We start from the raw sequence: 114,839 nt of genomic DNA, 5'->3' as shown, positions 1-114,839 counted from the left end.
TCATGGCTATATTGAGGTGTGACAACAGCAAGTTGTCCCTGACCTGATGGCAGCCTGGAGATTTCACCTCACTCCTAGCGATGTAGTCCTGGATATACAGTCTTTGTGTGGGAGTAAAGGTAAAGTCTCTGGGCGTTGGGGAAGGAGGCGTCATGTTTCCTGATGGCAGCCCAGGCCGATTGTACCTGACCCTGTCAATTTTCATCGTGATGTTAACACGGCCTGCTCTCCTCAGTAAAGGGCACAGTGCCTCCGCCCGCCTGTCCTCTTCTCTTCTGTGCGCAAAGCCATGACGTTCTGATAGATTCACTTCGGGATTTCGAGTTTGTGACATCATACTGATTGTGGCGTCATCCGCGACGTCACCATAACCTATAGAAAAGATGACGTCACGTTAATATGTGAAAAGCGCTTTCGTGCAAAAAGACATAAACCTATATTGAGTATTCTATTACCATTCGAATCCTTTTTATTACACACAACGCACGGCTTGACATTGTGCCAAGTGTACATTACCTAAGTCGTTAGACGCCCCGATCACGAGACAGAAGCGTTTGACTTCTGGACGGGTCTATTGTAGTTCTATGGATGGATAGAGTTTGTTGTTTTCGTTGAATAAAGCAGACGACAAATATAAACAAAGAAACAAAATGGCCTAAAATATAAACTCTTCCACATCGATTTTGATGTCAGGCTACCGTTAGACTACCCTGACGCGAACATTATTTCTTCCGCCCATAAAATTTCTTGGAGGCATAGATCATCTTTTAAACAATGAAAACTCTTTACACTCCCAATCCTAATTTATTACATGTTCTTTATATATATAAAGAACATGTATATAAAGAACATGTAATAAATTATATATATAAAGAACATGTAATAAATTAGGATATAAATTTAATATATAATATATATAATAAATTTATATATATAAAGAACATGTAATAAATTAGGATTGGGAGTTTAAAGAATTTTCCCTATTTAAAAGATGATCTATGCCTCCAAGAAATTTTATGGGCGTAAATTCAATCGGCATTCAAAATCGTGCATAGCACTGGTTTACAACTTGTAGTTTTTCAACAATATTTATCTCAGTTGCAACTATGGCAACCGTTCTTTACATCCAGCATGGCAATTTTATTCAACATGATTTTTATATCTCCATTTTATTCACCGTGACAAGGAAGCCAGCAAATGAATTGGATTTGAACTCACAGAAGTAGGATTGGTGAAATGCTAGATCCTGGGTAATTGCGTTGGACTAGCGCGTAACCACTGGGCTACAGAGACACCCGAAGTTGTTTGGCGTGTATATACAACCGGAACTGAGCAAATTGGCGCACTCTTCAAAATACAGTTCAACGTAGAACAAAGTGTTTCCTTAACTGTACAGTCTAACGTCTCGAACGAAGAAAGTTCTTCTTTGTTTCCATCTTGTTCAATGACGGAATAATAGAATGACGGACTTACGACTGTGCCCTCCCATGCATTGACACATACGGATGAGTTTTGTGCGTACGGGATCGCTTCTTTACTAGTAGCAGGGGCATACTTACGAAGATCTTTAATGCTTTGGAATACCAGGCTTATTTGTTAGTAACTATTCTTGTTGCACACGGACAAGAATTTAGAGCATCGAACTTTCTGACAGCGTATATCAATATTAAACGGCACCAAATAACATCAACAACTTGTGCATTAACCGAAATGTGAGAATATTTATTTATCTATTCGATTGATGCTTTACGTCGTACTCAAGAATATTTCACTTATAGGACGGCGGCCAGGATTATGGTGGGAAGAAACAGGGCAGGCCCAGGGGAAACCTACGACCATCCGCAGGTTGATGTCAGACCTTCGTACGGCCGGAGAGGAAACGAGCACGAGCTGGACTTGAACTCACATCGACCGCATTGGTGAGTGACTCTCTAGGTCATTACGCTGCGCTAGCGCGTTAACTAACTGATCCACGGAGGCCCCCGAAATGTGAAAATAGCGAAAATGTGGACATATACATGCATACATACATATATACCTACCAAGTTATGTAAAATCACCAGCTGAGAAGTAGATGGTTAACATGTATACGTCTGACCATACACAACTGTAAATAACTCCGATAGGCGTACATGTGCTGGATCCAAATCCTTTAATAATATGTGCTCCTTCGTGACGATTTTTGAACCCTATAATGCTGAGGTCCGTACATGCATATTGGAATGACTGTGTATTGTGCGTATAACTTTAACACCAGATTATCTTTCATGCTGGAACACCATGGTGGATTAGGGGCGTTAAACCCTGATTAAACCATACTGACCTATAAGTGAAATCAACCAACCGTATTATTGCCATGTTGATCTGACACGATTCACTTACATTTTATGCTCATGACCACTACCACAATACTTCGATGTTTTGTGGAGCGAATTGGCATGTTAAATTCGCAGCAATCGTCAGTTTTGGGCAAACTCAGCTACGAGTGCAGCTGTCCAAAATCAAAGTATTACTGTAGCGCATTTAGTTGCCATTTAATGCGCTGTTACGCAATAACTGTAGGGCCAAGTACAAAACTGAAGACTTGGGATAAAGTTAAATTTGGCATTAAGTCTTAAAAACAGTTTTGGACATCCGGGCTCAGTAGTTCAAAGGCGCAATTGACAAGGGTTAATCAGTCGTGAATATGGTAATAAAAACGGTGATTCTTGAAGCTATAGTGACATAAGCTAAATAAACTTCTTGACCCTTAAACTCCTCGATCTGAATAAAACCAGTTGCATAATCTTATGTTCCTACATCTTGATGAGTTTTATTCAGATTGTGGCTGGACAAGAAGTCATGGCTAGCGTATTTTCGTAAAAATAAGTGTGATAGTGACCTTGGCGACCTTGCTTTCTAAGGTCAAATAGAAAAACTAAAGAATATTTTCGGCCTGCAAATGTATATAAATCTATCGCCTTCAGACATGAGGGAGAAGGAAAACGGGTTTCTAATGACAAAGTACAACGCATGACGCACGGCTGGATTCGAACACTAGATCCACCTCATCAGTCAGACCTAAGGCAGTCTTGTACGCTCAAGCAATTAGTGCCCTCAAGTTTAATTTCTATGTCTACCATGCATGGACATTCGTCAGCTTCTTGCCGCACAAAATGGTCTGACACTTCCACCCTAAACTCATAAAATGAAAGTCCTTTTATTTATTTATTTATTTGATTGATGCTTTACGCCGTAGTAAATAATATTTCACTTACAGGGCGGCGACCAGAATTGCGGCGAGAGAAAACCAGGTAGAGCCCAGTGGAAACTCACGACCATCATCAGGTTGCTGATAGACTTCCCACGTATGACCGCAGAGTGAACACTCTTAATTGATACAAATCATATTTTTCATTCTGCTTTTGGCTGTCTAGGAGAACTTCATACTGGCAAACGCTAATCATTTACAAACATCCTTATTAAATTTAATCAGATGTGATTATTTGTTCAAAGCACATGAATGCTGGAAAATTGTACAGTGGAATTTGTGGGTTTCATTTCAAACAATGCAGTGAGGTGAATATAATAATTGTATAAAATAATGCACCGTAAAACTATCAAACATCAGTAAACAAATGTTTTTTTCTTTTTTCATCAAATTCCGCAGGTTTTGAAAGCCTTTAATGTGAGTTGTCGTACACTGGTTCCCATTTTTGGAACAATTTTACTTCCATGTCGAATATGCTCATTTCAACAATTTGTTTTTGAAAATATGAATAATAATGGAAACAATTGAGGTGGTTAGCAATGGAAGCAATCCAGCACTAATTCCTAAAAGCCAGATTTGACATTAAGTCAAAATTTGAAACATGATTGTAGTGTTTATATCTGGACACTGGAAAGTTAAAATTGCTAACAACTAAAACATGTTATGTTGAAATGAACCAGTCACAATTCTCGGGCACTAAGGAAAAGAAAAAAAAAAGATCAATAAAATGAACTTATTCACACTGAAAGTTGAAAAAACTAACATAAAACTGCCTTCACTTATAAAACATTTAGATATGTTACGAGAAAATACCATGCATAACAGTGTTATTTCGCACTATACTGAAAATGCCCAAAGAATGTTTGTGTTTAGGCGTTGGGTGCTTAGTTGTACAGCTGTGCTGATTAGAATGCAAACATTTGAAAAACCTTAACCTGCAAGGGTCTCAATGGGATATTGTCACAGACTAGTTTCTGTAACAGGCAGTGAACTCCTTAAAATGTACACTGATCACATAACAGAGATTATAAACATTTAACTGTTTATTCAATAATAATGAATAGACATAGTTTGCTACTTCCTGTTACTTAAAATACTTATCTCGTACGGTGTGGTTAAATAGTATCAATATATGTAATCAGTATCACAAGCATTAAAACATGTATACAAGATCACGGTGGATTGTTCAAACTACATGTCCACAGATTACCAAACAGCGTGATACCATGATAATATTTATCTAGATTTTCCAAACCGTGAACATCCATTTTCTGTATAAAAAATATTTATATGAGATGGAAATACGGAATTAAAATACGGCTCCTGATTCATTTAGATTTAGTCAAATGCTTGTTACTTTCAATTTGGTAAATATAAATTTATAACCTTTACAAATAGTTAGATGCCACAATATGTAATCTACCTTCTCAATAATTACAGACACTCACTAAGTAAGACGCACCTAAAGTAAGCCGGAAAATCACATGTCTCCCGCAACGCTCACAGCGAGTGACATCGGCATGCCAGCTGGAGTATAGGCCTATCTATTTGTATGTTTCAAGTCTTTTTGTGACATTCTCAGTACAAAATGTTACTTAGCCTCGCTAAATTACCCTTAGTAAAATACCACACCAAAATTAAGATACCTGTAGGACGCCTCTTGGGGTAGTGGTAAAAGCTTCTAACACAGAACTAACCTATTAACATGCGACTACTTCTGACTGTTAAGCCCGGCCAGATTATCCAACATCGTTCAACTTTTGTTGACTCAACTGAAATTCCTGAAGTCCGGAGCTTTATAACTGATTTTGAACAGTAACATGTACAGATGCGGCGGATATTTTGTAAATGGTAATTATTTGTGCTTTTCTAAAATAGAAAAAATTGGATTGAATTTGCGCTGAACAACATTTCGGCTAAAATCCTAGTGAAAGTATGCGCCAGATTTACAGCAGAGTTACAGTTTAGGTCTAATCTCGGCTGGAGTAGCTCAGGGGAAAGCATAACTTCTTGGTGATATCGTTGTAAGCTGTCACCAGCGAGCTCACGAAGTATTCCTCAAACTGACGCCGGAAATATGACAGGTCAGGCAGCTCAGAGCAACTGGGGATGTTAAGCAGGGCATCAAAAAAGTCTTTCCAAAGTGTAGCATTCCATTTCCTGGTCATCATAGAGAACAGAAATATTAAGAAAATCAGCATATGTATACCATACAGCAAGATTATTTAACACTCACTGATGAGTGACATCTTCTGACATCTGAGGTCACTGATGAGTGACATCTTCTGACATCAGAGGACACTGATGAGTGACATCTTCTGACATCAGAGGTCACTGATGAGTGACATCTTCTGACATCTGAGGTCACTGATGAGTGACATCTTCTGACATCTGAGGACACTGATGAGTGACATCTTCTGACATCAGAGGTCACTGATGAGTGACATCTTCTGACATCTGAGGTCACTGATGAGTGACATCTTCTGACATCTGAGGACACTGATGAGTGACATCTTCTGACATCAGAGGTCACTGATGAGTGACATCTTCTGACATCTGAGGTCTGAGGTAAGACATTAATTAAACCTCACAAAAACTCTTGAAGACATGCTAAACTTTACGTGTAACAAAGTCAATGTTACATAATGAGAGTTATTTCATTTATGTGAAAAGAAATAGAAAGTACCTTTAATTTGAAGCCTAAAGACTTTAATTCTGTAGAATATCCTTATGAACATAACCAAAGCTGAAAGGACAAGCTATTCACTTATCATCTTTCTGAAGAGAGAGGTTAACTGCATGTACATCTGCACATCTTAATTGTGTATGTAAGCAGACTTTAGCAGAAGAACCTCTGGCCCTAACAACTACTCACCTGGAAAACTTGGAGGTGACTCTCCATTTACCCCCCTCCTGGAAGATGTTCATGTATTCTCCAAACACCACGACATGGATTGTGCCGATCAGACCGAATAAGTCCGTCTGTAGTGGAAAAAAATTATATATACAAACCTGGCAATTAGTAGTGGTGATTGGTGAAGGACATGAACCGTTATCTTTTTTTCTCAAATGACAAATGAGGCAACTACAGGCCAGAGAGGGTTTGCACACACCAGCTGGTTTAATCTCTGTGTAACCAAGTTTTTTGGGTGACTCTGCAGATATTGAGATGGATCATGATGAAACACATATGGATCAACAACACTGCTATTTAGAAAGTACATACCTGATAGGTCCAGGGTTGATCCGTCTTCATCTCTATACACTGGAAGCCTGAGGTGTGAACCTTAGCTGTGAAGGTGGTCCCTGGGGGATACAGACTCATGTCTATACTCTGACCAAAATCTATCAGCTTCAGCATCTGGGTGCTGGTCCCAAACACAGAGCGAACATCACTACCACTCAGCTTAGGAACACTTGGAGAGAAAAAAAAAAAAAAAATAAAGATGTCAATGTTGTAATATTTAATTTTTATGTCCTGCAGAAATAACTGTCAAGTATGAAATCAGAATGCCACTATGTGTACCGTGAATCACCTATAATATCACTGAATTTTGCACCACCTGATCACCATGACGAAAAAATCATGTCAAATTGCATGGGATTTTCATTACAGAATCACACATAACGTTCCATGATTTCTCAACAACGTATCACCCGTCTGTACTTCAGTCAATTTTTGCTGGTGAAAACTCCATCAAATTGCAGATGATCTGCTGTATTTGAATTGTTGTGTAGGTGCCACAGGAGACTCTGACTAAGCCTGCTAATGAACCGAGTTACCTCAGTCCAGCTGAGAGAACAGGACTTAGATTTCACCATAGGAGTTTGAAAGAATATTGGACAAACATAATTATCTAAGTAAGGAATAGTGGGCAGCTTGATTCTAAAATTTATTGATCCTAAGCACTTTAATCATAGTAGAAAACACAAACCTTTGATTTTTGGTTGCTGCAAGAGTTTCATGCAGAACGTTGGGAGAATCAGCAGTTCTGTGATTTCTAACTCCCACTTTAACTAAATTACAAGGCCCTTTGATTGAGACACAAACCACAAACTAAAGAAGTCATCTGAGCAAACTTTAAGCAGGAATGATGGCAGAAAAAAAAAACGATGACATGTTTGTCTCAAAAGGCTTTGGATTTACACCTCCTGACAAGTAAAAACGTAGACGTACAAATTTCTGACGAGGAAGTTGTCTGGTTTGATGTCTCCGTGGATGATCTGACACCTGTGAAGTTGTTCTATCATATGAAGAAGCTCAATTGTGATGAACATGGCAAAGGGTTCCAGTTCAGACATGATTAGTGGCGTGCCCCGATACATGTTTACCAGGTCCTGTCAACATAAAACATAACACTATTTCAAACTAACCATGTATTATAAAATCATTATGTTCCTGTAACATGCATTTTGGGACATGAAGTGGGACTACCCTAAGTGACCATAAATTTCATCCATGGCTAACTTGTCCATTTTTCCTCATTCTGAGAGTTGTATTGATGTTGGAAAGCTGTTTTGAAGTGGGATGATCATATTCTACTGGAAAATTTTAAGTTTCAGCACCAAAAATAATATTTTGTGACATTTATTCGACCCTAAAGATGCATTTTTGTAGGCAAGATTTTAGGTCCTTTAGAGTTTCAATTACAGTGTACGACTTCCTTATATAGCAACCCAGAGCAGGGTACCATACTGCTTCAGCGGAGACAAGCATCTCTATACAGTCAGTCTGACTGTCAATTTTTTGACATTTGTCTGTCGACCTGGGTGATTCATTTAATGAGGGGCATGAGACTTATTCTGGGTGGTTGCAACCAATGAAAATTTACCATTGTTGTCCAGTGAATCACTTATTTGTATGAAAATTAAATACTTGGGCACAATTTGTTCATTCATGGTCTTATGGAACCTGGAAGGCCATGGGGTTTCTGGACATTATTCTCATGTACATCTTCTTACACCTTACCTCTTCTTACATGTACATCTTCTTACACCTTACCTCTTCTTACATGTACATCTTCTTACACCTTACCTCTTCTTACATGTACATCTTCTTACACCTTACCTCTTCTTGCATGTACATCTTCTTACACCTTACCTCTTCTTGCATGTACATCTTCTTACACCTTACCTCTTCTTACATGTACATCTTCTTACACCTTACCTCTTCTTACATGTACATCTTCTTACACCTTACCTCTTCTTACATGTACATCTTCTTACACCTTACCTCTTCTTACATGTACATCTTCTTACACTTTATATTAATTTCATCCCACATGTCAAAACACTTAAAATCATTCCTATACAATTTCATCAAGATACAAGACATATAGTAAAGTTTTCTTTGTCTTTGTCACTTTAGTTTATTTACTAATTTGATTGGTGTTTTATGCCTTACTCAAGAATATTTCACTTATACGACCGCGGCCAGCATTATGGTGGGAGGAAACCGGGCAGAGCCTGGGGGAAACCCACAGCTACTTGCTGACCTTCCCACTTAAGGCCGGAGAGGAAAACAGCATGAGCTGGACTTGAACTCACAGCAACAGCATTGGTGAGAGGTTCCTGGGTCATAACGCTGCGCTAGCGCGCTAACCAACTGAGCCATGGAGTCCCCTCTTTGTCAGGTTAGAAGCATATCAATAACAAACCCAGTATTAACTTTGGCATGGAATCAAAGCTCTGTTTACTTTATCTTTAGAATTTAGAATTAAGTCTGACTTGACCTTAATACACTGAATACGCATAAGAACAGCCAATCTCTACAACAGTAAATCAGCCTGCCCACTGCCACATGAAATAGTATAAATATCATTACTGATACAATGACCATAACTGCTAAAATGGTAACACAGATTAAGACATATTTTTCATGTTTAAAGAAGTGAAAGCAAAAGATTGCATTTTTTACTGTACCAGAAGTGTTCCATTCTCATGTGGTTCATTAAGCAAACAACTGTAGTCCTCATAGAAGTACGCAGCATCTATTGACATCATTGACAATGACTGCAAAATGAAATAAAGGAATATGCTGACACAGCAAAACAATAAGACTTCTAAAAAAAAATTTTCCCTATTTTACATCACATTATGGTAACTGGTTTCAGAGAGGCTAATTAAAAGTAACTACTCCGTCAATAATAAAATTGATAGCATTCATACGTACATTCAATGCTTCTCAAACACTTCAAATGTAACAGCATTACTTTTGCTGTAAACCATGGAGCCTATTTAAAATCCGAATGATTCTTTACTTGTGTATCAGTTCAAGAAGTGCATATGATTATGTACTTCGCAAAAAATTTTTCTCGAGAGAAATATAAATTTAAAATCTCAATGACACCAAAAAAAAAAAACAATATAATCCATAAAGCCGACATTAGAATTCATACATTAAAATGCATTTAGTTTTATTCAAGAAAGTTTCTAAAAAGTCAGAAAAGGTATTTACTGATGCAGTTTTGATGAAGTTATGAAACTACTGTACATACCACATCAACCGGGCTACTCAGACGTGCCAGTCTCTTCTGTACTGTGCTGCAAATATAAAACTCCCATGGGTTTGGGGGACTCTGAATCTGTAAACACACAAAAATCAAAGAGTCATATTTAGAGAGGATCCATTTTCGTTCTTAAAGCTGCATTCAATAATTTTACACTGTCATCTAGAAATATAGAACTCACACTGGTTTGGGGGACCCTGAATCTGTAATTATAAAACAGTCAGAGAGTTTATTTGTGATTGGTGCGTAAAACTGTGCTTAACAATTTTACACTTTTCATATTGAAATCCGGTGACAGGGGAGATAGCCTGTGTCACTGGAGTAAGTAAAATCACTGGCCTTTACCAATTGCCTGATAAATCTCTTGATCTAAAGCAGTCACCATATTAAGTTTTAATCAGGCCTGCATTTCATTTATCTGATAGTCACTGGTCAGTGTCAGATCAGCTGCAGCAAGATCCATGTTTTCACCAAATGAAGCAGCAAGGTACATGTAGATCAGACTAGACAATATGGGTGTTTAATGGATGTAAACAACACACCCGGCCATAAATTCCATAAAATCTCACCTAACCTTCAGTGAAACATTCTTGAATAAAGTGTGAAAAACTAATCAAATAACACTAATCCTTCCTGTGGTAGGTAGATACAATGTAATACCAGACATTTTCTCTAACACACTTGCTGGAAGGGTCTCTTGGCAAAACAGGTTACATGCAGAAACAGATTTATTTCTTTATTTATTTGAATAGTGTTTTACACCGTACTCAAGAATATCTCACTTATATGACGGCCTCCAGCATTATGGTGGGAGGAAACCGGGCAGAGCCCGGGGGAAACCCACAACCATCTGCAGCTTTCTGGCAGACCTTCCCACGTACGGCCGGAAAGGAAGCCAGCAAGAGCTGGATTTGAACTCACAGCGACCGCATTGGTGAGAGACTCCTGGGTCATTACGCCGCGCTAGCGTGCTAACCAACTGAGCCACGGAGGTCCCCTGCAGAAACCGACAATGTAATTCTGATCATTTTATAAAATCTTGGTGAATAAGGAGATAAATATATTCCCCCAAAAAGTCCTGTAACTATAATTACTCTACAACAAAATACATTTTGTGCTTATTCCTTCAGCGATGGACTTACCTTCGCAACACAAACATCATCTTCATCCATGTTGCCCGGGTCATCATAATTAAACTTTTGTATGAGCAAGACTTTGGCAAATCCTCCTTCTCCTAGCTTCTTCTTCACAGTGTACATATCATTACCTACACAAATAAATGGAATCCCAAACTGCATTAAACATGCACATAACAATGATATAATAATGGTAATTTCACGTACTGTTTTTACATCCTATGTCTGCCAAACGTAGGTGGTTCAACCTACATGCCCTAAGCGCTCCCGTTTCTTCAACCCAAGGAACTGACTGCCATCTTTTCAGTAGTAAAAATTCCACAATTACAGTAAATAACAAGCAAAATAAGTCTGCTACAGTCACTTCATATTAGATCTAACCTAATTATGTTATCTGGAGAGGTTATTTCATATTTTCTTTGAAGTGCCTGTACCTGGACAAAACATTTTAGTCATCAAGCTCTTATGAATTCTCTTTTCGAACTTAGCTTTTCGAAGTTATATTTAACTGGTCAAATTTGTTTAGGGTATATGCAGCTTACGAAACATCATTTTTGCATTTTTAATCTGAAATAAAGCTGAGAGTACCTGGCTGAAATACAGTTTGTTCTCTGAAGTGAAAATAGCGGAGAAGACAGGGTAGGGCTGAATTAGTAGACAGAGGTCAAAACTCACCCAAGTTGAATACAAGCTTAATTTCTGGCATTTTCCCTTCCATGCTGAAGTAGCCCGGGTACGAGGACACTGGCTCAGACAAGCATGATAGAAACCGTTTTATCGTGTGGTGATCAAACGGATCTCGTGGGTCGATCGCTATGGAGACTGACAATGCCTCTGTCTTGTCCTCGGTGGCCAAGTAACCGGATGTGTCAATAACGTGACAGGATTGGTTAAGAGGTGATTTAGAGTTTGACATCTCAGCTTCAGGTATGGTTACTGGTAACTGCTTGTCCCTGCCAGGCTTTGTCTCCATGTGGGAGGCATGGTTAGTCTGGTTACTGCTAGCTGTCATAGATTTCACATCATCCTCGCTCAGCTCCATTATTGGACTAGGAAAAAAAACAACAAAGCATATAAAAAATATATAAATGTTCTTATAGAAACGTCATTTAAGTCTGCATTTAAGTGAATAAGTAGTGTACAGTACAGTAGAGTAGCAGTAGTATGGATACATTTTTGCTGCACCAAATAACTTGGATTGGGACATGAAGGCATAATCTTCCAGAACTGGCAAAAACATTAATTTTCTACAGAATTCTAACATCAGAATTTTGCTTGAACAAAAATGCATACTACAAATGAGCAATGGATTCATGAAAGTCGAATAAAGCCCACTCTTCAATTATGCCTTATTTGCATGATAGTGTTCCATTCCATCAATACTTCCCTTCAAAGAACATCAGTCAGCTTTTACAGGTTAATTTGTTAATTTCGGTTGTAATACTAAGGTGGCAATAAGCCGTAATCAATCAATCAATCAATAAATCATTGATTCATTCAATAATTCAGCTGAGCCAGAATGTTTCGGCCTTATGACTGAGCCAATTTCCTCTGATGCCACCATCACACTACAATTTTCCTTGAGTCAATGTGATTTGATTCCAAATCTGAGAGCTATCACCCTACAACCAGCTCAGATTAAATTGTTTATGTCCAAAAGCTCTTTGATGTACAACAGTAAGAGCACGTGATGTACTGTATTTATTTCAAAATTTTGACTGCAAGGTACTCATTCCGTCTAGTTTGAGAGTTCTGTTGATCTCAGAAAAGTGTTTGGACTTTTTTTGGAAGGCAGAACGACAACCAACAGGATTTTCAAAACTAATATTTTATGACATTCATCTGCCTCTAATACATGAACTGTTTCTGGCAAATTTTAGCTTGGGAGTTCCGTTGACCTTAGATGTTTTTTTTGGGAAGGTAGGATTATAATCCACATGATATCAAAAGTAATATTTTATGACATTCATTTGCTTCTAATAAACAAACTTTTTCTGGGCTAGAATACAGTAAATGTGCATGATGTGTCACTGTAGCGTTACACTCACCTCAGGCCAGACTTCTCCTTGTTGACGGCTACCCCATTAATATAACTGTCCACATCCTCACTCTGCTGGCTGACAACACTCTCCACGTTTTCTACACCTGCCTCCTCCAGGTCTATCTTATTAACACTACCCTGCTGCACAGCGTGTTTCTGCTTCCCCTCTGACACATGGGTAAATGGTGTGGAGGCCAGCCGAGCTGCAGCGGCAAAGTCTGACTGTGACCCCAGGGGGGCCATGGTGATATCGTCGCGGTAATGTAAATTAGAAAACTCCAGTCCATCCATGTGTTCTTCCTGTAGAGTGCATGGGTGAGATAAAATCACGTCAGTCATGTTAGTCAAGTGTGACTGTTTCATATAGGACTTTAACCTATACTGTTTTCATGCATTTGTCACACCCTTGGGAATAGATTAGGCTGTTATATATATGGGAGCGCTTGATTAACCATACCACCATGTACAAAATCATTTTTTCTTGTGCTGAATGCATCGACTAACCACAAACATAATGAGTGTCTCCTACTTTTTGCTTTTGGCAGGACGGGATTGTAATATAGTTGAATGTATGACATAAACTTGTGAATACTGTACTTGTGCTGCTTCAATGCATAACAAAAGCACACCTATCTGAGCATAACCCTGCCAATGTCAACCACTGAAATCATGCTAAAGTCTGTCACATAAAAGCAGAAAACTTTATATAATTTCCCAATTAAGCAGACTTTCATTTAATTTTAAAAAACTTCTAATTCTGGATAAATCCTGAAAACTTTCATCTATGTAAAATCACTCACGCACAACCTTGCACCAGTTGTGAAACAAATTGCAGGGAGCAAACAAACAAATGAATGGGTGGAGTTACCTGCTCTTGAGTCCTCTCATAAAAGTCTGCTGTGCTCAGAATGGGAGGTTCCTGGGGAGGCTGGAGAATTCCAGCCAGAGCCCTTCTCTTAGGCTGGTGATTAACACCTGAGGGTACCCTGTTACAGAATAACACTAACACTCAAATCACACACATGTATCTGCTTTTGGCCAAAATGAAGATATTTACACATGCTTTTACAACAGGCTATTTCACATGAGAGACTATTTAAAACTTTTGTTCACAAAGGTTGCTTGTTGGAATCAATATTTGTTTGAAACCTGGTAACATGTAGTGGTTTCCCTCGTGCTCTGCCAGGTTTTGCCAGCCTTCAAGACCTAGTTTATACTTGCAGTTGGTCACTTTAAAGTGCTACTTCAGTCCTAAGTGAAGCTAGGCGGAAATAGTGAAATGATATGAAGGATACCTTAGGGAACAGAGCTAACACCAAGGTTCAAAAAGATATACAATGAATAACACTATTTAGCCTAAAGTCCTAAGAAAAAATCTTCGGCGGTTTCCATAAAATTTTCCTGATGTAGCATAATAATAATATTCTTTATGTGACGCTGAATCAGAAAGATGTGACGTAGAGTAAGGCAGATGTGCCAGAACGACGTCATGCGTGTTTGAAAATATGACGTCATTTGTTACTAGACGTCAGCAATGGGCGATGCCACAATTCTCATTTTGCCAAACATTACCTGTTTTCAACATCGCTATCTGTGTTATGAACAAAAGGAGCTCGCAGGCCTGTGCTGGTTCTTGTTGCATTGTTTTCACTGAAGATCTTGAATGGTACACCCTCACCTCCAAAAGCCCCACTGGTGGCTGAGGAAAGAGTGGCATTAAATATTCAAGTCACACATCCATTTTTCATTGGAGACAATGTTAATTTTAAATATGCCGTATATTTTTCAAAACAATCTGCCATTAATGAAATGACTCTGTTCTGAAAAACATGTACAGTGCTTCGCGTTCAAGGGTATGGAGTTGATACACTGCATTAAGAATAATGATTTATCAAACTCTGTATATGCCGTCACCTAATCGCTGAGAAAGCCAACAGAATGGTTTGATACATGCCTTCTTTTTTAATCAAAAAAACCCTTTGTCCTGGTAGTAAATTCCTATTGTTTAGGACAGCTTTGTCATCATCCTTTGATAGTTTCAGTTGTTTGCTTATGATGTCAATATGTATATTTTTAAATTTAGATTCAAGACGACCGTCTACAAGACCAACCTGTCTTACCTGAAGCAGAGGTGTCCATTTTCTGTGGCTTTCCTACAGCTGTGAGAAGCCTAGGTTTGTTTCCAGGTTTCCATCTGTAAACATTCCATCACCACTTCATAGGCTTCCTTATGTTCACAGTAGGAGATGGCGCCATACTCTGTGAACCATACCAGAAAAAAAAAGCTAATTTCTTATTCATCAAAAGGAAATGTTTTTTTAGTTTTCCTATTTCATCAGCGTTAACACAGGGCAGGATGGTATTTTATGTTAGTCCAGTGGAAACCGCTGTCTTTTGCCAGGTACGTGACAATCCTCCTGGTGTAGTCAAGGCTAAACCACCAAAGATTGCTAGGTTCAAGTAAAAATCAGCAAAATTTGTCGTGTTTCTGGTCAGAACAGTCAGTCCATAAGATCATGAATCTTTAAAGCAAAGACGACACATACATGAAGTATATATCCCGGCCAGATGAATTCTGTGAAAGAGAAAAACAGTTGCATTTATTTTGTTAGATTTTTCCGACCGATTGAATGGTTTTAAACATCAGATTCTATGGCCGTCTGTAGTGACCCAGTGAGTATCAGTGATACCAAATTTATACTCTTATATGAAATAGCCCATTTCAAGGTCCACTGTCAGAATGCATTCATAGATCTAAATGTATATACACTTTTAATGATGAAATCCAACAAGTCTATATGTGTAAAGTGCTGTATGTGACATCTCTGATCCCAATATTGCTGGAAAAGCCACGCCCCCCTTAGAATCAGGGGGTTAGCCAGAAATGTGAAAAAGGGTGTTTAAACAGCCCTATTTGATGTCAGTTTGTTATAGAAGGGTGTCCAGATTTCTTTTTCTCCTGTCTCTCCCATGTCAATAGTGCTTAAAACAACACCAGTTTTCCATTTTTCCCGTCCAATTGGGCGAGAGGACGGATAGCTGGCTAGCCCTCTGCGTAGAATCCAAATTTTCAAATGCATTTTCACTAGTTGAAAAATTCTAAAAAGATAAATCAAACTACTTTTATGGACAGCTTAATGGTCTTTCAGCTGACATACTGTACATGAATACTTCATGATAGTGTTTTCTTCATTATGAAGTATGCTTTAGAGAACGACAAGGGTACCAGTAATTTTTTTTCTTAAGTTTCTAAATGGTTTTTATCAAAACTGGAAGTGATTGTATCTCCTCGTATTCATTAATTCAAGAGACACTGGAGTTACACCATTTGATATATTCCACTGCATGGCAACAAACCGATTTACCAGGAGTGAGACTATCTTTACTGGAAGATTAGCTTGAATCCAGGAAATGCTGTTTACCAACAGCTTTAATTTTATTTGTCTTCACTGGTGTCAAACGCTGGTCAAGGGCTTGATAGTTGTAGCCAGTCAAGTGTTTGAAAGTCTGTGTTCTTCTGTATAAGTTACTTTTTGGAACATTGTTATTTTGCACAATTTCACATACACAATTAAAACATCAAACAATCTGAAACAGAGTTCAGCCAATTTTAAGTAAAGGCTCAACTAGGTAAGAAGGGACTACAGTTTTTTCATAATGTCAAATTACATGCATAAGGTACAAGTTTTGAAGAAAAGTATGACCAAGTCAGTGGTACAAACCAAGAAAAGAACTGGGAATAAAACAATTATCCAAGTTTTCAGAAACAGTACATGTACTACAACAAATCTTCAACATTAAATTATATTAAAACTTCACTTTACTTCAGTGACTGTAAAGCAACCAGAAAAAATCTGCATTATGACTTACACATCTTGACGGGGTTTGTCTGTTAAGCTGTCCGAAGCTGGATGCACTGTCAGGGGTGTGGCTTAATGTGAATGACCTGCCTGAGGATTTGCCTGAGTTGGTCAGGTGGGCAGATGCACTCATATTGGGGGTATGGGAGCTGTTGTTAAGAAGTGAAGCCCCCTGGGGTGGAGCATCGTCAGGATTTCCACTACTCTTGGAGCCACGATTGTGTAAAGTCAGGTCATCAAAGTTGAGGTGCTTGGTGATACTTTGTTCACTATTGAAGAAATACATACATATATTTTCAGTAAAATTAATTCATTCAATGTTTAAAGCCATTCTCAACAATATTTCACTTATATGATGCAACCAGTCAATTTCTGGGTGTGGGAAACCAGAGTAACTAGACTAAACCACGGAACTACGCCGAGTTATGGATAAACTGTCAGTTCATTATTAGAGGTTAAAGTAAATCTTGGCCTTGGAGGGCTTGAGTCATGTGTGACTGAAAGTCTGCAGATGGAATTAAGATAAATTTTCCCACTTTACACAATCAATTTGCCAAAGCAGAAATTAACCCATTTCATATTAATGTTACTGCTTTGTGTTACTGTATAAAATGGACTATTGCCAAACTCTACTGAGTCACCCTACTCTGACACCAAACAATAACGTGGTGCCACAAACAGTTGTCCATGAATGGTTTGTTCTTTGTTTTTAAATTTTTTTTTCAACATTATGATTGGAGTATGTCATGGATGGCTTTTACGGACTTGCTGAGCTGGCTGCTCACAGATGCTATAGCTCACCTGGTTTTATATGGATGGGGATGGACAGTGTTGGTAATAGGCGCGGCTGGGATAGGGCCTTTTTTTCTGATGCTGACATTAGCCCCAACCTGGCCACTGTGGTCAGAGAGTGAGGCATTGGTTACACCTTCAGAGCTAGAGTTGCTCACCCTGTTGGAAATATGTCAGCAAATCATTCACTCTTGAGAAGCCCTGAACAAATTTAGTAACATGTTCAACACATATTTTCATCAGAGATTAAAACTCTGGACTTAAATCTTTTAGAACAGTGAAGACATTGTCTGAATCTGGAATAGGAAAGTTTCCAGTTCAAACACTTTTATTGCTAAAAGTGAAAAAAACATGATTGTATCAAGTAATCTGTTAAAAATGTTAGGCAACTCTTTTTGATCATTTGATCTCATTTTCTATAAAATAAGTGTCTGGAAAAAAAAATTCAGAAAAAGATGAGTAGATGAACTTTGGAAAAAATTCTGGGGCTAAACATTTTGTGTCATTTGTGCCTCTGAAACACAGTGAGACAGGTTATCGCTAAAGTAATGTCAACAAAGGTTGCCTAACAACAAGTCAAATGGTAAAGCTGGACTGTTTGTATCTTTATTGAGTTCAAACTCAAAACTACTCCATTGGATCTTGAGCGACAATTCAGAGATATGTAAACTCAGTTCGCATTCTAACGCTCTGACGTCCGAGTCATAGGAGGTAGTCGTCAAAAGTAGTCTGAAATACACATAAAACTACCTCAGCTCATGTCCTTCAGGAACTGTTAGAGAAATCTGGTAGATGTCTGTTTTCATAACTGACACAAAAAAAAGTCTGAAATCAGTCTTTATGTTTATGGACTGAAGAGTCCCATGTCTGTTTAAATTTTTGTGGCTACTACATGTAATGAGCATGTACCTCTCACTATTGAAAGCCGCCATGCCACTGCTTATCTGTGCTATGATCTCTTCGTGTTTACGCTGTAACTCCAGTTCTCGCTGGCGATGAGCCTCCATCTGACGTTTTACTTCCTCCTGAAATGCAGCACGATCTTCTGTCAAGGGAAACCAGAAAAAGCATGGCTGAAATGGTATCTTTTGGTGATCAAAGGAAGGCAAATATTTCACACTTCCAATACATATTTAAGACGTGACAAACATGTATTTCAGATTATGATTTTTGGCAGTAGAATCATTTAATCTTAAAACCTTTGCTATAAAAACTCTTTTTCTATATACTTGTACAATATTAGCAAAGTAAAGTACTAATATATTTCTTATTTATTAATGAAGTGTATCTCAGAAGAACCTTTAACGTTTGTAATGACAAAAAACTGTTTTAATCTTGTGAACATAAATGCAATACTTCCTTATATTACATTGTTTATATTATTTATTATTATTTCATTTATTTACTTATTTGATTGGTGTTTTAAGCATAATCAAAAATATTTCACTTATACGATGTCAGCCAGCATAATCGATAGAGGAAGCCAGACACAGCATGAGGGGAAACCCACAACCAGTTGCTGACAGACCTTCCCATGTAGGGTCAGAGAGGAAGCCAGTATGAGCTGGACTTGAACTCGTAGTCTTGGATTTCAAACTTCAACATGAAGGTCTAATAACAACTTGTGAAACTTGGGACCTATTTCACAGAGTAATATTGAGTACGACATTAAACCCCAAGCACTCACTCACTCACTCACAGAGTAATATCAGGCTTTTCTTAAAACTGTTATCCAAATTAAACACATAAATACACGCACAATTCCAAAAAATTTCGACCATCAATTCTACGCTGTGGTAATACAATGTCAACCAAGTTTGAGCATCCAACTTTAAATATTATTTTTTTTGAAAAGAAGACAGAAGTTATGAAATTGCTTTGTGAAATAAGCACCAGATCTGTGTCTGACCTTCAAGACGGCGTATTTCCTCCCTTCGCTGAATATCTTCCTGTCTTTTCTTCCACTTGGCAGCTCGGAGCTCTTCAAACTGAAATTCTTCCACGCCATTGTACACCAAGTTCTTACAATACATGGGCACCAATGAGGGGTCTTGTTCTGCGATCTGATTAAGGTGCTGCAGTGTGGTCTGCTCCTTTCCAGGCTTTCTAGCACTAAAACATCCAAGTTATCATTCATTTGAACTATCAGTTCTATCCCACTGTTGTAAATCTCATACTATTTATGGCTGTAAATGTTTAAGGGTTTAACACCTTCACCTTGGTGTTTGTTGCGTAACCTGATACCGCTGAACCTTGCTTCATACCGAGTCAAATGAATCATTTGATCAGGTAGGAAACAAGGTCTACCGGTGTCGGGTTATACAACAGACATCAAGACGAAGGTGTTAAAGTCTATTATACCCCCAAAAAATGAAGGAAATGAGGCAAAAACGGTATATTTCATGCTCAGATTGGAACCTCATCAAACAAATGTTTCTTTTTCCACGTCATGGAGTCTGGGTGTAAACTATCAAAAATGTAAAAACGGAAGCAATATCTATAACTGTGTGCAATAACACTATTATTACTGAGGGAAATTCTGATAGTTCATCTTTATATAAATCATGAAAGCAAATCTAACACGTAAACAAACTCAAATACTTTTATTTGTAGACACAAACAGTATGAAATCATATTACTCGGGGAGATAAACATACCAGCTGGTGTGTTGTGTGACACAATCGATGTTGTTTGAAAGGTCATCTCTATTTAATATGTGTATTTGCACACAGCCCGCAACTAACAGCGGAGTAGAATAAGTGTCAAATTAACCAGACCCAAAACACCCAGCAAAAATTTAGTTAACATTGAGGCTTATGTATTAAAATAAGAAATACAAAAGCATAAATTTGATAATTTTCACTCGGCATTCAATTATTTTGAAAAGAGCAAATTCACAGAGCTGTATGAAATATAGTCTACTAACCTATTCTGTCATCTGAGCCCTGATTTCTATGTCAGCTCAATGCAGCTGTGCTGCTTCCAGGGTCTGATTAAACAAACGATGCCAGTGCCCAGGGTATATCACTATCCTTCAGCAAGTTACTCAGAAGCTTTCTCACACATAATATACTACCATGTACAGACATGTGCAACATGCTGGTGAACGACAAGTGATGAACATTAGGTTGTGCCAACGTTTGAGCATAAGTTGTCTACCACTTTTTGTCTGGTAAGCCCGACAAACAGCGAGAGCAGGAAGTGTGGATGATAACCATACAAAGTCAGAGTCTCTCAGGGAGATCCACATCATCTGGTACAATATAAAAGAGTTAAAGATTTCTTCAAGAAAAGCCAATACTGTTCTTGTTCACTCACCTGAGAACTGCATTTCCAAACTCTGGTAACTTCATAGGTGTCCTAAAATATTTAACCGGAAAAGCAAAACACAGTTCATGATTTGTCACAAGTGTATGCATACAAAATTCTCTGGGGATACCCAGATACATTAAATCATCAATACTTATTAAGGAACTTGATTTTTCACCAATTAATCACCTTTCAATAGTTTGTACAACAGGATGATTGGTTTACGAAAAATTCCATGACATTATGGGTGACTTTACTGTATACATTACAGTCAGTTTCTTGTTCACCTTGTACACTTGTACCGGTACGTCAAATTTACGAAGATGGACTTTTCGCTAACTCAGAATCAATTTAGTCACAAACAACCATATCCTGTCAAAATTTATTCCCTGCTTACATAGTTTGTTATCATGCTGCATGATACAATGCACTTACACCATATGCTGGTCAGCATCAGGATCAATATGGACAGTAAAGGTGGGTCTGCTGTAGCTGGACACAGAGGCTATAGGCACAACACCTGTGGACTTCTGGGACACCTGTGACGAGAAAAATCCAGCTGGTCAGAAAACAATTCCATTTCGAGTCACAAGCAAACATTATCAATTAAACAGTTAAAGCATGAGCGTGTGTATTCATTTATTTACCGTTGTTTGCTGTTCTGTGTTGTACTCCAATACATTACACATGGTTTATGATTGTAGGAAACAAAGGCAGGGAGAATATCATACTACTGCACCATTATTTGCTCGGAAAATTTATTTTCACAAAGAAAAAAAGAAAACCCCATAAATTCAGGATTCTATATAACTAAATATCTGAAAGACAGACTAATCTGTCGAATAATTATGACTTACCTTTGCCTTTCTCCACGCCCCTGCCTCTTGGTCATTTTCCGTGTGAGTGACAGCCCGTGTGGGGACAGTTACCCATTCACCAGTCTGGGGAGGCACACTTGAAGAAGGCATCTGGTTCTCATCATTAAAAATCTGAAACTTTTGTCCTCTTTGCTGAAGAGCTGGGGTTTTCAAGCTCAGTCCAGGCCTGTGGGCTGTGAGATGAGCATATTTAGTTCTAATTTCTTAAGAAGCTTATTTTAAAAATGATTGTTATAAAAACAAAAATTTCCTTTCTATCACATGGAATTTTTTTGTACTGGAAAATATTGCAAGCTTCAGCACCAAGCATAATATTTTTTTACCTTTATTCCCATCTAAAAATGCACTTTTTTAGGACAAATACAGGGAATTCAGCAACTGTTTTCATCTCCATGAAGACCATACTGCGGTCTAGAACTCTTCACTACTTTTACACCTATGTGTTCATGCTTGGAGAAGTACCCATTTGCCTACATTGAAGTGCTGCTCCTGTTCTGACAGAGCCGACTGTCTGGTGTTTGCCCCGCCCCTTAAGAGCACCAAACGCCACCCTCTCCTCCACTAGTGGATCATTCATGGTCACATCAGCTAGGTCGGCTGTCGCCTGGCGCACTGTCCTAGCCTGAAACTCCCTAGAATGACAGGATAGACAAAATATCTGATCAGTACATGTGTAAATTTATTAGCCCGACACATCTTGACCCAAGGCATGACACCTCTACAGAATATCGTATATGTGTCTCTTGGCTGGCTGTGATGAGCCCAACACAAGAAAGTCATTCAACTCAATTTGTCTAGAAAACCTGTATATGAAAAATCTCACAGCACTGAGATAAAAAGTGAACAATTCATCATGTTAAGGTTATTTTATTCAATTCAAATCGAAATGGCACCCTATGGTGCAACTTGACTTAGAACAGGTAAGTGACATGCTTGTTGCAGTCCATATCTTTATAAATAAAAAAAGCAAAGCACTATCCAAATATTCCAATGTCAAGAACACTGAACAATATGATTTGAACAACACCAGTCCTGCTCCTAGTAAGTTCTGCCTAATGACAACGATGAGTAGAATTGACTGAAAAATTGAATTTTTACTTCGGATTCCTGAACAACATACCTGTAAGACCTCTCAAGGCGATCCACAGGGAAAGCCCTACGATTTAAACCTTCCTGGTATAAGGCATCAGCTTTTTTTGTATTGCCCACCTGTTCCAGCTCCCAAGTCCAGGCCTCGTACAGGGCTGCCAGTTCACAGCCTATACCCTGATCATACAAGAATGCGTAGGCTTCCAGGGGGTCTGAGGAAAGGGATGCCTACAGAACAGCAAGATACATCCAGTCACAAAGAGAAAGATCTGAGCACAGATAGTTCTATACATAACACAAGTTAAGATGCAATATTTTACATGTACATTTACTTTATGATTTCATCAACAGCACTGCCTACGCTTTTTATAAATCAACTTTCGCAGCCATCCTTCTGAATCAAGATGCCTTATTCGGTGCACAACAAAGTCATTTACGAAAACTTACAAGAAAGATGATATGTGAAATTTTGTGAAAGTGGCCCTAGGTCTAGGGATGAGGCTGCACTTCAGGAAAGACCAGCAGAGTCTGGGTTTGAAAACAACACACTGGTGGAGAGGTGGTAATGTATTTCATGTACAAAAAAATCCATGGTAGTGAAAAAGACAGATAACACTTTGGGTCGCTACTGTTTTAAAGAGTGACTAGAATAACAGCAAACAAAGATTTTTTATCTTTTTCGCCTCGTTATGGTTTGGAAAATACTGATACAACAGTACTTACAAATTTAATCCAAACTTCCAGGTATCGCTGATCATTTTTGTATTTCTCTTCTTCTTTGAACACAATCACACATTTTTCTAGCAAGGACATCATATGGCCATCTTTACCACCCTTTGGATAATTTTCCTCAGTCCATTTGATATAACTGACAACACAAAACAGCAAAAAAAAGAAAAAAAAAATCATAAAACCATAATGCTTGTTAGTTGATACTTTACTTCATCATATGAGTTGTAGCATATCAATTCTGAAAACAGCATGTCAAAATCAGGTTTCGAATGATAAATTTTAACTGAACATCCATGCCCTCAAACCATACAAATTGTGGCATCTATAATACTGATCTAGTTCTTCAAGCTCAGTCATGTAATGTCATAAATTATACAAGCATACAATTACACAACAGGTAAGCAACTGAAGGTAAAAACATGAAGGGTCAAACGTACGGTGAACTTAAATTGTGGCACTTAGCTGGTGAAGGTAAATGTGAAGTACACTTTAGTAGTCTAGAAAATATATGTATGTGTACTTACTTATACCAGATATCCAGGGGGTCATCACCTTTATAGGTTCTTAGTTCAATTTCAAATGCCCTTGAAACAAAAAAAGACACAGAAAACGACAATGACAAAATAATTTAGTTTGCCTAAAAGTTAATGCGCACTTTTTGGGTCAATATTAAAATGGGGTCCAGGTATCTGATTCTGAATTAACCTAGATTAGGCCATGTCATCATGGTTAAGAATACACTTCACTTACACAATTGGGTCATCAGGGATTGGATTTATGGTTAGAGATGACAAATATGAAGGGCTTCAAGAAAACCACTTCTTTAAGTTGCCAGGTACTTGACATCCCATCTCACTTCTTTTTAGGGGGGTTTAACATTGCTTTCAATAGAACTAAAATACAATGTACATTTCAGTCATAATTCAACAGTTTTCTTGCAGCTGGCTGAACCCAATGCCAACATATTTTAATTTAAATATGTGCTCTGCTGCCTCACTTGAATGTCATGTAGAGCACATACAAGGCAATACCAAAACCCAAGTGGCTTAGGTATGACTGGAGTTGGGAATGAACCCCAGGTCTAACGTGGCAGGCTCTTTAGGTTTATACATTATGACAATGCAGAAGGTAGCATTTGACATCAAAATACATCACACATATCCAAATACAGATTTGATCTCACAAATGTAATGTTTTGACGCTAATCAGCTGCAGCGAGAATGCATGCTTTGGTTAACGTGGGGTAAAAGGAAAACAGGGTAATTTTAGTTTAGGTAAATATCAAAAACTGTTGAAAGTAAACCTCAATGTTTAATTTAATTTAAATAGGTTTATTTGTGCGTTAGACCTAATTAATGGGGAAAAAATCGGTGCTCAGTAAAAATCGACAATTTTTCTTATATTCTCAAGTTGATTCTTCCCTTACAAATATTTTATATTTGTATATTTATATTTCAATAGAAAAGCCATTTCCGCCTGAGACTTAAATCTGACTTTATAATTCATCGCAATGGATAAGAACAGATGTGTGCACACGCATACCCTTGATTGACATTACAACTATGGGCCAACTCACTGTCTTTGCTCTCGGATCTTCGATAGCTGATCGCCTGACAAAGGCTGCAAAGCGGCGGACAAACTGGTCACTTTTCGACCATGTCGCAGAGGTTGAACGTTTTCCTTACTGAGCTCCCATTCAGCACTGGTATCATTTTCTCCTGCCATATTTCATGGCAAAAATATCCAAAACACAACGATTGTTTTTTCTTGATGCTTTCTTTTAAAATCAGCCGCGTCGCGCATGCGCGGATGAAGAGATTGACGCGCCATCTTCATTTTTCTGTTAGAGTGACCTCCCCTTGACGTGCTGTATGTACCATCCACTGACAGTCTCGCGCTGATCTAAGTATCGTTATTTTCTCAAATGTCGGTACACATTTCAATGTACTACTATACCAATATCGGTAAAGACGTATAAAAATGGGCCTACTCTTCAAATCTAATTTCAATATCCGGATTTGAACAAAAAAAATACAGAGAAATGAAACGTCGGTCTGGAGTTATGAACCGTACCGGTATTATGGCCGACCTGTGTTTAGGCAATTATCTTTGGAATAATTTCAAACACACAGTTAAATATTCAGAACTTGATCAGCTTGAAATTTTAATGGCATCGGCATGAGCACTGTATATATTCTCTTACATATTTGTTTCGAAAAGGTCAAATTTCAAATGTATAGATTAATGCATTTAACGGTTGTCAGTTTTTAAATGCAGTAAAGCAATACCCTATCACTGTGTTCCTTTTTTGTGTCTTAGAATGTTATTAAAAATATGCCTAACCGATCTCAAATGAGTTTGACAATAAAACTTTACAGCAAACCAGTAAAACTCCATCGGAAAACAATCTTTAATATTTTATCCGGATTATCTTTCAAACTGCCGGTATTAAATGAAAACAATGCACTTGATCTAACTTTTTCTTACTTATTCGACGGTAATTTTCTTATTACTATAGCGAAAGCTGGATTCGAGCCTGCGATCGACCAATATGTAGCTTTGGTTAGCGGCCCATACCAACGCTCAGGCGGGATAAATGTAATCAGCCAAATATTTGAATGTATATACAGATCCCCTATATATGCTTAGGTTTTTTCGTCGTATTTCACACTTAAAATTTTTTCGGCCATAAAGACCAATTTTATTTTAAAAAATCGCAATCTCTTACAAGTATATATAGCTTTAATGGAATATATATATAAGTTAAAATATACAGACAGCAGTTTACAGTGATGTATAGAAAAGAATGAATGACCGAAGAAGCCGAATGAATCCATAGGGTTTAACGTCGTACTTGACAATGTTTCAGTCATATGATGACGAGGAGTCATTAAGTGTGTGCACATATATCGTGTGTTTTCTTGTGGCATAGCGAGTCCATGCCATCAAAATGCTGTCGCCACTGAAGTGTCATGCAGATAACACCAGACATGACACGCCAGCCAGTCACATTGTACTGACACCATGCTAACCAGTCCTGTTTCCTCGATCTAACCTCTCAGAAGCCTACTGAGCGTCAAGTGAGGCAGCAAAAAGTATCATCTTTAATGCAAAAGAAACACTAAAATGAAGTGTACATGAGGTGAAAGACCTGTCCATGGAAATAGTCTGATTTTTTTTTTTTTTTTTTTTTTTTTAAATTTTTACAATCGAGTACAATGATTTTAAAACGCCAGAATCTATCGTGATCTGTAGTGAAACAAAGGGTATCAGTGACGTCACATCCATATTTTTCCTGCAAAATTGTTCGTTACAGGATCCATTTGACGGGTGCATTCACAGATCTACACGTATGTACATTTAAAATGATGAAATCAAGCGGTATTTGTGTTAGTCCGAGATCTTGCAGCGGTTTATCTGTCAGGTCGAGTACGAAAGGTTTGACACATTGATCATATACAAAACCATATGGGGAAACGCCAAAATGGTGATTCTTAAGTGTGGCAACCGTGCACAGCCCTCTAGGGGTGGGGTGGAAAGTACCCCAAATCTAATTTTATCGGTCACGATTGCGTGCGAGGATGAAACTCATTTTGTACATTCCTCATGACAACCTAATCACTAAAAGTCAATTTTTAAGTTTCCAGCCCATGCATTAAACCATCTAAGAACGGCCTACTTGACGCCACTTATTACTTTCAGCGGTCATTTGACGTACGAGGAATTTTGTATTTACCTGATTTAGATGCTTTGAGATATGCTAATTATAAAATTCTAATTCTTAAGTTCCAACTCCATGCTAAAAACCATTTAAGAACCGGTCAAAGGTTAATAATTAAGAATATTGTATGGTCAATAAAGTCCGTTGACAGGTAATTAAAGTTAGAAACATTTCCATGACTGTTCTCCTTTAGGAAATTAAATGAAAAAATGAAAGTATTTTCAAACTGATTGATTGCTGAAAAAATGTTCGCGCCAGCTTTAACGGCAGGGTAAGCCGGAATGCCCGGCGTAAACCACCAACCTTTGGCAAGTTAATTGTACTGACGATACTTCCAACGTGTGACGAATAAACAAATACACGCCAGTATTGGCGAAAGAGGCTTGGTCAGAACTTCCTCCACGAAATTATTCTCTAAATCGATTAAGATACATATGGAACAGGAAAAAATGAGGTCATTGTATTTGACTGCATAATGACAGAAACCTTCAACGAACGTTAATCCCCGTAGCCTATAAGGCTCGGTTTGAACACACACACCCGGCCTTTTGGGTCCTAGATATTGAAAGTTCTACCTTCACCACTCCATTTAGGTATTTTGGATTGGCTTTTGCAAAATTCGAGATTAATGCAGGCAATTGGTTATGTAAATTTTATCCGTTTCTGATACTGATCATAGCATTTATTATGCTTCACGGAGTGATTCTTGGCTTCCATTGGTCAATTCACGGCCACGTGACATTCGTCAAACCAAATAAGTGACCTCTAGAAAGATTTTTTTACATCTTGTTCTTATACACATCAACAAACCTGCAATTTAGTAGGCAAGTAAGGTGAAATTAACAAAATAAGACCTGTATAAAGTGGATCGTCAGATCGCCTACGTACAGTAACCTACTGAATATGGACAGAGTTGCTACCCTCGAAAAAATGAGGGTGTCCATTCTTATAAAGCTCTCGACTACCTTTAAACTTCAATGGACGGGTCATTTATATTCTGCGGCGTTGACAATCTCGACAAATTTGACACGGAGGATATAATATTGTGTTGTAGAATTCAGGCGTGAATTAACATCGGTACATTGTGCAAATTCCGGGCCTATGTATAAGATTGTATATATTATAAGTATGTATACGAATACAACGTTATACGAATATATTGATTTACAACGGTTTGAAAATGAATGCGTTTATACATTCACTTAATATCAGGCTGTATACAAACTGCATGGGGTTATGCTCCCAGTTCATTTGGTCACTTGTACAGGCTGGATGCTCGATCTCGTCCTGAGTTATAATGGACAGAAACAGGGCAAAGCAGGTTAGCAGTCATACTTTTTGTTCTTTTTTTTATTGTTCTTTCTTTCTTTTGGCCTCAAATCAGTTCTATCAACATACTTTTCGTTATTGTTGTAGCCGATATATCTCTGGAGCTACTGGAAAGAGGTTTCTGAAGTTAAGCTGAGATGGTGATCAAAAGCTGTGTGGAATATATATATGCCTACAGTGCTAAACTACTGCTATTTTTAATATTGTAACTTTGTTTAATTGTTATATTTTTTAAATTTATTTCATTGGTGCTTACGCCGTACTCAGCAATATTTCACTTTATACGATGGCGGCCAGCATTATGGTGGGTGCAGACCGGCGGAAACCCACGACAATCGGTAGGTTGCAGAAAGACCTTCCCACGTTCGGCAGGAGTGGAAGTCAGCATGAGGAAGTCAGCATAAGCTGGATCGTTTTGGTGAGAGGCTTCTGGGTCATTGTGCCGCACTGACAAGCTAACCACCACATCGACCACGGAGGCCACTAAATTGTTATAACACGATGATGTTTCCTTAATTGTAGCGTGCATATAGAGGAAGTGTTGGATCCACGGTCCCGTTTCAAAGTAGTAAACTGCGTTGAAAGTGACTTACCTTAGAGTTATCTTCCAGACAAAAATGAAAATTAGATTTTATGTTTAAATTTAAGCTCAGAAATAATCCACCACAAGACTAAATTTGACTTATGTTTAAGACAGCGTCGTGATTCTGAGACCTAAAAAACTGGTATTCCACCTATTGTCATACATATACAGACACCTGGGTTGGCAAGTGCTTGACCTGTTGCCTTATACACTAAAAAGATTAATGTGTTAATTTTAACAGTAATGCTAGAATGTATACAATATTGTGTCATATTCAACATAATATCATGATAATCTAACAGAATGTTTGTATGTGTCTTATATTTAACAGAATAATCTGCTGCAATAGCGGAAAACATTCTATAGCATCGATCAGATGCTACTGGCATTTTGCTAAATTTAAGTTAATTCACTTATTTGATAAGTCTTTTACGCCATACTCAATAATATTTCACTTATACGACGTCGACCAATATTATGGTGGGATGAAACCGGGCAGAGCCCAGGTGAAACCCACGAACATCCGCAGGTTGCTGGCAGACCTTCCCAAGTCCGGAAAAGAATCCAGCATGAGCTGGATCAACTGAATTCACAGCGACCGCATTTGCGAAATCCTCCTGGGTCAATGCGTTGTGCTGGAATGCTAACCACCTCGACCACGGATGCCCCTCTTAAGCTTGATAAATTATTTTTGATACCATGATTAACAGTTGTAAATCCTTATTGGTTTCACCCAACGGAATTGTCGGAGGGACATGGCAGTCAATCCACGGCCTTTGCAACAGACCCCTTACTGAGTGTTTTGGTCGAACCCCGTATATAATCACGTGTACAATTAACTAATAACGTTCACAAAGGCGTTTTCGCTTCGTCCTCGACACAAAAGTGACATCATACATGCCCAGTTGTTAACCACTCTCTGCTAATTTCTCGGTTCGGGGACTCACAATAATCTTTATTGCCGTTCCTCGTCGAAATGACTTGAATAGTGATAATGGGGAGCCGTGGGCAATTACAGATCTGAAGTGCTTTGTCAACCTTTCACTGCAGTCATAGCAATGTATAAGTACTTCTGCATCAAGGCCTTTATAAGTATAGTGCCAATTTATGTTATGTGCATGCGTACACACTTCCACACAGAGTGCCTATTTATCCAGGTAAGTATTCAAGAAGATCCTAGAAAAGTGTACATTTGGTTAAGTGGCTTTTATTATAGACGACAACAGGGATTTTCTGAGGAAAAGACATGGTACGGTATACACTTGTGCAGATCGATCCACAAAATCCTTAGGAATGGAATTCTCCGTGTTGCTATCTTTTTTACCCATTTCTGTTTAAACGATTGTGCAAGGAGACGAGGATACTTTCTCCACGCCAGACCGATCTCACCTACCGGAGGTTGTATAGGTTTAGTAGACCTATGTAGGCTACGGTTCTCTGCCGTAGGAGGCGAGTAAGTTGCCACAATTTTTGTTTTTGCATGAGAAGTTAGAATGAAATCCTAGATAACTGTGGTATGAAATCATGGGACCTCATTTCACCGGTTACGCCTTACCTCATTTTCACCGGTTGCGTAGCCTCATTTCACCGGTTACGCGTTGCCATGTATTTACCAACTATCAGACTGTCGTCGCTATTCTCGTTGTACTGTCTATATAATGCTGTAGTTTTCTTTTTTTTTCTCCAACATGTTGGAGAACAACATGGTCTCAGACAGCGTAAATTTTAAATATTTTATTTGACTTTAGTCTCGCACTTGGTCACATTGGTATAGCCAATACGTCATATCTATTCATGACGTAGGGCCTACAATATATGTAATGAGTTGAGACATACTACTTTTAGCTGACATCTGTAAGTACCAGTCTGGGGACCTGTCATTTTGAACAGGCGGGATATTGTGACCACGCTAATCTGTTTACTCTGTCTTTCCAGATCTGAACAGATGCCCTGCATATGGTGGAAAGAATTTTAACACAGGTTTGTAGTGAACTACAACAGGGATGGCTTTCTGGTAGGCATACCAGTTTGTCGAGTGAAAACCCAATACAATTCATGTAGTGACAAGACAAATAGCGCCATTGTGTTTTAAGGATATCGATTTCCCATACGCGTGGACAGGTTTAATCATGGAGAGTGAACACGAACGACAATCACATCGAATGAACTTGGTGGAGGAGAAGCGACTGGAAAAGCAAGTGAAGCTGTTGAGCAAAAGTCAAAAAACGGTTGCCATGGATATTCAAAAGTCGCAGAGAGAAATGAAGCGTCGTTTGCAACGGTATCGGGACCGACAGAGAGATCTGATGGGGGAGGAGATCTCAGGACTGGCGCTCACTGTAGAAGACATCTTGAAGAAACATCAACCGAGGCTGACGTCAAACACTCCTTTGAGACGGCAAAGGAAGACCCGTATTCGCCCCGCTACCGCACCGCCTCCCAAGATTGACATGTCCATGTTCCTGGACTTACAGAAGTGGAAGGTTGATCTTCGTCCGATGACAGCGTCTTCCAGACGACAGAGACCGGAAGTGCTTTGGGGCCCCGATTCCAAAATGTCCTCAGCAGCCCGTGGGTACCGTCCGGTCACTGGCGAGCGTTTGGGAACAGCAGACATGGAAGCCAGGTATTTCGTGGACGAGGAACTGGACGAAAGAAGTGCCTTCTACCATGACCTAATAGCGTGGCGAAAACGCAATGAGCAATCCCATTTCAAAGAAGTCAGTCAAAGAGTGATGAACTTCTGCGGAATTAAACCTAGAGAAACCTTATCTGCCGCTAAAACCAAGTGGAAAAGTGTTGGCCTAGTGCTGAAGTTCAAAAGTGTGGCATCGGCAGATGGAAAAGGAGAATCTAGTTCACCAGCACTGCCAAATCTGACCAGATTCCAAAGACGGAAAAATTCTGCGGCTAGTTCCCCGATGGGCCGCGAATCTAGCCCAGTTGGACGACGAGAAGCCTGGGTAGATTATGGTAAAACTGACATGTCTCCATCCTCCAGGAAGACTTCTAGAGAACTTTCATCTACTTCGCCAACTAGGCCGAAGAGTGCATTCCGTTGAAAAAGGAAAATAAACAAGACGATTGTCAAATCCTGTGAAAGCAGTGTGGTAAATTGATGACACTCAAAACGGCGACAACAGTATGATAACTGGTTTATTTCGTCTCATATAGATGTCTAGTATAATGATTTACCAATTACTCATGTCCGGGTTTAAATAATAATGATTAAATTACTGAAGTATGTAAATTAATCAACGTGCTTATGATACATGTATATGAATAAAAAGGCTTTATATACCGCTTTGGTGGCCAAACGTTTAGAGCGTCCGCGTCGAAGTCGGGAGATTTGGGATTCAGCCCAAGTCGGGTCATACCAGCGACTTCAATAAGGATTATGAGAATCCCGACAGCTCACCGTTAATGGCTTCGGTTCAAATGGCAGCCTAAGTTGACAGGACGTTTAAATTCATACTGAGCAGGTAATGTCTTAATGTTGTGCACACAGAGTGAACGTTGGTATGCACACCATGTTTAGAGTGAGTGAGTGAGTGCTCATGGGTTAACGTCTTACTTAACCATTTTCCATCTTACAACGACGAGGAACCCTTTGAGCGTGTGATGCAATATACCACCATTAATGCAGGGCGGATTTCCACCCCTCTTTTATCTGGTGCTGCTCACCGAGACGACTTGCCATAGGCAAGCAAGCCCTCTCACCTGACCTATTATACTTAAACATGTCGACCAGTCGCTGCCACTATCCTCTTAATGCTGAGCCCCACGAGAGGAAGCTGCAACAACCTCTTTTAAAGTCTTAGGTACACCATGTGTAGTAAATATAATATCAAAATGCATATGTGTACATCATCAAGGCATGTTTGTCAAGCCCATGAAATTCCATGAAGACACCGTAAAAACTGATAATAGCTGATCCAAACATAAAACCTTACTCTGAGGCTACATATACACCTGTGAAGTACATGTAAACACAGCGAGTCCAAAACATGGTAGTTTTTACCAAAACAGAAAAATCAAGTATAATGTCATCATCTTCAAAGCATGTTTATCAAGCCCATGAAGTTTTATGAATATATCGTGAAAACTTTGACAACAGCCGTCCCAAACAAAAGAAAAAGCATATTTCGTAACGGCGCGCTGAAAATTACTCTAACTGAGTAAATCCCAAATCCTGTTCATCATTCACCAAGTTTCATAAAGATAATGTGAAAACTGTTGGAATATCTAACCTAGACATAAAATCTTACCCTAGCCAACAAAACTGAATAGTACTGGCTGAGATAAAATGGCAAAGTAAAAACCTGATAATATGAATAAAAATACATATATACCTAATTATTTAAAATTGTTTATTTCCGAAAGTCTTGAAAGCATGCCCATCGTTTCAGCAAGATGGTGTAAAAACTGTCGCAACAGCTGACCCAAACAAAAGCCTTACCCTGACCTAATATGGTACTGGCTTGGATAAAATGGCCAAAACTTGATTATTTGTATAAAAATGCAAACATCCCTAATGCATTATCAAAATGAGCAACTGTCCAAATCATTTTCAACAGTCCCATCAAGCTTTCATAAAACTGTGAGACTAGCAGACGCAAACATTTAACCTTACTGAACTGACACAAACAAAAAAGCATGCTCGGACACCGACACTGACACCAACACCGACACCACTTTTTCCCTACACTCACAATACCTCACCTTACTTCGTAACGGTGAGCCAAAAACTGTATTTCCTGTTGAAGCGTGGGATAGGAACTGCATAAACATTACGCATCACCGCTATTCATTCTATATAAACAGTTGGAAACAAAGCATAACTAAGATACTTTAAAGGAGAAGAAAAATTAAATATCAGTAAAATACCATTGAAAAGAGTATGTATCTCCTCGCATGTGCATGCCATAAAAAATTCTAATATATACCTCAAGTTGATAAATTATAAATAAAGTCCGCGCCAAAATCTGCTATGGGCGGCTCCATTTTGCCTAAGATCTAGTCCTGAAGTCTTCTGTGTTAGGAGGAGAATTGTCGTCTGAAACCGCCGATGTGCCGTTCGTACATTTCCGGTAGGACTCTTCTTCCCAGAAGGTAGCGAACAGTATAGTTCGTTTTCAGTTTGACGGTCGGGAAACCGGAATGGTAGAGGTAGGTTCCGAATTTACACGAACAACCCGCAGTTTTAACGGCGCTCAATGGTTGAGAGACAACACATGCCCAGCATAAATGACAGGGTGTTAAGGATGGAGGACGCGATGGACTTAGCGATTTATGCCAGCTTTGCCGTTTTCAGGCTTTATGTGTGTGGTGAGGAAAAATCGCAAAATTATGCAACAGGCACCACCTGATGGTGCTCTTTTCAGCCTATAGTGTCATGTTTTAAAGTTTTCTTCTCCTTTAATATTTTTTCTTGCTTTATAGCAGGATATTATATATGTGTGTGTGTGTGTTTATGTGTGTTTATACCTTTGAATATTTTAACATATTTTTGTGGACCGGGTATATCGTATATATTTGACGAACTAGATATTACACATGTTTATATATACTTTTATATATACTGATAAATGCAGACTGCTTCGGTGGGCAATAATGGTTAGAGTGCCCGTCTCGAAGTGGGGAGAGCAAAGACTTCAAAAAATGGAACTTAATTGTTGCTGCCTCGCTTCGCGCACAACGCTGAGAGGTTAGGGCAAGGAAACAGGACTGGTTGGCCTGGTGACTGTGTGGAGTGTCTTGCCTGATGTCTTCTGCATGATGCTTCAGTGGCGGCACTACTTGGCGGCACTTAGTGGCATGGCAGCATGGAAAATAGAAGATACAGTATACGTACACACACTTAATGACTCCTCGTCTTCATATGAGTAAAACATTGTTAAGTACGACGTACATAAACCACATACATTCATTCATGCATTCTTTTTTATTTATTATAAACTTCCGACTAGTTATATATATATATATATATATATATATATATATATATATATATATTTTTTTTTTTTTACTTATATATACTTTTAAGAGATTGTGATTTTATCAATAAAATTGGTCTTTATGAATTTGACTTTGGATGTTGTTTTATATACCGTTGCCGAGCTGAATTATGACTTGGGTATTTCGCTTAATATTTTCAATCCTATTGTTGGACAAACTGGGAATTTTCAAGATTTTCCTGCATGCTCCCATCCTTCTTGTGGTATTGGTGGCAAGATGTTCGCTGGTGACTGCTTTCCTACCACCAATATGGCGTATGTCGCATCAATAAAAATGTTTGACTGCATCTCTTGGCCTGATTCCGTCCTAATATTGTACGTTATGCACTTTGTTAATTAATTATTTGATGATTTATGTTAAACGTTGTTTATGGTATTGATCTTGCGATAATTGGCCTGGAACTCCCACGTTGGCCTAGTAACTCAATGTCTGTTTCTATGCCCAGACACTGACGACTTCGTTAAATACTTGCCAAAAATACGCCTGGGCAGTAGGCCCAACATGGAGGAAACCCGAGTGCTCAGAGTGAATCATGAACCGATCTTCCCCAATCCTGTAAAAAGTGAGTGACAAGAATTAAAGTTCTGCGTTACTGAAACACTGGTAGGGGTACCTATCTCAAATCAGTAAATTGACGAATGATTTTAATATTTCAAACTATGTATCGCAATTATTAACTATCATAAATACTCTTGTTAGTCTTATTATTACCCGCCGCCTGCATAGGGAATTTGTTTCATCCAAATCATTAAAGGTCCAGATGACTGACGTGCAAGATCACGCATGAGTTAAAAATCTTGTTATCAAGTTTCCGAGTAAACTGTCATTTCAGATTCATGAAACTTGGTGTATCTGTACACTAAGGTTGCTAGCTGGATTGTGACATTTGACGAAAATTGGTCTGACGGTCAAGTTCATGCAGAATTAAGTTAAAACGTTTGGGGAAAAATTATTTATTTATTTTTTTTGTATCTTTTCACTCAGATGATATTCAGGAATATGTTATATGTTTTGTTTTATTTCATATATGTAATCATATTGGCCTGTGGAATATATTTCATGTCATAAGTTAAAGGTCAAGTTCACTGAAAGGATATTTCGTTTCCGAAAACACCGTAATTTAAAATGTCATGAAACTTGGTACATATATCGCATTTAGAGTAATGTTGTGAAAATTGGTCAGAAGGCCATGGTAATGTAGAAGCTGAAACTTCTTTAGAAAAGAGGGCTCTGTTGAAATTTCCTGAGCTTTCTATATTTCCATGCAGATATCGCGTAGTGCATTTCTTTATTTCATATATGAGACATAGACTTGAGGAATTTGTTTTATGGACGTCATGTTGAGGTTGAGGGTCAAGGTCATCGAACGGTCACTAAAAATTTTGTCACCAAGTCTCTCAGTCAACCATATGCTTTGTTTCAGATTTCATAAAAACTTGGAATGTATCATCACTACACTAGGGTTGCTAGCTGAATGCCGTTTGACAAACATTGTTCCGAAGGTCAAGGTCATGCAGAAGTTGAAACATGCAATATACATCACGCTATATACAGTTATAAAGCGTTCGTCCATTAAACATATCTGGACGGCACAGAATGATAAAAAGGGTGATTTTATTCACTACCGACACATACATTTTTATATTGCATTGTCAAGTCGGCAAACAAGAATTTAAAATGACCTTCTGGGTTTGGGCCCTGATGAACTAGTAAAGAGTCGAAACAGATCACAAGAAAAGGTTTCAGATTCGGTCTGTCGACTAGCTTAGTCACAGGAAATGTCAAGGGGAGGCTATCCTGGTATACGTTAGGTGGTGCGCTAAGCGCGGCAACTGTATTGAGCGTAGGAGCTCAGTTGATGTGGTCTGGGTAGGAAGTAACTGGACAAATGTGAACGCTGCGAGAGTGTAGGTGATGTGGCTCTATTTCACGATTGTCTGTTTTCTCTTTTCGTTGTAAATGCCGATTGATCAGCTGAAGACATCGTCTGTAACCTCGGATAATGCAATCTTGTACAAATTTAATCACTCACAAACGCACGAATAGGCAGTCAGTAAGTATAAATCCAATATGGAGGCATATTATGTCAGTCTGCAGTTGATGCACCAAGTTCACATGCCGGCACGAGTTGCTGACGGTATATGCATGCACAAGAGAGTGACAATTATATTGGTAACAGAAGGCACCATAGGTAGTCCTAGAACATTATAGTACAGGAAACGTCATCTGTAATAATTAATATAATGTAATTTTTTTTTATTTCTGTATTTCACAATGTTTATATACCCGTAAACCAAAACATTGAATTAAATGTGCCGGCGAAACATAGATAAACAAGGTAGGTGGATGTTATATTTTTTTATAATTATTTCTCAAATTCCTGGGTTCGTTGTTGGCTGACCAGGTAAGTGTGACAGTTAAAGAATAATAGACTGCAACCCCAATAGCTTCTTGATTTGCGTAAAACTGTTTGCATCTTGTTCTTTTTATTTCAAAACATAACTAATGGTACCTTCCTGAGATGTGGGTCAGCCACCAACAAGGACATAAATGTTGTCTTTACATGTCCTTACTTAAGTTTATTGAGGGCACCAGAAAACCCCTTGACCCAACTCCATCTGCGAAATGGTTAAACATCACCTCAGGATTTACTTGTGTTCCAAATATGATAGGGTGAATTTGTTCATCTGACCATTGCACTATTCATGTAATATTTGTATACATTAACAAATCAAATAAACAAAATAAAATCATAAATTGGTAGAAAAATATATTGGTGATAAAATGAGTGAAATAGTGCGAATCTGTGGTGACGTCATCATTTTTGCATCAATTAAACGTGGCTGAAAAGTGATAAAGTAATAAATTGCTAGGGTTAGTTTAATACAAGGTACATGTTGTATTACTGCCTTTCAGTTCCCCAAATTGCCCAGTTGTATGTGCAACTACTAACAAATACTGTGTATCCAACGTTTTTAAAGCTTTTACAGTTTGTTTATCAGTGCAATGGCCCAGAGTAAGTATATGCTTAAGTTGTTGAGCCATCATTAAAAATAGGTTCATTGCATTGAACCTGACTGACCCTCCAAAAAAAGATCTCTGCTCTCTGCAAGTTTTTATTTGATAGATTTCCTTTTCTTAATTTTAATTTGAAACTTGAAAACAAATTTTTTCCATCAACCAGAGTAATAAAAACAAATACTTTCTGATGTAATTTACCTTTTCTGACAGGTTAGGGTTGTACCCAGCAAAGATTTTTTTATGGCAAAGAAAACACTAATGTGAAGTATATGTCACATTAAAAACCATTAAACACTGTCCACAAAATAAGTTGGATTTATTTTTTTAGAATTTTTTCAACCGAGTAGAATATATTTAAAACTTAGGATTCTGTGGAAGCCTTTTCTGACCAAATTGGGACCAGTGATGTCACATAAATCTTTTCCCACTGAGACTGTTAGATTTCATAATTCTAAATGCATATACATAGGTCTATAAATGTATTCACAGAATGGACATACAAAAGAACTATTTCAAGCAAAAAGTATGGATGTGATGTCACTGATACCTTCTGGGTCACCACAGACCACTATGGAATCTGATGCTTTACAAGCATTTTGCTTTGGTGGTCAAAAATTCAAGCAGAAAAATATTGGATCTGTTTTCAAGGACACGGTTTAATGGTCTTTCACCTTTGTTGATGACAATGAGCTTTGTTGGGTTTGGTTTCAGTTTGGTGGGTAAGTTTTAAACTGGAATGGTGTTAAAATGTTAAAATGTAGAGTGTGGTAGCAGATAGTGCACATAGTACAACTCCCTTAACGCACGATTATAGTACAGTTACATATATAATGTTCTTCATAACTTGGTACCACCGCGCTACTTGCAACAGTTTTAATGTAACTTAAAGGGACACAGAATCGTTTCTGATTGACACGAGTTAGAGATTTGGCAAGTCCAGTCTGTACTCTGACTAAGCTGAATTTTAGGTATGGCAGATTTATTCATGTGTTAGCGTTGATTCTGTGTCCATTTAAGGTGCAAAGATTTCAGTTGGATCACCTGCTTGGATTATATGATAATCTTAGTTTCCCAAGCACTGAAAAGTGTAATTCAACTCATGACATCACACGTGTGTCAGTTTTTCTGACAGTGAACTGTGTATATGCACGTGTCAAGACTTAAGGTTAAAATGGCAGCCTCAGTATTAAAACAAAATCATTCTTTTCCAGAAAGGATTTACTTATCGATTGATTTGACTATGCCGGGGGTCTAAGAAAGAAATTCGAAAGGATGATGTTCTTGTTTGTTATTAAATAAAAGACATAGTTGTAACGATCACTCCACCTCCAACACTAGGTGCTACGATTACATGTATGTTTGTTCCAGCCTTTGTGCCCGTCAAAGAATTTTTAAGATTTTTGCCTAAAGAAATGCTAATAGAAAAAAAAGTTTATTTAATTATATATAATTTATTTATTTTTATTAATAGAAAGTGTATTTATTAATGTTTCAGGAAGACTGTCTTTAATGTTATGGGATAGACCATGGATGACCATTCCATGTGGAGTGTAGAGATCAGCCTGAATCAACATGGCTCAGGATCAAAGATGGCTGCCATACTCCAGGAGTCCCTCTACCAACAGATGGAAGCACAGTCTGACATGTGTGACGTCACACTCATCATTGGTGGCGTTGTAAGCTGCTGTTACTCTATTAAAACTGTGTAAAAATGCAACTTTCAGAGCCTTGGTGTTTAAAGTTAAGTCTGTCATATGAGGCAAGATTCAGCATTAACTCTCATGTCAAATTGGAGGTATTTATACCAGCAATACAAAGTTGCTGATATTATAGTTGGGCAGCATGAAAAATTGGTAGATGCCAGGTCCTTATACTGTGACTGGGCAACTGTAGTCACCTAGCTGCGTGCAAGTACATGCAACTCTAAGGTTTAGTGCCAAATGATAACTGTGGTGTTACACTTTTTGCCAAAGAACTTTTTTTTTTAAAAGGAATCTGCCAGATGTACCTTGTAGTGGACTTGTCTGCTTACGTTTCAGGAGAAGAAAGCTCACTGGTGTGTGTTAGCCATATGTCCTTACTTCCAGTCTGTGTACAAAAGTGACATGAAGGAAAAACTAGCAGGTACTAAACTATTATATCCAGAAATTTCTTCCTGATGCAGATATTTTTTTAATTTTTTTTTCTTCTGTGCCATTTTTGTTGTAACTATTCAAATCTATGTGTACTTCTATATATATATACATGTATATATATATATATATATATATTTTTGTTTGTTTTTGTTACTACTTAAGTGTGGTTATTTTGCATTCGGGGTAATGTTTTGTGGATATTTACATTACATTTAATGGTAGAATAGGTAGAAACACTTTCATTATTTAAAAGCTTACTACTGAACAGTTTTAATTGGTGATGAAAACCTTCTCTCTTTTTTGTTTTCTGTTATTTCAGGAAAGATAACACTGGATTTTGGAGATCCTGCTGCTATACGATCAGCAATACGCTTTTTGTACACTGGCAGAGTTGAAATTACAGATTCCAACATTAAGGAGCTTCTACAGGCAGCAGACTACTTGCAGATTGAGTCACTGAAGGAGCAGTGTAGTAAGTATTTGCACTTCGGACCAGTCACGGTGAAGAACTGCGTAGGCCTCTGTCTGTTGGGAACCATGTACAATCTGGAGTACCTCTTCACTAGAGCCTTGAAATTCCTGAACAGTCACCTGTTTGAGGTGTTGGAAGAGGATGAAGTCTTGACGTTGACGTCAGAGTCTTTGATGGATTTTCTCACTAATGACAGTTTGAGCTACGTACCGGTGGAAAAATTCTTTTACTTTTTGGTCAGGTGGTTGGAGTGCGACCCAAAGCAAAGAGATCAGTACTTTCCAGATCTGTTCTGTCAGCTCAACCTGGCACGGGTCACAGAGGAATTCCTCAGTAACGACATTGAGAAAAACAGTTACGTTTTGAAGAGTGAGAAGTGTCTGGCTCACATTTCAGACCACAAAGACAAGCTCCTAGCCGGAGTGAAGACTCAGGAGACCGTGGAGAAAGATGTGATTATAGTCACAGGAGGCTTAAGGAAGGACTCCATTTACGGCACCGATGTCGTGGATGCTGTCTATGCCTACATTCCTGTGGAGAATCGCTGGGTTCAGTTGCCTCCCCTACCAAGGCGCGTGTCCAAACCGTTAGTAGCTTCAGATGGCAGCCATGCACTGTATGTGGTGGACAGTGGCTCAAGGTTTGACAGTAAACAGCTGTTTTTTAAGTTCCAGCCAGACACAATGGAATGGTTTGAAATGCGCGTGAGTCTTCCCCCTCAACTGATCGACCCATGTCTTGAACAGATTGCCTGTGCTAGTGGGAAAGTTATCGTGATGGTCAGCAGTTATACAATGGATGCTGGTGTGAGACGGTGGTGCTGCCATCTGGTGGAGTTGGATGAAACCAAAAAAGAGCTAGAGATCAAGTGTCGTTTATTCAACAGAGGTATGACATCTCAATTCAGACTGACAACCACTGCAGGAAGGTACGTTTGTGTGTGTGCCTGGAAGCTCAAGGACAAAGTTGGACGCAATCCGTCGGGACGCCATCTTGCAAAGTTTGTGTGCTATGATGCAGAACTAGGTATCCTATTTGACAGGTCAAAAGGAGCTTTCTTTCAGCCTGTTATGTATGCCATGAAGAATGAGGTAGTGATCGCAAAACCAGGGAAGTGCAATGCAAGATCTTTCAACACCAACTCCAGGAAGTGGCGACAGCGGCGGGAGTTTGGCCTCCCACTGATGGCTGAAGAACCGGAACGGACAGACTTTTGTTATTGTTATCACAAAGGTCACCTGTACATATTTGGAGGTAAAAGTCAGGTGTCCAAGGTGCCTATCAACTCAGCAGTGAGGTATAACATCGAGAAGAAGGATTGTGAGATGATAGCAGCTATGCCCATAGCCGTGATGAATGCTGGCTGTTGCATCATGACCTTGCCCACTGACATGCTTCGCTGTCACCTGGAATGCCCTCACTGCGAGATCAAGGGCCGAAGGCAGATGGCCCAGTACCACCGTGACTATTCTGACTACAGTGATGACGATGAGGATGAAGATGACTTTTATGATTATGACTATGACGACGAGATTTATGAAGAGTGGGACGATGTCAACTTTGACAACTCCTCTATCGATGATAACTTCGGTCCTCCACTGTATCTGTATTAAGCTGTATTACCACCACATGCAGTGAAGTCGTATCAGTTGCAAATCGTGTTTTGCAATACACCCTAAGCTTTCAATGCTGCCGGCACGGTGCTCTTGTTGTCTTTTCTGCCACTGTTTTAATCACTGTACATAGCTGAACAGATGGATGCAAGGACTAATGATTTTGAGTCTTTAAGTGCCATTTTTCATGCTATCATGTCCAGAGGTATTCTAACAGTAATTCAATATTCCATGATGTATCAGCTAATTCTATCATGATAGGATAATGGATAGACTGATTGTTAAGATTTATTCATCATACTCGTTTCCTTTTTCTTGGCAAAGATTTTATTGCTTTTAAGTTTTTTTATTTTCTATGTCATGTTCGTCGATTAAACGGTTACATTTTGTTTTGATCAAAAATAACTTTGTGCAGTATGCTCCAGGTGAGAAAATTTCGTTATTGAAGTGAAAGAATACAAAAAAATTTAAGTCCGCATTACATGAAAGACAACTGAACATTATATCCACAACTAACCTCACTTTTTGAGGGGATGGTTTTTGACTGAATAAAACGTGTTGTAAATGTTTGGATTTGGGATAGGCTTCTTGGATCACTTTAGGCATCATGACACTGCAAACCCAAAGGACTGAAAGGAAGGTCTGCCCGCAACATGCTGATGGTCTTGAGTCACGCCCCCACCCCCGCCTGGACTGCCACCATAATGCTGGCCATTGTCGTATAATTGAAATATTCTTGAGGTCGACATAAAAAACCAATCAAATAAATAAATTATTCAGTCAAAAAAAAAAAAAAAGAGAAGAACTAAGAAAAATGGAATAATGGTCATTCCACTGTTGCTTCATTTTTGGTATTCTTTTGTTTTTAAGCGCAAATGTATATATTTTAAAGGAAAAGTGGATGGAAAGTCATCAACATTTAATAAAATGTAATAACATCAACTATAAAAACCAATTTACTTTGCCCATTTTCTAAGTCCTCTCTTGTATCAGTAGAGATTTTAAGTTAAGTGACTTACGGTAACAGCCATTGAAATTTCAACAGCCAGGATGGTTAATATCGTCTTTGTGTTGACCTTAGAGTTGCTCTCGGATTGTAGCATTAATGTGACTTTACCTCGAACATAATTAGGCCAGTATCAGATCGATATTGCCATTGTTTATTTGCATAGCTGTCAACATAGGATATTATTGGAAGTAGAAGATTTTGTATATTATTTACAGACTGTTTTTGTCCGGGAGATCCGGTCTTGAAGTCACACCAAAGACTTTAACAATGGCGCTCACCACTGAGAGGTGAGAACAAGTAAACAGGACTGGTTGGCCTGGTGTTAAGGCAGGATAACTCAGTGGTGTAACCCACTGGGTTCTGTCACTGAGTATGGTGGGCTGTATCACTAAGTTATCTTCCCCTAAGGACAACATCCAGATGGCGCTATGCCTATTTTGGTAATGGGCCATAACTGACTATTGTTTCACATTCGATCCGACTGTGGCTTTAAGTTTGAAAATTTATACTACACCTCGTATCCTTGACCATTGGGCTATAAAGAGATACCTGCCTGGGTATATACAGGCCAGTCGTTTTTTTCCTCGCATTAACCAGACTACTGTCAAACAAAAAAGGCATGGAATACTAATCTAATAGACAAATTTAATTGTAGAAGGTATATGTACTTGGAGAGCGCACAGATACAACACAACGAAATATACAAACTCCTCCACTACAGACCAGGGGGCAATACTCTGCATTTGTATTATATCTCGATGGTGGGGAATAAAATTGGTGAGTAGAGATTACAGTGCGATTGATTGGTGCTTAGCCAGATTTTTAGTCCTGTCCAAACCAGTCAATGACTTCTGCAGTTAACTTGGTAAAGGGCTTACCGACAAATATGACAAATAAACGTTGGAACATGACCTTTCCAGAGATAATATATGTGCATGACAAGTCTTGGAGCTTTCACAATGAAACTTCTCCACATATGTAGGTTGGTAAAATACTGAAAAGCGGTTGTGTTTAGTATTGAACGAATTAGTATTTGTACTTCGCCGTGCAGTTTAATGGTTTGTGGTTACAGCCACATGACTTTGACCAAAGGTTGATTGATTGTTATTTAATATGCACCATGACTTTTTTATCTGTACGACAGTGCTCAGTTTTTGGGCACTCTAATTCCGGATTCCGAGTCGGTGCAAACTGGAAGGTTTTGATAACGGTATTTGAGTTTATGACACCAGTATGTGATGTCGACGGATAATGGCACAATTGAATTGGCTTTATTTGGAAGTGATGGAGCATGGAAACCAATGAGAATCTTCTGCCAGTCATTTTGTTTCATACCCCTGTGAATGTTGTGTTTGTGAAATATGACCCTGTGGCGTCGGAACATGGGGGTGGGGATTGTTGGTGAGTGGCCAGTGTACCCCCATTTTTCAACTAATGGATATGCTTGCCACCATCCCCCACCCCAACTTTTTATGTGCCAGGGAGAATTTGATCCGACAGGAAATGCAAAGTATATACTCTAGCGCCTAATTCTAAAATTTCAGTTCATTCACTTTTACTGTGCTTTTACTGCAACATATACAACCGCAGAGCTTCCAGGTTTATCATGTTTAAACCGGCTCCTGGAGCCTCACCTGATGTGTTTTGATGTCCTCCCCCTTCGCCCAACTACGCTCACACGCTCAAATAATTCAACGAAATTAGGATTGTCGAGCCCTCATGCAATTGGCCGGTGCAATGCTGGGGGTCTCCGTGGTCGGCGTTAGCACGCCAGTACGGCCATACATGTGAAGGTCTTGCAGCAAGCTGCGGATGGTCGTGCGTTTCACCTGGGCCGCCGTCGTGTAAGTGAAATATTTTTGAGTACGCCGTTAAACGGCAATCGAATAAATAAGTAAATAGGGCAATGGTTAAATGTGTACCGGTAGTAGTAAAATCTTGAATTCTGAAAGTTCCACATGTTACATATTACCGGTAGCTCCTATATCTTTGAAGAGCCAGTCTCTTTCCATCTCCTATATGGGTTAATTTTATGTCATGGCAAAGTGGTGAAAGCTAGATTCACTGTACACTTACTCCTCCGCAGACATTTCAACAGGCTGCGTAAGAAAAACTGCAGCTTCAGCGATTGCATGAGATTTGATGCCTTTGACAACACATCCTTATAATTCATGTTAGTTATTATACATGTCAAGACTAGGCCCTGTTTCCAAGTTTAGGGCGTGGCCGGAACATTTCGTAATATGAGTTGACCCGGTGTCGATTAATACGAGTAGGTCCCATACTCGATGTCGGTAGGTTTGATTTAAGCCGAATTTCATTCAAGTTCACCATTATTATTTGTTTTAACATTGTTAGCAAATAAAGGTGAAAGCAGCTATTTTCGCACAGAAAAGTAAATATAAAATGTGTGTAAACTTGTGGCGAAAACAGTTATTTAGGCGCCAATTCATTTTGACTCTATGTCTCTGGCACTAATATAACAGATTATATTAGTCCCATATAGTAGTCACGCAGGCAAAGTTAACATTCAAGCCTATGTAGCCTATATAGTATTAACTTGAACTTAATCTAGACTACGACGTATTTTAATTTCTATTTGGTAAGACTGGTCTTAACCTTCAAAGACTGGTTCAATAAATTTCCAGTGGACTTTTGGACTGCCTGGGCTTACATGACGCTGGCTTATTCAGACTGCTTCTGGGCTCGCGATGGAAACCTGTGTCCTGAAGAAACTCATCTCCAATCTTCATTTTATTCCTGTCCTAGGAAATTTATTTATTAAATGTACGGTGCTGGTTTAGAAAAGGAATAACATCTGATTTATCATAACGGATAAGAAACTGACGACAGCAGCAATTACCAATGGCATCTCGAGGGTTAGGTGGTTAGCACGCCAGCGCGGCGCAGTGTCACAGGAGACAATGCGATCGCTGTGAGTTCAAGTCCAGCTCAAGTTCAAGTCCAGTGTTAGAGTGTAACCTTCCCATGTACGACCGGAGAGGAAGCCAGTAACCTGCAGATAGTGGTGGGTTTTCCGCGGGCTCTGTCCGATTTCATACCACCATAATGCTGACCGCCGCCGTATCGGTGACATATTCTTGAGTACGGCGTAAAACACTAATCAAACAAATATAAGCATCTAACAACACCAAGCAAAGTGTGATTTTTCTGACGGGTTATCGCCCCTTGTATCCGGGCACTGTCAGGCGAAAGATGGCTGGAACTGAGGCTGATGACAGCTGAGGAAATTTCACAACAATAACAATGCCTTAGACTCGAGACTGATGCACGATCGCTCTTCAGATCAGTGCATCATAACGCAGACATTCACGATGGATCACTTACTGGGAATATTTGATAACGGGACTGACAAGACAATGCCAGAATCTTTGCCACCAGAGGTAAGAATGTCAGACTTGTTGGGTTGTTGTTGTTGTGCGGAGGATTTTTCAGACTGACGTTTTACAAAGCCTTTCGGCGGCAAAATATTATCCTTGCAATGCCACCCCTTCACTCGCTTGCGGGATTGACGAAGTGACAGTATTTTGCCGTGTTTACTTTGTGTCCACAAAAGAATTGTCCTAGAATTTTACCTTTAGTACTGCTCACCGGGAAACAGAAAAATGAAACAAAAAGGCCTCTCACTGAGTCTCAGTGGGATCCCTGACTACTCATCTTATTTAGGACCCCGCATTTAGACCCCCCCCCCCCCCGTTTTTTCCAGCCTTACCATTCATTCAATGAAAGAATTAAGCTCAGCTCTGTTGCAACAGCTCTCAACCAATTTTCAAAGGATTTTTTTAGAAGGTGTTGGTGAGATATAGTTGTGTAATTAAAAAAAAATCTGTTATTAAGCAAGTTTTGTGTTTTTAGTATCACTACAGTTTGTATTTCATTTTATTTGTGTTCAGAAATCTATTCACTGGTTAATAGATTTCTGTTATAATATACCGATCTCATTTTCTTTTTTAAAAATTTTGATACTTTTTCAGTCATGGCATTGATAAGCTAGAACAGTTACATGCATCTTGGCATGCTTCTTCAGCAAATCTGATGCAATAAGCATGTTGGGGATTATGATCGTGTCTTTATCTCTAATTCTCCAGGTCATATGGATTCACATGGACCTGCCAGTATCAGATAGTGACAGTTTGAGCCGGTTTCTCTCTCCAGCATTGGCTGATTACATAGTGTATATCCATAACCTTTATATTTATTTGTATGCATTTCTCTGAGGGTTTTTTCTTTAGTTTTGCCTTGTTCAGTGAATGTATAACAGTTATCAATATAGTTGTACATTCTTCATATGCTGGCCTATCTAGATTAAGTATGAATTGACGAAAAAATGCTCAGTACACTGACAATATATGGCCTACATATAGGTACTTGACAGCTAAAATTTTTCTTTTCAAAAACGAAAGTTTACAGAAACTTCCCTTTAGAGATGACTTTATAGACTTAAGCACAGAGGATGTCCATAAACAGATACATTGAATTTTGGTCATTTATGGGAGATGACTGCAAAAAACTTTGAAAATGTACTTTTGCCCATTTTTTAATGCCCCCGCTAATAGGCTGAGCGTATTTTGTTGTACCAGATCACCAGTTTCCCTATATATACAGTATAGATAGATATGATTTCGTGTCTGGAGTATAACTCCAAGTGTTTCCCGCATAGAGTTTTCATTTTTGGAGGATACATAGATACACAGATGACAACGTGTGGCGATTCATGTTTGTCCATTTTCGTAGTGGTCATGCTAACCAGATAGGCATATTCCTTATATATACTATATAAATAGATATGATTTCATGTTTGGGCTGTATAACTTCAACTGTATTCTGTGTAAAGATTTAATTTTTCTGGATACATAGATACACAGAAGACGAAGTATCACGACTTATATTTGTCCATTTTCGCGGTTGTCATGTTAACCTGGTAACTGTTTTCTTTGTATAGACTACACAAAATGATTTCCATGATACAGCTCCAACTGTGTTCTGCATAAAGTTTTCATTTGTGGTGGACACATTTGTCTGCTTGCATGGTTGTCATGGTAACCACATACCTGTCATCAACACCCATGAAGATTTGCCTTAGGGGTTAAACTCACCCCAAGGCTGCTGGTATTCTTTTGTACATTTCAAACAAATACATTTGTTGGGACGTACTTTGTGTCTACCTGAACTGTTTAAAAATAGAATTAAATGCATTCAAATGTTTGAATTTTGAGATAGGCAGTGAGAGAGTACTCTGTGACCTGTGATTGTTTCTTTATATCACCTGTAAGAAATTTGCACTTCAAGATGACTTAATCTGAAAGAGATCTCACTACTCTAGAGATACTTCACTTGTATGTTTGTGCTGAAATATAAACTAGCATGTTTTGTTTTGTAGCTCGAAGAAGGAAATGTGGAATACAAGGTGAGATTTTGAACTTTTAGTCATATGCGTTGAACACTAATGCTCAGTACTACAGTTTTATCAGTCATGCTATGGGACCAAGACATAACCTTAGTGTGCAAGCTAATGAGTAGTTGTTAAGACATACAACCCTCCTCAATTTTGAGGGCAGAATATACTTAACAAGAAAATAGATAACAATTTATTCCTGACTATTTATTATCAGAAGCCATAAAAGTTAATTTACATCAGAAGTTTAATAACTTCTAATATACTTTTGTTTAGATAAATTTGAATTAAGGTAAATTTAAATGAAAGGGTACACGAAAAGGAACTATAAAAGAAATGTTATGTACCTATGCCAAATGAATAAAATTATGCCCCAGAGTTTTTATTAAAAAAATTTCATTGTGGGGATACTTTCATCCTGTTAATTAGCCCTCTGTATTATGCATATTTTCTGTCAATGGTGGGATATTGTCAGAAATTTTGTCATCGTTGATCATGCTCAGAACTCGGTGAACACCCCCAAAGTGACATAAGGCCGGTGAACCATGTAACTACAATGTGGGCAAGGTGACATGTACACAGATACTGCATGGCTTTTATGGGCCAGCTTAGCACCCCCTCCGCACCCCTACACCCTCCCCAATTTGATCTGTTCCTCACAAATTTCTTTTTAACCAAGGATCATTGTTGACGTCACCACTGCAAGCTACTTAATTTCTGGACTGACCGCTTGGGCCTTAAGAAAACTGTACTTTGAAACCATTTTTACCCCTCAAAGTGAAAGTTTAAAACTTTGTTTGTACTTTTATGTGTATGCACATGATAAGCTGCACATTAAGAATTAAATATTTAATTTAATATTTCAATCTTGACAAAAACAAATGTCTGAATTGAAAATTGAATTTGAAGATTGCTTCTGCCACCAACGGGCGGAGTCTCCTTATATAACTGTGACTGTTTGAATGTGTTGTAGTTAAAGCTTGTGAACCCCTCTGAGTCCCGTTTTGAGCACCTGGTCACCCAGATGAAATGGCGTCTCCAGGAAGGTCATGGAGAGGCTATCTACGAGATTGGTGTGGAGGATAACGGTCTGTGTGTGGGGCTGTCAGAGAGTGACCTCAACGCCTCATTGACCAATCTACAGAAAATGGCACAGAGGTTTGTTTATTTTCGTCAGTGGTTGACACGAGGTGTCGCATATTGGATTTCATTATAACTTGAAATATGATTTAAGGATTAAGTTGTAGATACCTGTGATTTATGCTTTGATAATGCAATTAGATATCTGAGTTGTCTTATTTCTTGAATGTGTCAAGAGATGATTTGAGACTGAAAGAATGCTTATCATTGACTAAAGGACCATAAATAAGTGTCATAATGTATTTGTCCTATGAATTGGCCATAACAGTTATACATGTACTTGTGGTGCTCAAGCTTACATTTGTCTACTATGACATCATCCTAGTTTCCAAACAAACCTCAGATCACTCTTCTAAGATCAGGGGAACTCATTGAATGAGGCAAAATGAGTAACACAGTCATGGGCCAAATTTTAGGTCAGATGCAGTATTTGTGTAATTGTTGCATTTTTCTAGGCTTGGTGCAAGCCTGACAGTGCTGAGAGAGAGGAGTGTAGAGGATGAGGACTGTAGTTATGACAGGAAGGCCCTGGAGATTTTAGTCCGCAAAGTACCAGATGACCAGCAGGTGGAATAGTTTTCAAGTGTTCAATTTTTTCACTGGTTTAAATCGATACTGAATCATTGCTGATTGGTTGCGTTGCCTCGGCTAAGCTGAATTTTGCCTACTGTAATTTTAATTGGTGTGACCTCTAGTGTTGAAATGTAATGAAGGATAGTGGGTTTAACCCCTTTAAAAAAATTTGGAGTACAAAGTGGTATAATCAGCATATTGACATTAAATACGACTGAAGCTGTACCACTGAGATAATCTGGAAGTGTGCTTTGTAAAAATTTACAATCTTAAGTAAAGAGATTGATTAGTTCTTATTTTGTGTGAAAATACCTCTTTCTCTGTTAGAACAGTTCATATATAAATAGACTTATTGCTCGTTATTTGATGTGTGTGTATGCTTCTTTTTGTATTGTAACAGTTCATTGACTTGCGTGTGGCAGTGCTAGGCAATGTGGATGCTGGGAAAAGCACCCTGCTGGGAGTCCTCTCTCAGGGACAACTGGATAATGGGCGAGGAAGGGCCAGGCTTAACCTATTCCGTCACTTACATGAAATACAGTCGGGAAGGACATCTAGTATCAGTCATGAGATTCTGGGCTTCAACAGTAAAGGCGAGGTTAGTGTTACATTGTCTTAATTGATTAAATCATTATGAAAAAACCTATTTTTTCTTAATTACCCCCTTTTAAAACTTTACGTAAGAGTGTCCATATATTCATATTTTGTCCATGCGTCTCCTCCCAAATTTTGATGAAACTTACCCTACATCTTGCCCATCATCTGAACATGTGCATGCTTAAAATTCATGGCAGTGTGGTTGTTATTTTCATTCTTACCCCTGTTTATGACTTTGCACTTTTCAGTGCATTTTCATGCACAGATTTTGTCCTTGCATCTCCTCCCAGACTGCTACATCTTCCCTATAATCTTGTGCATACATAAGTTTAATTACAATCGGGTAATTGTTTTCAGAAATACTCTTGTTCAGGTACTACGGCAGTACTGGATTTTCATGTAAACTGCATTGTCTTCTGATTGCTAGATTTCTACATACAAACTATATATCAGTAGTGCAATCAACGCATGCCTCAAATGACCTATGAAACAATCTATATGAAGCCAAACTAAGCAGCATGAGGTCCTGTCATTTCTTTTGAGGTTTTCTTAGTTTTCTTTCGGTCATCCTGTTTCTAGTTTTAAAGTAGAACTCCAGCACTGGGCCTTCCTAACTGCACATAGATGGTTTGATGTCGTCCGGATCAATTCCGATCGTTTAAAATGTCGTAAAGCCAATAAGACAATAAAAGCTCTGGAAACAATTATGTCGAAGTAAAATAACCGTGTGTCATTTTATCATTTGTTACATCAAGTTATATTAAGTTCATGTACATTAGTGAGGAATAAAACAAAATTGTTCAGGTGAAATAAATCATGAATTTTCATGTGAAACTTTAAGTTGAAGCCTTTTGTACGATTATGTGTCACAGATTGTCAACTACAGCGAGTCTCGCTCCATGGAGGAGATCTGTGAGAACTCCAGTAAGCTGGTCACCCTGATTGATCTGGCTGGACATCACAAGTACCTGAAGACCACCATCCTGGGACTGACTGGCTATTCTCCGGACTTCGCCATGTTGGTGGTCAGTGCCAATGCTGGACTGGGTAAGGAGTGTGGGTGTTGTTGATAACTAGACAGGTTGGATAGAATGTCTTCCATTGTTTTGTTGTGGATTACAGCTAATCCTGTGGAATTTTTGATATTACTTTAGAATAACCCAAATAATAACCCAGAAATATCAGCCTTGCCTTTGCACGAGTTACCATTTCGAATCGATAATTAAATTCTTAAATTTGTAATGATGTTTGTCTTCTTCATCAGCTGGGACGACCAAAGAACATCTGGGTTTTGCTCTGGCACTGAAAGTACCGGTCATCGTGGTGGTCACTAAAATTGACCAGTGTAAGAAGGTGGTTGTGGAGAAGCTGATCTCACAGCTAGACAAACTGTTGAAGTCTCCTGGCTGTAGTAAGATCCCAGTCAGGGTGTCTGATGAAGATGATGCCATCACTGCAGCCACAAACTTTGCCTCAGAAAGGTACTTCATCTGGTTTGTGGGCATATTGTCTTCATAAAATATTCTGCATGCGCCCTAAAATCTCACTTAAAAAATGCATGCTTAGAACCGAATTGCGGTCAAAATATAAATGTATGGATCTTGCATTTTACTTCCCACACTTCATAACATCGTTCTAAGATCAATATAACTCACTGAATTGGATAAAATAAAATGGTTTAAATTTGATCATTGGTCAAAAATATTTTACTTTAATAACTGGAAAGACTGGCACTATACTGTGTTCTCAGATAAAGTGAGAATTAAATATTATTATCGTTAAAGATAAAATTTTTGGTGGCCAGTATTTGTTGCATCAAGTTCCTGTTGTACATATTATTATTTCAGGATTTGCCCAGTGTTTACCATATCCTCAGTGAGTGGGAAGAATTTGAACTTGCTGACCAAGTTCCTGAATGTTGTTTCCCCGTTTAAGACCCAGTCAGAAAGAGAGAGGAGTATGCAGGAATTGACAGAGTATCAGGTGAGTTAATAAATGGTATTGTTATTGTTGTTGAATGGTGCTGCTGGTTCTGTGTGTTTACATTATCACTTCCAGTTACAGATACAACTGTATGCATGCTATACAGTCAACTGTTTGTTTACAGTGTCACTTCCAGTAACAGATATACATGCTATACAGTCACCTGTTGGTTTATGATGTCACTTCCAGTAACAGATATACGAGCTTGCATTCATATGTGTTTACAATATCACCTCCAGTAACAGATATGCGTGCTTTAAACTCAACCGTGTTTACAATGTCACCTCCAGTAGCAGATATACGAGCTTTATATTCAGCTGTATTTAGATATCACCCTCAGTAACAGATATACAAGCTTTACATTCAACTGTTTACAATATCACCTCAAGTAACAGATGTACATCCTGTAATGTCAGCTGATTTTTTTACGATATCACTTCCAGTAACAGATACACAAGCTTTACATTAAACTCTGTTTACAATATCACCCCCAGTAACAGATATACATACTTTATATTCAGTTGTGAGTTTAAGCCATTACCTCCAGATACAGACATACATGCTATAAACAGTCAACTGTGTATTTACAATAGCACTTCCAGTAACAGATATCCATGCTCTACTTTCAACTGTGTGTTTACAGAAACAGGTGTATACACTGTTTATTGAACTGTGTGTTTACGGTATCACTTGCATTAGTAGTTGTATACTCTGTACATGCATACTTGCTTTGGGAAAAAAAATTATTCATTTGTATATTGATCGACTATCCTGCGTTCAACGCTGCTTTATGTTACAGGTAGATGAGGTGTATTCAGTGCCGGGAGTGGGGACTGTTGTTGGGGGAACGTTACACAGGTGTGTTGACTCAGATGTTAAAAGCGGTCCACTTTCATGAACAGTTCATATCTTTTGTGTTCACGTAACAAACAAAGTGACCAAGCTAATGTTGTCTTAAATTTAGATCTTCAGTGGTCTTATTTTCAAGTATAATATATTTTAAACTTTTCATTTCTATGTACTTGTAAAAAAAATTAATTTAAATGTATACTAAATACGTGTGATTGTGGACTGATGTTATTCACAGGGGAATCCTCAGTGAAGAAGACAAGGTGTTACTAGGTCCTACTGAGAATGGAGAGTTTATGAAGGTGAATGTGCGCACCATGCATCGAAATCGCCTCCCTTGTCGTGTGATTCAGCCAGGACAAACGGCCACAGTGTCAATACCAGACTGTGATAGACGGACACTCAGAAAGGTGACTAGCCTAATTCTTTATACTCAACTCAGTATAATACAAAAGCAAAGAAACGCGTAACAATTTCATTTATATATTTGATTAAACCATAAAGTCTCAAGGGTCCTCCGTGGCTCAGTTGGTTAGCGCACTAGATCAGCGTAATGGCCCAGGAGTCTCTCACCAATGCGGTCGCTGTGAGTTCAAGTGCAGCTCATGCTGGCTTCCTCTCCGGCCATATGTGGGAAGGTCTGTCAGCAACCTGCGGATGGTTGTGGGTTTCCCCCGGTTTCCACCCACCATAATGCTGGCCGTCGTCGTATAAGTGAGATATTCTTGAGTACGGCGTAAAACACCAATCAAATAAATAAATGAATAAAGTCACGTGTTTAACGATTCAGTATTTTGCAAAGTTTCATATGTCATCTTTTGTTGAAATGATCATTAAAATGTGTGTGATAATTAATACTTGGTTTGATTAAGAAAAAATAAGTAGGCTGATAAGCAATATCAAAAGATTACAGGCTGGAAAACAGTTCTCTCTGGCATTTTATATATCATAAAGTGGCAGTTTACCCTGGACAATATTTTCTTCATCCAAAAACCCGACTGCCATCCTTTTAAATATTTATTTGTTATTTATTTGAGGGTTTTTTTTTTCATGCAGTACTCAAGAATATTTCACTTATCCAAAGGCGGCCAGCATTATGGTGGGAGGAAACCGGGCAGAGCACAGGGGGAAACCCACAAACATCCGCAGACCTTCCCACGTACTCCTTTTAAATAAAAATTTACATTTATGTAAACCAGTGAAATAAAAAAGCAAGTGAATAATGCATGCCGCTAGAATTGTGTGAATTTGGGCCATTTTTGTTTTAGGGTATGATGCTGCTGAGCCCTGGCAGCGAGCCCCAGTGTTGTATAGAGTTCCTAGCTGATATATACTTGCTGTTCCACAAGAAGAGTTTGAAGCAAGGCTTCCAGACCACAGTCCATATAGGCAGCATATCTCAGACAGCTACAATAGTGGATATGAACAAGGTTGGTTTCATTTTATAACACGTTTCTTCTCAGTATAACTTGGTTGACTTGGGTAAATAGCTTAGTAATTAACTAGACATTATACTACCATAAATCCTCAACAAATTTGATCACCTACATGGTACTTGTTTTGATATACATGTATTTATAGAGGAAGGCCCTGCGAACGATTCCACAAGGCCATTTTTGACTCACTGTAATTCTTCAACTTTTTCACATGTTTGCAAGATACGTATTTAAGTGTATCCTGAGGGCATTGATCTGTGCAGACTGATAAAATTATACTTTTTGTGAAGTCCTGAAATTGACCAGCCCAACCAATATATTTTGTCTACAAAATCAAATTAGAAAGGCGCATAAATTGCACCGAGAGTTGCTCTTTCATATGCGAAAAAGGTTGAGGAATTAGGGTAAAAACTTCATCTCACTGCTTAATTTTTGGTACTGGAAGTGAAAATTTGTACACGTTTGCCTTAATATAGCTGGATGAGGTGGTCAAAATTCTGGGCACCAAAAATAAGCTCTAAAATCGTATTTCAAATTTTGACTCAAGTCAGAAATGGCTGTGTAGAATCAACTGTTAATTTTGCAGGTTATTTTATGATTTCTGTAAAGACTCCAAGCATGTGACCAGTGGATTTCACTCCTGTATGAAGTATAGGTGTAGCTTATGTCGTACCTTGAGAAAGCAATGTTAAACAAAATGTTAGGGGTGGTATCTTAAAAAGTACTGCAGGTATTGAGCTCTGGGTTTGCACACATGTAGAGCAAAAGAACACGAAGGGGATTTCCATCATTGATTGGCTGGTGTGCATATTAAGTACCGTAAATTACTGAATTGCTGACTTAGTGTATTATGTACAAAAATCAATGTTAAACAGTGTTAGGGATACTGGTATCTCATAAAGTCTGGTATGCCTTGAGCTCAGTGTTTGCACACGTAGAATAGAATAGCACGAGAGGAATATTCCATCATTGATTTGGTGTGTACATATGACATACCTTAAATTACTAAATTCTTGACTTAGTGTGTTGTGTACAAGAATCAGTGTTAAACAGAGTGTTAGGGATACTGGTATCTCAAAAAGTCTGGTATGCCTTGAGCTCAGTGTTTGCACACGTAGAACAGAATAGCACGAGAGGGATATTCCATCATTGATTTGGTGTGCACATATGACATACCTTAAATTACTAAATTCTTGACTTAGTGTGTTGTGTACAAGAATCAGTGTTAAACAGAGTGTTAGGGATACTGGTATCTCAAAAAGTCTGGTATGCCTTGAGCTCAGTGTTTGCACACGTAGAATAGAATAGCACGAGAGGGATATTCCATCATTGATTTGGTGTGTACATATGACATACCTTAAATTACTGAATCCTTGGCTTAGTGTATTGTGTACAAGAATCAGTGTTAAACAAAATGTTAAGGATGGTGTCTCAAAAGCACTACTGTATTGAGCTCAGGGTTTGCTGGCATGTAGAGCACAATAGCATGAGGGGAATATTCCATGATCGAATGGATGTGTGCATATAATTATTAAATACCATAAAATTACTGAATTCCAGACCTAGTGTATTGTGTATTAGAATCAGTGTTAAACAAAAAGTTAGAGTTGGTACCTTAAAAAGTATGGTATGTATTGACCTGAAGTTTTACCTGCATATGAAGCACAATGATGCAAGAGGGATGTTTCATTGCTGATGCTCTGTGAGCATATCAATTACAGTAAATTACCAAATTCACGATTTCAGTTCTTCATGCATTGAGCTGAAGTTTTGCATTCATGTGTGTCATGCAGGCGAACTCTTTGAAGTTATCTCAGGTTTACTGAGGTTGAATTTGTTAAAGATTTATGGAAGTTTATAGCTCTTTTGTAATGCGAGTCAGCCAGTTGTCCACATTTGCTTCTATGGTCAAGTGTTTCATATGGCATTGTTATTGTTACAGAAGAGTATAAAGACGAATGAGAGAGCGGTGGTGACATTCCGCCTGATCAAACAGCCTGAATACATCCGCCCAGGGGCTCGGCTTGTCTTCAGGGAGGGCAGGACTAAAGGGATGGGAGAGGTTCTACAAATCTCCCCATATGGATCTAGAAAGGCTGTGTAGATGTAAGCACTATACAATCATCTAGTTTAGAAAGGCCATTGTAATAGATACATATATCGGTTTATGTTAGAGATTGTCCAGTGTTTTTGAAAGCTTATTCGATTTGTTATTTCTAGGGCCCTGTGTTTATATTTTTTAATAGTCTGAGCTATATCAGTCTACATATAGTTTAGGAGTGTTATACCTTGGACTGCTGTAGTAGGTAATAATTTTTGTGAGTGATGGTCCGGTGTTTTTGTAAACTTACAAAGTGATCTGTTTTAATGATTTTTCTAGGCCCTGTATACAAGCTGTGTCAGTGGATATGTGTATCAACATACATGTAGGGCTGATCTTAAAAAATTCATTGTTGGGTGATCTTACCAGGTAAATATGGTTGATTGGTAGGAAAATATGTTTGTTTGGTTTTTTTTATTGGCAAATGAAAAAGAATTTTAAAGGAATTAACATGAAAATGAAATTATAGGAAAATAAAAGTTCTGTCAAAACTTAAAGAGTAGGGCTGTTTTTTTTTTACTGTCAGTTGAGTTCTGCTCAGTAAACATATTTTTAATGATGCCATAGCTTTGTTTGTTGTGATGGAAATGAACTTTGCTGTTCTGAAATACAGGTATGATGATTTCAAAAAAGAATCATCTGTATGCTTGTCAAGGTTAAAAAAAAAATAATTTGAGTGGAATGAAAATATAGAGATATGTTATTGGAGGTTACAAATTTTTATTGGTAAGGAAATAGATTGCAGCTTGAGAGAATAAAGATGTGGTTTTGCAGATACAAGTTTTGTGTGGGACACTCACACTAAAGGGTTCAAGGGTCAGTATTTATCAGCTGACAATGTGTAAATGATACATGTATATGTATTGGTGTATAGTTTTTTTGCATGTTCCAATTTCACGTATTGGCAGCATTTTTCTGATTAATGGCATAGATCTATACAGCCCTCCTAGGTCCTATGTTGAATAATAAATCCTAGATTTAACTTATGATAATATTTTACATGTATTGCATTATATTATCGTTTGCTTATCAGCTAGTATAGTCTTATGTATCTTCTTTGAATGACGATTTGTTCAGTTACTGCTTTATGTATGCATTAAATGCATTATAGTATAAGTGGTAGAGAAATGTCTTTTTTGTTGTTTTTTTTTTTTTGCAGTAAAAAGACATGCACATGTAATATATTAATCTGTAAACGTTTGTTCAATTTTCATTTTGTGGGCGGGGAGGCGGGCGGGTGGCCACGCAGACTGTTTCATAGGCCTGTTCAAAGTTTTGTTTGCAGTGATTAATGTTTTTGTTTTAGGATTACATCCAGGTTTAACTTGTATTGAAATACATGTATGTTTTGTTGGGTCTATGCAGATATTATGGGTACAAAAAGAAATGTAAATAATGTTGCCTGTTGGTAAAGCTGATGATACAGGGACTTTCAGCAGATGGGTAGTTAATAGATGCATGACTGGGGAAAAGCCTTGCTTGTTTTATTCCTATCATGTAGTTTTACCTTGTTTCCTTTTTTTTTTTTAATAACTTCTTGAGATTTTATATAATAAGATATACTTATGACCACTTTCATTTCTCTGTTGAAAGTTTTTGTTTATGTTAATACATGTATTTGATAACATAAATATCACATTGTTTGAAGTTATTTCATAGAGTGATGGGTTAAATTGTATCCGCACATTGTACATTTGTTGTTATAGATTTGTGTAAATAGTCTCTGCATACTTTTTAAAGAAATCACATGTATGATGTACAGCGCTTGTAGTTATGCTGATAAGGCTTCCAAAAAAGCTGAATCCACACGTTTTAAAAAGAAATTTGAAGAAATTTTTCTTTCAATGCATGAATTGGCAATGACACAGCTTACATTGTCATTTGAATATATTTAGGTGAAAATTGTGTATGTTTATCCTACAATGTGTGCATAGTGTATTTTTATTTTATTTATTTGATTGGTGTTTTACGCGTAATGAAGAATATTTCACTTATACAATGGCAGCCAGCGTTATGGTGGGAGGAAGCATATTGTATAAAGACAACTATTCATTCAATGCATAAATTTCAAGCAGAACCTTTTCAAATGATAGCTTGTTTTATTGTCTTGAGTAAGAATTCTTAGATCGTTTGTCCATAATATTGCAACTGTGGCACCTTCATGATTTGTGTTGGTATTTTAACATTTTTTTTTGAAATCAGTAGTTAACAGTTGAACAGACTTAAATGTCTCATTTGGAATGAATTTTTATCAGCTCCCGTATGGTATATCTTTATTTTATCTTTAGATATTCATTTTAATGAAATTTTATTACCAGTTCTGTAGATCTGATGTATAAAAAAGTTGAAAAAGAAAAAAGTCCTCCAAAAAATTTCTGAAAGTTGAGGATTAAGAAAATAATACTTTTGTGTATGTTGTTCCATTTCTGTTAAAACTTGGATCCAGTTAATTCAAATGGGTTTTTAAAAACAAAAATCCATATGAACTGATCTTGCAATAAAGCATGCTTGTGATACTGTGATTTTTGTTTTGAATTTGATTGTAACACTTTATACAGTTGCTGTATTTTACCTAAAATTTGGTATGTGGAAAAGCACTTTCAGAAGCCAGTAAAGACCTTAAAATGATAGTTTTGATGCCAGCAGATATTAAATTTACACAAAAGAATCTTAAAGGACCATAAAAAGTGAAAGAACAAAGCAAAATCTGGTGAAATGTCACTTGAAAAATGCTAAACTTTAGGTAAAATACTGTAATCTGTTGGGGGTGGGGGGGGTGGGGGTGGGTACTGTAATTCCTCAACCTTTTTGCATGTTTGCAAGGTGTTTCATTCAATCCTATTCTGAAAGCATTATTTTGTGTAGACTTATAACATTATACTTTCTGAAATTGGCCAATCCAACCAATGTAACTTTCGCACATGCGAACAGGTTGAGTTATTAGGGTAGTTTGCATTAAGTGTCACAATGTTAAAGGCAATGTCATGAGGCAAAATATACGTATATACAGGCAATGAAAGCACTACAGATGCTCTGATGGTTACCAGCCAACTTTTTACTTCAGAGCAGATAAAGGGCAATGTTGTAGTTTTGCAGCAGGCTTTGGATACCAAAGCTCATGACGACACATTTTCCAGGAACTTATAGACCATTTTGAATTCTAATTTACCATAGCTATTGCACTTTGGGGAAGGTGGATATTTCGTATATGGATTGAATACAAAAATAATGTTGGCTTTCTGAACAAGACAAACGCTTTCTCTCTCTCAACTGTTCCCACCGAAAAGTATTTAATAATACTGAAGGCCTGTCTTACACATGCAAGATGCTAAAGTATTCGATTACTCCTGTACACTATGGCAATACTTCCCAGTGTATATAATGTTTACGCGGCTTTGAAATTAATGCTATACATGTATACTGATAGTGAACAAATCCGTGTATATGTAATCTGAACTGTTTCAAAGCAGGTGGTAATATGCTTACACATATTTAACTGTTCCTAAATACGTACGTGTAGGTAGATAGGTAGATATCGGGTAGTTTGGTTATGCACTTTGGACCCATCTTTACCTCAGTTAAGTTCATACCTGTGTTTGTATGAAAAATTAAAAAGGTAAGTTTATAGACTGTGACCAGACTTAAACAGTGAAATAAACTTTGTACTATGCTATAGCTTTTATCTTGTTTTGATTGTGTTGGCATTTATAGTTCAGTCCTGCAGAGAAATCTGTCCATTTTTACATTGTACAGCTATATCTAAGATGTTCTGAGACCAAAATGCTGGTGCTAATATGCTAAAGCAGAAGCCATCTAAAGATGTATCAGATCTGTAATGGTGTGCAACCCAGGATATATGTACTATATGTAATACTTTGGGTTTCAGCTGTGACACACTGCTCTATAAGCTCTTGTCTATTAAACAGGACATTCATTTAACAATGGCCCTGGATGCACGATGACATCAACTTTTTGTTGAATAGCACAGCTATTGCAAATTTCCACTTGTTTTGACTGGGTTTTTACTTTGTACTCAATTGGAAGAAATGTTGCTGAAGTGGCATCAAGCCATGGACGGTTAAATCACTGCTTCAGATTGTGGTCGGATTTTTGAGTGGAGAAACCCAGGTAGAAAAGGAGGGAAACCGATTCCTTTAATGAGGTACCTGACAAACTTTCTCATAAAAAACTGCAAGAAAACCCACTTTAGGTGGATATGAGCATGTGCTTCCAAGTCAAAGTACTATGATCTGTGACAATTAAGGACCTCTGCCTTTAATGTGGAATTGCTGAAAAAGTAACCAGAGAAATACACATGTAATATACCTGAAAGCTACTCTGCACTGGTATTTTAAATATTTTATTGTCATTTAAATCATTTTTGCCTGAAAAAAGATATGCATTTAATTGTTTAAACACTTAAGAATGAATGATCATCACTGGAAGTACATGTAAATGTAGTAAGTACAATGAAGCTCTAATAAAAATAATGCACACCTATTTAGATAAAGGTAGCAGGTGTCTGTTTTGTTATATTTACCCCTTTGTTATTGTTTATCTTACAGTATAGTCTATGACAGCTTGATTATAACATTCATCCTCCTTCTTTGTTCTGAAAAGTAAATGTGAAAGCGATTATAAATTAGCTCATACTGACATCAGTTTTCGAAGTGAGTGACAATACCCGTAATGCCCCCCAAAAAAACAAAGCAAAAACTAAGACAAGACATGTACAAACAACATTGTCCAAAGGAATAGTTTTATACTTTGCAAATGTTCTCCTGACTGTTTGTTCAAAACTGTATTAAAAGTTAAGCCAGGTTTAAATCATAATACCTTCCTTGGCCTAATACAATACTAATGGCACTTAAGCCCAGACTAAGGTTAATACAGAGCTTAATTGCGGATACACTTCTGAACAACTGGGTCTCCCGAGTCCCATTTACTATTTAATATGCAACTTAATATAAGGTACCAAACATTTGTCCCATCAAGCATTACCCAGTATGTCACTTACATGCTGAATTTATTTCCTAAACTGTTCAACACAAAATGTTGAAAGAAGCTCTGTCAGAAAACCAAGGAATATGGCCTCTACAATTTAATGTTAACATTAATAGAGGAAATATTGTACACATAAAATGTAAATTGCCAGCAAATATATCTCTGATAATGTGGAATGCCTCAGGATACATAACTGGATAAAATGCATGCAATTCATACAAAATGGACGACAACAGGTACAATCTTCTATATACTTCCAAAACATCTGTGCAAGACAAAAATGCTTTCAATGGCCTATCTAAACAAAAACAAAACCAACTGATCCCATTAACAAAACAAAACCAACGAACCATTACTCTGCAAAATATGTACAAATATACATTTTATATACTAGTGAAATGGATACAAGAGCATAATACATTTTAAAGATAGGTTGAGTGTGATGTTTTATTGTACAGTGATATCTTATAAATATATGTAAGTAGTGTCATATTTACTCTGTTGTCATAGTAACAGCACTTCAATGTTTAGGGATGAAATAAAAATATCCTATATTGTAGTATTCGTGGAAGTTTACACAATGAATGTACATACATGTTATCTGGCATCATATTTACAAATAACACTGTTTCAGCTCATACATAGAATTTCTGATAAAAATATAAGTATAAATACCCTATTTCTTCTACAATCTGGGACACCCGGTCTGCTCATTTTAGCCAGTATACATGTAATTGTAGCAGGAATATTGGGTTTCTTTTTTCTCGCATGGTTAGACCATCTAACGAAACAACATACTCAAATCTTTACTTTTCCAAAAGGCTGGTAAAGAAATGTAACATCACACTACTAATATCTGTCCCGAATTTCAGAAGAATTAGAGTAGGTACATGTATGTTTGCATAATCAATGAGAGTGTAGGGATAAGACCATAAAACTTTGATACTAGAAGAATGGCATTTGGCAGCACATGATATTTAAACCACTTGACTAGTATGAACATGCGGTTATTCCGTACTACTCGCAACGAACAGATGAATTTTCAATGTCACAGAAGCCAAAGCTGGTGTAGATTATTATGCAGTGTCATGTTGAGCCAAAGAAAACTTAAGACTATTAGAAATCTTACTTGGCACTGAATGAAAATTTTTAACATCATAAAATGATAAGGAAATAATACAAACTAATTTAACATATGTCAAATGGTTTTAGTGTATACCAGAGCTTTAGGAACTTATCAACACTAGTGTGAAAAATGTACCTGTATGTCGACTTTTATAGTGCCCATTACATATACTAAATTTGGTACAGTGAATTGGTACTAAGGATTAATGTACAATCTACACTCCATTTGTCAGCTAATGTACATGTCGTTTTCACTTTTGAGAAACTGTTTTTCTGTAATTTCACCTCAGCCATGACATCTGTAGTTTCACCTCAATTATGACTCCTATAGGTTCACCTCAGCCTGCTTTGATTTCTGTATTTCCATCTCATCCAGCTTTGATCTTTGTAGTTCTACGTCAGCCAGTTATGATTTTTGATGTTCTACCTCAGCCTGAATGACTTTTGTAGTTCTGTCCCAACCAGCTATGATTTCAGTAGTTCCATCTCATCCAGCTTTGATCTTTGTAGTTCTACGTCAGCCAGTTATGACTTCTGTAGTTCTGTCTCAACCAGTTATGACTTCTGTAGTTCTGTCTCAGCCGGCTATGATTTCTGTAGTTCTGTCTCAACCAGCTATGATTTCTGCAGTTCCATCTCAGCCAGCTATGACTTCTGTAGTTCTGTCTCAGCTGGCTATGACTTTTGTAGTTCTGTTTCAACCGGCTATGATTTCTGTGGTTCCACTTCATTCAGCTATAACTCTTGCAGTTCCTCGTCGGCCAATTATGACATCTGTAGTAACATCTGAGCTGGCCATGACTTCTGTAGTTTGATTTTCTGACTCAGCCATCTGTTACAGATGTTCCTCACTGAGCTCTGCCCGCTTCCCTGATCCTCACTCTCTCGCCTCTCAGGGCTTGAGTCTCTGAGCCACTTGTCAAAGATGTTCCTCACTGAGCTCTGTCCATTCCCCTGATCCTCACTCCCTCACCCCTCAGAGCATCTTGAATCTTTGACTGAGCCACTTGTAGCAGATGTTCCTTAATGACCTCTGTCCTCTCACACTCATCCCTCATGGCTTCTTCAGTCTCTGACAGAGCCACTTGTCGCAGATGTTCCTAACTGAGCTCTGTGTACCCTTCTGATCCTCATTCCCTCACCCCCCAGAGCACCTTGAATCCCTCACTGAGCCACTTGTAGCAGATGTTCCTTAACAACCTCTGTCCTCTCACCCTCATCCCTCATGGCTTCTTGAGTCTCTGACTGAGCCACTTGTCGCAGATGTTCCTCACTGAGCTCTGTCCACTCCTTTGAGCTGCCCCACTGATCCTCTGCACATCCTCCACTCTCTCTGACTTCACTGCCAGAAGATAGGCCGACTTCAGCTTTCCCACGAGGATCATAGCATTGATCTGAAACACAGCCAAAAAGATTTCTGAAAATTTTTTTCCTAAAGGATAGGCTGAAGAAAAAATAACTATCCCACAAAAAAGTCTGCAGTTATTTGTGAACACTGAAGCAGCAGCAATGTAGTTCAATGTAGAGTAACTTATTTTTTTTGTAAAACACCAATCAAATCAATAAACAAATAAGTAAATTATTTTACAACTTCTGTGCAGAATGGTGATTAAATTAAAAAAAGAAGAAAAAGAAAATATATCACATTCTTTAACACATTTGAGGAGTTTAAAACTGTAATAACATTTGAAGTTACCTTATTGGAGTCCAGCCGCAGCAGTTTGATTAACCCATCAACCTCTTTAGCCTGCAGATAAAAATAACTTCAATATCTAAATTATTTCATGGATAGTCGTTTGTAAAGACATCTCTCCCGGCCCTCTCCAATCCAACAGTATCAGTGAGCGTGTAAATACATGTAACTCTAAACTGACAAGCATTCATGCATATACATTAGGCCACTTCAATTAGAATTTTGTTTTACAGGCAGAAGGAATCTATTTTCAATCTTGGAGTAGGGTATAAAAGTATAAATAAAACTGAAAAATCATCTAATTTGTGGGAAATATGGACTGTCCCTGAACCTTTTCCTGTTAAAACTACATGGAAAACATTGAAAAACAGGAAGATCACAAAAAAAACATTAAGATCGAGCAAAATATTAAAAGAAGATGGAATTTCAATTTGGTTTTTATTCCATTTCTGGATTTTTTAATGTTGGCTCACCTGAAAAACACAAAATAAAATCGGTGTCGACTTATAGCTGATTCCTCAGTATCAAGACATATGGACAGCTAGACATGATGGCAACATTTAATGATGAATTAACGTTACCTTATGGGTTATAGAAAATATAAAAAACAAATGTGACAATCATCAAAAAGTCCAACATGAAGTTTACAGATGTACCTCAGCTGGGTCGTCCTTGAGGATGATAATACAAGCCCCGATGATCTCATCCACAGACTGTGGCTCATCCATCCCAGCATGCTTCAGGCAGCTGAGCAGCTCATGAATCCTGGGGTAGTCATGGAACTTGGCCATCTCATGAGCAGTGTGCTTGAGGATGGGAACAGCACTCAGTCGATATTCCTACACAACAACAACAACATTTCCTCATAGTGTTAATCAAACATGTATATATATCTTACAACAATAAACCATTTCACCCAGCTCTGAAAGAATTAGACCAATTTTTTTCCCAACCTTTGTCGCATAAAGTTTGATTTCTTTCTTTAATCATATTTTAAGAGCAATGTTTAAATCAAACATATCACATGATATATGTACGTTGATGTGTATCTTGATATCAAAAAATGTATCATAAATAATGAAGTGGATAGCCCTGAAATGGGCAGTTGTCAGCAGCTGAATTTGCTTGTAATTTTACCTTGATTATTTTCATGCTCAGATCAAAACTTGTCAACAGATCTTCTCCAACCATCAAAACCTGATAAATAGATGAATTGGTAAATGTTAAAATTTTGATCAGTGACAACTCTTACAGCAATTTCTTAAACTTCTATCCATGATGCTTGTATACATATAGTTCTACACAGTACAGATAGCACACAGTCCTAAATAAACCAATTAAACTTTCACAAATCTATTTCCCAAAATTGTATCAATTCATTGCATTTATCGTAAATTAAGCGACCTTTTATAACCAGTTGAATCAGTTTTTATAATGTAGTTTTCATTGTCAAGTGTATCTCACCATTTAATACCTCCGTCAAAGAAGATTTTGTTCTTTGCCTGTGTTAATTTGTCTGTCTGTTATCGCTGGATTTGGGTGATATATTGCAAGAATCCATCAAATTTTACTGGCGATCAGGATATCGATGAGTATCCAGAAAGAAAAGGGCAGGCCTTCTATATTTAGCTGTATTTATTTATTTATTTATTTATTTTGAGATCTATGCTGTCAGAATATCTTATAGATAATTACAGTGCTCACCATTGTAACCACATCTGCCCTCACTTTGGCATTACCAAATACGGTCGGGGGCGGTTCCTTGCCTGTCAGATGGCTCTGGATGATGGCTATAGCAGTGCCATCTGGTGGCTTAGATGTCATACTCTTCTCCATGTACTTAGTCACCTCGATCTGAATGATGACAGATTTCAGGTATCTGGAAAACAACAACCATTACAGTGTGCACACTCAAATTACCAAATTAGAATCGTAACACAGTATAAATATCAAATGCATCATGTTTCTTGATACATGTATATTTATTTATTTGATTGGCGTTTAATGACAACCCCCTCAGGCTGTGCCCGGTTTACTCTCAGCACAATGCTGGCCGCCGTCATATAGGTAAAATATTCTTGAGTACTGCATAAAAAAACACCAATCAAATAAATAATCAAATAAATCTTGACCTAAAGTCACAGCAGAGACAACAAGGGATGGATTCCACCAGGTGATCTCATCGGATCTCATGATTTCATACACACCCATATGAAATACAAATTGCATAGCTTACTTCTTCACCTCCTGTGGCATCTGAGTCAGTCTAGCAGAGGAGCTCTCTAAGCTGTGACCATCAGACCAGCTGGGTTTAGGAGAGCTAGAGGAGTAGCTGGGGGGACGCACACTGCCCCATTTACTGGGGTCAAGGTATGCATCCAGGTGTTTCTGAGCCTCAAACAGGTATTTTACTCGTCCCGCCAGGTCCAAGTAAGTCCGAGCCCCACGCTGGTAGAAATAGGTGATACAGTTCAGGGCTGCCCGAATATAGTCCTGAAAGGAAATGCATATAATTAAATACTGTGGATCTTGATTTACCACTGCATCAAACAAGACATATATCAAATAGTCAATAGTCAATACACCAAATGTCTTTTGCTGTCAAATACTGACATATTTATCATCATATCCTTAATTCAAAATAATTTATCTCACATTTCAACACACTAATAATGACAATGCTGAAAACAAAATCTGTAGATAGATATCAGTATTTTGTAAGGTGACACCTGGTCTTGAAGCTTTAAATATTATAGTTAGCCACATTACTTAGGATCATTCAAAAACTCTTCAGCTTGTTCAAAATTGAAAACCTTTTAATTATTATAATGAAGCAAATATGCTGATGATGGCACATGAATGCTGTCAAAAACTGGTTCTAAGAAAAAACAAACCTAATAATTTATGAGCTTATTGAGACTTGGCAAAACTGCAAATGCACTACAAAATTTTACTAAAAATGAAGTGGAAGTGACGTACATTTGTAAACAGGTTACCATTATCATAATCTGCTCAGGGCTAAAGATGGGCATAAGTTTAGACCTTATCAGGTGTTACCTTCATGAATATCTGGACTTGGTAGAGGACGTGCATAAGTTTAGACCTTATCAGGTGTTACCTTCATGAATATCTGGACTTGGTAGAGGACGTGCATAAGTTTAGACCTTATCAGGTGATACCTTCATGAATATCTGGACTTGGTAGAGGACGTGCATAAGTTTAGACCTTATCAGGTGTTACCTTCATGAATATCTGGACTTGGTAGAGGACGTGCATAAGTTTAGACCTTATCAGGTGTTACCTTCATGAATATCTGGACATGGTAGAGGACGTGCAAGAGTTTAGAACTTATCAGGTGTTACCTTCATGAATATCTGGACTTGGTAGAGGACGTGCATAAGTTTAGACCTTATCAGGTGTTACCTTCATGAAAATCTGGACTTGGTAGAGGACGTGCATAAGTTTAGACCTTATCAGGCGTTACCTTCATGAATATCTGGACTTGGTAGAGGACGTGCATAAGTTTAGACTTCATCAGGTATCGACATGTGGCAGTCAGGTATGGGCCCCACTTCTCTAAAGTTGGGTCAATCATGGTTAGCTGGTCTTCCAACTTCCCAAGATCCTCTTGGATTAAGGATGGCATCAGCAGGCCGTCCACAAACACTTCTGTTGAACATTTCTACAGAATGTAAAAATAACACGATTATGAAAATGTTTTACCAAAGCTGCAAAAGATTTTGTGTTCACAAGTCTATATAGTTAGTGAGTAAGTGAGTGCTTGGGGTTTAACGTCATGCTCAACAATTTTTCAGTCATATGACGACGAAGGAATCCTTCGAGTGCATGTAATGTGTCTCCTTGTTGCAGGACAGATTTCCACCGCTCTTTTATCTAGTACTGCTTTACTGAGATGACTTATCAAAGGCAACTAAGTCGCCGTGCCCGAGCCATTATACTGATACGTGTATCCCCTTAATGCTGAACACCAAGCAAGGCAGTTACAACTTCCTCTTTTATAAGGTATTAGGTGAGACACGACCCAGGACTGATCGTGGATCTACCGCCCCTGAAGCGGAGGCTCTACCAACCGTGTTATCAGGGTCAATACTACTCAAGTTACTCAAGTCAATAGAGACACTAGCTCAAGGGCATTGAAATCATAAGTCACCGTCAATGAAAAGCAGTGGGATTAAACTTCTTGTACTCAGTGCACATGTACAAGTTTGATGAAGCTGCTAACGAGGTTATCAGCTTGTGCTTAAAATGAAACTTTACTCACACCAAACACCAATCACCTTGACAAATCTGACCAGCGTCATTGAAAATGAACAATGTACTGGTATTTTGGAATGCCAAAGTGGTATGTGTGGTAAATTTGGTTATAAGCGTCCAAGAGGTAAGTGTTTACAAAGGACACAAATGGATAGCAGATGGCAACTGCAATAACAAAATCACTGAGCCAATTCTGGTCAAGGAGTAAACACAGAAAAGTTAAATAAAACTAGGGGTAAAAACTGGAGACTTATGCAGACTCACATGGTCTAGGATATACTGAGTTGCCTTCATCAGGTAGCCATGGCGACGATAGAACTGTACCATGGTCAAGTGTGAGCCAAATGCCTTGAGGTAGTATATGGCTTCATCAAATTGTGCCTTGTCCAGGGACGATTCATCGACATAGCGCTAAAACAGAGAGGAAATATCACATGTGTAGTCTTACTACATATATCAAACCTCTGCCCTGTTACACGCAGACCCTGTAGCAAGGTGTCCAGATGAATAAATGTTTTAGAAGTTAGCAATGCAGCCATGTAAATGAGAGATTAGATGTCGATCCTGAATACTGGGTCAGTCTTAGACTTTACAATTAGTGACACCAGTTTTCAACACATTTCACGGAATGGACCAAGTCCTGGCTTGAGCTTCATGAACCTCACTTAAGTAAGTAAGTAACCGCTTAGCTACAATAACAACGTACGGGGTAGAAACATGAAGTGCACTTAGCTATTAAAGAGCTACTTATTAACTTATTCATGCTTCATGAAACCAGGGCCTGGTCATAGGGTGGTCCCGAGCACGGTGTTTCAGTGAGGTTGCACTATAAGTCTTTTGTCAATGAGTAAAGCCAGCTTCAAGAATGTATCATGGTGATATGACCATGAAAGTGATGTTATAAACTTTAAACAAGCTAAAAAAAAGACAGAAAAAAAAAATATATTCAACCAACGAACATGGTCCCATACATGAAACTCTTCAAGATTGCTTGTAAATGAAATGCCATCAAGTTTTGGTGTGTAAATAACGTAGAAGATTCCCACAATGTGCCGCTGAAATGTAAGGAGATATGGCTTGAAGTAACCCACAATTGCATAATTATGCAACAGAGCATACTGAATTTGTCCATAAAATCACAGGGTTTATAAATGAAGCTAATGTTACTGCAATCCCAAACCTATAATCCCTCTAAATTGAAACAAATCTTCTAGATCTGATGTATACTTACAAGAGGTGGCATGGACACGAGCGACTTAATGGAACCAGGGGAAGAGAGTATGCTCCTGACCTGCACAAGTGAGGAAAACCAAAACAAACATTACTATATTTAACTCTATACTTTAAATGTATGATTGAATTATGGCATTAAATTTTTGGAAAACTCCACTATCATCTTTAAAGTCATTTAATACATGTACATGGACTGTGATTCAATGACTGTTCACTATGAATGTAGCCTTTTATTTCTATTTATAGCCGTCCTAATACATGCACATGCCATATACGGCCATGGAATGATAACGAGTTTCTCTGTAATTCATCACGTATTCAGCTAAAACTCACATCTGTGTTCCCAGTGCTTGGCATGGTTTCAAGGCAGTCTATGATGTCCAGCAGCAGTTTGGAAGTTTGCTGTGTTTTATTTCGATCTAGAGGAGCCTGAAAGTGAAATACCATCATTTATTTTATTGATGTATGTGATGGATGTGGGTTTATTGTAGCAGGAAACCACCACTTCCTGGTATTCCACTTGTTCTTTGACTATCCTTTCCACATAAAGCTTGGTTCTCATACAGCCGGCAGACCCCGATGGTAAGCCTCTTTCCCCCTGCTGTATGAAAACCAGGCCACATCAGAACAAGAGCTGAGGAGCTTAAGTTTGAACAGAGGTTATCAAGGCCAATCGCTTATAAAACATTAATAATGAGAAATGTTGCACTTAGGCAACGTAGAAATGAGCAGTTCCCAATATAGGACAGAAACCAAACATGTGATGAGATGTAATGAAACAAACGGTAAAGCAGCACTTCAGTGGCATTCTGATACATACATGCAGATCTCATAAACTAATGTGAAACAGATAAATGACGGTGAGAACTATTAGCGAAATTTACATGTAACTGGAGATGAATCCAACAATAGGAAATTTCTCCTGGCAACATAGTATTTTTGAGTAATTCTTGACCAGTGACGAGTAATATATAGCAGTTATTATCTCTGTATGTATTTTTTACCTAATTCTGCTTAAGACATGGTGTTACTATTTGATCATTTGAGTATTCACTAGTATTTAAGCGGTCACACCAAGAATTAACTAAGGCAAACTAATTGAGGTAAATTGATAATGGGCTGTAGTTGTCAATTGTGTCAACCATCACACTGTCATCACTGCTCTGGTGCTTCTCTCTAATCTGTAGTCATCACACTGTCATCACTGCTCTGGTGCTACTCTCTAATCTGTAGTCATCACACTGTCATCACTGCTCTGGTGCTTCTCTCTAATCTGTAGTCATCACACTGTCATCACTGCTCTGGTGCTACTCTCTAATCTGTAGTCATCACACTGTCATCACTGCTCTGGTGCTACTCTCTAATCTGTAGTCATCACACTGTCATCACTGCTCTGGTGCTACTCTCTAATCTGTAGTCATCACACTGTCATCACTGCTCTGGTGCTACTCTCTAATCTGTCAACCATCACACTGTCATCACTGCTCTGGTGCTACTCTCTAATCTGTAGTCATCAATATAATATCCATATCCCTTTTCAAAAAGGCATAACGATCTCAAAGAGCTACAGAATTTGGACAAAACAATTTTAAATATCATTCCATGTCTGAGTCTAGCCAGCCAAACACAAAGGCTAGCAGTACAAGTGGCTTACCTTTAGACACCTGTTGAATTTCTCCCTTGCCCCTGTGTAGTCTGCACACTGCAGACAGGCCATCCCCCAGGCTGCCCACACACCCGAAGTGTCCAGCCCGCACTTAGTTGACACGTCCATTGCCAAGGGCAACCGCTCATCCTCTATCAACCGGTCTCTCAGGCGGCTTCACAAACAAGCGTATTAACAGCCATTTTATTATCAGTGATTAACAGTGTGCAAAATCTTGATCAATATCCAAAGCATAGCTGTCACCATACATGTATGTTTATATACATCATGGGGAAAAACAATAACAGTGTTATAAGCAACATATGACAGCCACATATTTAACATATGCCCGGGAAATTTGCTGGTAGACTGAAAAAAAAGGTGCATGAGTCTAAATGCAAATTTATAATATACTCTAAAAGATGTCTGCATACCTAACTGACTCAACCTTGGTGAGTTCCTGTATAGATGGAATATCTGACACATTGCCAGATACCAGGAGATTCAGTAAGTCCACTCTGCTCAGGTATGTGTCACACATCCCCAGGCCCTGGGCTTCTCCACTCTGGATGTAGATCATTTTGGCTCTGAATAGCAGGTGTTTCATTATGCTGCAGTAAGAACAATGGAATTTATGACAACACTTAAATGTATTACTCCTGTCTGAACAAACATACCCTAAATGACCACGAATTTCGTCCATGACTAACTTGACGATTTCTCCTGATTCTGAGAGTTCTACTGAGTTTAGAAATGTCTTCTGAGGCTTGGAGCATGGGATGATATTCTACTGTTTCAGCACCAAAAATAATATTTTGTGACATTTATTTGCTCTAAAAATGCACTTTTGTGGACGAAATTTTAACATGAGCTGGACTTGAACTCACAGCAATCACATTCATGGGAGGCTCCTGGGTCACTGAGTCATGCTGGCGTGCTAACCACCTCGGCCACAGAGGCCCCAAGAATATTCATAGACTAATCAGTGGGTACAAAATCACAATCACTGGAGTAAACCACCGCCCCTTGGCAAAGAAATAATGAACTAGTGACACACATAATTTCGAACTCAGTGCATATGTAATCCACCTCTGGGTTAGGAACTCCAGGTGCTATAGGCCTTAGTAGTGCCTTGGACAGCTCATCACACAGCTGTAACACCTCTGGGTCCACCTCTGGGTTAGGAACACCCGGTGCTATAGACCTCAGTATCCTGGACAGCTCATCACACAGCTATAACACCATTGCTTACCTGATAACCAGGCTGTAATCCACCTCTGGGTTAGGAACACCTGGTGCTATAGGCCTCAGTGTCTTGGACAGCTCATCACACAGCTGTAGCACCATTGCTTACCTGATAACCAGGCTGTAATCCACCGCCGGGTTAGGAACACCTGGTGCTAATAGACCTCAGTGTCTTGGACAGCTCATCACACAACTGTAACACCTTTGCTTATCTGATAAACAGGCTGTAATCCACTTCCGGGTTAGGAACACCTGGTGCTATAGGCCTCGGTGTCTTGGACAGCCCAACACAGCTGTTACACCATTGCATACCTGATAACCAGGCTGTAATCCACCTCTGGGTTAGGAACACCTGGTGCTTTAGGCCTCAGTGTCTTGGACAGCTCATCACACAGCTGTAACACCATTGCTTACCTGATAACCAGGCTGTAATCCACCTCTGGGTTAGGAACACCTGGTGCTTTAGGCCTCAGTGTCTTGGACAGCTCATCACACAGCTGTAGGATGATTGCTTACCTGATAACCAGGCTGTAATCCACCTCTGGGTTAGGAACACCTGGTGCTTTAGGCCTCAGTGTCTTGGACAGCTCATCACACAGCTGTAACACCATTGCTTACCTGATAACCAGGCTGTAATCCACCTCTGGGTTAGGAACACCTGGTGCTATATGCCTCAGTGTCTTGGACACCTCATCACACAGCTGTAACACGAATGCTTACCTGATAACCAGGCTGTAATCCACCTCTGGGTTAGGAACACCTGGTGCTTTAGGCCTCAGTCTTGGACAGCTCATCACACAGCTGTAACACCTTTGCTTACCTGATAACCAGGCTGTAATCCACCGCCAGGTTAGGAACACCTGGTGCTATAGGCCTCAGTGTCTTGGACAGCTCATCACACAGCTGTAGCACCTTTGTTTACCTGATAACCAGGCTGTAATCCACCTCTGGGTTAGAACCACCTGGTGCTATAGGCCTCAGTGTCTTGGACAGCTCATCACACAGCTGTAACACCATTGCTTACCTGATAACCAGGCTGTAATCCACCTCTGGGTTAGGAACACCTGGTGCTTTAGGCCTCATTGTCTTGGACAGCTCATCACACAGCTGTAGCACCATTGCTTACCTGATAACCAGGCTGTAATCCACCGCCAGGTTAGGAACACCTGGTGCTATAGGCCTCAGTGTCTTGGACAGCTCATCACACAGCTGTAGCACCTTTGCTTACCTGATAACCAGGCTGTAATCCACCTCTGGGTTAGAACCACCTGGTGCTATAGGTCTCAGTGTCTTGGACACCTCATCACACAGCTGTAACACCATTGCTTACCTGATAACCAGGCTGTAATCCACCTCTGGGTTAGGAACACCTGGTGCTATAGGCCTCAGTGTCTTGGACAGCTCATCACACAGCTGTAACATGATCTGACCAGCCTTGGACTGACTACTCATCATGGACAGGATAGAAATGCACAATGATGCGCTTGGAGCCTGTGGGAAAGAACAGACAAATGAAGTTAACCACATAACATTATTGTCAATAAGTAAAAAAATTAATAACATTTCCAGCAAAACAATAATATGTTAACAATAGTCAAGCTGCAATGCGACACTGTTTAATCTTTGTTAAACCTCAGGTTAGTGGAAAAGTTTAAGCATTAAAATTCCTGTTTGTTCATTTTTATTGATTACATGCAAATTTTACTTGCAAAACAATGTATTGAATAATTGTAATAAATACCTTGAATTTATTTTAATACTTACTTGACTGGTGTTTAAGGTTGAGCAATATTTCATCTAGCATTCAAACAGTAATCAAGTTTGTGCTCTACTGACCTTTGCAAACTTCCTGACTTTAGGCTGCGAACAAACTAGCTTGAGCCAGGTTCGAGCTGGAAATAAAACTGCTGATAACGAACTAATGAGTCATACCTGCTCATAATAAAACTCATCCCTGGTGTACATGTTAAAGGCACCATCTGTCCTCAGTTTCCACTCATGTTCTGTGTGTCTGATCACACTGCTGATGTTCCACTCAGGGGCAGACAACTCTGTTCCTCCCATGACACTGGAGTCTGCTGATGACGCAGGAGGTGCCCTGTTCAGAGGACTGACACTTGCTGACAGACTTTCTCGACGCATGTCAGCTTCTTTCAATACATCTAACCTTTAAGGATACAATAGGAAATTAAGGATCAACATACAGCGGAAGCTTTTTTTTTCTCGATAATATGACAACAGTAAAGTAGAGATAACTAATTGCTTTTGGTAAAGGAGGTCACTCATGGTAAAAAGCAAACAGTCAAAGGCTTAAAGACACAGCCAACCAAACGACCTCATGGATCAGAGGTCAAATTGACTGCCATAAGAATGATCTTTCAGCCATCTGAATGAATGCAATTGTCCTCTTTTTTTTTGCTTTTTCATGAAATTATATTAAGCATTATTATGGCTCTACTAATTTCTCTTTGTCCAAAAATGCTCTTACAAAGTCAACTATTTCAAAAAGTCTCACGTAAATATCCATTTACATGTTGAGATGAATCTGGTATAAGAATTTAAGTCTGCCTTTAAAACACTATTGAGTCATTTATTTTACTCATTTGATTGAAGCTTTGGACTGTACTCAAGAATATTTAACTTAATGATGGGACCCAGGGTAAACTTGCCACCAATTGCAGGTAGCTGGCATACCTTCCCATGTAGGTCTTTTGGACAAACAGCAGCGTTGTACAAAACAGAAATAACTTAACCAACTGATACTGATTCATACAGATTAATAAACAGTTTAACTGAATAAAATTTAATACAGGAGCTGTCTTCATGACATGCCAGTTAGCACGGGACAACAGTGAATATTTTGAATTGTATTGAAAGTGTTACCTGGGTTTGAACATCTGTTCGTAACATTCATCACATGTGCGCGCAGAAACACCCATGATGATCGATGTCTTTGTGGAGCACGATGCGCAGACAACTCGACCACAGCGCCTGCAGTGATGCCGACGGTTAAACTGAAAAAACAAAAAGCAGCGCAATTCTGTAGCTAATACACTGTATGGTAGAGGAGAGGAATTTCACTGCATGAAATTTGGATCAAGTTATTAACAAATTACACTCTATGTTTTACCTATGACAGGCAGCTCTCTAAGTCAATCACTTGCCACCTGTTTAAAACAATCACTTGATGAAGGGCATTACAATGTTGACTATGAGGAATGTTGCAGCTACTGTGAGGATTTGGGCTTGTCTTTTCCTGCTTTAGGTAAATTGCTTTTATTATTTTATTTTTTGACTGAATTTTACACTTGTATGACAATAAGGAAGAATTTGGTGATTTTGTGCATGTGAACTTGAAGTGTGCGAGGCTTTTTATTTGGCCAGGCAGACTGCACTGGGTATGACCAGAAATCAGTGACGTCTCATATCTGCTCCTTCTTTAGCTCGGTTATCAAAAAATATTTAGCGATGCTATGGAAGAGTACTAATGGCCACATTTATTAAAATATACAGGCAACCCTTTGACACTAAAATCTGCATAAAACAAAAAGTTTCAGTTTCATAATGTACAGTATTTAATAAGGATTACAAGGAACCCAGACAATAAATCACGCAATTTCCAACTGCAATTTGTCATTTTTGTGTATTGTTTGTGGAAACCTTGAGCAATGGGGGATGTCACATGACACCTCTTACCACACCTTTTGCTTGGTAATTATATGATGGCAGTGAGTATTATGGGTGGAGGAATTTACCCTACCTCCTGTTCCCTATAAATGGTGTTTACCTGGTGTACATGAGAGGTACATGTACAACTATATATTGTATTATATAACCAGCTGCAGTCTTACCATACTGAATCTCTCAATCTGACACACCATACAGACACTGACAGCTGAGTCAGGCACCCACTTCTCCTTAGGCGGAGGGTCAGCTGGTAACACAAACTTTGCCAGAGGTGACTTTGATGAGGGTGGAGAAAAGGCCCTTCTGTTTGGACTGGCCCCTTGAGAGGAGCTCAACAGGGAGCGATTCACACTCAAAGCTGTTAAAAAAGAAAAAAAACCGTGTGAATGGCAAAGAGTTCAACTTAAAGTTGTCTTTAATTAAAAATGTGTAATTCTTAATGTTAAAGTGGTACATCCTTTAATGAAATTTTGTACCCCTTTTGTCTCCCCATGGAATTTCAGTACTGCTACTTAAAATATCAACTAATCTGCATCGGCAGGATTAGGGCTAAAAGTCAGACAGCAGAGAGAATATATGGAATATATATAGTACATGATGAAACTATGTTTAACAGTACTGTTCAAACTCGGCTAGATACAGCATTATCATGAAAGGCTCTCTCAAACTGGTCCATTCATATTTAGAACCTGAGGCAGTCTCCATTGCAATTCTGCTGGACTCAAGATCAGCCAATCGGGTGCCTCCTTACTCCTCGCATCTCAAAGCAATAAATGACAGACTGCCATGCTGTTTGAAGGCAAGCTGTGATTGGTCACTAACATCACATCACCTGACTTAACTGACAGATTGTCCTGTATCATAAATGTAAGCCCCAAACTGAGGACATCTGTCAGGTTATGGTTATAATCAGACTGTGATTGTACCCACCAGAATAATCCACGCTTCTCCTGGAGCTTCCCACCCTCATGGACTCCATAAAGGGGGCTTTGGGTAATGAGCTAGGGTCAGCATCCGCAGTGTGAGGCGAGGAGCGCGATGGACTCTGGTCTTCTTCTGCAACAACAACCGCCACATAGTTCTGTTCAGAGATATATATCATGGAGAAACGCTTTGTGATATGTGGTTGTGTGGTCAGAAGGACATTATACAGTGGTTATATTCACTTTGTGAAATCACATCATGAATTGTTCACAATACATTGCAACTCTTTCACTCAGTATTTTTTAAACTTAAACAAAAACATTTTATTTTGTCACTCAAATAAAGCATTACACAACATTCACTACCTTTGACACGTATGTGTATTTCACTATTTCCATGGATTGCAAGATGAAGGATTAAAGTCCAAGTGTAGCACTACAGGATTATGACAGTACTTTAATTCCTCAACCTTTTCGCATATGCAAGAGCAACTTCCAGTGCAATTTATATACATACATTTGATTTGACAAATTAGACATTGGTTGGACTGGCCAGTTTCAGGACTTCACAAAAAGTATAATTTTATCTGTCAACACATAAAAATGCCTTCAGAATATGCTTGAATAAACACCTTGCAAACATGCAAAAAGGTTGAAAAAATACAGTATACAAATGATAACAATATTACATAATGTATTTTTTTTAAATATTATTTACAGCTTTGACTCCTACCTTGCCCTGTGACTTGAACAACAGGAAATTCAATAGCTTTTGTGCCATACTTTGACAACAGTTCATCAAATTCTTCAGTGTCAAGACTCAGGCTTGAATTTATCACCTTACAGAAGTCAAGTTTGATCAAACGAAAAACCTGGCCTGCTAAATCTGCCTGTAAACAAATATCACAATCAATTAATAAAAAAAAACATCACAAACCATCACAAAATGAACACAGTGGTCGAACACCAAACCATGATGATGTCAAATTCTCGGTGAACACAGGCACCATAAAATGAACATCACAAACACCTGTCCACTTCAAAAAATGAAAAAAAGAATGCAGCAGCAACAAAAATCACCTCAATTATCCTTTTCTATACCATGTTATCATCAGTGTGTCCATGAACAGAACAGTTGGAAATAAAATGGCAGGGCTCACCTTCATGTTCATCAGGAGCTGTTCAAGAAGGAGTTTAGGAGCTGTGATCAGGTGTTCATACTCTCTTCTTATGGACTCTGGTAGACTCAGTAGTGACTGAAAAAAAGGGTATTTGATTGTGAAAATTAATCACATATCTACACAATAAAGCTTGTTCAAGTTTTACTTGATCACAACCCAAAATAGGTGTAGGGGTGCCATGAGTGGCTTAGGGCACAAGACAAAGTCTGGTCTTGCCTGGTTTATACATCCTTGGTCCTTAACAGTGAGTGAGTGAGTGCTTGGGGTTTAACGTTGTACTCAACAATTTTTCAGTCATATGACGACGAAGGAATCATTAGGGTGCATGTACGTGTAATGTGCCTCCTTGTTTCAGGACGGATTTCCACCGCTCTTTTATTTAGTGCTGCTTCACTGAGACGACTTACCGAAGGCAAGTAAGCCGCCCAGCCCGAGCCATTATACTGATACGGGTCAACCAGTCGTTACACTATCTCCTTCATGCTCAATGCCAAGCGAGGAAGTTACAACTTCCTCTTTTAAAGTCTTAGGTCAAGGATTGATCCTGGATCTACCAGTCCCGAAGCGGACGCTCTACCAACTGTGCTATCCGGGCCAGTCCTTGGTCCTTAACAAATCATCTGTTAACTTTCAAAGTAATGCTATAAAATATACCTCTCTGAGAAATGTGTGATATTAAATGTACCAAATGTATCAAAATTTCTCGCAATTTATCCTGATAACCACTTACTGTATCATCAATTCACATACGTATATAATTTTTTTACTATTTTTTTTAAATTTTGAACTCAATATCTACAGGGGCCTCTGTGGGCCTAGTGGTTAGAATGCTAGTGCAGTGCAATGACCTCGGAGCCTCTCACCAATGTGCTCACTGTGAATACAATTCCAACTCATGCTAGCTTCCTCTCCAGTCGCACATGGGAAGGTTTGCCAACTACCTGTGGATGACCAGGGGTTTCCTCCACGCTCTGCGCACTTTCCTCCCACCATATTTGCTGACCACTGTCGCATAAGTGAAATATTCTTCAGTACAGCGTAAAACACCAATCCAATGAATAAAATAATTCAATACCTACACTAGTAAGTAAGAACTGGCAAAATCCTTACCTTTGCACCCATGTTAAGACATCTGTAATTATCTGATGTCTGGTCTGACATTTTACTACTCAGGTGATTCAGCACAAAGTTTGTCAGAAACAGAACATTTGCTGATTCCCTGACAATGTCCAGCAGCTGTTTACACATTGTGTAGCACATGTCATCACTGGTCTTCAAAATGGACTCCAGGCTCTTCAAAACAAAAATGAAATTAAAATTAATGAAATTAAAATTAATGAAATGAAAATTAATGAATCTGTAACACCATGGTAAGTTTAAAATCTACAAATGCTATGTATGTATGTATGTATGCATGTATGTATGTATGCTTAGGGTTTCACGTGGTGCTTAACATTATTTCAGTCATATGATGACGAGGAGTCATTAGGTGTGTGTACACATGCTGTGTCTTCTTGAGGCATGACGAGTTCATACTACCAAAGTGTTGCCACCAATGACGACACCGGACACAACACCCCACCCAGTCACATTATACTGACACCTGGCCATCTAGTCCTGTTTCCTTGCGCTAGCCTCTCAGTGTTGAGCGTCAAACGAGACAGCAGCAAGTACCATTTTTAAAATCTTTGGTATGACCCGACCCAGGGTTGATCCCAAGGTCTCCTGACTTCGAGGCGGACGTTTTAACCATTAGGCCACCAAAGCGGTCATCTACAAATGGTGTTCAACTTTCGAATAATTTTCACAAGTTAAAGCTCATTACTGAGTTTTAACATGCCTGTGAACACTGGATGCCAATAACGTAATGGGTCAACATCGTGCTTCCTATGTAACAGATGATGTTCAGCATTTCAACCAATTTCAATAGATTTTCAAACATGCATAACCTACCTTGAATGCCCTGGTAGTGTTTGGCGGAGACTGAGAGAGTAATGACAGGATAAACTTTTGTTCAATTTCCTAAAAGAGAAAAAGAAAATGGATCTCACTCTAATTTGTAATCTACATGTATCTTACCTCAGCACGCATGTATGTACATCACAGTGAGAGCAGAATGCTGTGTTTGCTCCTTTCTGCATCTACTTTGTGCATCCTTCTCAATTCAGAGTAAGCATTAAAAACCTCCCTCCTTAAGCTGGATGTGTTACCTTTTATAAATTTTCATCTCATCCAATGTAAATACATTTTAAACACCAACTGGTTTAAAAACATACTAGTGCTTAATCATTCAATCTGAATTCAATCCAACATCAATACAGTAGTTTTGAACATTATTTCTAGTTTACCAAATATTAAATAATTTCCATCTTATCCCATTCTAATCAAATGTGAGTGCCCGTATGTCATTATTAAAGGCCACATATTGAATGAAACTAATACATGTTTTGGAAATGGCGTCAAGTTCACTGTTGTCTCAAACACTCAAGAGAAATGATTTTATACAAACAACATTCATCATGTGAGATTTTTTTTTCTTTCAGCAGCAATGAATGACCAAGTTCTATCCCCAGCATGGACTTACCTGATATTTGGACTGTGAAATGTTATGAAGCTCTGCCCAAGCTCTGGCCGTGTCAAAGTCATCCACCTGGATCAGAAGATTCAAGACATCTCCAGCCCGCATTTTCTGCACATTCCGCCAATCCAAATACTGTGTTAGCTTCTCAGCATCATCCAGTCTTTGTCCCAGCACGGGGAGAACCGACTCAGCTATGTCTACCACAGCTTGAATCTGTTTTCTGGCACACACCGATATCTTTTTGCATGGAATGGAAATAATTTGAAAGTTAAGAACCCATTTTGTACGACTGAGTGCACCCCTTGAACAAATCTAGTTACATTCTATTCATGTTTCATTATTGCCAACATATTTGATGAGGCAGGAAAATTAACATTTCTCTGATCTTTATGGACATTTTTAAGCATATACAGTAAACATTCTACATAGCTATAAAGCTCCACAACAACCTAGTTTGGTTCAAACCATGAAAGAATCCTCAAAATTCACCAAAAATTAGAGCAAATCCAATATCTCATATTGCCACACACTCAGGTGTGTGGATGTTTGAGATTCATAAATTTGATACATGATGACTCCATCGATTAGCTACTTAACAACTACTGTAAAATCTTGCCAATGACTGATTGACTGACTGATCAGTGTTCAACATAGTCTCAAAAATTGTTCACTTATGTGACTGATGTCCGGTTTGTGGGTGGGAGACATCAGGGTGCCTGAAGTAAACCACCGACCTTCAACAAGCACCTGACAACCCTACTGACTTCAAGACACAGCTGAAACAATGAGGGCTGGATTAGAATACAACCTCATTGTTCACGGGTCTGATGGTCGCAGATTTAACCATGCAAGCCAGCAAGTCCCCATTTATCCATTGGTCTCCAAGATCAAAAATGGTAACACAATGTAGTGAAGTCAACATATGAAGGTTTTTACACACACCTGATCATAGATTTTCAGTTCTGTCATTTTTGCACGAAGAGCCTCTGTCAGTTGAGAGCACAGATTCTTATTGGACAGACAGTACTCAAGGAGGGTCATAGCGGCGTCCAATGGGAGAAACTTAGCCAAAGCCAAAGCTGTCCTAGCCTGATGATTGATGTTATGACAAAGTCTGATGCTATTGCACAGAATATCGGCATCCACTGCTGAGCAAAGTGAGCTGGATTTAGTCAAAGTAGTAGCAACACAGCACACCACAAAATCGGACAAAATTTTCAAATGAGGCGAGTCATCGAGTTGCATCATGGGAATACAGGTTAGAATGTTTAGGACTGCTTTCCAATCCCGCGATCCGAAAAGCTGATTCAAAATGGCTGCTAAACAGGTCTGGTACTCCCTGTTGCCATGGAGATTCAACATGCAACCTTTGACCTTGTCACTAATACTACTGGTGACAAATTTTAAAATTGGATCACCAGATTTAATAATGTCGGGTTCTTCAGCAGCAGCTAGAGGAACGACCAAATTTAAAAGATGTCGTTTTAGAATCGGATAGTCATCAGTGAGTCGACGGTATCGATAACTGCGAATGTCAACCAAGCTGATATCTGACATTGTCCGTTTGTACATCTTATGGGAGCTTTCAGCGAAATAGTCATCTTCTATATGTTCTTCTATGTCATCCAGTTGGTCAGAGCAGATCAAACTGACAAGAGTTGCACAAAGGGGAGAATCTTCCTTCACATATTCCAGCGTTACAGGGGTCATTTGGTATGTGGATGATTCGTTGTCCTTTCCCAAGCTCAGATCTTCAGAGCTCTCCATTGATGGAGGTAATGAAATACTACGCCTGTGTGTCTTCACCAAAGGATGGCTTCCACGTTTGAACATTTCCCAATCAAAATTGACCTGTCTGTCATGGTTGAAGCATTGAACTTTGACCAGGAATGGTAGCTCTTTCCTTCCTGTAGAATCTAAAACAACACGTACATTGTAGAACATTGACTGATCACTGCCAAGACAAAACACTTCCATCTAGTCACAGAAATGATACTACTTTGTAAAGCTGTTAAGTAATTAATTTTCCACACAAATTAAAGTTGAAGGCCATATTCAAACATGATTAGTATGTTGATATCCACTACACATCATTTTAGTCTGATGAACTAACACTCACAAAATCATGTTCATTTTTAGAAATTATTGTTTTTTTCACATCATCATTTTCTTTCTGGAATAATTTATTTGCCCAAATTTCTACAACCAGTACTGTGCAAGAACAAAACATGTGCCCAATCTAAAAAGGCAGTTTTTGAAGACCTTCCAAAACATTTGGAATCAAAAACAAAAATATGTGCTTTATCAATTTGTTTATTTATATTATACATGTACTTCGGTAAAACAAACGCATATACTATAAACATTACATGAATGATGGATCTGTATATTTGCACACTCACTCACCGATGTTCTCTCCGAAGTCATGGACCTGGTCTAACTGTAAGAGCTGTATCAGGTCAGACTCTGTGTTTCCTGTTACCTGGGTGGAAATGAAGTTTACTAGGCCCTCGTTAGGGGCATCAAACTGGTCCACCTTCTCACTGGAGAAATCACGCCTGTACCACACCAACAACTCTGGGATGGTCACCTGACAAGACAACAAAGTACAAGAAATAAATAAATATATATATAGTTTCTTTTATTATGGCCATCAACTGATGTACACATTAGTCTGTTTAGAAAACGGTGGATATTGCAAGCTGATTTAATTTCTGAATATTTCATTGGTGTTTAATGCTGAACTCATCAATTTTCCACTTTAAGACAACACATGTTTTACTTTCTGTTTTAGGGGTGAACTGACACTAAATATGAATGAATGAATGCTTGGGGGTTTAACATTGTACCATGTAAATATGTCTTCAACAGGAAAAAACTGCTCATGCAGTCCACATTTCCCAAAAATCAGATGATATTTAAGTTTTGTTTTAAATTTTTAAACCCTCATCTGACATTGACAAAAAATTTATTCTGCCCATAAAACAACAATTTAAGTTGGTGTGACCTAAAACTGACAAGCCTCCTGATTTAAAGTCCCAGCCAAACAAACGAAAACTGGACAAGAGAAATAACCACCGTGGTCAGGCCCTATCGGATACAAACCTCAAAAAAAAAAAAATAAAAAATACTGCATATTGCCATTGGACCCAGCCAGGTAACAGGCTATCTTAAAATTACTGATCATACATTATTATCATTTTTGACACCAAACGTGAAATAATCGAGCATTATGTCAGGTGATAGTTATGTGAGGTACAAACGTACCTGTTTCTTGTCAAGGTCAATGCTGACTGTCATGTTGAGGTAGTCCTTCATGGCTTGATGGAGCTGGGTCTGGACCATATCTGGACTCAGAATCTTCACAAAACAAATCATCAATACAACAATGATCATAATGTATCTAGTTATTCAATTTAATGTTCTGTGATTCTGTAGAGGTTTATGAGTGCCTAGAGTACACCAAGGCCATTTAGCAGGTGCCTGACAAGCCTGAAAAGAATAGCCTGAAAAAACAGCTGGCCTGAAGAAATAATTTGCCTCAAGAATTTTTCGCTTGTACGATGGGTGGAGGAAACTGCAGTTCCCCTCTTAGTGAATCGTGGGACTGAATAAACCACTGACTTAATGCAAAACATATACGGGTAATCTCAGTTCATTCAGAGTATGTGTGGTTTTTGCATAATGGTCTATTTGTGGATCAATAAGATAAACTGATATGTGAATTGCTGGTTTATCACATTATGAACATGAGCCACTACACAACACATAATGAATCACAGTAAATATTTACTGCCTACACTCTTGCCGTAAGCCAACAGTGAGACAACTGATGGTGTCAGGATGTATACTTCACCGCCATACCTGAAGAGGTGGGGAGGAGACTGATGTATCCATGGTGACGAAAAGGAGGCGGGGCTCTGGAGGGGGCACAAACCGAAACCAGGGATCCATAGGGTCTAGTGCTGAGTGAGGAAAATACAGAGGTAAGTGGCTTTATCAATGCAACATGAAAATATGAGATCTTGTGACAATTACAGTTCTCTGCAGGTCCTGTTGTACTGAAATAGGCAATATCCTCATTCCTCAACCTTTTCGCATATGAAAGAGTAACTTTCAGTGCAGCTTTTGCACATATTAAGTTTGATTTTGGAAACACATCTACATTGGTTGGATTGGCCAATTTATCAATCTACACAGCATACATGTAATGCCTTCAGAATTTGCTGGAACATCTGAATAGGTTGAAGAACTACAATAACCACTCTACAAAATAACTGCTAAAATGACAAGCTCCGAGGCAGATCTCATTTAGCTCAAAAACACAAGAGTTTTTATTTATTTATTTATTTATTTATTTGACTGTAGTCAACAATTTTCCATTTACATGTATAGGATTGGTGACAGGTGTATACTGTAATTCTTCAAACTTTTTGCTTGTTTGCAAGGTGTTTATTCAAGCATATTCTGAAGACATTATTCTGTGTAGACTGATAAAGTTATACTATACCCACCAATGTAGTTCTGTGTCCAAAATCAAATTGAAAATGTGCATGAATTCGCTGAAAATTGCTCATATGCAAAATCTGAGAAATTATGGTACATGTAAGAGGAATAAACTCGAGTGCATAAACCAGTGGTACCTGACAAATCTCCTGACTTAAGAACTGTCAGCATATGGTAAATATTTTATATGTTTTTATCCTCAAATGTTTTTGATACAGGTGCCATCAGAAAATGACAATTATTTAAACTTCCTCTGTCAATGTACTCTGATCTCACCATAGAGCCTGCTCTTGAGAAGTTTGCTCCAGATGGCCGGAGGGTGCAGTCCACATCTGTTTATCACATACTTTAGATCGAACAAACTGTAATCAAAATGTACATGATATTTATTTATCTCACATCCCAGATAAAACTGTGAACAACAATAACAATGATTATGAATGATTATTTTGTCTACTGAAACACTAGAACTGATATCTTTCTCCATACCACAAAAGAAAAAAGCACAGTAAATGGGCAAGAAATTTGATCTGAATTTTTTCAAGCATTGACAGACTGCTTGTATTAAGTACATGTCACATTTAATGCTTGACTGTTAACCGTGAAGCACAGACCTCATTTTACATTACTCCACCTTCAAATTACACTCGACATTTTCATGCCAAAAAAAAAGCCACACAATTTTATGTGCAACATTTATACACTATATGAGAAAGTCTCAGCATTTATTCTACTCAGGTGTCATTACCTGACAATTCCCAGCTGTCCAATGTAATAAGCCACAGAATTGGACTGAATCACACAGTCCAAAATTCCACGGTCATCTTTCCAGTCCTGATGACAAAAACATAGAAGATATGCACCATGTGTTGTTTTTCCCTATCAGACACGAAGCATTCAGCCTCAAATAAAAGACCAGACATGATAATAAAAATTGAAATTTATAATGAGCAGACAACATAGCTGGCACAAACATTAAACAATAAATAAATTTAAAAAATAAAGATAATAATAATAATGACTTACCTGGTCGCGTAACATTTAACATTTATACATGAAAGAATCTCAAACGATATCCTGTATGAATGTTGCTCTGTTCACATCATGTATCATACAGTGTATTTGGGCACTATAAAATTTACAAGAAATGTAGAACACATTGATGATAACTCCTTTTACCCGATTATTTACATGCTTTAGGGTATGGAACAGGTAGCAATGGAGGGTTAATAAATTCTGTAGGTTGCCATAGAAACAAATCTTCTCTTCTCTTGATTTCAACAGGTCAAGCTGGACATATTTCAGTTCCTGAGTTGCCATAGAGATTTCATTAAACTCTGTCGTCTGCACAGTAATTTCTGCACAAGCTGAGGTGAATATCCCACGAGCATTGTTCCTCTGTGCAATATCTATAAATTCAGAAACAAGCCTCATTAAACATTTTTTTCTTTAAATCAGCACTTTTTTCATATTTAAACAATTCATAGATCTTCTACAATATATGTCAACAGTAGATTTAAGAATCTGTAATCATCTCTCATAACATAACAAAAAACATATAAAGTACATGCAAATTATCATTTCATTTAGTCATAATACTTCACATGGATTTATTAAGTTTTTTTAATTTTTAAATTTTAATTTAACTTTTTTGGCTGCATGTATTACATTACATTTCATTCAAAATCTTTGCAGACAGCTTTTGAGCAATGGTAAGAAGAAATTACATAGTCTGCCTCTGAAGACATATCCATTAAAATCCCACAGCCTAAAGTTTTATAAAAGCTATAATAAAGTCATGCACTAGGAATCAACAAAAACATACCTCGCATAAATTGTACTAGTTTAGACAGCAGACTTCTTGTCACAATTTCTGGGTGCCTGGGAGAGTTGCACTGTTGATATCCTTCATTTAGTACCACACGACCATCAGGTGTATAATGAACTGTAAACAATCAATATTGCTAATAGGTATTTAAACCTATGTAAAGCATAATTTTACAAATAAAAAAAACACAATGAATGTAATAGTTATTATTTCTGATATACAGAATTTACAAACATTGCTATTTTGCTTTTGTTGTTTTTTTTTGTTTCTTTTTTTTTGGCCTTAAAAAATATCATGAATAACTTTTCATGCAGGCGTCTTAGAAAGTGGTGTAATATTTGGTATGTGACTTACTGTCAGACATCTGGTGAGGGAGCAGCTCTCTCATATGCTTACTGGGCACCCTGGGACAACAGCTACGTACTATGATGTGGGTCAGGTTCAGACTTAGCTTTTGAGCAACTTTCTCAAGCCTACAAAAAACCAAGATATGAAGATATTATTAATTTAGCCTCTCGACAATTTCTGACAAAAACCAGTTCACTCAGCCTATTAGTACATGTATTTACATTTCTAGCCATTAATTCTTCAGATCTTAGAAAAATATCAGAATTTTTAGAAAATATTTTACTTTTATTCTAGATTCAATTAAAATGATGACCTGAATTCTCAATAAAAATGTAAAATATATTGAAAACAATGCAGTAACCTTCTAAATTGGCTGTATTTGCCATATAAATTTGTCTGAAATAGTTGCATTTTGACAGGCAAGTTAAGATCATATAATATTACCACTGTTGACAAAACTTACATTTTTCCAAGAGGAGACCATACTACCTTCTCAAGACCCCTCAAAGAATGTTAAATTCTTTATAAGATCAGAATCAGACAAATTGTGCAAAACAAGGTTTAAAGTCAAATACTATGTTTGCATAAATTTATGAAAAGGATGAAAATAAATTGCCTGTACACAAAGACAAGCCAATACCTTGCTGGCTGCATCTTTTTAACAAACATAAGTCTGCCAAGAGTAACTATAGGTCCTTCCTCCAGCATTCTGAAATAATTTGTTGGCACTACGACAGCATCTGCAAAAAAACATATGAACGAGCACAATGAAAATGTTTTCGAGAGTGTGTAGTAACACACACAAAAATGGCAAAACTTAGTCCTCACTTTATCATGTACAACATAATAATAATTTCATCGTGTGCAAATACAGAGACATCCCTGAACACTGTTTGATGTTGGGATTAGGAATGAGTTAAATGTGGAAACATTTTGTTTCTATGTAAGTATTCTACCATTATTTACTTAAATATATTTTATTTGTCATGTTTGTGAAAGCTTAAACATTGCATCCAGTAATTTTGAAGTTTCAACAACAAAAGATAGATGAGCAGCAATACTACATCTGCATAAGAGACAAGTCCTTGGTGTAAAGCTACACCAAGTGGTGCATGTAAGTAATGACATACATTTACTTTTGAGTAAATTGTAGTACTGTTTAATCTTTATACCTTTTGATTTGGCCTCACATTCAGCAACGAGAAAGGCCAATTCCTTCACATGGTCATACAGGCTGAGCAGATAGTTACGGGTAGCTGGGATACTGTCTGTGAAGTTCCTGAAAAACACAAATTTTCAGATTGATTATATGGCTGTTTCAAAATGACATACGTCACAATTTATTAATTCTTTGTATCTGTTTTATGCAGACTGACATTCCGTACTAAAACCAAGACATGAAGATATTATTTATTTGATTTACTTCATTTAATTGCTGTTTAAAGCTATATTCCGGAATTTTTCAGTTTTATGATGGTATTTAGTGTTATGGGTGGAGGAAACCAGATGGCCAGTGTAAACCTTTGGCATGTTACTGATGAACTTGTGATGTACAAATACTGATGGAAGACAAGAGGTTTTGAACAAAATCAGACTGAGCACATGCCCACATGAGCTTCATCAGATTTTTTATTGTTACCTAGAGAATTTATACTTCAAGTTCATTGTCGAAGGTCAGGTTTCAACATGCATCACCTGTGTCCCAGTGGAAGAAAGGTAATGACATACAATTATTGTGATTTTAAAAAAAAAAAAGATGATTAATTTGTGCGATACAGTAATGGTAAATTTTCAAAACTATTTTTTCTAAAATCAAACCAAATGATTTTTTTCTTAACTGTACTGTAGTTAAAATGAACTGACCTGATAAAGTGCAGGATGAAGCCTCCTGTTGGGATGTGCTTCTCCAGTGCATGGATCAGAAGTTTCATGGCATTGTGTACCACAGGCTGTTCCTGTTTACTGAAGGATTGTGGGCTGCCATGAAGCATTCCCAGTGAAGACTCAGACGAGGTTCTCTCCCTTGATGGCTTGGGGCTTGCCGACTTGATCACCAGGACTGACTGGGCCTTCTCCACCATTTTTTTCAGCACTTCAATGGCGGCGAGCAGGTTGCGGCAGCCTGAGGTGTTGATGGGATGAGTGGAGAGCAGTAAACAAGACTCAGGGCTGCATCCAATAACTTTTCTCATCAAAATCTGGTCGGCAGTCGTTGACTCTGGGCTTTGACAGTTCAACGCAAACTGAACCAATTCTCGCAGCTGATCCAGTAAAAGGACAGGGCCAGTTGGTTTAAACTCTTTCACTCCCTTTTTGTCTGCTGAAGGTTTCACTTCAGGGTTTCCCGTCACAGTGACCTTGACCTCCAAACTTTTGGTAATCTCAAGCAGATTATTGCATAGATCCCATGAGTGGCATGCAGTGAAGGTCAGATCTCCCACAACCAAACATGGAACAATTCCTGCATGGAAAAACTCTGTCAGTTGTATGGGCACTGTCTCTGTATTTTGTGGGGACGGCAACACTGGCAATGATGAAGATGACAGCAAATCATCTGTAATGCTGGAGACAGATGCAGTTGCCATGGCAGCAGCTGCCACATTAGCTAACATCTTCATGCTGATTCGACCAGACTTTCCCGAAGCTCCGCCCATTTCACGGCCTGATTTTGAGCCAAAACTGTGCAGTTTTTTTACAGCCTCTGAATACAATGCTGAAAATGCCACCTCAGCTATTTCTGGGCTACCATCCATGTTAAACATCTGTAAATTGAAAACGAATTATTATAAAATTATTACTATCAAAATAAAATTTCTTAATTACAATACTTTCTCACTACAATGATCATATATATATACTCTTAGAAAAATCCTTCCTTCAAATATTTTCCAAAATATGCCTTTTAATCAATTGAAGATATAAAGCTATAACTCAACACTTAATACCCAACTGAATTGGAGAAAACTAATAAAGGTATCTGCCGTAAGACTTTAAAGCACATAGCTCAGAAGAAGGAGATTATGAAGTACCTTGACAACTTGGCCAGCCTGGCCTGGTTGATTCCGCTTCAAACAGAGATTCAGAAGGGATCTTGGAGAAGACAACATCGATGGTATGATGCCTGTTGTGAGCTTTGCAACTTTCGATGTTCCCACAGACTTACGTCGGCTGGAAGATCGTGCTCGTCTCTGCCGTGAGCTGTCATATCCACCATCAGTGTACTGACTGCCAGTTGTCTCCCCTGTCAATACATTCAAATGTTTTCAGATCATGACCTTAGCTCATGTAGCTTTGCAATACTATTAGATAACGCTGTAATTCAATAAGTCAATGCAAATTATATATAAATTTTTAGCCTGGAAAATTAGATAACTGCACAAACCATATTAAAAACCAAGGCTGACTGACAGGTGTTTCGAGCTATACTTAAAACGTTTCACTTGCAAAATGAGCTGTTTCATTTGTTGTGAAAATTGGAGTGTCTGGGGTAAAGCCCCAGAGTTTAGAAAGGAACTGATCCACATATCCCTAGCTAACTTCATGTTACACCACCTCGATCTCCATACAAATACAGTGACTTGCTTAACTCCAACAAGAATGCATCAAGACCAAAATTCCCTGTGCAAGGCTGGAAGAACCTCATGCGTATCTAATAATTCAAAGATCAGTGATAAACCTGTGTCCCTAAAGATTGTCGCAGCTAGACACAACCTTACTACAAGTACATCCTTACCACCACCGGTTTCATCTGAACAATTGTGTCCACTTTTGAAGATACGTTTAACCCGCCGTTTTTCTGTCTCTTGACACCTGTCTTCATAGTCCTCGTCAGAACTGTTAGTCTCGGGCAGCACAGTTTCTGTAAGCACATGACCCGGCTGTTTGGGAATGTCAGGGTGAGCCACGAGCTGATACCGCCACTGCGCCTCACTTACAAACTGAGTCAGTCGTGATGTCCGCTTCTGTAGTTTGTCAGGGCTCACAGCACACGGCACAACCTTTGTTAAACGCCGTTCTGTTTCTGCGTTAATTTTCAGCGGAAGAGATTTCTTGTCTGCTGTGCTCGTGTCTCGATCTTTGCCGGCAAGTCGAAATTTCACTGTGTTCAGCTCAAAAAGGCAGTCGCGTAGAATATGCAGTAAATCCCTCACAACATACTCATTTGTCATGAAACCCAGTCTGAACAAACTTTGTACGCTGCCAGTGCTTAGCGTACTTGTAGCAGAAATCGGCTGACTACTATCTACTGCAGGCGACCTCGGTCTGACAAACTGAAGGTCATCCCTCAGTTTTAATGGTTTTAACTTCGGCTTTCCGTTGGGCACTAATGGGGTTTTTGTTTGCTCTCCAGCCTTTTTGCCCTTCATCTCTTTTGCATAAATACTTTCAAATGGTTCGTCAAAGTCTAAAGTAGATGGATGTGATTCCGCGCTAGCTGTCATGGCTGCTGAGACAACAGTGCCAACTTTCTGTGAGCTTTCTGATTTTGTCTTTGATGAGTCATCATCAGAGATAATATTACTAAAGTTTTGATGATCAACACCAGGTGATGACTTAACATCCTCAACTCCAGCGTCTCCACTTTCTGAGTCCGACTGCAGCGATTCTTGAATGTCCTTATGAGTGATAAATAATAACGAAAATATATTCTCTAAAATTTCAAGACGAAATGTCAAGGGAAAGACTTCTGATAAATGCTCCTTAACAGCTTCCAATTTTGACCAAATATCCCTGTTGTAAAACTCCTGGAATTGAGCACCATCTTGAAGGTCAAGGTCTGTAGCAGAGGTCGATGCCTGATCACCAAGGTCACTCTGAACAGACTCCCTCACAGTACTACTCATACTGGTTGATGAGAGTTTCCGTCTTACTTTCTTCTGAGTTGGGTTCATGAGATCAACATGAGCATAATCTAAGCAAGTCTTTATAGCATGCATGACATTCTTTAAGGCACAGTAACTTCTGTATATGGAGATGTCCCTCTCTTGCTCTAAGCTGATTGGCTGAATTCCCTCCTGGTCCCCATTTTCCACATTCTCATCAGCAAACCTCACTGTTCTCGTGCTGAGGTTATCATTCACTGCAGTAAAGAAAAAAATGAAACAAGAACACTTAAGATAGTTATTGTTTAAGATACATGGCATACTTTGCTGTAGGTATGAAAATTACCAACTTAATTACTAAGAATCCCTTCACATTTTTTGCATTACAACTTATTTTCTTTGTATCTCTTTTCTTTGGTTATTCAGTGGATCACCTTACAGTTACATAAGAAGACAGACTTAATGTTCACTTTGATTTTGTTGATCCGTTGAGAGATTTACAAGTTTCTCTGTGGCTGGGTGAGTCTGAAGATCTTCTTTCTGATTGGATGATTATGATAACAGACCTATTAGTTTCTGTAAGACAGTGTGGTTGGCTCTGACAACAGACTTTCTATGTAGCTGACAACAGGCTTACTGATATGTATATGATTGTATTAATCTGATGATTTTCTATGTGGCTGAGTGGGTTTGATAAGAGACATACTGGTCTATTTTGGGTAGATCTTATGCCACCCTTACTGGTTTTTGTCTGATTGGGTAAATGTGAAAACACACGTCCTGGTGTCTGTGTGGTTGGGTAAATGTGACAACACAGGTCCTGGTTTCTGTGTGGTTTACATGTGGTTTGGTGAATGTGAAAACACACTTATCGGTTTCTGTGTGGTTTACATGTGGTTTGGTGAATGTGAAAACACACTTATTGGTTTTTCTGTGGTATGCATGTGTTTGGCCAAATGTGAAAACACACTTATTGGTTTCTGTGTGGTTTACATGTGGTTGGGTTAAAGAGACAACATACTTACTGGTTTCTGTGTGGTTGGGTGTTCTCTCCAGCAACCCCAGCACCTCTGTCTCATCCAATGAGGAGAGCTTAGCGGCATGATGAAGGACATATAGAACCGAGTGGCTCTCCAGTGTGCGGAACAAATCAGTAGCCTTTTGTCCACAGCTGGAGGTCTTCTTTTGTTCTCGGAGTCTGGAGAAAATGTAGAATGTATTTCTTAGTATTTATTTATTGACTGATGTTTATTCAGGAATTTTTCATTTGTATAACAGTGATCAGAATTATAAGGGGTGGAAACTGGAACGCCTTTAGTAAATCAGCCAATCTTATCAGGTATCTGACAAACTATTTTTCAGGAAGACCGTTTCAAAATCTTATAAAACCACATTAGATAATTGCCTTATGAAGGTACTAGTTTCCATGTTGAACAAGGAAGAGATGTTCAAGCTGTAGGAGCACCCATGACCCAGGTAATACCTCTTCCTCATATTGTAAGCTCAGTGACATACTGTACCTTGTTTTCTCCAGACACCATTCAATGAGGTCCAGCTGATAGGCCAGTTTGTTACAACATCTGTCCAAAGCACCAGACTTACTCACAATCTGAAGCATAAGATCATACTATCAAATACAAATCATTGAAATCAAGGTATACATACTACAAAATATCTATTACAAAAGTAGAGATTGGTGCGGAAAACTAGAAACAATATCAAGTCTACATAGTACAATGTGACCTTGGGGCCCCCTGTGGTTAGAATCAAGGCTCTCCAGTCGAACATGGGAAGGCCTGTCAGCAACCTGCAGATGGTTGTGGGCTTCTGCCCGGTTTCCTCCAACCATAATGCTGGCTATTGTTATATACATGTAGGTGAAATATTCTCTCGTACAGTATAAAACCCCGATCAAATAAATAAATAAAATAAACTGGTTTCAATCAAAAGACTGAACAGTGCTGCATCAGCCCTTTCTGTCATCAATTAATTAAAACATGATTATTTACATGTATCTGCTACTGTTTGGAATAAATAACAACTGTGAACATTTAGCATCTTGTCAGAGACTTCATGTTGAAAATGAGAGCCCAGTAATAACAATTCTATCCATGACTTGAGCTGTGTACAGATATAAAAAAAATGTAACATTTCATTTGTAATGAGGTTGCGTTGGTTTTTCACATACTGAAATTGCAGCTGGCTGAGCAGGAGTATGACATAAAGTTATAATTGTGATATCTTCATTATGTCGAGCAAAATACCTGATCAGTCCGCAGAACAGACAGAAGCCGTCTTGCATTGGTTGAGGTGTAGCAGTGATTCCAGCCAATCAGGACAATAAGTGGTTTCAGGGGCCATAACTCCTCAGGGGTAAACAGCTGTTCTAGTTCATCAAACTGCTCAGTCTGTATAAATCCCAGGGCTGTACGCTAAAACAATGTACGCATGCATATTTATGTCACAGATAGCTTATTTCACATCCCACATGGGTATTAAAAATGCAGACATACCCTTTATGTATCTCAGGACATATGCTTTTGTACAGCTGTAACAAAACAGGAACAGCACAAAGAAAATATATGTACATGTATCTGGGTGTACATTTTTGCTATAATGGTCATTCAAGATATGTGGACATTAACCAAAAGTAGAATTTCTTGGCAAAAACACCAATAACATTTATATTAGGAAGACAAGTTGCTATGGTGATTACGCAATGCTGTTTGGGCCAGCTGAACAATTTTCTCCACTATTCTGGTTTTGTCAAGTTGTACTGTATTTTAACGATAACAAACAACACTCTTTCACACTCTGGAGATCACACAACCTCCCTACTTGCTGTCAATCAAACACAACTTTTTCCAGCTGTCTACGTGTACAACTTATGCGTTGTTTTTTGGGGCAAGAAAAGAAGCATGAAGAATTGCACAGTATCTCGAGAGAAGAAATATCAGACCAGTGCAAGAAGCTTAGGTCAGCCATAATTAAAGTCTTTCACCCCACTCTGTTCAAGCAAAACTATAATGATTAAACTGATGATGAGTTACACATGACTTCCTCACTCAAATACTGTTGGGATCACGCTGATTTGTGAAAAATGACAGGCTAATGTATAAATTCTCTTTCACTTACCACAATCTGGTCAAGAAAGTGATGGCGCTGCTGCAGTACGGTGATGAGGAACTGTCTCCATGCTTTGTCTCTGTTCGCATACATGCACATAGATAACAGGTCAGCCTGCATTTGCTGACAATCCTCCAGTGGCTGGAGAGTGTTGTCACTTTTTGTATTCATTTTTTCTTTTTGCAGCTCGTTGTCCATTATTAAGAACTGATTAATCAGGTAATTATCCTTCCTGCTGAGCAGGCAGGAGTATAGACGATATCTGTCCAGACTTTCTCCATTCTCATCACATGATTTTATCAACATGCCCAACAACGATGTTAAATGTTTCTGATTAAGACTGGGTTCGGGATCATACAGTGATAGTATGGTGTACAGTTTTTCTTTTACGTTATCCCTTTCATTTTCACTTTCACTTTGTAGTTCAGACAGCCTCTCCAGGCAGTAAAGCACATTGTCGATGTACAGTTTCTCCAAGGCCTCATTCTGAACTCTGTAGTTTGCCTGGCCTTTGACCTTGATAGCAGTGATGACAGCATGACCAATGGCAGGTTCTGTCTCTAGGCTAGATTTGAGAAATGTAAGAGCTGATGGTGACAGGTATTTATGGCTATCCCTTAGTGAAGGACTAGATGAGGTGGATTTTAAACCAGAAATGTGTCTGTGATACTGGTATATTTCCTGAAAAGAGATAACAGCAACTCAATACAGATAATGTGACAAAAGTACAAATTCATAATTAAAACTATATGTTATTTTATACTTGAATGATACTTGAATTTACTAATTTTGTTGGTGTTTAACACTACAATATTTTGGAAAATTACTTATTTTTAGAGGAAACCATCAGTTTAAATATCAGTATCAAGAGAGTTTTGTATATGGTATGAAATCATCAAAACGCAACATTGGACTAAAGACAAGTTACAAATTCCAAATTGATGGAAATACTTTTCCTTGCCAAGTCCTCAATACGCTTCCTGATCGATATAGTGGTAGGTGATAAGCCATCAAGAGGCAAAGAAAAGGCATACATGGCCACAACTATTTCGTTCTGGTGTGCTTGGTTAAAGCTGTAAGTTAATTTTTAATGAGGAATTCTTAAGAAAGCATGGGATACGCCAAGTTAGACAAACAGGGAACACTACATGTATGTTGAAGCAGACAAAGCAGGCAAAATACGTTTCGGGGGACATTAGCAGAACAGGTGTCTTCTTGGGTTACAGAAATAAAGCTGATAACATAGTGGCGCTTTTGATTTTATCACAGTGCATGTTTGAGCTCACTTTGATATCTCTGTTATGTTACATCGCATAAAAGAACGAGGCATTCAGAATAAAGGTAGTTTGCCTGATTGAGCAATTTGTAAAACTGCATAATGTTCAAGCTATGTGATACATTCAAATATTGACCTCAAAACCCAAATAAAAAGTAGAATGATGACACTGTCATACACAGATATTATCCTCTAATTATACAGTGCTAAGATCTTGTCATTAAATCAATGTGAAAGACCAAAATTATTATACTATATGTGTGACAACTATGACTGTTTATGACATGCGTAAGGATTGCAGAGCTGTGACTTCATATGTTATGGAGTTGAACATGATTCTGGTAGTAAAAAACTGTGTGTGAAGTAGTGCAAAACTTTACCACAAAGGTCTTTGATATGCAAACTTTGAACTGCATTTGGCAATCCATGTACTATAGAAGGCAATTGCAACCCTGTGTAAAGCTGAGTTATATAGCTGAGTAAAATGTTGAGCTATGAGGTAAAAGGCTTCCTGGAGCTTTGATATGCAAATTGCTACCGATGGTTGGCTATCTGGGTACTATGGGTGGTCACTACAACCGTATGATTGGGCAAAAACTTTAACCAAACTGGACACCCACACCTCCACCAACAGTATCTGATCCCTCTTTCACAATAACTCTCCTTATTTCATAAGATGGGCTATAAAGGCCATCTTCTTGTCAGTAAACGTTGATTCTACGCTATAAGCTTCATATTAAAGTGTTAAGAAACCTACCCTTTCAACAACCAATGGCATTGCAACCCTCGTACTTCCGCCAAGGCAATTTCAGCCAATCAAGGATAATCCAGTAAAAATCTGTATTTCCATTTTTTTGAAGCAAATGTATGTGCGTTGGGATCCGATTTATTCCTTGACTTAACGTTATACATCAGCAATAACAAACAGGAAGAGGAAAGTCACTGTGTTACCAGGTAATGCTGGGTGATAATGAAATAAAGAGGCTGAAACGCCAATCGATGAAGCCTAGTTATTGTTGTTTCACAACAAATCTTAGTCATCAAGCCTATTCTGCCACAAAATGACTGTCCTCCCAATAACTGTTAACATGTCAATGCGCAGAGGGTTATTCTTTCTGCTAGCACTTCTACATCTAGTGTGAAATGAATTTATTTCACATACCACATACTTCTCACTACAGTATCAATAACTTATCTTACTGGATCCTGGATTATGCATATTTATGAAGGAAAATTCCGGGCTTTGAAAAGTTAATATGGCTCAGTAAATCAAGGTAGATGATGTGAGACATTGCTTCGAAAACTTCAGCCGCCTTGTCTTTTCACCTTGTTCTCGCCACAATATAGCTGCAATACTGCAAAGTGGCGTTAAGCCATAATCATTCATTCATTTATTCATTCAGACATTGCTAGCTTGATTAAATGAAGATGTCAAAAAGGCAAACATTTTAACCTTTATATGGGATACTTTATTATATAAACATTTGGTCCAGTGATGCCTTTTCTTTTAATATTGTGTTTTCCTCATTGAGCTAAGCAAACAATTGACAGATCATGAGATAATGGAGTAACTATGGTGATGGTACCTTAATGATAGTAGATGAGGGATTCTGTGTAAACTCTGTCAACAGCAGCCTGAATTCCACATCTTTAGTTAAAGACTGTAGATCATCAGCCTGCAGTGAGAAAAAGAAAGACACAAAAATAACAAAGACAAATTTGCAGCTACATGCAGTTAGATAATATTGTAAAGAATAGTGTTTGATTTATACATAGTGATTTATTGACGTTTAATACTTTTATGACAAGCTGCATGGTGGGAGAAATGAAGTGCCAAGAGTAAACCACCAGCCTCAGGTAAGTCAGTGACAAACTTTCCGCAAATCATGCACAAGATTTTCACCAGTACGCTATGTTCAATGTGTATGCAAAATTGGAGGAAGGCAAGTAACACTGAATAATGCCTTCAGAATATGTCTAAGTAATGCCTAAGAATTACAGTATTTAGACTCTGAGAACACCTACAGAGGAATCTAGACTACCCTATTTGTTCTAATTTTTCGGATACATATAAGTAGTGCTGAAAACATGAACTACATTTCTCTCTCGTTTTTTTTTTTTTGGGGGGAAAGTAAAGATATGAATATGTTGGACATTAAATGTACTAACCATGTGAAAAAGAGAAACTAAGTATTCCTGCTACAGTTACACATATTTTGGATAAAAAGAGCAGACCAGGTGTCTCAAAAATTAGAAGAATTAGGGTAAGAGGAATCTCAGAAATTTTGTTTGCAGCAAGGATTAACTGAATCAACACCTTGTCTGTTCCTGCAATTAAAAGACAAAATGCAAGCATGTTTACCCTGCTTAACCAATATCTGTGATAGTTTGGGTTCCAACCTTTAGATTTAAAGCAACTGGCAAAGTACGAAATTCAGCCATTTGGTACAGTGGATTGCTTAAAATTTCATTTTATAGAGAGCTTGTACTTATTATAAAACAAATGAATGTACATGTAAATCATGTGAACCTGACTCAATAGAAAATAATTTCACTTTTTAGTAAATTTACTAGATTTCATTTGTGAAACCTGAAGCCAGAAATAAACTTTGTGTACATGAAATGGAACTCAATGACTCATTTGATTAAGTTTGCTTTATCATAATATACTGAAGCAAAATTACTAGACTAGATCATATACTGGTACTACAAACATACATGTGCATACTGTTTTCCCATAATTCTGTTTACATGCATGTACTAACCTCTCCACTGGCTGTCAACAGATTTTTATATTCAGTCAAACAGAGCCAGGACAGATGATGGGGTGACAATAGGTTATCTCCCCCTTCACTGAAAAGCAATGATGAGGTCAGTATTAAATGGATAGTCCCTTTTCCTTGAAATTCTTGCTTGAACATACAGCCATAGCTTACACAAAGAGAGGCCAGATTCAAACATGTGTATGAACAAAAGAGAATTTATTCACAATTGATAATTTTATTTGACTGGGGTTTAACATCTTACTAAAAAAAATACTTAAATTATACCAAATTGGTCTGGTTTAATAATTGAACAAATCAGGAAAAGCTCAGAGAAATCCACTGTCCTAAAACCTGGTAGCTGACAACTAAGGCCCTCCTTGCAATATATTTAGGGTAAGTCTGTTGAGACATTTTTTCTCACTTCTTTTTAAAAATTTTTGAATCTTTAAAAAGAAGCAATTTGAACAGGATAGGCAACACATTATACAGCTATAGGGCCCTATACGGTGGGTAGTTACGCTTATGTCAAACACACATCATCATGTATATCATACATCGCTTCACTTAAGAACAGGTAACTCTACCACTGTGCTCTAAATATGCTAGTCTCAAAGCACCAATGGGCGAACACAACACCTGATGACTTATTTAGGCTTTGTGGTTTCTTGTCAGATCATTAGTGTACATTCTTTCTGGCCATAAAGATAGATTTGTTTAATAATCAGAGATTATCAGACTTTGACACAGCTAATAGTTTTGATAAGCATTCAGCTGGGCTATTGTCAAATATAGGGTCAGAGGTTCACCTATTTGAAATGATCATGTGGTATTTACATAAATCAAGACTGGAAGACCATGCATAATGTAGGGCTTCTACATGGAAGAAAAGTGGACTTTCACACCCAAATTAAACAACTGTGATTACTGGAAATTACTTAAACTATCTGAAAATATTAATCAGATGCCGAAGTTTTGTCTTTGTTTTGATACTTTTCTTAGTGACGTCAAATGGATGGGACTGCGATGTGTCATCCATCAGAGAAACATCATGATTATTGTACATACACACTACATCATTCAAAACGATACCAGCAAATTTATTTCTGTTGTGTTCAACTGCATGAACTGGTATTTTCAAGACTTGATTTAAATAAATGACTTAATTAAATGATTACTTGATGACAGATAAAGGGTCAATTTTTGCCTCTAGAATCTGCTCTGAATGGAGTTGTCGATAAACAGCCCGATTCTTCGTTATAATTATGAAATTGAGTAGAATGTTCAAAAAGCAGGAAAGACCTTTTGCCATAAGGATCCTCAATTACATCTTTCAGGACGTCTTTGGTCTTCTTTCGGTACTCAGCTGATAGTGAAAGTTGCTCGACGCAAGACGCCGCTACCTCCCACCGGCCACTGGACAAGTTGTCGCAAAAATATTGAAAGAGAAGTTTCGCAGATTCCTTCTTTTCTCTTCCCAACGGATACTTTGATGGTGTCTCGTCTTCTGGATTACATTCCATAGTTGCAGCCCGTTGTTATCGGCATGCATGTTAACTCAGAAAATGTTTAAAATACCATACATAGCGATTTACACGTACATTTCCTAACTTTCTAAACAGAAGGTCACCATTTTGTCTGTCACATGAGCTGTAGTTTAACCCTTGACCTCCGCAAGTCAACCAATAGAAATTGATGTGGCGGGAGCATCCTAACCAATCAATACTTAGAAAATTATAAACCGCGATGTTCGAACAAACAGATACGTCCGTAAACAACGTTCGTTTCGTCATCAAATATAGAAGATACAGGGTAAGCAATTCAACATTAAATTATCCAATTTCCAGTCTTTGTGATTAATGCTGCCGATTTATATTAGCCAACCGGAATATTTTGTCCGAGATGGATTATCTATTTTTAAAATGACCAATAATATTTCAGAAAAAAAGTCTTGTTTGGACTTGCAGATGCGAACAACAACAACAATACCTTACTGTGTAACCAAACAAGAAAATGGTGTTGGTCTCTTGACGCTCTGATTGCAAAGCACAGCGTGAGATGTCACTGTAAACAATCGTTTACATATACATTACTGGCTTTGGAACTTAATTAAGCATATAACAATGAGTAAGGGTGTGAGTGATTGCTGGAATGGTATCCCTGAGTTGGATACTGGTCCTGGATTTTCAAAAAAGGCCAAAGACTCCAATGACGATCAGTTATCAAGCTGTGCAGATTCAGCTAGCGTTAGGACGTAAGTTGAAACAATTCATTTTATATTGCCGGACTGAATTCCTATCACTTTTTATCAGTAATCGCGTGCAGTAAACTTAAAGAATTTAAGAAAGTTATAGTTAGAAATGGTTTTAGTGCCATGGCAGCACATATAGTTTCCGTGATAAATTTATTTTGGGCGTAGCCGGACCTGACTCTTCTTTCGACAGGAAATTTGTAGATTCCCCAGCTTTCATTCTGACCCATTGTTTATGAAACCTGGGTGACAAGAAGACTAGTGGTATTCGATTTCCTCAAGAGTCTCACAAGACCCATGGGATATTGGAAATGGGGGTAACACATAGCAGGAGACTTGTGACTTTACACTGCATTTGTTTGGATGACATTTGCAACTTTTCATTTGTGTTTGTTTGACTACCAACACATTCCAAATAAAAATTCATCTGATGCATTGCAAGAACAAAAAGCAAGACCCAAAGAGCGCTGATTTATTTTCTATAATCAGTTTGTGGCTTCTGAGAACATTGATCAAGTAGAGATCCAGTTTAAAGTGACATGCCTTCCTGCAACCTGTTACCCCAACCAGCTAAATTGTGTGGGTCTAATGAATACCACCCTCAAAATATGGTAACAGGTACCAAAGCAGTACAAGAAAAGATAACAAAAATATTAAATATTTTGTCATTTTTCTTTTAGGATTTTATGTACAGTGGATTATACTTGTATAAATAATAATAATACCTTCATTTATGGAATGTAAGTATATCAGTGTGTGCACATGACATGTCTTCTATGGCCAGGATTAGAAATACTGATTTCAGGAATTACCAACACTCAGGCTCATTTCTGTTGATATTAAACCAACTTTTACAAGAATCCTGAATGTGATGAAGGGACTCATGAACTTCTTCCCACCTGTTAGAAAGTGGTCCTTAGCTATGAACTTCTTTTCTTTATTATGTCATAGTTATCAGTGTGTCTGTGTGTGTGTGTGTGTGCTAATAAAGCACCTACATGTAGTTAGTACACAAGCAGTGCAAGGTCAAAAAGAAAAAAATGGTCCCTTTTGTGCAGCTCATTTACAAGGCTCCCATCAAATGGAATGCCCATTATTCTTGACTGTGTATGTCAGTGTAAATTTTTCCATGAACATCCATGTTTGTAAATCTTGCACAGAAATCATGCATCTTATCAGATATACTGTTCAACCTTTTCAGCAACAGACATTTTTTTCAGTGGAATTTATGCATACGGCTATTATGACAATGATAATAAAATTATTTGTTTGTGTCATTAAGGACCCAAGCTTCATAAAACTGCAAAGTTTTTCTCTACATCCCCCAGTTCTCTCAGAATGTTTTAAAATATTGGTGGCAGAGGTGGTTGAAAAGGTAGAGGGGTATGTAACATTTGGTTTTATCTCCAGGCCCAGGATGCAGACTATCTTAGAGGATTATGAAGTTTTGAACACAGTAGGAACTGGTTCTTATGGCACATGTAAGAAGATCCGCCGAAAGAAAGATGGAAAAGTAAGGCTGTGATTATTAAATGATGTTATAATATTGCTAACGATAGCTGATACTCTAGCAAATATGTTTTTAAACCTGCATTAGTGAATAATTTCAGATAATTGTAACATGTTGATTGGTTTAGACATTGTGTTAACTCTTTATATAAATATGATGTACTTTTCTGCCACAAGGTGTTTGTCTGGAAGGAGATGGATTATGGTTCTATGTCTGACACAGAAAAGCAGATGTTGGTGTCTGAAGTCAATCTGCTACGCGAACTGAAACACCCCAACATTGTGCGATACTATGACAGGATTATCGACAGAAGCAAGACGACCATTTACATTGTTATGGAATACTGTGAGGGTGGAGATCTGGCCACCATTATAAGTCGATGTCGCAGAGATGGGTAAAAAGGATATTGACTAATTCTCCCCCCAGGGACTGGCGGCATGCCCCTCTTTTTGATTATAAATATTGTGTTATTTATTAAATAGGTACACAAGCTTCTCTCTTTCCTAAAAAAACATGACTTTTCAAATACATGTACTGTCTTCTGCTAACCTTTTCAGTTAAGATTCAAAATAATCAATATTGTTGTTGACAATATGGAAAGAAACTTGGGGGAAATCTGATCATATAAGTCATATTAGTAACTATTTCCCAGCCAATCATTGTAGCTCCATTTAAAGTTTTGACCTCTCTATGTAGTACAAACTCAACTGTGACTTTATTCAGGGTAATCAAAGTTTGCTAAATTATGATAAATTAGTGCTCTTATTAGAATTATATTTATAATTTAGTGGCGTTAAGCTGTTTATGTCTGTTATAAGTTTTTTCTTGTAGACGACTTATGTATGCTTATGCAGGTATTTTTTGTGTATATCAGGACACATGTAGATGAAGCTTTTGTGTGGAAAATCTTAATACAGACAACACAAGCACTTCATGAATGTCATCGCCGCAAAGATGGACGAGCAGTGCTACACAGAGACCTGAAACCTGCTAATATATTTCTTGATTCCAACAACAATGTCAAACTGGGAGATTTTGGCCTTGCAAGAGTCTTACATCATGAAACTAGCTTTGCCAAGACCTTTGTGGGAACACCTTACTATATGTCTCCTGTAAGTATTACAATAGTGTGCAAATAGATACACATGGAAAATGTTCAGTCGCAAGGATACATCAGGTAACGGGTTCGTTTAATTGCTCTCAATATTTTTACATAAAAACAGCATAAACAAATCCTTATGTCTGCAGTTCATATTTCTGGATAATTTCACTCTAATAATTACAATTTGTTTGGAATTTTTTTTAATTGAATACCTTCCCTGCAAAACCTCGGATTCTATCCTGCTTCAGGTTTTTCATGTACATTTATCTTTAGAATTTGAAATCATTCACCTTGAAACTCCTTTGTTGATTGTGCATTAGCAAGATTGGCCTCATACTGGTTGTTTGATTGGCCGACAATCAGTCCATTGTGACATTAGGGGATATCATGCCTGGTCTTCCAGTGAGATAGCACCTGCTTGATAGTGAGATAGTCTGCTTTGAAACTGACTGACAAGAAGACACTGTTCTGATATGACTGATATTTAGAATAATGTTGCAACACTTATAAAGAACTATGTGTTGATAATTCAAAATGCAATATCAACCCTAATTATCGTTATTACCTTTTTTTTTATTTTATGTTTTCAGACTGAATACAAATACATACTGTTATTCAGCAGTTTCCATTTTAGTTTAATAAACAAAATGTATGCATTCATCTATAATATATCCCACATAAAGTTTTAAAAAGCATAATTTTTCTTATTTTTGTAATGTTGCATAACAGTGATATCACAGTTCGTTGTACGCTGAGAACATCAGAAGGTGCAACATCATGTTTGAGGTTTCACTAACATAGCGTTATATGTATACAGATTTATAGTTGATAAACAGAGTTTACGTCTGTTTTCATCCCTCTTTTGAATTAACTAAGGTTATGTTATTTGTTGCTTTTAAGTAATCCTGGCCATGCTTTTGTTCCCAGGAGCTGGTGAATAACCAGTCTTACAATGAGAAAAGCGACGTTTGGTCACTGGGATGTATGCTGTATGAGTTGTGTGCCCTTCACCCCCCGTTCACAGCACCCAATCAGATGGAGTTAAATAAGAAGATAAGATCAGGAGAGTTCTTCAGGATACCTCTTCGTTATTCAGCAGAGCTGAACCAAGTGATCAGTCGTATGATTGAGGTTGAGGTACGTGTCCTGCAGCTAGTATTTTTCTTTCATGTGTTAAAAGTTACTTCAGTAGGCCGAGGTGGCCGAAGTGGTTAGCATGCCAGCACGGCACAATGACCCAGTTTCCTTTCACCAATGGGGTGGATGTGAGTTCAAGTCCAGTTCATTCCGGGTTTCTCTCTGGCCCTGCATGTGGGAAGGTTAGCAACCTTTGGATGGTTGTGGATTTCCCACTGGTTCTGCCTGGTTTCCGCACACCATAATGCTGGCCTTGTAGTATAAGTGAAATATTCTTGAGTACGGTGTAAGACACCAATCAAATAAATAAAAGTTTACTTCGTATGTTGCAAATGGCCCATTAAATGCTTATACATGTAGACTTAATTTAATTGTTATTTCACCTTATTCAATGGATTGATCAGTTTCCCAGCAATTTGTTTACTTTAAACTTCATATATTGTGAATGGCTTGACATTTGATTTGATATATTTTTTACTTATTGATTGGTGTTTAAAGCACTATACAGAAAAAATAGAGGTAACAGTTGTAAATATGTATCCCTGCAAATGGAATCATATCTTATCTGAATTTATTTGTTAGGTTCTCAGAAGACCTAATATGAAAGAACTACTAAGTGATCCGTATGTGGTTTCAAGGCAAGCCAAAATGGAGTCGAGTTACTCTACATCATCGCTGTCAACCCGGCTAGAAGAGGCACTTAAGGCTGTACAGGCACGTCAAAAACGGATGGATTTGAAAGAGAAAGAATTGGAGGGTTAGTAATACCAGTAGATAGGTTCACACTGATGACAGTCCTTGGTCTCTTTTTCACTGAGAGCGGGTTATTTTAGGACTTTAATGTTCATGTGAAAAATGAAAATGTTATAAAATTAACAAAAAGGCTGGAACAGTAACTGTTTGACTCTTGTACTCACTGAGCTGCAACATTGATGTATATTTACAGAGTTAATGGATGCATACAATGGTTTCACAAGATTCTGTTCCACTACTAAAACACAAGCCAAATCTAAATGGTGTCATCAAAATCATTTTCAGAACGAGAACACAACCTGATCCTGAAAGAAAAATTAGCTGACAGCAAAATGGCAAGGTATGTGTTTTTTATGTGGCCATTACTGAAAGTTTTTTTTTTTTTTTTTTTTTTTAAGAATCCCCCCAGAGAAACAGACACTGACCATATCAAGGGTTTTCAGTGCTGCCCCTGTGAAATCTGGTTGCCGTAATGATATGAAAGTAACTCTGGGCCCGTATTTATTAAACGTTTTAAGACTGAGTCACAAAATGAAACACAGCTACAATTAAAATGTTTTGTTCTAGGAAGTTCAAAAGTTGTACACTGATTCTTTACTGAAGAACAATGTACCAATCACAATTTGTGTTCTTGTCTGTTCTTAGTTTGGCTTTTTAATCCCTTGCAGTTTGTCTTAAATCTTCTACACATATATGTTTCTTGATAGGTATGAACCCTGGATTGCTACCAGTGATAAAGCCATAACCATGTCTTATGAACACTGGAAAATATGTACCAAAGAAGTTCCATTAGTGCTACGTTATTTGGTAAATAGTGAAGCCTACAACATTATACCATTTTAGTTTGATGCAGTTATGCCTATGTGTATGCCATTAGCTGCAGTGTTGTCAGAGGAAGAAAAGGTCATTCAAAGGAAGATTGAAATAAGTTTTTACACTGTCATTTTGTTATTAAGTTTACAATGTTGATTATTACTGATGGAGGACTCCATCAATCACATTTATTTATTCATTATTCTCCAGAGCTGAATCTATGCTGAAAGACGTGAAGCACCAGAAGTCAAGAATGAATGTGGAAAACATCCCAAAGCTATCTGACATAATGTCTCCACGAGTTGGGATTTCGCCGTCGTTTACAGGTAGGCAGAGGCTAGCCGGGAGGCGCTCTCCCCCAGTCCGATGCCACGCTATAGAGACCAGCCACGCCCACTCCACACCAACAATACTAGACCCCACCAGCAATACAACCCAATAGAGAAATGCTTGCTCTTCAAGAAAATCTGACACTGTGCAAGGACTGACTGGTTTACGGTCACAGCTGTATAATTACAGTGTGAATTGTCTGTTGCTTGCTGTTTACTGTTGACATGGAGCAGTGTAGCCGGCTTATTAGACTGGGTTGTTCATTGTGGATAACAGTTAATCTTCCTATCATTGCCTAATCGCCTCTCCCTCCTGTGAGAAGCAATGCCATAGTTAGTAGTTCACCTCAGAAGGGATCCGTTTTGATCATGTGGAGCCTTTTTGGGGATTGTCTCTCTGATCACAGAATCCAAACATACAGGTAGTCTTAGCCATTTTTGTCAGCCATCAATTAGGGGGTCTGTATTAGTCAGTGTGGGGCCTGTATTAGTCAGTGTGGGGCCTGTATTAGTCAGTGTGGGGCCTGTATTAGTCAGTGTGGGGCCTGTATAAGTCATGTGTAAGCTGTCATGGCACTCTTTGACTGGTGATCTCTAGTGTGATTTTCCCAAGGCCATACATGTAGCTGATCGCTCACCCTGCTTGTGGTTCTTCATGGGTCATGTCTAGTTGCTCAGCTCACCTGTAAGCTGTCAAGGCACTCTTTGACTGGTGATCTCTAGTGTGATTTTCACAGGGCCATACATGTAGCTGATCACTCACCCTGCTTGTGGTTCTTCATGGGTCATGTCTAGTTGCTCAGCTCACCTGTAAGCTGTCAAGGCCATCTTTGACTGGTGATCTCTAGTGTGATTTTCCCGAGGCCATACATGTAGCTGATCGCTCACCCTGCTTGTGGTTCTTCATGGGTCATGTCTAGTTGCTCAGCTCACCTGTAAGCTGCCATGGCACTCTTTGACTGATGATCTTTGAAGCCTGTTTTGATAAGTGTTGTTCTCCGAGAACCATACCTAATTGCTCATCCTACTTAAACACGTGTATCCATGGACATTTTTGGCTGGCCGGCTGTAGTAAACAAGGACTGTTCTGACCAGTGTGGCCCTTTCTTGGTTACAGCTGATGATTCATCTCTCCTGTATAACCATCCCCACAATTGCTTAGCCATCTTTATATCTATGTGGCTCTTTCTCTGCCATCCCTTATTTTTCATATACCGGTTTGAAGCTTTGGCCAAAGGGGTCTTTATAAGTATGTGCAGTTCTTTCTGAATAATAACCAATTACTGGATCCTACTAGTAAAATAGCCCTGGCCAAATCTGACTGACAACCTGTGAAATGGTATGTTTTATGTCTGGTTTTCCTAGGGCCAGTCCTGATCTAGGAAAATCGTACATGTGAGAAGCTGAGGCCAGGCTGAGTTCAGTCTATACTCAGAAGACATGTCAGTGGTTAAATCTCATCAAATTTGATAAAAACTGAAAAAAACACATAAAACCAAAAAAAAAAAAAAAAACTGACGTTGAATCTGATTGAATAATATATGTCAACATCAGTATATAATGTATTCAGTGCAATGATGTTAAATCATATGCATGTTAATTGTAGTATATGTCAGTTCTAAAAAAATGTATTACAAAAGTTTTATGATTGCTGTGAACCTGAATGAGCTGACAGTTTAACGGTGTACTGAGGGGATCATGCTACGTACCAGGAGTCTGTTCTACAAAGTGTGTGTGACAAAAGTTTTATGATTGCTGTGAACCTGAATGAGCTTACAGTGTAACGGTGTACTGAGGGGATCATGCTACGTACCAGGGGTCTGTTCTACAAAGTGTGTGTGACAAAAGTTTTATGATTGCTGTGAACCTGAATGAGCTTACAGTGTAATGGTGTACTGAGGGGATCATGCTACGTACCAGGGGTCTGTTCTACAAAGTGTGTGTGACAAAAGTTTTATGATTGCTGTGAACCTGAATGAGCTTACAGTGTAATGGTGTACTGAGGGGATCATGCTACGTACCAGGGGTCTGTTCTACAAAGTGTGTGTGACAAAAGTTTTATGATTGCTGTGAACCTGAATGAGCTGACAGTTTAACAGTATACTGGGAGGGATCATGCTACGTATCAGGGGTCTGTTTTACAATATCTGTGTGACTTTGCGCAACTGTGATAGAAGCATAGACCTTCAGTATATGTTAAAGTAAATGAAAGCTAAAATATGAAGTCAGGTTCATCATACAGACAACTGAAAACTATGTGTAAAAATACTTTCATTTTTTTTTTAGATTTTTTTTAAGAGTGTTGAAAGGCAATCGAATCTTTGAATTCTGTGGTGGGCTTTATGAGCCATACTGACGGTATTTAGGAACTCTGACATCAAATCACCTTTTTTTCCTAATGTTCACCAGAAGGAAGGAATTCTGAGAACATTATTTCAGAAAACTCTTACTCATGGGTTAAAAAAGTTATTCCAACATTCAGTGTCATGATTAAAGTTGGAAAAACTTCCTGTGATGTCAGAACTCTGAAAGCCCACTTTAGAATTCAAATGTTTAAATGGCTTTAACTCACAAAAATTTATAAAAAGTTAATGAAAGTATATTTATGCATAGTTTGAAGTTGTCTGTATGATGAACCGTACTTCATATTTTAGCTTCCTTTTACTTTAACATGACAGTTATGATTGTGCAAGTTTTGTGCACACTTTGTAGAACGTTTCTCTGATGCTACACTCGCTTTGCATGATATACAGAAGCTTGTTACGTGTATGCTGCTATGTAATACTAATGACATAAACAGTGGCATGCTACATCGGGCTTCACAATTCTTCTATGGAATTGGAAACAAGGTTTTCCCAATTGTGTCTACCAAGTTTTTAACTCCTGCATTTTGCATCCGTAATGGCTTTGCACAGCTTGCTTGTATGTAATAGTCATTTTATGCTTTGGGATTTGACTGGAAAATATATACGTGTATTATGCAGCTGAATTTATAATGATATACATTTAAGTGCACGCCCTTTATTTAGGATATTATGTGTATTAGTATTCTGTTAATTTATTATTGTCTGTGTTATTTTGTGTGTGCTTTAGTGTAACTACATCTCAACCCACTGGTGCTTTCTATTCAGAGTTGTGCAATGTGTTCAAGACTCTGTCATATATTTTGTCTTGTGACAATTTTCAAACTAGTCATTAAAATTTCCTCTTTTTTCTGCTTTTCTCTTTTGCAATTTAACTCTTGTGTGGCTTTGTTTTATGTGTTCTTGTTTTAGGTGGTAGAATGGCACAAAAAGTATTTGTTGCTCTGTTAGTGCAACTGATTGGTGAGAGTAGCTCAGTGCACTCTTGCGAAGACCTTGAGCAAGATCAAAGTATCAAACTAGCAACTAAAACATGATCAAAACAATGCAGCTTTATAGAGAAGAATTCCTATGTGTCGAATTTGAATATCAACCTGTAGACCTTGACATAGAATGATGTTACTGTTGTTGTGTTGCCCAATTTAAATTAATAGCTTCAGACCTGGCAGCTTTTGATGGAATGCTTGTGGGTACAGAAATAAGGGTTGTGTAATGTACATGTATTTGTGAATTTAATGTTGTGTTACATGCACCTTTACTGTACATGCCCGACAAAGCCAAACTGTTTCCTACAAAATAACGCTTCCATTCAAGAAATTGAGATTATATATCATGTAATATATGGGTAAAGAGCTACAGCCCCTCAAAACTCGACAACAAACGAAGTGAAGCCCTTGTGGTTAAGCAGTAGCATAATTGTGCAAGTATATCATCAAAAGCTTAGGCAGTAACCCTTAAATAACTGATATAAATGAAGTCTCAAAATCAAAATTTTTGGATGTTATATGATGTCAGACAAGGCAGTTTTGCAGGAATGCGTTGAAAAAGCATTTGAGAGAACAGTGTTGTTTGTGTCAGTATGCGTCCCTGTTCTCCGCACCGTGTACAGCAGAAGTGTGTACATGTGAACATGTAGTGGATCATTGGCCTAGTTCACTTCAACAGGCACAATTCTGTGTGTTTTCTCATGTAAGGTATTTCAGATTTTTTACTCACAGATTTTGTTTTTGATTGATCTTACAGATTTATCCACAGACCCAATACATGACCTACTTTATCCCTCTGGTGGTGGTATATGTTCTTTCAATATCTGAGATTATAACTTTTAATGTCTTGTTCTGTGTTGGGGAGGGGGGAGGGGGAGAGGGTGTTACTGCACTGTACACTCTCCCCAACAGGTCATTCAAAAATATTGATTACTCGTAGACAGAGGGCTACACACCTCTGCACGAGGAAAGTAGCGACCCTGTTTAATATCGCATTTATATCACATCAATAACATTGTTAGGTTTTGCTGCACTGTTGAATATCACATCAATAACATTGACTGGTTTTGCTGCACTGTTGAATATCACATCAACATTGACTGGTTTTGCTGCACTGTTGAATATCACATTTATCTCATATCGGTAGCAAATAGATTAATTTAAGTTTCTTGGATGCTGTGAGTTTAAAGGTGTTGTTTTTTTTTTGTCTCACTGAATTTTACCTCATTTTGAAATTTAATTGTCCAATGTCCTTGTACAGTGTATTTAAAAAATAGACCTGGGCCCTGATTCACGAAGCTATCTTAATGTTACGTTCACTTAACTACCACGGCAACCAGTACTGTAAGTATTACGCTGTCATGGTAGTTGCGAGCTCGTAACGATGAGAGAGCTTTGTGCAACTGGGCCCAAGATCTCAATGAAGTATAATACATAACCACATTTACTTTAATAGACCAGCCTATTACATATATGTTCATCTTCATTTCATGATATCAGTAGTATTTATGAATAATGTCATTATTTTATAATGTCAAGATGAAATGTTTACAACTTTTGCCAAAGTCACCCTCAAATAATAAAAATTTTGGGGCTCTAATAAAAAAAATTTTTTCTCTGTCCATAGATCATGATATATCCCCTTCCAAGCAACCATGCCTAATGAAAGAGAAGCGTGACCCAGATACCCCAAAGAAACATGTGACTTTTGAGCAGAATTACGGGAAGGAAAACCTCGCAGAGGATCACAACAACCGAAGACCTAAATACAACAGGGATGTGTACCTGAAGGATGTGATCAGGAAAAAGCCAGATTTAATGATCGCAGACAATCACTCAAACATTAGGAATTTCACAGGATATACTGATATCTACACCCGAGAAGTGGCCAAGCGACAAGAGCTCAAAGACAGGTTGTACACGGCTAAGCTACGGGCACTAGAATTACATTCAGCAGATGCTCATCTATACTCACGAAATGTATTATGGTTTCGATGAGACATGGTTTAATATATAAAAAAGATACAACATATGTTATATATCTCTTTGAAATTTTATCCTCTAAGATATCCATTCTTCTTGTATAGTTTGTAAAACAAAAAAATTCTCTTGTTGGTACGCACAATGCAACATATAAACAACAGGGAGCTTTAGGGCAAAGAATCAGAGCTCAAAACCCAACTTAAATTTAGTGCTCCTTCCTCAAGTGCTTGATTTGACACTGTACAAATGGAATAATATAAATTCATTGATTAACTTGGGTCAGTCATTTAATGTAGGACTTGGATGAAAGATGACGTCAGCTTTTCGAGATATGGTAGCCAGTACAAATTTGCACTTGTTTTTGTGTAAGAGTGCAGTTGATAGCAAAAGAGGAAAGAGTCTCTGTAGCTAAGTGGCATAGCACAAGATTCAGGAGCCTCGCATCAATGCAGTCACTATGAGTTCAAGCCCAGCTCACGCTACCTTCCTCTCCAGTCATATGTGGGAAGGTCTGTAATATATATATTTATATATTATATCCATATAATATATTATAGTACAATTTAAACCAGTCTAAAGAACTGAATTTCAGATTTTCTTGTACAGGAAATATTCTTCTGATCTTGCCAAAATTTACAAATCATAAGCATACTATTAATAATATTTATTTATTAGTTATCAGACCTTGGCAACTTTTACCATCACTAGTATTTTGCATGTGTTAGAGAGATTTATTTATTTTCTTATATTATTGTACTG

At 38.2% G+C, this 114,839-nt stretch overlaps 5 protein-coding genes across 8 annotated transcripts; 3 read left to right on the top strand and 2 right to left on the bottom strand.

Annotated features, from left to right (window-relative positions):
• Positions 1-5,206: 5,206 nt before the first annotated feature.
• Positions 5,207-25,380, bottom strand: LOC135467435 (mitotic checkpoint serine/threonine-protein kinase BUB1-like). The gene is made up of 25 exons (XM_064745207.1): positions 25,173-25,380; positions 24,121-24,180; positions 23,588-23,732; positions 22,896-23,092; positions 22,250-22,407; positions 21,755-21,948; positions 21,333-21,436; positions 20,907-20,948; positions 19,498-19,700; positions 18,498-18,633; positions 17,598-17,747; positions 16,807-17,065; positions 15,483-15,511; positions 15,057-15,130; positions 14,509-14,635; positions 13,805-13,922; positions 12,944-13,236; positions 11,571-11,944; positions 10,902-11,026; positions 9,748-9,834; positions 9,173-9,262; positions 7,428-7,588; positions 6,477-6,666; positions 6,126-6,232; positions 5,207-5,410 (listed from the first exon to the last, which is right to left on the bottom strand). Exons 1-25 carry the CDS (start codon positions 25,319-25,321, stop codon positions 5,221-5,223), a joined length of 3,762 nt encoding a protein of 1,253 aa, XP_064601277.1. The 5' UTR covers positions 25,322-25,380; the 3' UTR covers positions 5,207-5,220.
• Positions 25,381-37,101: 11,721 nt separating this feature from the next.
• On the top strand, positions 37,102-43,279 carry LOC135467970 (kelch-like protein 11). 3 transcript variants are annotated; one of them, XM_064745932.1, is made up of 4 exons: positions 37,102-37,154; positions 39,764-39,944; positions 40,308-40,392; positions 40,723-43,279. In XM_064745932.1, exons 2-4 carry the CDS (start codon positions 39,795-39,797, stop codon positions 42,486-42,488), a joined length of 2,001 nt encoding a protein of 666 aa, XP_064602002.1. In that variant the 5' UTR covers positions 37,102-37,154; positions 39,764-39,794; the 3' UTR covers positions 42,489-43,279. The 3 variants fall into 3 exon arrangements, with proteins under 3 accessions (XP_064602002.1, XP_064602005.1, XP_064602004.1); XM_064745935.1 differs by having other exon boundaries at positions 37,107-37,158; XM_064745934.1 differs by having other exon boundaries at positions 37,127-37,300.
• Positions 43,280-46,716: 3,437 nt separating this feature from the next.
• LOC135466450 (GTP-binding protein 2-like) lies at positions 46,717-60,111 on the top strand. Its single transcript, XM_064743923.1, has 12 exons — positions 46,717-46,901; positions 48,899-48,925; positions 49,887-50,071; positions 50,509-50,620; positions 51,027-51,224; positions 52,096-52,270; positions 52,488-52,704; positions 53,071-53,206; positions 54,006-54,064; positions 54,294-54,465; positions 55,324-55,485; positions 57,434-60,111. Exons 1-12 carry the CDS (start codon positions 46,785-46,787, stop codon positions 57,593-57,595), a joined length of 1,722 nt encoding a protein of 573 aa, XP_064599993.1. The 5' UTR covers positions 46,717-46,784; the 3' UTR covers positions 57,596-60,111.
• Positions 60,112-61,936: 1,825 nt separating this feature from the next.
• LOC135466561 (zinc finger FYVE domain-containing protein 26-like) lies at positions 61,937-102,460 on the bottom strand. The gene is made up of 43 exons (XM_064744110.1): positions 102,156-102,460; positions 100,857-100,944; positions 99,678-99,767; positions 96,825-97,496; positions 95,954-96,121; positions 95,210-95,298; positions 94,715-94,887; positions 92,600-93,946; positions 91,896-92,107; positions 90,730-91,628; positions 90,039-90,145; positions 89,507-89,606; positions 88,873-88,991; positions 88,516-88,635; positions 87,870-88,099; positions 87,439-87,524; positions 86,967-87,052; positions 86,049-86,149; positions 85,452-85,544; positions 84,591-84,774; positions 83,127-84,100; positions 82,188-82,421; positions 81,557-81,625; positions 80,714-80,896; positions 79,583-79,678; positions 79,156-79,312; positions 78,430-78,555; positions 77,664-77,857; positions 76,696-76,826; positions 75,745-75,979; positions 75,143-75,303; positions 73,002-73,178; positions 72,577-72,742; positions 71,256-71,351; positions 70,921-70,980; positions 69,954-70,100; positions 68,899-69,096; positions 67,651-67,907; positions 67,119-67,293; positions 66,552-66,611; positions 66,071-66,253; positions 65,418-65,468; positions 61,937-65,115 (listed from the first exon to the last, which is right to left on the bottom strand). The coding sequence occupies exons 1-43, from the start codon at positions 102,374-102,376 to the stop codon at positions 64,945-64,947; spliced, it is 9,486 nt and encodes a 3,161-aa protein (XP_064600180.1). The 5' UTR covers positions 102,377-102,460; the 3' UTR covers positions 61,937-64,944.
• A 192-nt stretch (positions 102,461-102,652) lies between these two features.
• Positions 102,653-114,575, top strand: LOC135466650 (serine/threonine-protein kinase Nek2-like). Of its 2 annotated transcripts, none has more exons than XM_064744260.1 (9): positions 102,653-102,665; positions 104,515-104,617; positions 104,791-105,008; positions 105,489-105,726; positions 106,644-106,853; positions 107,436-107,610; positions 107,892-107,946; positions 108,630-108,745; positions 113,725-114,575. In XM_064744260.1, exons 2-9 carry the CDS (start codon positions 104,522-104,524, stop codon positions 114,093-114,095), a joined length of 1,479 nt encoding a protein of 492 aa, XP_064600330.1. In that variant the 5' UTR covers positions 102,653-102,665; positions 104,515-104,521; the 3' UTR covers positions 114,096-114,575. The 2 variants fall into 2 exon arrangements, with proteins under 2 accessions (XP_064600330.1, XP_064600329.1); XM_064744259.1 differs by lacking the exon at positions 102,653-102,665 and adding an exon at positions 102,867-103,107.
• The last annotated feature ends 264 nt before the right edge of the window (positions 114,576-114,839 follow it).

Source organism: Liolophura sinensis, chromosome 6 (assembly GCF_032854445.1).
Source record: "Liolophura sinensis isolate JHLJ2023 chromosome 6, CUHK_Ljap_v2, whole genome shotgun sequence".
NCBI lineage: Eukaryota > Metazoa > Mollusca > Polyplacophora > Chitonida > Chitonidae > Liolophura > Liolophura sinensis.
This window is presented reverse-complemented; position numbering and strand designations above follow the sequence as displayed.

What these genes read in the sequence shown, in the direction of transcription:
- LOC135467435 (XM_064745207.1), bottom strand. Translation starts at nt 25,321, where the DNA reads ATGGCAGGAGAAAATGATACCAGTGCTGAATGGGAGCTCAGTAAGGAA. An exon ending in CGCCTTGAGAGGTCTTACAG is followed by an intron (nt 22,408 to 22,895) that starts GTATGTTGTTCA and finishes CTGTCATTCTAG; the next exon opens with GGAGTTTCAGGCTAGGACAG. An exon ending in AAGGAGAAGTCTGGCCTGAG is followed by an intron (nt 11,945 to 12,943) that starts GTGAGTGTAACG and finishes TTTTTTTCCTAG; the next exon opens with TCCAATAATGGAGCTGAGCG.
- LOC135467970 (XM_064745932.1), top strand. Translation starts at nt 39,795, where the DNA reads ATGGATGACCATTCCATGTGGAGTGTAGAGATCAGCCTGAATCAACAT. An exon ending in CACTCATCATTGGTGGCGTT is followed by an intron (nt 39,945 to 40,307) that starts GTAAGCTGCTGT and finishes CTTACGTTTCAG; the next exon opens with GAGAAGAAAGCTCACTGGTG. An exon ending in CATGAAGGAAAAACTAGCAG is followed by an intron (nt 40,393 to 40,722) that starts GTACTAAACTAT and finishes CTGTTATTTCAG; the next exon opens with GAAAGATAACACTGGATTTT.
- LOC135466450 (XM_064743923.1), top strand. Translation starts at nt 46,785, where the DNA reads ATGCACGATCGCTCTTCAGATCAGTGCATCATAACGCAGACATTCACG. An exon ending in CTACAGAAAATGGCACAGAG is followed by an intron (nt 50,072 to 50,508) that starts GTTTGTTTATTT and finishes GCATTTTTCTAG; the next exon opens with GCTTGGTGCAAGCCTGACAG. An exon ending in AAGTACCAGATGACCAGCAG is followed by an intron (nt 50,621 to 51,026) that starts GTGGAATAGTTT and finishes GTATTGTAACAG; the next exon opens with TTCATTGACTTGCGTGTGGC.
- LOC135466561 (XM_064744110.1), bottom strand. Translation starts at nt 102,376, where the DNA reads ATGGAATGTAATCCAGAAGACGAGACACCATCAAAGTATCCGTTGGGA. An exon ending in AGGCTGGCCAAGTTGTCAAG is followed by an intron (nt 91,629 to 91,895) that starts GTACTTCATAAT and finishes TTCAATTTACAG; the next exon opens with ATGTTTAACATGGATGGTAG. An exon ending in TTTCACAGTCCAAATATCAG is followed by an intron (nt 81,626 to 82,187) that starts GTAAGTCCATGC and finishes TTTCTCTTTTAG; the next exon opens with GAAATTGAACAAAAGTTTAT.
- LOC135466650 (XM_064744259.1), top strand. Translation starts at nt 102,977, where the DNA reads ATGAGTAAGGGTGTGAGTGATTGCTGGAATGGTATCCCTGAGTTGGAT. An exon ending in GATTCAGCTAGCGTTAGGAC is followed by an intron (nt 103,108 to 104,514) that starts GTAAGTTGAAAC and finishes TTTTATCTCCAG; the next exon opens with GCCCAGGATGCAGACTATCT. An exon ending in AGTCGATGTCGCAGAGATGG is followed by an intron (nt 105,009 to 105,488) that starts GTAAAAAGGATA and finishes TGTGTATATCAG; the next exon opens with GACACATGTAGATGAAGCTT.